The sequence below is a fragment of the Astatotilapia calliptera genome, chromosome 15 (genome assembly GCF_900246225.1).
Source record: "Astatotilapia calliptera chromosome 15, fAstCal1.2, whole genome shotgun sequence".
NCBI classification, from domain to species: Eukaryota; Metazoa; Chordata; class Actinopteri; order Cichliformes; family Cichlidae; genus Astatotilapia; species Astatotilapia calliptera.
The window spans coordinates 7,757,594-7,871,037 of NC_039316.1; the positions used below are offsets into that span (position 1 = coordinate 7,757,594).

A 113,444-nucleotide genomic window follows, 5' to 3' on the forward strand; every position below is an offset into this window, starting at 1 on the left:
CAGAACATTGCTGAGGGAAAGTAGGTCTTTTGAGAAACACCTGTTGATTTCAAAGGGACTGTGATGCAATGGTCTTGGCTTTGCTCTAGACCATGAGGCCCGCTTCGCCTCTCGCACACGCACAGCAGTTATCCTATTCTGCTTTTTCGGTAATCCAGACTCAGTCGGACCACATGCCACTTGAATTTCCTTCAAGTGCTGACACATGTCCCTCCAGCACAGGTTTTCCAATTACAGTTCGTAGCTTTTTATTCTATAGAGGAGAAAGTCAAATATGGGTTTAACACATGTAGAGGAAATAATGTGAGCCTAAGCAGTCTTTATGTGTTATTTTAACAAATATTTCACATATAAATTTAAACTCATTTTAAGCCAAGTAATGACTTATTACCTATACCTGCTGGCAATATGAGATGCTGGCATAGTCTTTAGACTTAATTGGGTTTAGGGCTCAGCCTCACACACGGTTTAGTAAAGTTAAACCTGAGCTGTCCTGTATGTGATCTCATTCTCGTGGGCCACCCGCGAGCATAATTAACTAGCCAAGACGGCCAGTGGGGTCACTGCCATCTCAATAGGCAAGTGGGTGGCACCAGCATGAGGGCTACAGAAGAGCCAACTCCTCCCATGCAGAGAAACTCTAAACCAGAAAAGAGTCCTTCTATCCCAGCTAATGGGGAGGTCCTGCTGTCTAGCTTTTCCTGCTCATTTCTGATAACTTTTCCAACTCCTTCTTCTATAGGCATCCCCATCTGCCTGTGCAGATGTCCCTCTCATTTGAACCTGACTGGAAAGGAAATGGGAACATCTGGGATGGGAGACATGAACCATAGAGAGGGGAAAAAAACAAAGCGAATAAGAGTGGAGTCAGGAGTGGGAGGAGAGTGGCCTTCCTGGAACACAGGTTCAGACATAAAACAGGTTGGCGAGCACAAAAGAAATAAAGCACATCATTCACAAGGGCACTGCTTTCTGTTCGCCTTTTAGTTTTACAAAAATTCAGAGAAGAGTTTTATACAATTAAACATTAATCTGCCAAAGGGGAATTTGTTTTTTCTATGTTTGCGATGATTATGTGACACTAACCAGTTACCAGCACAAACACTAAAAAAGAGGATTTAGTTTGTAAAAGAGAGGACGGCTTGAATGGAGTTAAACGTGGAATATAAAAATATATATATTATAATAAAAATAATATCATAAAATTGAGAGAGTCTTTTGCCAGCTAGAAATTTTATCAATCTAAAACTGTCAATGAAACGGAATTACATAATTGCTGTTTTGAGTCTTGTGCCGCTGGGTTTAGGCGTACACTCTTCGTTTGATGCGTAATTACGCACTATGGACACGTTGGTGGCTGGCACAAGTTGGAGAAAGACAGCTTGGCTGTCTGAAAAAGTGCGATACTTACTGTTCTCCGGCGGTCCGTTGTCCATGTTGAATTTGTATATCTCTTTGGCATAGTACTCTGTCTCTGTGTTGTCTTGACCGCAACTCTGCTGCCGATCCCTCCCCAACTCCTCCAGTAGCTCCTTGGTGCTGTTATACAACGCTTGGATTTGATAGGGGATTTTACTCGGTCCAAGGGATTGTGGAGGACTAGTCAGCCGAAGTTTGCTCAAAATTTGACCCCGTATCGCCTCGACCCTCTTCCTTTTCACATGGTCAATATCCACAGTGGCACAAGTTGACAGGGATGAGCTCAAAGTTGCGCAGTTGAGGAGGATGACAAACAGTAAAGCCTTGCCCAAATGCATCTTTCTCTCTGCATTTGTTCGCTCGATGGTTGAAATGTGTGGAGGACTACCAGGGTCCGTGTCAACTATCCGTCAAAATCACAGTCCTGTGACCTATGGTTCTTCTTGTGCTTCTCTAAACTTCCCTTGGAAACTAATGCTTAAAAACTCCTCGCTTGATTCGTTTTCTTGTCCCCTTCGCCTGCGGAAATCCAATTTTGTGTTCGCCCATTAGACACAACTCAATTCAAAGTCCCGAAAAAGACGCTCTCCCACATATATGAAACTGATCCGTAGAAACAAGCAATCTGGTCTTTTGCATACTTGTACTCACTCCAGCAGATTTATCCGGTAGCCTGGCACACTTCTCCTCTAAGTCTGTATCACTTAAATGTGGAGCCGCCTTATTGTCTCAGAGGAGGCAGACCGCAGGTTGTCCCGTTAACGAGGTATATGCGACTCTGAGCGGTCGGTATGGCCTCACATGAGCTTTATAGCGGTCGTTTCTGACGTTTTGATGGAGGAGGGTCCCCGGGAGCGCCCAAAACGTAAGCGGGCAGTGAATGCAACGCTCCAGTCATCAACTCTGACATAATAAGCAAGTTTCACGGGCAGGCCCATCAAACAGCAGGGACAATTTAAGCTCCAGCCCACATTTGTTTGTTTACGAAGGTATTTGAAGTGGTGTTCAGGTCTGGTCTTGTGGTCCCCGTTTGTGTGAGTGTGAGTTCGCGTGTGTCTTTATAGTCGTACGTCGCTGTAAATTATAACCGTGTTGAAATCTCAGTTGGTGCGTCTTCTGATTGTCTGCTGTCGTATGCCCCCTAGTGGCAAGTTGTACCACTTGCAGTTGCCAATTTTGTTTCCCCAACAAATTGCTCAAAGAGCCTTACACTTGAAAAGGATGTAATACTGTGTGGTGTTTATTGTCCAGATACAAACGTTTGGTGTTGTCTTTCCCTCTAAACAGCCCCGGAGGAAAGTTGTGGTAGCAGCTTTAACAATGGCAATAAATAGAGGTCACAAAGTTTACACATAAAAAAATCCATAAAGATAACAAGTGATAATTCACTGTTGGGTATTTTTGTATGTGTTTGTTTTGCTCTGTTGTCTGATGTTGGAGTCTTTCCACAAAGACCAGCACAAAACAGGGCAGCGGTTGTTGTCCAAGGTTGCACTCAGATTACATAGATCCTTTTGAAACGTCACTTTCAGGCAACGTGATTACATTACTGTTGAAAAGAACCAAAGTTTCCTCGCTGTCAGCGCAGATTTTCCCATGCCCTCTGCAAACCGCCATCCACACAGAATTTTTTTTTTGTTTTTGTGCTGATGTCTGAAGGCCTTGGAAGCCTGTAAGTTATTATATATTTACAGCCCCCCACCTCCACCCCTCACCCAGCTTGTTTTATCTCTTTTCATAGAGCATATTCACATTTCTCAGACCTATTTTAAGTCGAAGCTCAGTCAGACACTGGAGGCCCCGTACCCAAACATGGCATTTCGCCGTGTTTATTTTGTCCACCAGTTTGCATAGCAAGAATAATTTCATACAATTGCCAAACTTGGTAAATATTTGGCATTAAGAGTAAGCTCAGGTGTATCATATACACATTTATTGGTTGACTTTGCAGGGAAGCATTATTGGGTAAATATGCAGATTATAGTGAAAACATAATTATGATGTGAATCCACTTACTGTCTGTTTTATTTTTTACAGCCAGATGTCTTCTCAGAAAAACATGGCTCATACTCTTTATGTAATAACTCTGACTTCCATTTACTCTTTGACTTGTTAGGAATGCCAAGTATCCCTGAATCGCAGTTATTGTTTAACTCTTTTAACTGTGGTGAAGATTTTTTTGTTTGTCCATTAATAACCAAGATTCTCTGTCTTTGCTGCTTTTGATACTTTAGTCACAGAAATATATGTATTTTTGTGTCTACTTGAATCCATCTCCAAACTAAAGTCTCTCCAAACTCCAGCTGAAACGCCTTCATCTATAACTTGATGTCGGGAGCGATATGTAAGCAATCCAAACCCAAAATTAACTTAAATTAGGGAGTTTGGGTTTTTTTGTATGATCCCAAAAAGAGCAGAGTTTTTCTATAGCTATTGTCAGAGTATTTTCAGGCAGACACCCAGGTCTCTGGTTTCTCTCAGCCGCTTACCCACAGTGCTCTATGCATACTTTAATGCACAAGACTCAAGTTTATCAGAAGAACTTTTGAAAACGACTTTGGGGGAGAATGTGAGATATTTGTGACAAAACAAAAAGGCATTTTTTGACTTTGTTTTTGCTCTTTGCTGTTGTCCATAATGCTCTGGTGAATCTCAGCATTTTCCCTGTTTTGATGGCTTTGAAGGAGCTCTCTGCTGTGCAACTCTCCCACTGCTGTCTTATTCATCCTTTGGCAATTCTCCATTAAGCCAGCAGGTGATGCTGCATAACAAACAATATCTGCTGTTAGTGTCTGAATCCACACACAAGAGCGGAGGAAAGAAAGCATCTTACACAGCCCCAGAGCTAAATCTAAATTATAGTGGACTCATTTTTAAGTGAAGATGTAACAACAGGCAGACCTGTGCTCTAAACTGTGCTCTCACATAAGGATTTATTTAGATGTTCTGTAAATGTATCACAAAAACCTGATGGAACCTCAAACAAGAGCAAAACCAATAACAATGGGTTGAGATGATAGGTGCAGTAGGTTCAACCTGCCTGAGGCTTCTGTGTGTGCACTTTGCATGCTCTCTCAGTGCCTGGATGGATTTGCCAGATGCTGCTTTCTCCCGTAATCCAAAGACATGCATGATATGTTCTTTCAGGTGATTCTTAATTGCCTGTTGGTGTGGTTTTCAGTCTCTCTGGCCCCCTTGAAGTGACACAGGTGCACCCCACCTACTGAAATAGGTTCCAGCGCTCCTTAAGTCTTTGTGGAGAGGATATGGGGGTCTATATCAGAGGGTCATGAACATGGAGAACAACAAAGTGAAGAGAGGACTCCCTAAGGAGGCAAAAAGCATTACCTTAAAGCCCTAAAACACACACATGTGGATACATACATGCACGTTGTAGTATTTTAACTGTCTGGACGGGGTAGGACTCTTAGACACAATCCCAGACACCATCATCAAAGTTCACTTTTACTCGAAGCGTCCTCCAGTGATTACCTCACCGCTGGGTCAGGTTTAAGTGAGTCACTCTCAGGCAATCTCTCCGTCTCGCACAACACACGGAAAAGGAATGCAGCTACAGATCCGAGGATGAAAATAAAAACACATGCTCTTAGCCACACAGAGAAGTATGCCCTGTTTTTTGTGGGGTTTTTTGCTGTCACGTAGGTGGGATTCCTGCTGAGTATAGCTGTCAGAGTGGTGAACGTAACTTTGTAACCTCTTCTGTGAGTGAAGTGGCGATTCATTATGCTTCTGTAGACAGACTGATCTGACCACGCGCACACAGACTGGCTAGACAGTCAGGCAAACCCCAAATACTAAGCAGCATCCTGCCAGATTTCCCTACTACAGCATGCAGACAAGCCAGCCAGCACAGTAAAGTCTGCTTCGTCTGGAGGTTACAAGTCTATGAGTCATACGTAGAGAGTCAGTTGTGTAGGAATGCTACAGGAGACCCCTAAAACTCACACCAGTAGAGACAATGATGTGTATATGTCACAGCCATACGACTCAAATGAATCATTTAATCTGTCCACCATCTGTGTTAGTCATCAGCCCTCTTACTACACGTCCATAGAAAGGGAAAAACATGGCAGCTAGACGATGACTTAAAGTGAGATCACGTGGAAGCAGCAGACGTTTGTCTGTCATTTTGTCACTGATGTGTCTGAGGTTTATTTTTTTATGGCGTACAGTACTTAAAACACACAAGTTAAATGCTTATGTCTGTGTTATGTTTGAGGTTTCAGGCGGCTTTAATTACTGTACTGACATCTCCAAGTGGTGGGAAATTATCGAATTAAAAATAAGTAACACGCTTATTTTATTTAGAAACGCTAAACGCACCACCATGCATTTCAAGGCACTGAGGAGTTTTGCTGCTTCAATACGAGCACGGCTGCTTAAATCCTAGCTAATGTAAACTAACGTCTGCCTGATCTTTATAAACACACACATCTGGATGTGAACATGCAGCAATCTGTGGGAAGCAGTCGTGTTAGAGCACACTTTGGCTGCACGCAGGTAAACAGTCCACTCGGGGAGAAAAATACAGGAACAAGCTGACCAACAGGAAACCATTCAGGAAAAATGATTTCTCTTTTCACTCCCCTTTTTCAGTTCACTGCTTTCTGTCTTGGTGAGGATTTCTAGTGGCTGCACAGGAAGTCCTAAAACTCTGGTGGCTTCCCCTGGAGGTTTCCAGAATTAATTTTGCTAGGGTTAGGTCTATAAAGAACATTACAAAGCCACTTTGTCGACTTTATAATGATTTTATGACATAGTCTCACCTTATAGGCTTTCAATGTTTTGGTGACATCTTTCTTTTATTCCTTTAGGGACCAAATGCAGTTATCAAAAACACTTCTGAACAAGAAGCTATTTAGTTAAATTCATTTTTTACTAAATAATTTCTCATTCTGTTTTTATAGTAACCATCCACGTTTTAATTATTTTTTTCTCCACTAAGGGGCAGAGGATGTCAAATCTGCTGACTGCCATGGCTTTGTTGATGTGACCAAAGTGTTAGCCAAAAGGTTTTGATCTGCTGAAGGACACAGATCTGATTCAGCCTCCCACATCCTTGTGAATGTAAGTCCTTTTATTGCTTTTGTTTATTCATTTTTGTTTTGCCCGCTACTGAAGCGTGGCACCTCCACCTGATAAACCTTTTCCAGTTTGAACTGTGTTGTACAAACAGTGCTTTCTCTAATCTTATTTGGTAAAAACCTGAAGAATAAGCAAGAACCAAAAAAAGTTGGCATCTATAAAACAAAAAACAATCAAAAAAATGCTTGTTTTTTAAGAAACTGCTCTAATAACACTCATCACGTCAAGTTATTCCGTTTAACTGTCTCTCTGTTGCTTATACAAATCACCTTTATCATTATTTATCCCTTCTTGTAGTCACTTTTTTGTTTTTTGTTTTTGGCAGGGTTTTGTGACGGCTTGCTCCCATAAGATGGCATATTGTGGTGGTCTGATGTCACAGAGGTGAAGACTGTTCACTTTACATCTGGGTCTAAAGGGGGAAACGATCTGCTGAGTTAAGGCCTTTTTGCAAAACAAAGGACAAGGTGTCATTGGGCCACTGCATGAATATGAAATAGCAGCGCCCGGCATGTTGATTCACACTCCAGACAAATACTGTCACGGTTAAGGCTGAACACACTTAGCATTTCTGGATTAGCACTCTGTGAGAGTAAGATGGCACAAAGTTGCTGTGCTCAGTGATGTTTGTTGTGATTACTAATGGCAGGGGTTGTGCGAATGATTGATGGCAGAAGCTCTTAGCGATTCCAGTTATGATTCAGCTCAGTTTAATTGTGTTACAAAAAACCACAAGGGATTCTTTTTCAGTGACTTAACTTTCTTATGTTTCAGCCTAGTTTTTGTGCAGTTAGGACAAAAGTTACCACATTTACCATTCTTAAGATGATCACCTGTATTAGGAAGGCCAAAGAATAAGGAAAGAAAGGGAATTCTCCAGTCCTTTACCAGCTTATCCTTGCTATTTTCATGGAATTTCAGAGAAAACCGCATATGGCTTTTTTTCCCCCCCTACTGCCCTCCAACTTTAGCCCTCCACTCCCCCACCTCTGTATTCCCGTAAATGCTGCAAGCTGGATAATGAGGAAATTGGCTCTTGGAATTGTAGCAGTTTTGGCATACATGGTAAAGAAAGTGTCAAAATAATAGCGAAAACAAAAAGGAGCTTTACTGGAAACAGGCCAATTAAAAACAGACATTGGACAGTAGATATGGCAGGCCAAAGGTTAACGACTGTTCCCTGTTTGGACAAAAGCAATGATAGTGTGCAAATACTCTCTCTAAGACACAGAGCTAATGTAGGTTTGTGCTCACACTTGCACACAAGCACAATGGTAACACACGCACATAGACACACACAGCATGGGCCAGGTTAGTGCTGGCCTCCTCATGCAGAGTCTAGACAGGAAGCTGGTCCATGCCAGATTAGGGATTTTCTCCCTCACACCCTTACACCACCATAACACACACCCACACACACACTTCTTTCAATACATCTGTGTGTATTTTGTGGTTCCGTGTGTGTCAGACAGGGAGAAAGGAAGTAGGAAAGAAAGGGAGGTAAAAGGGATGGCAATTTGGTGACAGAGCCCTGTGTGTACACAGATTTTGTGTGTTTATATGCTTGTCTGTCACTGAATCAGTCGCACACAAAATACAAAACAACTCAGCCAACGGAGAAACACAGATTCCATGTCAGAAGCTTTTTTCGGCTCGATTACTCGTTTTTCCTCGAAATGATGAGTCTGAGGCTCAGTGTGAAAAGTTCAACTCGTCCTTCTCAGGTACAGGGGCGCACTGCATCCTGTAGTGCTTAGCTAAATTAAACCGAGCCCCTGCTGTTCTCATCTGCTCACCTGTAGCCCCTGCCAGGCCTGGCCATGACCTTTGAACCCACACAGATGGGTCTGCATAATAAGACACGGGCACACACGGCTAAGTGCCATCTCGGACATGTTTGATGGGTAGCTATATCGGACTAGAAATTTTTAAATACTGTATGCACTGAATTGCTAATGTGTTGACCTTCCTGAGCAGGTGAAGTCTTGTGTGAATGTGCACATTTCTATAGTTCACTCCGTGAGTTTGACTGATCTCTTAAGCGTAAATACAGACACCAGTAGAAGTCCGCCTACTGTAATAATCTTTGTCTCTCTGTGTGTTATTGGCCTGAGGCCAGTGACCTCTGTGCCCCCTCTATGGCAGGATGTGCTGTACTTTTCACTCTGGCAGTATGAATATGCATAGCCTCCTGGCTCATTAGAAATGGCAGTGTAGACATGGCTTGGAAAAGAGCTTTTTAAATAATATTGCATATAGCTGCACCTTTAAATAGTTTTATATTTACCTGGATTTCAAAATGTGTTTATATTGTCATGCTATTTGCCATTGTCAAAGATTTCCTTTCTTTGTTTGGGGTTTTTTGCCTTAGGGGGAATTTTACTGTTTTTATTTAATACCTTTTTATGACACTTGTTCAGTTTAACCTGAGCTGCTGTTTTTAACCCTGTGTCACATATGAAACATGAGTATTTGTGATTTTTTTAGGTAAGTAACAAGGAAAACAGTACTATAATATTAATATCAAATCTGCTAAAAACTGAATTTTAGACAGACCGGAAGTTCCTTATCCTGAAAACAAATAGAATATAAATGCTGATAAAAATATAATTTGCAATTATTTTAGCCAAGCAATTACTTTTCCGACATTAGAAACTGGGACTGTTGTGGAGGACCACACCAATAAGCTGACGTAAAAATATTGGTAATTGCTAAAATTATTTTTTATGTTTCTGTAATAGTGAATCTACCAATATTCTCAAGCTCTTTAACTAGAATTTTATTTTTAATGCTCAAATACAATTACTGCTGATATCCATGAGTTTTCAACTTTACGCTTTTACAAAAAAAAGAATCCAAATTACGGTCATATACTTGCATTCCTGACTAGAAAATAGTAAATAAATAGATAACAAATTAGTCTAATAAATAACACCATAATTCTTAGTTTTAAACAGATTGTTGACAGGTTTCTAAAATAAAGTTTTCTTGTTTTTATGTTTCTATTACAGGCGGTCTAATACATTTTTTTAACAGTCTACTTATTTTAAATTTGATGCCAGCAACACGTTTCAGTAACATTAGGATGGAGGTAGATTACTACAAGTGGCAGCTCCTGTGATAACCACTTGAGGCCATTTCAAAAATTGTCCCAATCGCCATAACTCCCCTAAAATTTTAAACTTTACATCACTGGGAACTCACAAGACCAGTTGCTGTAGTTTTAAAAGCCAAACGTTTAGTCACCTGTCTGATGTGTACTAATACAAACCCATTCCATCACTGACTCTGGCTTTTGGACTATGTGCTGATAAAAAGCTGTATAACCCCCCCTCTAAAGCCTTTTATGTTGGAAACCGCTGTGTTTATTTCCAAAGAGACTTTCAAATTTTGACTTGTCCAACCACAGGACAATTATCCTGTTCACCCCAGTGCATTTTAAATGAGTACAGGCCCAAAAAAGACATTTTCCCTTTGTTTGTATATGTTTTTGTCTTTTTGGTGCTTTTTTGACATGTATTTGTGGGCACTATGACAATCTGTTTCCACCAACAATTGTTTGAAAAAAAATGTCTCAGCCCATGCAGTTATTTCCACTTCAAAATCATGTTTGTGTTCCTCTTTGGCCTAAAGTTCTTGACAGTTCTGCATTAGTTTCTTTGTGTACAGACTCATTTAACATACACTGTACATGGCTAAACCTTCAACTCCTATGCAATATATTGTTGAGAAACAGTTAAAACTTTTTAGATGTTTGAATTTTGCCCACCTCTCAAAAGTCAACATTTCTGGGCTTTTTGCAGAATTGAACAAAATCAAATCAGCGCCAAATCAAAACAACGGTTACCTCAAGGTGCTTTATAGTGTAAGGTAAAGACCATAAAAAGTTGTGTTACTTTTTTGACTGCTTGTTTTGGCTTACAGAACATTTATCACTACTTTTATTGTTCCTGTCCAAACCTTTTTGAAACTAATTGCTCACCATCCTTCCCTCCCATGGGCAGCATGGTAGCGTGGAGGTAAGCATATCTGGAATATCTGTGACCGATATCTAGATATTGGGAATTCAGTGCCATCTCAGTAGGCTGTAAGCACAATAAACTGAAAAAAAAGGCTATTACCCAAAGGTGGATGGTTGGATGGATGAATAATAGGCCATTTCACTGCATTCTTGTTGTTTATACCAAATTCTGGACCTATGATCCAACTATCACAGCATAAATTGAGACTCATCAGACCACAAAAACATATTTCTAATCTTCTTTCAATTTTCATCCACTCTCGGTTTCCAGTTTTTTGCTTATTCAATGCTGCTGTAGCCTATATGCGTCACAGTTGTCAATTTAGAAATACTCTACTGCATATCAGTTACTCTTGCCTTCCTATTAGCTCAAAACAATCTGACCATTCACCTCTGGCATTAACAAGTAATTTTCATCCAGATAACTGCCTCTCACTGAATATCAGACCGTTCTCTATGAACGCTTGAGATGGTTGTGGGGGAAAACCCAGTAGATCAGCAATTTCTGAAATATTCAAATCAGTCCATCTGGCAGGAACAACCATACATGTTCAAAACCACATAAATCACCGTTCTTCCTCAATGTGATGCTCAGATTGAACTTTAGCAGGTTGTCTTGACCACGTCCACATGTGATTGTTTGTTTTTTGTTTAATTTGTTAATGAGCAGTTGAACAGATGCAGTTAACAAAGTGGCTGGTGATGAGTATATATTAATATACATCTCTCTAAAGCTTTAAGTGATACTGTACTTATTGCCAACAAGTTTTTCCTGTTGAAAATTTAATATATGAGTATATTTGCACCTTGTCTTAGAGAATATATGACAAATGTGCACTGCTGACTGCTGCATTAACAGTATATGTCATCCCCTTCTTGGTTCTGTCTACGAAATGGTCCTCTTCATTTCCCACATGAGTGGTTTTCTTATCATCCAGGTCTCCTATCACCTGCCCCGGGGGCTGAAATAAAGCCGATAAAACACCCAAATATTCTGTTAAACATGGACGGCCTCTGCCATGTGGCCGATCCCTGCAATGCCTCCTGGGTAATTATGGTAATAACTCAGCTGTCAGAGGCGAGGCCAGAGGCCCTGGGATGACGAGGTCAGACTAAAAAGGCTGAGACGAGAAGAGTGGCGGTGGTGGAAACAGGGTGGCGGGGTCAAGGTGAAGCGGGAAGGGCTCGTGCGTTGCTATCCCATAAACCCTTGCTGTCATATCAGAGGCCGTTGGATGAATGTGGACATTCCCTCTGATCTGTACTCCTCAACAATCAAGATGCTGATGAGGGATGATGACAAGTGTTTGAGCAGCACTGTTTGTGCAGCCTTGACTAGCGGACGCCTGCTGGGTTGGTGGGTAGGAAGGTCAAAATGTGCCACAGTTTGGGCTGCTGAACTACAGACTTTTAATAGTTGTGAGATATTTCATGTCAAATTTTGAAAAGCTGATTGGACAGTCGACCATATTATTTTCTTCTTTACTGAATTTGTGAAAGGCAAAGGACAAATATGATCCATTATGGGTGCACGTGGTCTCAGAGATGGAGGTTTACACCATTACTTTCAGAAATTAAAATCGACTCCTTTGTATTCTCTGTATTGTCTGACTGCCTGCACAATCTGACGGCGATCTCTTGTATGATGAATAATGGAGACAAAACCAGATGAAACTCTGTGTTTGGATTTTTTTTGCAGAAGATCTACGTGTATCAGTTGGTTCAGTGTTCAGGTTAGACTTTTTCTTCATCTACCCCATTCCATTTAGAGTCATCTATTCTCTGTAAAGAGTGTAAGTGTATGTAAGTTTATTAATCATTAACCCACATTGGTGTGGATTCAAAGAGGAGTAAATCAGAGGGTTGCTGATTGTAAATTAGTCTATGAGAAAACATCCTGGGCTCCTCCGATGTGTGACCTCAGTAAATAGTTTATGTTCTAAATCACAAGTTTAAAATCTTCCCTAATTCCTAATGCTTTTTATTTTTGTAAATTATGGTCTTATTTAGAGTAAAATAGATGACAAGTCAAGATATTTTGGTCAAACATTAATTAAGCTTCAGAAAAACCTACTCCACTAGGGGTGGACATTTACAGTCTTAAAGTTATATCACCATATTTTAAGAAAATTAGTAATAATGATATTTATGATGACTAGCAAAAAACTGTTTTTAGTAGGCCTTTAATGCTTCTTCACTTTGCTCATGCATCAAAACACAGATATGTAAATTGATTTATCATATTATTTTTTTCATCTTCCTTATATTACAGTATATAGTGAGACTGCTGGCATAAACCGCTGTTCACAAACCCAAAACAAATCAATAATAAATGCATGTTTTTATTCCCATATGGAAAATAAATAGAAAAAACGTATAAAAGACTTGCATAAGATTTGGCTTGCTTCATATAGTGAATCATGTAAGGCTTATATGATTTACTCATGAAAGTGGCCACATTTTCATTACTTTCATATATTGTTTGAGTAAGTATCCAAAACATACGAGTTTCATTTATATAATTTTTCAAGGGATCTTATATCTGTTTTCACTCTTGTATGCTTTTCATACAAGTTTCACACAAGACAGATACAAACTTTATAAGATTTATATATATCTTTTCCATATGGGTTGTTCTTGTTCTTTGCAAGCTACGTATTCATTGAAGACTAAATTAATTCTTTTTAGTGCTGCTGCACTAAAAACAGTTTAACAAAATGCATTTACAAACAATAACGTATACGTAAAGTAACGTAGATATAAGGCTGCTATTCGTTTTGAGACGTTGTAGTTTACTACTGCAAACAAAAACAAAGGCAGTTTCCATTCTTCTTGTCCAATGAGCTACTGTCATTGATGACACAAAATGTTGGTGGTAGAAGGTATAGCACAATAGTACTGACACAGCATAAAATATATTTAAGCACAGAAGTAGCAGTAGCATGTTGGAGTGTTTGGGTCTAACTTTTTCAACCAGTTAGTTAAAGTCCTTCTTTTCCTCCAATTGGATTGGCAGTATATCCTTGGCCAAAACACATGTAACTGCATCAGTATTTTCCATCCGCTTTTTGCTCATCCAATTATGTGGAGTGCAACTACTCAGTTTAGGCATTTGTTTTTACTTTTGGAGTGAACATCACCAGATGATTGTATCTTCACTTGACTGGCCTTCATTAACTGGCTGTACTCAATAGTGTGTTTTTGCTTCCAGCAGAATTTGTTGACAGTGGTGTTCAAGGTTTAGCACGAATGGTTTGCATTTTTCGCAAAGCACTGTGGTTTTTTGGAAGTCTGGTCTCTTATTGCAAAACCACCTCCATACTATTGAAATTGCTTCTTTTTTAGGTACTAAGTCGTGCTGATACGCTACTTAAAAAAACCTAAAACTAAAAGCAAAGTGGGAAAATACATTTAGTTAACTAAAATAAAAATTTAAAGTGGACTTTTGAAAAAAAAAGAAAACTAACTGGAATACCTAACAGCCCTATAGGGTTTAAAATATTTCCTTCACAGGGGTGGATCTAGAGAAATTTTGCTAGGGTGGCATGGAATATGTACTATATGTGGTTAAAATACATAAAATGCAGAAAGTATACACGTTTCATTTAAACATTGTCTGTAACATTCTTAATAGCTTTAGCCCAAGTAATTAAACATTTCAGTTACATAAAAAAATTTGAATTTGAATTTTTTGTATAACAAATAAGCATGTAGCCGAATAAGTACTAAATCTAGAAAGCTACACAACATAAGGTGGTTCAGTTAGAAATACAAGTCTAACATAAGTTTTAATTGCTACTGATAACAAGAAATAAGGAAGCTATGGGTGAACCATTTTTTAATTGTGGGGCCATTATGCGGTATATTCACTTTAAGAATTTGCATTCAATATTAATTACTAATAGGCTTAACATGTTAATGCTAGCTTATTTTAATGAACAACATTGTCATATGCAATGGTGGCACTAGGGGTGGCAAGAGATTATTTTATTATTTTGCCACCACAGTAGATCCACCACTGTTATTTCAAATAGAAAGTGCTTTTCCTGTGTCTTTTGTTTGTACATAGAAACTATGTGACTGAGGCTAGTTTGTGAACACACGCCATTTTTACAAATATAAATTGAACGTAATGTTTGCACGTTCATGCGCACATTACACTTACGTTTTAACGGTCATTATTGAGTTCAAGTTTTACGAATTTGCAGTTTTAATTTCCTATCTGGCATGCTTTACAATTCTAGACCACCGGTCCCAAACCTTTTTTGCGCCACGGACGGTTTATGTCCGACAATATTTTCATGAACCAGCCTTTAAGGTGTTGCGGATAAGTAAAACCAGTGTGGGTACCTAAAACAAGAAGATTTATTCATAACACACGGAAAAAGACCCAGGGAAACAGAGTTAATGATAAAAATAATTAAAAAAAAATAACGATAAAAATGGATAAAAACCCTGAAAACCATAAATGTCACACCCGAGCCTCATCTTGCCCAGCCCGGGGGTTGGGGACCGCTGTTCTAGACCATTAACTTAGGTTGAAAGATGGTTACAGCAGATGGCAGAGAGAGGGAAACTTTCTAGACATTTGCATGTTACATACAAAGAACCATGATCACCTTAAAAGTCTGCAAGGATTTGCCATGAACTGTGTGGCTGGTCATTCCTTTGAGGTATTGACTTCCCTTTTCAGTCACTTCAGTCTCAATTTCTGTGTTCACAATTAAAATTAAATAATGGATTAATATGAATTAATCATTAATTAAAATATAATTTCTGACCTGTTGCAAAATATTGAAAGCTGTACCCTTTCCTCATTTACTGACAGTATAAATGTGTAGTTTTAAATGCTGCTCCAAGTCATCTTTAATAATAATTTAGCAGTAAATCAGCTATTTGTGGTAGATCAACGTTTTGAAGTAACAGAAAAGATATGTAGAACAATCATTGTAACTAGTTCATGATAAGAGCCATACCACATACAGGATGGGCCCGCCACCATTCTATCTTTGTGTTTAAGTTACTTGTTTCTACTGCTTCCTATTGTTTCCAAATTTTTAGTTATTCAAAATCTATATTCTTAAATTGTCAACTGTAACTGTACCAAGTTTATTGCGGTACTTAAAAAGTCTCAAACTAACACTGAAACATTTTAAAAATACAAGACTATAATAACTTTGGCTCTTGCTCTCAGAGAACCAGAGTTATGTATTTGTGCTAGAAAATGTTAAACACACCGTGTAGCTATATTGTGGATATCATGAGATGACATTTTTTTAATCACATGAAAATCACATGTAGTATTGTGCAGTGTTGGGAAGGTTACTTTTAAAATGTATTCCGTTACAGAATACAGAATACATGCCCCAAAATGTATTCTGTAACGTATTCCGTTACGTTACTCAATGACAGTAACGTATTCTGAATACTTTGGATTACTTAATATATTATCGTGCTTTTTACAACAACGTGAATGTACTATTGCTGTGTGATTTATTACTATTACTGAAGGTCCGCGACTCCGAACTGTAGTAAAGGGACCTTTGACTAATACGGCGGGGTCCCTGTCAGCTCATAGCCGAAAAATAGCTTTACTTTGTTGTGTGGGTCAATTTTTCTTGCGAGAGACAGAGAGAGGCGTTGAAAGACTGCTCCAACGGTGTTATATTCTGGTCTCATTCACGACAGACTCCAGAATATCTATTTCCTACCCAACGGGGTAGTAAGTTTTATTAACAAGTCATGCGACTCAGATTGGTCCTCTGCCATGTACAACAGCAACATACAGCCTAGCAATCCTTACTTGTGTGACACTCTAAAACGTCCGTGCAGCAACACAATCTATTGTGGAACAAAACATCTTGCAAACAATAATTCACATTATTACATCCCTTCTCTTTTTTTTTTTTCTTTTTTTTTTGGAAAAAACAGAAGTCCTTTTGTTTTGATTTGTCCTTCTTCTCACTGAGGGTGAAAACAATATGAAACACTCAAAGAATACAAAAGCATTCCACTTATTCAAACATGTACATTTCTGTAAGCTGTAGTGAACATCAATATCCACAGAATACACAACTCTTCCCCTCAAACAATAAACAATAAATCCTCATTATGCAACATAGTCTTTGTACCTAAGTGGTGGAACCACTTTGCGGCCTGACCTTGTCCTGACACCCCCTGTTACCTCGTCAGTCTTGATCTGCCGCTCACGAGTGTCTGAGGGAGCTGTCACTGACCTGGTCGGTGCCCCGGTGTCCGTTATGGCATTTTCCTGATCCACCACGCCTGCATGTCTCAGGTGCCTCCGATTCCTCCTCAGGACACTTCCAGAGTCCAACTGAACCTCATAGGATGTATTCCGTTACTCCCCAACACTGGTATTGTGGATGGCCTGATATGGCACAGCCCTAGTGTTGGTGACATCACAGTGGCTACATCCTTTATATACAGTTCTTTGATTGTATTGATTGATATTGCCGATAAGAACTTTCTTCATATAGTAATATGATGTCCATGTTAAAAATGAAGACAATTACTAACTTAATAATGATGTAACTCTACTAATTATAACATTCAAAAAGATATGTATAAGCATCATTTAACAGTAAAAGCTCACAATAATTACTTACTCTGTTGTTTGTGCGTGTGTTGCTGTGCATGTGTGTAGCATGAGGCTTTCTTACATAACCTATATTTAGACTGAAAGTTATGCTAGACGAACAATGACAGAAACACAATATTCCCCCCGTTTTCAGTCCAAATTCTGGTTGGAGGGGAGACCACAAGAAAATGTTACCATTCAATCACCATTTTGGCTTCTTCAGCATTTCCACATTTCCTTGAGCCTTAAATTTTCCTCTCCTGTGCTACTCCTTCATCAGCCAGGCCAAGGCTTTGTCTAGGTCATTCCACTCTCTTTGCATAGAAATATCCTCTCTAAATTATAAATTTGAAAGGAAGTGGATTGAAATGACAAGTGTAATAATTTCCAATGACACACATCTCCATTGAGACCGAGGCTTAATGTAAAAGTGATCAGAGCCAGAGCTATCATCAGGCATTCACATGTCAAGGAAAAAGAGAAAGCTGCATTTAGGGAAAGTGTGAGCAAAAATCTAACATTGCAATGAATAACCTCATAAGGCACTGGGAAACTCTCCACTTAGGTTATTGTGAAGTTAACCAGAATTAGAATTGATAGATATGGACTCAACCTTAATTTTGCGCCATAGATCACAATTTTTATGTACGTATTTTTTTCCATTTTAAAGTAAGAGGAATCGCCAAGCCTTAAATATCTCACTTCAGAACCCATTAGTTATTGATGCCATATTCGTGCTTACACAGTTTCATACACTCCATCCATGCTGTGGTTCATTGAGACACCTGACCTGCAAACAACTATAAATATGTATTTGCGTCAGCTTGTCTAAAAATAACTGTATTACAATTGAGTATCCTGGAAAAGGTCCAGGCGAGTTGTGGAGCGAGCAGCAGTCAGCATTCAAAGTCCAGAGAGAGACATGGCAGTGTCAAGAAAGTGCAGGCATATCGATAGCTTTGTGGTCAGCAGGAGAAAAAAAAGAACCCACTTCACATAGGGATCCTTTGGGTCAGAGGATGTATTTCTGGAACATTAAGACTGAGGCCAAGAGCTTATTTAAAGTAATTCTCCCATCAGAGCGTTGAAGCTTTAATGATAGAATCCAAGATGTAAAGCGTTTTTTACCATGTTAGATAAAACAACGATTCAAGATATATCTCAATGTCAACAGTAATTACTTAATAGTCATCTATAGATGCATACTTAAGTTTGGGTGCAGATGCCATCTGACTAATAAACAAAAGGAATAAATAAAGAAATAGAAGTGCTGGCATGTGATAACAGTGAATTAAACCAAATAGCTATCTACAGTCCTCTGTCAACTGCCAGCATTGTGGTCTTTGACACTTTAATATGTATTTTATATGATGAATTATAATATTCAGATGAGGACTATTAGGCCCTCCTATGAACATTTCATTCTTTTGAGGTATTTCCCAAGTCCTGTTAAACAGAGCACGGAATTTTTAAAACAGCTTTTCCAAACATCCTAATTTTACTTTGGGTGCTTAAATTATTTTACTTTGCGCACAGAAACAAAATTATTTTAAGAAATTAATTTAAAAAATGCAAGGTTAAAAATTTGTCAGTTGGGTCTCTAGCAATCCCAGCTTATTCTTCTCTCTCAAGCTCCTCCAGATTTGATGGTCTTCTAGTATGGACCTTGGTCTTCAGTTCATGCAAGAGGATTTGCGAGGTTTAACAGAGTTAGAAGTTAACTTGCTAGTTTCAATTTAAAGGTGATACCTGAATGAGGGATTTCTGAAAACCTTGGAGTCTTTCAACATAAACGAAGGATCATAAAGGATTAAACAGCAGTAACGCGTTACTGCCCATCTCAGCTGGGTAATCGGATTACGCGTTACTGTAATCCGATTACTTTTTCAAGTAACGAGTAAAGTAAGGGATTACTATTGCAAGATTAGATTAGATTAGATTAGCTTGCTGTTACTTTCCCGTAGGAACGCTGCGTTACTGCGTTACTAAAACCGTGACTTTTTTTTGCAAGAATGTCTCATGACAGTGACGTAAGCGAGTGCCACGTTTGTGACAACAGCTGTGTGCAGATCAACAGTGGATAATATATCCAGTGCGGGAGAGAGTATGAGCATTCAGCGTTTAAAGTAGAAGTACTGACCTTATTTTGAGTTTGATTCCATAAAAAGTGACAAAAACCCTAAACTTCCAAGCAAGCACCGAGTGCGCTACCACGTAATGGGAAATTCACAGAGAAACTCGCGGATTCTTCAACTGACCGCTGCAGCACACCTGCACCAGGGCAAACATCTGCCTACCCCACTCCTGCTTTACAGGTGAAAATAGAGCAACAGGACCGCTAGTGTTTGATTTTATTTATTTTCTGCTGTGTTTTACTTGCATCTATTTGAAAGAGTGAGTGTAAACACAAAAACATATTTTATTTTATGTGCTGGAATGTGCAGAAAATAGGTTTAAATGTTAAACTAATTTCTTCAAGTCAGAGAATGTTGCATATAATTAAATTTTTGCTTGATGCATAAAGTTAAAAGATTAAAACCAGTGTTGGGGAGTAACGGAATACATGTACCGCCGTTACGTATTTAGAATACAAAATATGAGTAACTGTATTCCGTTACAGTTACCGTTTAAAAAGGTGGTATTCAGAATACAGTTACTTTGTTGAAATAAATGGATTACACTGCGGTACTTTCCTGTTTCATTTTGTCGCGGGTCAGGACTGTTTGGGTTTTGTTTGACAGCTACGTTCTTTCGTTCCAGGCGGCAGCGTTACGGTTGCCATGGTTACAGGGCGACGCTCTCTCTCTCTTTCTGCGACTGTGTGTTTCCTGGGTGAGAGAGCGCCTTTTCGTTGTTGTTGTTGTGCTAAGCTAACAGGCAGAATGCTACAAGCATAGCTCTAAAGAATGTAGCATCATGGGCAGTATAGTCCGTGTTGCAGGGAGAATGGACTGCCATACACGTTATGTGTCTGTGAGCGCGAGGAGGGAGAAAAAGGCGAGTGGAAAGGTACGAGTTGTCGTCGAGGAAAAACGGGAGCTGGAAACATGTAAATATAATAATAACCACTGCAGCCAAGAAGAGTGCCTGACGAGCCCAGTTGTAAGTAAGCTATTAAGACTCGACTGTACACCGTGTTCGTGTTTTCCTCCGAAAACAATAAGTTCCGTTGGAGCAGTCTTTCAACGCCTCTCTCTGTCTCTCGCAAGAAAAATTGACCCACACAACAAAGTAAAGCTATTTTTCGGCTATGAGCCGACAGAGACCCCGCCGTATTAGTCAGAGGTCCCTTTACTACAGTTCGGAGTCGCGGACCTTCAGTAATAGTAATAAATCACACAGCAATAGTACATTCACGTTGTTGTAAAAAGCACGATAATATATTAAGTAATCCAAAGTATTCAGAATACGTTACTGTCATTGAGTAACGTAACGGAATACGTTACAGAATACATTTTGGGGCATGTATTCTGTATTCTGTAACGGAATACATTTTAAAAGTAACCTTCCCAACACTGATTAAAACTAATAAAAACAAGTTTAAGTTTTAAAAAGAGACTTTTCCATTTGATTACATTTTGTATGATGGATTATGCAGAAAAAGTAGAATTGGGCTGAAAGATCTATCGCTTTATCACCTATTCAGGTTGTAAATCGTGTTTTTAAAAAGTAATCAATTAACTAAGTAACTAATTACTTTTCAAAATAAGTAATCAGTGAAGTAACGGGATTACTTTTTGGGGGAAGTAATCAGTAATTAGTTACTGATTATTTTTTTCAAGTAACTTGACCAACACTGTTAAACAGTAGAAATGTTTGTAGGGTTATTAAAATTATGCTAGCTGGCATATAATGGTGTGCTACCTGGTGGCTACCTACTGAGCTATGGTTAGAATAATAATATAACAACATTAGCAGAGCAAATCCAATAGCTCTATTTGATCCGGAAGCATGTCATCACTTAACAAGCGGATTTAAATTGAGCAAACAGGCTAACATTTGATTTTAGCCTCTAGCTCGATTTCCGCCCAGCAGCAACACTACTCCCTCACCTACACACTCATCCAGCAGTGGAATACCACTTGGAATACTAGTCTTGGTAAGAGACAAATAAAACTCATTTTAAGCTTCTTTTTTTTCGCTGTAAAGTAATACTCTAATTTTACTTATATCACGTAATTGAAGCTGTGGGGTTTGTGTGGTATTGTGGGTATAAACAGACACTTCAAAGCTGGTGCACACTGTAGCGATCAGTAATAGCAAGTTCATTTAGCTGATTAACACAGGTACTAACAGAGTCACAGAGACATATTTTGGGGGCAACGCAACTCTAAACACTTTCTGACCTGCCCATGTGTCATATTCCTTGCATGTTTGAGCGTGTTGGATCAACTAAATGATAATGTGACGCTCAGTGTTGCTTAAATAATTGGTTGGATTGTTACAAAGCAGCAATCCCACTACGTGTTATTGTCATCTACAATTTTTCCTCTTCTTCTCCGAATATTTATTTATGCCGTAACTCTGTAGAGAGACTGCTCGCACCTCAAAATGACTGCCTCAATCATATGCTGTGTTCTTCTATTTAAACTTTCAAAAATTTTTACTGTTTCTGAACTATTCTACTTTTTCTGATGATAAAGTTCCATTCATTTTGAATTGAGGGCAAGTTCTCTCTCACCTTTCCCCTTTTGGCTTTGTAGGGCTGCTCAATTAATCGAATTTTAATCACGATTACGATCTGGGCTTTCAACGATCATTAAAAATGACGGAGCCGATTATTAGCCCCTCCTTCATTTATCCGCGACACCTTAAAGGCCGGTCCGTGAAAATATTGTCGGGCATAAACCGTCCGTGGCGCAAAAAAGGTTGGAGACCGCTGATTAAGAGGACCCGAGGGAAGCTCGGAAAGCTAAGCAGAAGTTATTTGGAGAGGAGAGTGACTGCTGTTGGTTGAAAAGAGAGGTTAAAAAAACTTCACTGGTGTTGCACACTATTTTATATTATTTTTTTAAAGTCATTGTTAACCCTTTAAAGCCGGTCAGAGCAGCACGCTCCGTTTTGTGTAACTATTTTTAAATCCCTGTAAAACCGGAACCGTGTAAGCTAGCGCAATAATTTGTTTTGCACCGGAGGAGTTGTACTTACATCTGATGCCATCAGCTTGTCCTCGGTCACGGTTTCCTTCCACATAAAGCTTTGCAAAAATTGCATAAAAAGCGCTTGCAGGAACAAAAACATAATATTCCAGAAACACGCTTTGCCGATCTGATCAGCTGTTCGTAACACTTCCCACAGTTAAACAGATGTCAGCGCGAACTGTCACATGTCCGCCATTTCCTGCCCGAAACCGGAAGTGACGTCATTTTCGCGGAAATTGTAGTTTTTTTACTTGTAGGCCTTAAAAACCTATACTGGTCATGTTTGACTTTTCTGAATAGTTGCTGGGATGCTTAGAACTCGAATTGCACTGCTGGAAATATTTTTATTTTGATGCACCTGCTGTTTTCTTTGCAAATTTGCATCATAGGATTGTTTTTTCGTTTTTCCTGCAGTATATAAAAATTGGTGTATCTCCAAAATAAAACTATGAAGACACTCAAAATAAATTTCCTGTTGTTGTAAACTATTTTTTGCAACTTTTTTGTATTTAAAGTTTTGAAGGATAAGCCTCTTAAATTTCTCCAAGTAGAAATATATGTAAAAAAAACAAAAATGATTTTCAATTTTTTTTGTAGTTTATTGCACTTTTTTGCAATTAATGTAGTTACTATGTACTTAATGCATACATATTATTAAAATATGGGCTATTACAGTTGCATAGCAACTTGAAATGCTCCCACAAATGGCACTACAACATGTAAAAATATAATATAAGCTCTGGCGGACTTGGTTCTATAGTAGGTCTTAAAGGGTTAAATAAATATCGTCAAATAATCGAGATCTCAATTTCAGTGAAAATAATCGTGATTATCATTTTTGCCATAATCGAGCAGCCCTATGGCTTTGTATACTGAAGATTATCAGTTCAATTACAACATAGGATTTCTTCTTCTGTCTATGTTGTGTATTACACATTTTGCACAGCACGCTTTACAGAAATCATTTCAAACTGTATAATAATCAAACTATAAACATTTTCCCATGTAAAAAATGATTGCATACTGCAAAGGGTCACCTTTACTACAATAACAATACAGCAGACACATTCATAAGCCCACATCTTCGAAGACTGTGCATGTGCTACAACTTCTACCTGAAAATGTATTTTGTGAAAAAGAAAATACAGAAGATGAAAAGTGTTTCAAACACCATATACATAATATATCAACTACCAATACTAAAACCAGATGCTCACTTGGATGATGAGCGATTAGAGCGATTAGAATCATTCTTGTAAAAACCTCATTCTAATCTGTCTCCCTTTAAGTAATACTATTGCTTACTACATTGACATTTAAAATGAGAGACAATTAAATTCTGTTTAATTACACTCATAGTCGGGGGGCCGTATTATAAAGTGTTAGACACTTCAATAACAGATACTACAGATGTCCCACAGGAACAAATGGAGGAAGACAATAAAAAGGCCAAAAAAGGCTCCCAGGACAAAAATTGCCCAACGTTTCATTCAAAAGGTTGTCACAAATTTATTTTTGTTACTGACTTTGTTACTGAAAAAGTTGCAGTCAAACAGAACTGATATATTTTAGAGAAATTCACTCTTTCATTTGAGGATCAATGTGAGAGTGGTGATCACTCTTACAGCATGTAAAAAGAAATTTGAGCAGTCACTAAAAAACTGCAGATCAAAGAAAAACTTTACAAAGCAGTTTGCAAAAAAACAACAATTCCTCAGGGCTGAGTTTCACAGACAGAGCAAAGTTAAAAACAGTGAATCAGTGGAGAAACCTGTTGATGATGTTGATTCTCTGCTTCAGCCTGCGAGCTCTGTGAGCTCGAAACACTTAAATCAGCTTCAGTGGGCAAATGTTTGGCGTTCACAAAGGCACCTGAAATTCTCCCTGATGTTCTCAGAAGGAAAACACCTTTAACAACAGAATATGATTCACCACACAACACCACTCTGTTTATATTATATTATATTTATATTTAGGTAAAAGTAAAGGTTTTGTTGGCGCTCATGAGATTGTGGTTAGGTACCCAGACTGAGAGCCATAGTCAGCGTAACATGGGCAATTCTTGGCACTCAGACGATAAAAGATCCAGAATTAATAAAAATGCATCCCAGTTGCAGGTTCCCATGCAGTACGTGACTTTTAATGTAAAGCTTAAATTAAAATATTCCTTCATTTTGCCATAAAGCTAAGCAATTAAACATGGCTTGCATTTGTGGATGCTCAGAGAACATTCACAGTTGGCTTCTAGAAGAAGTGTGAGGCGAACTCCAGGATAAAGAACTTATTCTAGTGCAAGAAAACCTTCAAAATTTTAAAAAGTACATTCTCAAAGACCTCCGACTGGGTTAAGATTTTAAATAAATCACAACCCAGAATAGCATAATTTAAATTACGCTGTTTACTAGACCAGCGGTCCCCAACCCCTGGGCCACGGACCAGTCGTTTGGTACCAGGCTGCGAAAGTTGAGGCTTGGGTGTGAAATTCATGGTTTTCAGGGTTTTTATCGTTAACTCGGTTTCCCTGGGTCTTTTCCCGTGTTGTAGTTGTGTGAAATATTTACACGTTACCATAGCGACCAGAGAGCATTAAGGGGCAGAGAGGAGGATGTTACTCTCAATGTTGTTGGCGCATTTCAGGAGGACGCTGCTAATAAAGTTACACAATTACACAGTGAATTTGCGTTTATTATTATATTTACAAAATACCACAGTTTTTGTCTTGGTCGTATCATTTTATTTTGTTGTATTTATCCGCGACACCTTAAAGGCCGATCCATGAAAATATTGTCAGACATTAAAACGGTTCGTGGCGCAAAAAAGGTTGGGGACCGCTGTACTACACTATGCAATTACTGGAGAAATTGTAGGTGGGTTATTGTGTGTAGAAAGTAGGGATGGGCTTGCTAATCAACTAGATTACGACACGACTAATCGCTGCTATTTTAACTAGTCAATACCAAATATACTGATTATTTAATTGTTAACATTTTAATTGACGCCCAATGCCAGTAATTTGCTTTGTCATTAGATGCCTGCATAGAAATGCCATAAATTTGTTACTCTCGGCTTGATTGTTCTTTTAAAAGCGAAAGAATGAGATCACAGATACAAGCAGTAGAAATGAGCTTTCTCTGAGGAGTGAATGGGCTTTCCGTTAGCAAAGGGTGAGACGTTCAGTCATTCAAGAGAGGCTCAGAGTAGAGCTGTTACCGCCAGCCCGCCTACTGGGTAAGGTGTTCCAACCAGGTATTTCCTACAGGGAGAAGGCCCCAAGGTCGATCCAGGACACGCTGCAGACATTATAGCTATTGGCTGGCCTGTGAACGTCTCTATTTTTAACCGGATAAACTAGAGTAGGTGGCTGGTGAGAAGGAGGTCTTGGCTTCCTTGCTTAGACTACTGCCTCCGCGACCAGCAACTGCAGATAAGTAGAAGAAAATGACTGGATAATTTACTGTTCCGTTATTTTAGATTTGAACTTATACTGGCTATCAAATGCTTCAAGGAAATATAGTTTCTACATACCTCGTTCAACAAGTTTCACACAGAGGAAACAGAGCAGAGGAGGTTTAATCACTGATTGACCCTACTGCCACAGTGTTACAATAAGCGAATCTGTACAACCAAATCTTAGACCTCAGGTTAACAGAGAATACAACTCACAGAAGTAAAAAAATATCATTAATTCAGTGGCATTTATATTTAAGGTTGATTTTAAAAAGTGCTCAAAGTGAAATAAATGCTGCCTTTATTTCTCTTAGTATATAGTTAAACTGGACTTTTTACCTTAGAGCAACCAACTTCTAAAAGTTTAGTTAAACTGTCTAAAAATGGGATTTTTCCTTTGCTTTCTTTTGCTCATGTGTGTCTGTAGGGGTGTGTGTGGTCTGGTCCAGACACTTGGGTTTTCCTTCAATCCAAATGGGCCTTTTGGGGCTACTGCAAACGCAAGCATGACCAGTCCACTTTCTGGAAAGGTGATGAATAACGTGTGCACTTTCCTGTAATTGCAGAGCATTTGATCAATATGATAAACTTGTTGCAACTGAGTCATTAAAACAACAATTATTTAAACTTCAATTTGTTTAAAAAATATTTGTCACAATGCTGGTGAGTCTGGTTTTACCTCTTACTAAATAAAACCACCTTGAGGGGCACAGAAAATCTGTGGGACAAACCATGGCTGTTACTCATAATGGGGATCTAAATCTGCTTACACTGTGTGTGTGTGTGTGTGTGTGTGTGTGTGTGTGTGTGTGTGTGTGTGTGTGTGTGTGTGTGTGTGTGTGTGTGTGTGTGTGTGTGTGTGTGTGTGGTTTTGAGTGTTTTGGTAGGTGTTTATGTCTCTCTGTGGACAGACTTTGTCACCACAATAGCGTCATGAATGTAAAGTTGTAATGAAACTTGTTGTTGCATGTTATATTTAAATTATTCCAATCCAATTTCTTTATTTAGCACCAAATCACAATAACAGTTGCCATAAGGCACTTTATTACTTACTTTATTGTAAGGTAAAGACCCTACAATAGTACAAAGAAAACAGAGGAAACCCTAACAATCATATGACTTCCCCCTAAGAGCAAGCGCCTTAGCAACAGTGGGAAGGAAAAACTCCCTTTTAACAGGAAGAAACCTTCAGCAGAACCAGACTCAGGGAGGGTCTGTAGCGACCGGTTGAGGGTGAGTGTATATATCAAGAAGATATGTAACGACACCTGTAATTTTTGTTACCCCCCCCCCACACACACACACACACACACACACACACACGTGTGGTGTGAGACTTGTCCCGTTTTTGACTGGTAACATATGAGTTGCTGTGCTACGTAAAGCTCAGCCTGAAGCCTAATCTGCCCGGAGACAAACAGATTCAAACTCTGCTCCGTGGCGGATAATTTTATTGTCCTCGCATTGTCTTCATTCTTTGTGCCAACGCTGTATGCCAGTCGATATCAAACTGTCTGCCAGTCTGGCTCAGTATGAGACGCGAGTCTCACTCCGCAACTTGTGCCTCTCCTCCCCAATCCCTCCTTCACCCCGGAATGCAATAAATGTCCGGCCATCATTTATTTTAATTCACTCCCCTCTTGCACAGATGAAATGGATTCGTAACCTTGTAGGACAAGGACGTGCATGCCGTCTGCCGTCAGTTGCTGAGTTATTCTCTATTCTTCTAGCATAGAAAAAGAGAGAGAGAGAGGGAGAATGAGAGAGCTCGAGAAAGAGGCCCAATGATGAAGAGAAATAGTCTGGCATGCAAATTGCCGGCTGCCATGTCCAATGAGGAGGCCTGGCGGAGACTGTCACCGTAGAAACTCTGGACAGGGTTAACGAGGGAGAGACAGACAGGAAGACAGGAAGAGTCTGAAAAAACTCAGAGTGTGATTTATTTGCCAAATCAAGGCACGATGAGTGGATTATGGGTAGACTAATGAGAAAGAGTGTTTAGGGGATAGCTAATTGAACGTGACCAAGAAGGGGAATGCTAAGAGCAGGCAGAGATGGAGACTAGGGTGCCGTATGTCATTCATGCTGGCAGTAGCTTAGCTCGCAGCATGGAAGTGTAAGAGTGAAGCAAAAGGTGGGGAAAAAAGAAGACCATAGAGCTGTAATACTATAATATTATTCACCTGTCTGCTCATTTTTTTTTCTAATTTATATATAACACATTTAGTGTATCGAATATTAAAATAAGTAAATAATAATTAAATAAATAAACCTGCATTCACAATTTGTAAAGGCCACAGTAAATATTAAACGTACTACTGAAAATGACTGTTTCCATGTTTAGCTCTCGTCCTGCACGATCTCTTTAGTTCTGTATGAACAGATGAACTTTAACGTTATGCCTCACTTGTTAAAAAAGCTGCTTCTCATGTTTAATATTTGACTTTGAGCATTTTAAAATACCGAGGACCGTTAGCTTACGTCTGATATTCTCATGTTCGGATTACTCACGCCTTTATGAAGATCACGTTTCAGTGTTTTGCTCTGAATGTGAGATTAGAACAACAACATCATTTGGTAATGAAATGGAGACTTTGCTTTCCTTGAACTGGATCATAACTAGACACCCAGCAATGCTGTAACGCCCACTAGAGGGTAGTATTTAACTACAGGCAGTATTTAATATCTATTTCTGAATTCTAAACTATCTGCACTGTCTACTGCATGCGTGTCTGTTTTTGGAGTTTGGTAAAATTCTTTACCTTTTTCTCCCACAATCATTGACCCACTTAAAAGCTTATTATTCTCACAAAACACTGAACATTTCTTCTTTTGTTAAAAATTCTTAATCATGTATTTAAGAAACCTCTGTCTGCTGACGGTTATGCGTGTTTTTGTCCAGTGATCCCAAATAGTTCTTGTTTTGGTTTTATTTTTTGTAAACATCTTGTATCACTAAACATTGATATTTTTAATATCCATCCTACGTGAACTTAAATGGAAACAAATAAGACCTGGTTGCTGATTTAAAGCAGATCACTGCTGTTTCAAAATCACTTGGAAGCCATGTGAAACTACTTAATCAGGAGCAAGAATCCCAATATTTTTAAAAGGCGTGATATGACTCCCAACTGTCACCACCTGCTGCTGTAAATATTTAATTTTTTAATTTTAAGATTTCTGCTCATGCTGTGTTTACACGCTTTGTACTATTCCGGTTTCTTCCTCTATTACGATCTTGTAGAACATAAAAGAGACTTTTTAAGTTAATAAACATAATTTTTGTCTTCTTTTGTTGAAATCTTACTAGAGGCTTTTAAATTTGACCCCACATTTAGCTTCCACGTATACAAATTATTAGCCTAGCCTCTCAGCAATTTAAAACATCAGTTTCCTTCCCTTTCGCTGAATGCAGAGCCTCATAGTGATGACATATCCTTTGTGTGTCCACTGAAGTCCTTGGAAATGTTTGTGTTGCATCCATCTGATCGTGGCTGCATCCCTCTCATTTCATGAGTGCAGCCGAACACACATTCGAAATGGGTTTGGACACAAATTGGATTAATGTTTGCAAGACATCTCCTAAAGTGTTTCCACCTGTAATGTTGTTTGCAGATGCACTAAATGAGATGTCTCAGCGGGAGCGAGCGTCTCTGTATGCAGAGCTAACAGAGGGAGGCCTGCACCGGGCTGCACTGTGACCCTCCTGATGCAGCGTCTGCATCCTGGCTCCAGTTTCAACAGGATGTAGCGTTCAAGGTAAGGGACAACATGGGAAATGTGATTACATAGTTGCCTAATGTAAGGGAATCACATTTGGTTTGTGTGCGACGTTTGATTGTGCCTTTCTCTGCTGGCAAACTTTAAAAAAAAAAAAAAAAAAAAAAACACAATGCAGATGTGAACAAGGGGGAGCAGTCGCTGTTACTGCCCAATCTAAGGAAGTGTGTTCCCTTGAAAGCACCAAGCGTATCTCACTGCAAGAGACGCAGAGGAAGAACTATTCGAAATAAATCTTCTGTACATTTAAATTTAGCCATAATACTAAAAATAAAATGAAAACTGGCCTTAGAGAGTGTAGACTGTGGGCGCGTTGCAGGATTATGATGTAAGACGTCTATTGAAGGAAAAGACTTTCCTAAACAAGATGAATGAGCAGTATCGAGCTCTAGCTTGACAAACGAGGGCTGAAGTGTCGCAAGTGTTTTATGACGCTCCCTCGGGGTCCTTATCTCTCATAACCTCTGACCTCTCGACCTTTTAAACCACAAGGGTGATTACAAGTGGCCAGCCAGTGGAGTAAGTGCTATACTGTTACCATTCTCTTGCACTCAAACCTCACCCTGCTGTCCAACTGCTACTGCTTTATGCAGTGGTTATGCATTTATTTCAGACTGGAAAATTTAAAACATGAAGACAAACTCTGGTCTTTGATGTGCAGTAACAGTAACTGGCCCTAAAGATACAGTTCATCACCTCAAATTTTCCAAAATAACAAGACTAGGTTGCTGGTGTCAGTGGATTTGAGGTGTTTATGTGTTTGCAGGCGAGGTAGCACACGTAGCAAACTCCCAGCTGCCGTCTTAACCGGTCAGCAGAGTGACGAGCGGAGGTCTCACTCACCACTCATCCACCACGCCTGTCATGTGGCAGAGTGTGATACCCGTTCCCCATGAGACGCGTAACAGTGTAGCACCGGCATCCCTCACTGGCTCTGACAGCAACAGCAGCACTGGCCGCTAAAACCATGGCACACGAAGCATTTTATTAAATGCCATCAAGGTGAAAGAGCAGTCGGCTAAAGCAGGGCTAAGCTTCAGAATAAATACCAGCTGTAACAACGCAGCTATACGGGAACTCGTTGACACAATATTTGATTTTATTTGCGCTTGTTTTCTAACGGGATGAATTTTCGGGGAGCACGGGTTATTGATGTCCGGGTGTTTTTCAGTGGATGCAAGGGTAACCGGCTGCTGGAGACGTACTGTATATCATTTTGTGTAACATTGCAGCCCGAGATTAGTGAGGGGTCCCTGGGGTCTCACTCGTCACTCCATTTCCTAAATTGACAGCTGGAGAAACTCTATTCCACCGGACGTGATAAACGACACTGGGCGTCGGAGGAGAGCGTCGCAGAAGAGAGAAAGGATTGATAAATGAGGGAGGTTGGAAAGAATCAGGGCAGATGAAAGTTGTTGGGCAGTGAGAAATGACTGACAGCTCATTATGAAAATCCAAGGAGGGAACCTAACTTGTTCAGCCACTCCTTTTTACTGTGTTTTCTTGTCTTTTTCCCCGTTTGAAATGCACAAAACGCAGACACAAATGTGCACTAATATGAGTGCTTTTAGTTATCTGGAAATGTTCTTTTTTTGGCGTCTGAGAAGGAGGAAAAACAGAAATTCTAGTCAAATTTAAGCAAAACCTGAAAGTCTTGTTTAATAAAACACAAATAGTTTAGCGTTGTTTTTTTACACTCATCGGTGGCAAGCAACCAGATTTCAGGACTGGTTGCTGTTTTTGGTTAATTGGTCCACTTTTATCAACCTCACCTCACCCAGCTTTTGAAGGTTTCCACCTTCTGTATGTTCAATACTTTCCATGTCTGTTTTTAATCACACGAGCAGGTGTTTGAGCTGGACAGAGGTTATTGTTTTGGCAGGAACATTCTTTTTTTTTTTTTTTTTTTTGCATTGTTCACTGCTGTATAACCCCCTTGTCATTTACATTTAAATCATATAAAAAGCTATAAGTCACCCATGAGGACACTAGAAAGCTCAAAGAAACCCCCGAGAGTGCCAGTTGGCAGTGCTTTATTGGGTATTTTCCCTCAGTACTCTTACTAGCTTCTTGCAACCTCACTCAATTTAGTTGTTTTAGCCCCCTATGGCCGTGTTGCTGATTTTGAATAAGTGCTCAGGGCAAGAGGGGTCAGCTGCAATTTCAGCTGTAGCTAAACTGGTCTTTTCTAATGTGAGATCTGAGGTGACTTTGACTTTTGATTAATGACAGTTCTCCAAAGGACATCTCACCAGCAAAAACTTTCCACAGCATGAAAATCACTTCCAGTAAAAAAGAAGAAGAAGAAGAAGAAAACATCTATATCTTTATGCATACACAATCCAGCAGCGACTGACTGCATTCAATGTGAAATAGTACCCAGGTGCCGTTACAGGAGGCAAACAGTGAAAGTGTTTGTTATTAAAATATTTGTACTTTTTGGGCCCCAAAGGCCCACTATGCTTTTTCTCACTTATGCATATTTCCATTATAGCGACATCAAGCAAACAGAGAAACGCTGCTGCCGCCTCACTCCTGTTCTCTCTCGAGTGCTTCTCTCACAGGCTGTGAAAACAGCAGCCCCAGGGAATATTCGTATCCCATGAGCCCTTGGGGCAGAAGGCCCGAGGACACGCTGTGGGGATGTATTGAGGGGTGTTGTGGGAAAAAAAGGAGAGCTGAATATCTCAATATGATGACTATAGATAAATGTAAAGCAGATAGTTGTTGAATAAAATTGGCCCATTTGGGATTTTAGCAAAGAGATTAAGAGATAATGGGAAAAAAGGTACTGCAGTATAAATAGTTAGACCACAAGCAGATGTGCAAGAAGACCTATAATATTGGAGCTTTTGAAAAGGCAATTTATAGTCAGTTGGCTTTTTTAGAAAATGGCATTTTAACACACGATCCACAGACTGAGAAAAATAAATGGTGCTTCTAAGCCTTCTGATCTCAGCAGCTGGCAAAGTTATAGTATGCCTATTATTGTCCCTGAATGTGTGAATGAATGGTGTTTCTGAGAAAGAAACCAGGCTGCTTGTGAGAAAACATTACTGGTAACTTTATTAGGTACACCTGCTCATGCACTTGTTAACACAAATATCTAATCGGCCAACTACATGCCAGCATCAGACAGGACAACCTGCTGATGTTCAGACAAAGCATCAAAATTGGTAGGAAGGGTGATTTAAGTGACTTTGAATGTGGGAGGTTTGTTGTTGCCAGAGGTGCTGGTGATAGTATTTCATGATGACATTTTCACACACTACCATCTCTAGGGTTTTTACACAGAATGGTCCAGTAAAGAAATATTCAGTGAGTTGCAGTTCTTTGGGTGAAAGTGCCTCAGAGGTCAGAGGTGAATGACAACAACCAAAGTATGCAGAAGAGCATCTCTGAATGCACAACATATTGAAGCACGTGGGCTACAGCAGCTGAAGACCACACTAGGTTCTAACCCCATCAACTAAGAACAGGAAACTGAGGCTACAGTTCACACAGGCTCAACAAATTTAGACAATAGAATATTGAAAATAAGTTGGTCTGCTGCAGCATTCATCTCTTAGGGTTCAAATATGGTGTAACATCTTGAAAGCATGGATTCATCCTGCCTTGTATCAACAGTTAAGGCTGCTGGTGGTGTTGGGATGTTTGTGTTGCAGATATTTTTTTTTTTTGCATACTTTGGGCCTGTTATTAACAGTAGAAGATTCTTTAAATGCGACAGGCATAGACAGTATAAAGCATGGTCATAGTTTCTGGGCTGCAAAAATGAAACTAATGTTGAAGCGCTGTAAACCTGCATTTGATCTGAAAGCCACCAGATGGCGATAGTCATGGTTGAAAGAAGACTTAAGGTCTATGGGGAAAGGGCTTTCTGTCCTGCTGCCTTGACCTTTTGTAAATACTTTCCTGCTGAGTATATGGGCTCAGTCACTAATTTCGGATCATACCAAAGTCTATTTTTAAATCGTTAAATTTAATATGCTTGAAATTTTAAAAGATGAAAGTTTATCTGTGGAATGCTCATTGGTTAATAACTTGTAATTGATTGGTTGGTAGCCATTGAGGATGTAGTTTCACAGTTAGACCTGCCCCTCCTTGTCACATCTGGTTTTCTTTAAACCAAGATGGTGACAGTGGAAATACTCACCCCCCCAACCGGTCGCAGCAGATGGTCGTTCCTCCCTGAGCCTGGCTCTGCTGCAGGTTTCTTCCTGTTGAAAGGGAGTTTTTCCTTCCCACTGTCACCAAACAGTCAACAAAGCGCTTGGTCATAGGGGGTCATAGTATTGTTGGGGTTTTCTCTGAGAAATGTTTGCAGCGCCTTTTTAATTAAAAGGGGGTCCAACCTGGTACCAGGATGGTGTACCTAACAAAGTATCCAGTGCATGTATGCTGTGTGTTAAGCAAGGATTCCTCATCAATTACTTTTAGAGTGATTTGTTGAGTCAATGTTATGATCCCATAAATATGCACAAGGTCAAATGATGTGGAAAGGTCATGAAAAATGAAGCAATGGGTGGACTGGAGTCCATTAACATTAAATATTTGTGAAACAGGTTCACCCATCACCACAAATACTTCTGCTCAGGGTTTGTGAACCAGACCAAGAGCTTTACCAGAAGCAGGACTCTCGGACTGTGGGACAAATTCTCTGTGTCTGTACTCTCGTGTATGATCTTATTATCTGTCAGCCAATTTAACAGAGAGGCCTCTGGGGAGTGACAACGGGGATGTAGGGGGAAGAGGAGGGGACGCCCTCATACACACACATCCACGGACAAACACACACACACACCTCTGCTCTAATTCACACTGACCTCTGTGGCCTCTCCACTATGCCTGTTTTTGTATTTGATAGAAAAATCGATAGGCTTACTGGCAGAGAACAACCTCCATGAAGAATTAAAGCAAGAAAAGTGTTGGTAGTGGTCAGTCGTTTCTCTGCAATATTTTTCTGAAATATATGGTTGATTCCAGAAGAGCACTGTGTATTTTCTTAGATTAAGACAGAATGGCTTCATAATGGCTGCGATCTTAATTCAAAGCTATGAATTGTCATCAAACCATGTTAACTCAATGCAAATATATTCATCCCTGTTTTCTGCACTTTTCTCAGAGTGATGCTGAAAAACAAGCTTCTAGGCTGGACTATTACAATTCACTATTATAAAATTGTGCTCCCTGAAAAAAATCTTCATTTGATCCAAAACACTGCAGTGAGAGTATTGACAGGGACTAGACAGAGAGATCATATTTCAACTAGTTTGGCTTCTCTTCACTGGCTTCCTGTTAAATCTATAAGTGAATTTAAAATTCTTGCCCTCACATACAAAGCATTTAATAATCAGGATGAGCATCATATCTTAGAGACCTTGAGTTTCCGAAAGTAGAATGGGAGGCAGAGCCTTTGGCTGTCAGGGCTCCCAACCTCCCAGTTTTGATTCAAGAGACAGACACCCTTTCTACTTTAAAGGTTAGGCTTAAAAATGTCGGTTTTGATAAAGCTTATACTGAGGGCTGGATCAGGTGACCCTCAGCCATCGCTTAGTTATGCTGCTTTAGGCTCAGGCTGCACAGGGACTTCCCAGGACACACTGAACACTTCTTCTCCACTTCCATCTTTACACTCCACATGTGTTTAGATTCCACTACTGCATGTGATTGCATTAGGTCTTCGCTTTTGTCCTGTATACTCGCCTTTTTTTCCTCTTCTGTTTTCCCTTCACCCCCAGCTGGTCACAGTAGAGGCTGCCTCTCTCTGAGCCTGGCTCTGTTGGAGGTTTTCTTCCTGTTAAAAGGGAATTTTCCCCTCCCAGTTTTGCCAAGTGTTTAAACGGGGTCCTGTGTTTGCTAGGGTTTTTCTCTCTAATATTTCAGGGTCTTTACTTTAAATCAAAGCCACCTGTTGTTGTAAATGCTCATATATAAATAAAATATATTTTTATTGAACTAATTTCAATTTTTGTTTTTATATTTTCATGTCAGCTTTCCTCATCTCATGATAAACAAAAAATTGGACAGCTCTTCTTGGATGGGAAAGTCAATTCCTTTTTAGCCTCAGATTCATATTTGATCAAGAAGTGGACTTTGTTGTGCTGTAGTTGAGTCACAAATGCGTCAACTAGGAAGGCTACCAGATATTGAAATGTGCATCGATCTTATTTTTTGAACTAATGCCAGATTTTACTTGGTTGCCAGTTGCAGTGCTAAAAAAAATACAAAAAAAAGACTCGCCTTTCATAGAAGACATCCAACTGGGTATTGGTAAAAAATTTTGAGGTCAGTCAGTGGTCTGAATCTTACATGCACTAAACTATTTGAAAAATTAACCACTTTTATGGCTGCATGGACCAGTAATGAGTTTCGGAGCTATAAATCCCAGAACAGTTACAACCTATTAGGAAACATTTGCTTGTTTACTCATTAAGCCATCATAGAGAAATATGTTAATTCAAATTGTTTTCTATTTATTTTATATTTTTTGGTCTCTACCAAATTATAGGTGAGTCTAGTTTGCTTCCAGATGTTCACTGATTTTATGGTGCAGACCTTCACATTTAACTGAACACAGCTAACTTCTGTTTCCAGAAATGGCAACATGAAAGCGATGAAAGCGATTGTGGCTCAGGAGTTGGGCCTTGTAATCGGAAGGTTGCTGGTTTGAGCCCCGGCTCGGACAGTCCCGGTCGTTGTGTCCTTGGGCAAGACACTTCACTCATTGCCTACTGGTGGTGGTCAGAGGGCCCGGTGGCGCCAGTGTCTGGCAGCCTCACCTCTGTCAGTGCGCCCCAGGGTGGCTGTGGCTACAATGTAGCTTGCCATCACCAGTGTGTGAATGGGTGGATGACTGGATGTGTAAAGCGCTTTGGGGTCCTTAGGAATGGTAAAGCGCTATACAAATAAAGGCCATTTACCAAAATGCCCCAGAAATTAAATATGTGGATGGAACAGGTAAACAATGGGCTGAAATCTGTTACAAAGGGAGCGGCTGAGTTGGGTGTACATTTGCACAGTTTTTTTTCCAGTTCTTTGTTATAAAACTGATCAATGTTGCTTTAAAGAGCAGTATTTTTGTGACTGCTGACCCCTGCTGATGCTCTTTATAGGTTTCAGCTTAGTATTAAAGTTTTATGTAAGCATTAGTTGTTGTTTTTTTGTTTAGTTTTCATTTTCATTGTTTTTTGTGTTCTTGTTCTTTTTGTGCAGTTTACTTATTTTGATGTTTTGTATTTTCCCATAGTTGGAGCTGCACTTGATTTTTTACATTTATAGTAACATGCTACATGATTTGTAGTTTGATTGACGTTGGACTTTTTAGACCAGATTTGTGTAACCAGGGGGAAACAGTTTCATTCACATTCATTAGATCACATCTGTGTCCAAGCCATGTTCAAGCATGCACTGCAACACTGCAACTTTTCTAGGACTCTTAGCCAGTAGAGGTGCATGTGAAAATGTATATATCAGGTCATTTAAATCGGGCATTATAGCCATATGTTATCCTGGTTTACAGAAATGCAGTGCATTTGCTGCTGCTGAGTGGGTTTATGTGCTGCCTTCTCTACACATCTGCAAAAAGGACAACTGTGAAAAATGTCTCTGACCTGCTTCATGGGTGAAAACAGTTTAAGATGAGTCAGATATTTTACAGTGTTAAGTCTTTTTGCAGATGCTTGGTGTGTAAACTGTGTCATCAATATATCTCACAACTTTTTGTCACATATTAGGGAACAGATAATACACCAGTACCAACTAAAGTCAAGTATTTTTTTAAATAGCACACTGGGCAAACAGAGGTGCAAAAAAAATCTAGACTAATAAATTATGTTTTAAAAGCAAGCATTAAAAAATATAATAGAAATAACTAAGCTAATGTCGTTCAAGATATTTTGTCCAATTTGGCTTCACTCTGCTATTAATTAGGTTGTCAGTGTTGTTTTACACATAGTGGCTCCATAGTGTAGTGGTTTGTATGTTTGCCGAACGAATGCAAGATGCCAGCAGGAGATGCAAATCCCTTTCATGTTGTATCAGGACGTGCATTTGACACAAAAATCTGCCAATTCAAACATTTGGAGCTGCATTCTGTGGTGACCTCTGTGTGAAGGAGTGAGCAGCTGAAAGTAGCTTTAATATAAACTGCACATCAGTCACATGAAATCAGCAACCTTAAGTTTGGACTTTTATCAACTTTTTTTATAAGGACTGTGTGTGTGTGTGTAAATGTGTGTGTGTCTGTATCTGCCTTTTGGTTTCTTTTGTTAGTTTTTCCAGCCTGAGTTGGTGGGATTATTGCCAAGGACCCATGAAACCGTCCTGTCCTGGACGCATTGGGTAGTTCACACACACACACACACACACACACACACACACACACACACACACACACACACACACACACACACACACACCTATATATATATATATTTGTCATATATTTGCCAAAATTTGTTCTCTTATGGGGTTTTAACAACCTACTGACTAACCAGTTTTAATTTCATTTTTACTGTGTTTTTTTGTTTTGTTTTGTTTTTCTTACTGATTGTTAGTGGGGGTTTTTTTTAATGAAAACAAGACAATAAGAGGACCAAAACTTTGCTAAAATGTATTGAACTTCTAGTCAGTGAATAAAAAGGAGATGAAAATGTTTTGGAGAGACGAGATCCAACCAGAACGAATGAAGTTGTGGAGAAAGGCGGGATGAGTTTGGAAGTGATCCAATCAAAAGTAATCTCCTTGTGTCATAAGATTATCTGCAGCTGACAGAGTGTGAGGGATATTTATTCGACTAAAACTAAAACAAAATAGATGTCCACATTAACACTGTGAGTAACAAACACAAACCCTAACTGGGATTGTGCATAAACTTGTGTAGCTGCAACAATGTGAACATGTTTTTTAGCCTTGCTATGATCTATTTTTATCATCGCGATGGTGATGTTGCTGCTTTTGTTGATTACAGCGAAGCACATGGATGGCATACTGCGTGAAGTCGCTTTAAATGTTAGCCTGTGCATTTAATTAGTATAGAGAGCGTATCTGGGTTACAGTCTGACGACACGTTTACATTTAAGAAGGTGCACTACACCACATGTATGCATCATCCACGCTGTAGTCTGTCTGCTGTAACAGTCATTTTTTTCCCAAAACCGCGGCCGCCGAGCCAAGGTCAAGCAGCGTAGACAGGCCTCTCTCATGCCAGTCTTGAGGCCATTCTGAACAGATGTTGGCACAGCCAGCTGGACATGGCGACCTTGAGGAAATCTCAAAGGGGTCTTCGTTGGCAGCATGGGCACCAACTCTCCCCCCCTGGCAGAGGAAACCCAGTGCAGTAGCATATAAGCAAGCGATATGTACATATGTGTGTGTGTGTGTGTGTGTGTGTGTGTGTGTGTGTGTGAGCCTCTACACAAACCAGCATTGTGTGTCATTCAAGCTTCAGTGAAAAGGTACCAGTGAATCAATCACATGCCCTGTGTAACACCGCACTAAATGAAATTCAATGGACTGATTGAGTGAGTGATGGATGATTCACATACATACAGCCAGAATTAAGTGATGGAGAAACACTCAGACGCAGAGTGGAGGAGGTGAGGGTTGGTTAGACCTCTGAGGACTACATGCTGGGTGTGTGTGTTGCTCTGTAAATGTGTGTGTGTGTGTGTGCGAAGGGAAAAAATGTAGATGTAGCGTATAGACTCTGAAGGCTGAGCACCCTGAGGAGCGGCTATGTTCGTACCCCACATCTGCCCTCCCAGGATGCAGCAGAGTGTGTGTTTACTCGTCTGTGTGTGCGTGTGCTCATGTGAGTGTGCGTGGTTGCCATCTGGGCAGAACATCAGGGGTACGCCTGGACTGCACGGTGAGCCAGTCCACTTTTAATCTGCCCAGCACCCTCTCCCCACCAACGAAGGTCACCGCCTCGGCAAGGACAGTACTGTCACCCCTGTAACACTAACAGCAGGGGTCGGCGCTGGCTATCCATAATAGATGGCAGCTGGCTTTAGTGTACGTCTTCACTTTGCCTGGGGCAGCGGTGTTCGCCCATCTTTCATTCCCACAACTCCGCTGAGCTAATGTGCTGTGTTAATGCTTGTGTGAATCAGGAGGAGTGCTCAGTCGTGTGTCTCCCCCGTAGCTACCGAGCGCTCGTGTCATTGCCAAAATAGGACAGAAGGTGCTTCAACAAAGGAAACATTCATCTGGAGGTATCGCAGCGTGGCAACAAAATCAACCTAAATACATTAAGAGTTCACAACTCCAACTAGAAAGAGAAGTGGGATGGGATGAACTTTTACGGGACATCATGCCTTTGGTGCACAGTTTTTTGTTTTTTCTGTGTGTGTTATTTTGGTGCAGTCATCTGAAAGTTTTCAAACTTAGATGTACCATTTGGAAAAAAGCACAAGTCCTAGTTTGACAGCACTTTATGTTAAGTGCCTGCACAGTCAGACTCACCCATCAAATATGATTTGCACGCGCAAGTTTTTTTTTTTTTCAACTTGCCAGAGAGACCAAAACCATTTTAAATGCAAATGACCTAAATAAGATTAGCGAGGTAGGCAGTCCGCTCCCTGTTAATTATCACACGCAGTAGTCAATTAACAACGCTAACGATGGGACACTTAGTGTGCGTTAACCCAATTTACCACGGCTGAGAGCCGGGTGGACACAGTTGCAAGGGGTAAGTTGAGGTGGGGTATGGAGGAGGAGGAGGAGGAAGAGGAGGGGGTTGGAGGTCGCATCTTTATTGAGCTCTACCCCAATTACAGCAGCTCAGAGGTTAGGGAGCTCAGGAGGCGAGTTTAGCTCTTTGCTTTGCTTTGCGAAAGAAAAGAAAAAAAAAAGAGACTCTTCAGTGATGCTAAGTGGTTTCTTTTGGTCTATTCTCGCCACCAGGATGTGGAGTTGGGCACCATGTGGGTAGAAGGAGGAGCTGGACTCATTCGGGGGTAATTAGGGTGTGCTAGACAAGATGCTCCTCTACGCTTAACAGCATTATCCATGGCAGGGATTAAGGCATGCTCTGATTTAACAGTTGTCACTAGACCTTGGCTGCGAGTGGCATGGGTGACTGACAGGTCGAAACCAGGATCTCATTTGCGTGTCTGGGAGTGTGCACATGTGGTACCTGTTCACCTCAACGTTCGTGTTTGTCGTGGTGGTGTGATGAAAGGATGGGTAATCACATTTTGAATTTTGCCTCTGCAGCCTCAAAAACTTTTTTTTTTAAAGAGACACTATTTTACATTTAATCGTCTGACAAAAATTTACCAGTGCGGCTACTACCACAATACACCGTTACCATGTTTTTATTAAATAATTTTTTTTTTAATTGAGTGTGCAGCTTTTCCAGCGTCACATACCAAGTCATAAATATAAATATGATCATACAATGAGGTTAAACTATTATAAACAGCCGTTTGGTTTTGGACTTCAGACGGCATTTATCGATCATCTAAAGACAGCACTGATAAAACTGATCTTATTTTTTGCACTTGCACTATTTTATACAAATATAAAAAAATTATGTCATTATTGGTACGCATTGAGGCTCAGCTTTGTTTTTAAAATGTGCCTCTTGTTTGATTTTAAACCTGATGTTTTCAGGATAACTAGCATAAAAGCACAAAAATAATTTAAAAATAATAAAAAATAATAATTCAGAAGTCTTTGGAGTGTTTTTCCCTTCTTAGTTCTTGGCTAACGATAAAAAAAATATTCCAAACCTGCTAAACAGTGTTTTTCACATCCCTGTGAGTTTCTACCACTTTGTGGACTTTTGAAGTATCTCCAGCATGCCAGCAACAGTCCATTGGTATGAAACACTCGCTCACTCTCCCAAAGTCCATGCGGTGACATTCAGGCATCTCTATCAGACGCTCTCTCCACAAAATAACACATCTGCCCCGCTAACATAAATCATCATCACACTCTTGACCTGCCCACCCATTTTCATCTGTGTAACCAGAGCCCTGAGCGTCAGCAGGAAGTGTATTGGTGTGAGCGGCCTATTGATAATTGATCTGGCGCCATTGATCCCAACCTAGCCTAGCCTCTGTCCTTCTACAATTCCACTCTTTCTTTTTGTAATCTGTTTGGATTCAGGGGGACATCTTTTGACTCTAATATCCCTCCCTGGAATATGCACGTAAGCTCTGATAATGGGAGAAAATAGCAGTGCTCTTTTGTTTAATGTCTTTATTATCAGGTAACACATCAGGTACCTGATAACAAGTTGACTTCATTTTGTAAAATTTATTTATACACATTTTAAGTCTTTGTAACAATATATATATATATATATGTGTGTGTGTGTGTGTGTGTGTGTGTGTGTGTGTGTAATAATATATTCTTTTCATGAAAAAACTTTACTACCTCCTCTTTAAAGGCTTTTCACAATAATCATACTCGTGCATTTCTGTAAGTAATCAAATAATAACGTGCTGTTGATAGTAATTCTAATCTCTAGACATATAGAATATTTTAATGCCACATAAATTCCTACTTTACCAAGAAGAAAATGGTTAAATATTTATGTTACAGAGTTCGATCTTGATCTCTCTATCAGTGGCACAAATGGGTGACAGTAAAAATCACAAGTGCATCATGAGCAAATCAATATACACGTAATTTACAAACTACAAGGCAGCTAATCAATGGGTATAAAAGTATATGAAATATACATTACAGGAATTGGGCTGCGGCGCTAACCACAGACTTTAATAAATAGTTAAGCCATTTATTTTTGTCAGTATTGATTATTCAATCCCGAGAGTTCAGCAGAGTCATCTATCTTCTCCTCCCCTTTTCACTCAATCTTCCTCTGAGAGCTGATTTATGATCTTTTGGGTCAGATGAGCAGCTGCTGGTTAAGACACCTTGGACATGCATAAAAGAGATATGAAGTAACGAGGCCCGAATGGGATTTTTAAAAAGTGGCTTCCCTTGTTTGAAATTGTTAATTAAGAATTTAATACATTCCTTTTGTATGTGGTTTAAATAGATGAATGTAACATTGGACTCGTTTAATTTCCAATTTTTAGTTACTAGTTAAGTAAAAAAGCTGCTGAAATTTATGTGGCAATAACAACACCTGGCTAATGTCACAAGGTTCTGCATTTTTATTAAGCCCTTTAGTCTTTTTTAAAATTTTCATCTTCTTGCCAACTTCAGATTTCCCATCTTTGAGCAGCCATTGCTTGTCATTAGAATAACAAATGCACCGGGGCTTCTGATTTAGTGTGGCACTCTGCCCTGTGATGTATATTAATACCACAGCTCTGCACACTTTACCCAGGGTTCATCTTTCATCGGCGTAAAAAAGGTGGAATTGAAAAGCAGTCCTTGTTTTTGCGGGAATCTGTATCATAGTCATTTATTGTGTCATGAGACAGGGCAACCACTCCGCATGTCCTTCATTTCCACGTGCAATGCCAACCTCTGTTAGGCACTACACTGTGTTTGGGTTTAAGCAATCAGGTGTCAACATGGATGGCAGACTTGACCATTTGTGAAAACGTAGGATACGTTTCCGAAGCAGCTCATCAGGTTAAATATTTCTTCTTGTTTTTTTTTAAATGTTTTCTAGATTTGTCTAAATGTGACTTACGCTCAGATTTCTGAGGCCAGCACTAAAGTAAAAGGATTTGCATTTCATTTCATGTGGGTTTTTAATCATATCTCTCTCTGGCACTGCCCAGCATTCCCATTTTAGTCTGGTGAGATTTTCATTGAGCGAGTGGTGCAGCTCTGGGTTGAGTTAAGTGATGACTGCTGATGACAGATTGTCCTCCACCACATTGCTAGCACTTCTCCCAGACAGAACGTCCATCCCTTTTTCATCTCTTCCTGAGTGGACATGAGGGCTCACCCAGCAATACAAGACAAATAACACTTCTGCCAGGCCATCACTCTTTCCAACAACAAGGCAGCTTACCTTTCGCTTGACTATAGTCCATGTAGTATCAGACTCAGCATCACCTCAGCTTCTTGTTCACTGACTTGTCCTCGGTGCTCTGCCTGAATGCGCAGGGCTGAATCAAGACATCTATGTTTTTTGTCTGTTGATTTTCACTACAATGACTGTAATAACATTTAATCAGCAACATAAAACAAGATAAATAGAAGTCTTTTAAAGCAAGAACTATGATAAAATGCTTTTTAGTTTATGGTAATCAATAAGCTCAATGATATAAATGTTCATAGTATGATATATTACTCAAACAGTGTATTTTCTGCAGGTCACAAGGTTTGTAAAACCAATACTGATATTTCAAAAGCTGATATTCAGATGTTTGAATGGTGTTTCTTTCATCTCTTTCTTTTTTTGTTTCTTTTGTTTTGTTTTTTTATGTACTAGCCATTAGAAATGCCAATGCTGACGTACCAACTAATAGGTAATACTGGGGCAGCACAGGGGCACTGAGGTTAGCACTGTTCCCTCACGCTGGATCCGAATTCACCATCTAATCAGGGCCAGCATGGGTTCTCTCCAGCTTTCACTCACAGTTCTAAAAGCCATGCAGTGAGGGGTTAGCTACAGGTGTGAATGTGAGTGCAAATAGTTGTGTGTCTTCCCGTGTTAGCCTGAAACAGACTGTAGACCTGTACCCTGCCTCCTGTTCTATGGTAGCTGGGTTTAAGCCCCACCAGCTCGAGTAGGATAAGAGGATGAATGGGTAGGTGATAATATTGGCTTGATAAATCGGCTGAGTTCTCCCCACAGAAACTTGTCAGAAGGCAATCAAGTAGCCTGACCAAAAATATTTTCTTTGATGATTCATTCTTTGGTAGCAGGGGATCGGTCCGCCAGGACCTCCGCTGCTGGCCACCGTCTGACTCACAATGCACTCGACCTCTATGGCGCCTCCTGCAGGTGTTGGGCCTGCATGTCCCTTTTTCGGGCTGTGCCCTGCCGGGCCCCATGGACTAAGGCCACCAGACGCTTGCCCTCGGGCACCCTCCCCAGGCCTGGCTCCAGGGCGGGGCCCCAGTAACCCTATCCCGGGCAGGGTGAACCGTTCCCTCGATGGTCTTCTCACAGATATCTCTTCTCGTGTCTCTTACAGATAAGGTGAGACGTTTGGCCATCTGGGAGGAGCTCAGAGTAGAGCCGCTGCTCCTTCACATGGAGCCAGTTGAGGTGGTTCTAGTGATGTGTTGGTCGCGAACGAAATGGCTCTTAGAGCCGGCTCTTTGAAGTGAACGACGCAAGCCGTTTTGTTTTTCTTTCTCCCACCTTCTCTCTCGCACTTTTTTTCCGCTTCACTCCATACTAGGGCTTCCACAAACGATTATTTTGATAGTCGACTAGTCACCGATTATTTTTGCGATTAGTCGACTAATCAGATCATCATCCATTGGACGTACAGCTTATTGCACCAGCAGCATCTGGTCTTATATAACTATCATTAGCTTACAGCTTGAAGTGGAGTATATTCTCCAGCGTCTCACACTTCTGATAATCAGCTGTCTGCTTGACAGTTTTAGCTGTGCAAAAACTATAACTTTAATCTCAGCCAAACCGATTTACTCAGGAACAAATAAAATACTAAAGAAAGCCAAACAATAACATTTTTAAGTTATCTAAGTGACTTATATATATGTTTAACCTGACTAGCGAAAGACGGCGGTGGGTTTGAAAACGATTTGCCAGGAGTCCGGTGTTCTCATGGCTCTAGTTAGCCTTGCCCCCGCCTAGCTAACGAGCTAGTGGGTAACAGACGTCTCCGAAAACGTCGGAGCGCTTTTGAAAATATGTGGTGTCTTGATAAACTGAGAAAATATTTGAGGTTTACACAGCTACATTCTCGCCTGAAAATATGTTAAACGTTTATTTTGTGACCAAGAAAGAATAATAAGAGTAAAGTTAAAACTAACTAGCTGCCGCCATTGTTGACAACTGCGCTGGGCCGCGCTATGAATTCTGGGACACAGCTTCTTCTTCTTCGGGGTTTAACGGCAGCTGGCATCCTTGTACATGCAGTGCTGCCATCTTCTGTTTCAGTCCGTTATTACACTCTTAAATCCTACTACTCATTCCTGCGTCCTTTGTGATCTTACAAAGCTTCAAACGATGCGTCGACTATTAAATTAGTCGTCGACGATTTTAATAGTCGACATAATCGTGACTAGTCGACTAATCGTGGCAGCCCTACTCCATACGCGAGCCTTGTGCTTGCGCTGGGCAGAGGGGGGTAGCACAGGAACAGAGCGGGAGGGAAAGAGAGAAAAAGAGAGCCAGAGACAACAACGTCACAAATTCAAATCAAATTCAAATTTTATTTGTCACGTACACAGTCATACACAGTACGATATGCAGTGAAATGCTTAGACAACTGCTCGTGACCTAAAGAAAAAAGAAAAGGCTATGAATAAGATAGGAAATAAATATGAAAATTAAAAAGGGTAAATTTAACTAGGAAGGAATAAAATAAAATATATAAATTAAAGTTGAAAATAAAATAACTGTACAACAAAATACACAATACACAGTATAGAAATATATAAGAATGTATGAAGAATTATAAATATATATATACACAATAACAGCAGCTGTACAAGTATTAACTGGAAATGAAGAATATAATGACCAGTGTTGTGCAATCCACATTATTTAATGTCTTGTGCAGTGCAAATATGCTTAAAGTGATTTAAGTGATGAAGGGAAAACAATGTCCAGAATGTCCAGTGTGTGTGTAAGAACTATATGTGTGGGTCAGTACTGTGTGGTGGTGTGATTGAGAGACCGTATCGCCTGCGGGAAGAAGCTCCTCCTCAGTCTCTCTGTGTTGATCTTCAGGGAGCGGAATCGCTTTCCTGACCTCAACAGAGAGAACAGTCTGTTGTTGGGATGGCTGAGGTCCTTCACGATCTTCCTGGCCTTGGTCCAGCACCGCCTGCTGTAGATTGAGTGCAGGTCAGGGAGCTCGGAGCGGATGGTGCGCTCAGCTGACCGCACAACCCTCTGTAGAGCTCGTCTGTCCTGCATGGTGCTGTTCCCGAACCAGGTTAAGATGTTTCCCGTCAGGATGCTCTCTATGGTGCACGAGTAAAAGTTCCTGAGCACCTTGGAGGGCACATTAGAAAGGTATATTATTGGTCCACAACAATTTTTAGTTAGGGATGATAAAAGATTCAGAAAGTTTATTCACGCAGGCCCATATGACTGTGAATGTGCATCTTCTTTGTGTTTTGCATATTTTAATTTATATTTAATTGTGTTGTGGTTTGCAGTGTTGTTTCACTTTAAATTTGTTTGAATGGAAAAAGCTGAAAATTTAAACAGTTAAAAGTTGAAATGTGAATAGTTGTTTTTTGTATTATATGATTTATTTATTACATTGTATGTGGAGTGAATAAATAAAAGTATATTTACGGTGGCCCCTAGAGACAAAACACGTACAAACTCCAAAACATGTAAAAACTCCAAAACAGGTACAAAAACACAACAGAAGTGCTCCAGGATGCTAGGGGGCAGTGTTGAGCTTTTGTTACCTAGTGGCTACACAAGCCAAGAAGTACCAACGACCGGATTTGGTGTGTGGTAGTAACAGGTAAATGAACTTTTTTTTTTTTTTATTATTTGAATATATATGAGTGCTTGTGTATAAATACACAAACAATACGCATATCCTTTCAATTGTGTAATTTAAGTGATCTAGGTAGCTCTGTTTTGGAAGGTCAGTTAATGCTAGCGATGTGTTTTGGAGTTTGTACGTGTTTTGGAGTTTGTACATGCTTTGACTCTAGGGGCCACCGTATATATATTTATAGGTAAACATATAAATAAATCCACGTTGTTTTTTTACATTAGTAATTTCTTTTGTGCATAATTTTATATTGTTGTTGATAATCAATTAATTAAAGCAACAAAACAACCTGAAGAGCCGGTTGGGAGCCGAAAGACCCGGCTCTTTTTAGTGATCCGAGCCGAAAGAGCCCGTTCTCCAAAAAGAGACAGAATTCCCATCACTAGGTGGTTTGGACATCTGACAAGGATGCTCCTGGGCACCTCTTGGGTGAGGTGTTCCAGGCATGTCCCAATGGGAGGAGGCTCCCGGGCAGATACAGGACACGCTGGAAAGATTATATCTCTCGGTTCGCCTGGGAACGCCTTGGTGTTCACCCCGACAAGCTGGAGGAGATGGCTGGGGAGAGGGGGGTCTGGGCTTCTCTGTTTAGGCTGCTGCCCCTGCTACCCGACCCCAGATAAGCGGAAGAAGATGAAGATTGATGGATGGATTAATTCTTTTAATAAAAAACAAATACAACAACTTTGATTTTATATATTTCAGTTGCATTTTATTTAGAATTATTGCTTTACGTTTGCAAGGACGAAGAGCGGGAAGATAGGACCTTCTTTCTCACCTAAGGCCACTTTTCTGTGGCCTTCCTTAAACTTCTACAACTTAAAAATGTGCAATTTCTTCCTTTTGTTCAGGAGCAGTCTCACATTTGATTCTCCACACTGGATAAAAACTCACTAAAACTGACAGTTGGGTTGCATGTGACTAAAATTATAATAAAATCATTAAAACTAGTGTATATATTTCTTGTGTCATAACTCTGGCGGTCTCATTGTGCTGAATATAACATAAGAAAAACAAACTTTGGCTCAAGACTGGCCCTACTACACATTTTACCTTGTACGGAAGCATTAAAATGAATGTGTGCAGAGGCGTATACAATAAACCATGGGAATCGCACAGAAAATGCCTCGCTGACAGCAGTGCTGAGGGATGAAATGGAAGACCATTACTCAGAGCTGTATCCAGAGCAATTCACATCTGATGTAAACTGAAATGAATGCAGCATGTTTCTAAAGCTGAACAAAAGACTGGTTATAAAATTTTGCAAGTAAATTTGTCATGTTATTACTTATAAAATAAAGCAACCCTAAAAAATGAGCCTCATTTAAAAAAGAAATATTGCATTTAACAGAAAAAAAATGCAATAATTTAATGCATGTCTCATTTTACATGTATTTATTGTGCTGGTCTGCTCAAATATAAACTGGGCTCAAAATTTTAGACAACTTAAAATTATGTTTAAAAAAAGCTTTTTATATATTTTTTTTTTTTACAAAAAAAGAATCACTTCAAGGTTTTTACCTGAACTGCAAAAGGCACTAAATGTGTTGCCTGAATAACAGTATACGGCTGCTCTACCAGCCTATTACTCCGGAGGACGCTGGTGTGAATGTGCTTGTATGAAAGAGGAGCTTCGGCTGAATCTCGACTTATGATTCGTTAACTTCACAGGCGCTCTCGGGGAATCCTGAGGCCACACTCCCCCTGTCACCGCCCTGGGCAATTATGCTCTTTTGAAATGCAAATGATGGCATGTGCGAGTGTGTGTGTGTGTGCCTGTGTCGCTGCACGGGTGGGTGTGTGGGTGGGTATACGTACAGGTTTTTGTGTGTCTTCATTCACATCTGTGGGTATGGGTGCGTTTTTCCCGTAACTTATCTTAAAAGCACCTAAATCCACTGGCACCCTGGTGCAGCAGCAGTCAAATACAATAACATCTAAAAGCGCTGCTACCTTGTGCTCGCTCGGTCCATAGAAGAGACCCTCCAAAACGCAGCGCCGACAAAGAACATACCTTCAATTAGCTAAACGATTAACATTTTAGAGGAAGTCTGTGTTTGGGTCCCATGGGCTCCCTGTGCGCCCCACCAGTCTCTTTTCATATTCAAATTCACAACATAAAAGTTAGCCATATCTAATCCTAAAAATGGGTCTTTTACTGTTTTGTAAGGAGATAATGCCTGAAGTTTTTGCAAGCAGCATAATTGCCAGGTTATGGAGAAAGGTGTACCATTATGTTAGACAACCATCGTGGGCCATGGGTGCTAAGAGCAGAACAAAGCTCTGATATGCAGCACAGAGCTGTATGATATTGTCTTTTCTAATTTACTCGGCGATTAGTCAATCATACTAACCTAGATTCATTTAAACAAGTGCCTCTCTGAGGGTAGCCTCAACGCTTCAGTGGCTTTGTGGTCATTATCATGTTGTGCCATGGTTTGGTCTTCTCCATGAGAGACGCCACTATTGATTTGTTTCATTTTTGTGTCTGGCTGCTGTCACTTAACCATGGCATCTTGGTGCGGTGTAAGCAGGGGTTGCCCATCTGCCCGCCCTCCATAATACAGTGTGACAGTGTAATAAAATGGTACAGCGTGGAAGCCGTAAACTTTGCGTGAACTTACACCACGCTCCTGCGCCATTAGGACTGGATGAAACTCCTCCCGGACGCTTAACCCCGGGTCGGGTAAAGTGAATTTCTCTCGGCTGGGCCACTTAGAGGATGCACAGAGGTGTCTGTTTAACCTTTTTTTGTGACTTTAGACTAAAAATTCACGGCAGTGTGCTGTCAGTTCTTAGTAATGCTAGACCTCACATTTAGCAGATTCAAATTCAAACTCTATTTGCATCCAGCAGCTTTAAGGTGACTTTATATAACCCACAACAGGAAGTAGAGGTAAATCATTATTTATTATCAACTATTTTCATTGTACAATAAGAAACACAAAAAGAGCTTAACTCACAAAACAACTAAGTCAGAGTGGTGAATTGAGACATTGATTCAGTTGAAGGAAACACCCTCTGAAATGCTGAAATTATGTATTGATTTTCCTCCTGTCTTTCGCTTCAATGACTCTGGATAATTGCCTCTTTGCTGCTGCTACAGCTGAACTGAACCATCAGGGTGTCTCAGTGTCTCTGGCCTGTTATGTAGACTCGTGGAAGACAACCCTGACGACTTCACATTGCTTATGTGTCTCCACCACCTGGACAACTGCAGATCTCTCTTTAACTTAAACATTAGGAAACATTTCAGGTTCTATTAATGGAATAAAAATGTTAATGTTATTTATAAAACAATACATTTAAAAGATGAAACCTTAAAATTGTTTGTTGGTATAATATCAGTCCATTAGGAGCCAGTTTATATGTTTTTATTTGAATAGTTTTAGTTATTAATTATTATTTTATTTCTAACCATGCTGCATGAAACTTTTACTAAATATTGCTTCGCTAAATAATGAAGGGGGTTGAATCTGTCATATAGATGACAAAGTAGATCAAACCACGTTCTAACATTGAGTTATTTTCTTTTTATAGTGTTGATTTTATTTCCATATTTATCCAACACACTTAAGTTTCCTGCACAGTTTGACTGACTGGAAGTAGATCTTACAGTCCCAGGACTCCGGCAAGCTTCTTCAATCATCTCTTAGATTTTTTTCCTTACTTTCAAATCAGAAACATCTTTAGATTTCTTCGTTATTTTGGTCCTATTTTTTAACAAAGTGTTTTCTGAATATGGCCTCTATTTTCAGTCCAATTCTGATAGAAATTTTAGCATGTATATTTTGTATATTTTTTGTAAATATACAATTCTTGCACTTTTTTTTATCCACTATCAGCAAATATTAAGAGGTGAAATAAAATATTTTTTCTATATTTTGATTTATTGGTCAAGATATTTCTTTCATCAGTGCAACTTTTATTCATTTCTATAAAATGAATAACTTGTGGATGGAAACCTGCTTTGCCACCTCTTTTGAGTGCAATCAGCCCAGTAAATAACTGTTGCTTTTGCTCCCATAATCATGCATCAGTGAGGCCAGAATAATTGAGATTTCTAGACTAATATCTTTTTCAAAACCTTTAAATTTGGAAAGCATAATGCATACTTTTGTTACATCTAGACTGGACTACCGTAATGCACTGTACACTGGACTTAATCAATCATCTCTTACTTATTTGAAATTAGTCCAAAGTCCTTTGGCCAGATTACTGACTGGATCAAAAGAAGAGAGATCATATTGCTCCAGTGTTGGCAGCCTTGCACTGAGTCCCTGTGCATCACAGAATCTAGTATAAAGTGGCACTGTTAGTGTTTAGAGGCTTAAATGTTCTTGCACCTACACGTTACATACCTACATGCTGGGTCCATAGACTCTCTTAAGAACAACAAGGTCCCCAATATCTCTTAAAGATCCTGTAATGGTGAAGAGCGATTGGGAAGCTTATTTCAAAAGGGGTTTGCACGATGCACTCCGCAACGATCTCCCAAGTGACCTCAGACAAAGGTCAACTGTGACTGTCTTTAAGCAGCTAATCTCCGGGACTGTGGTTGGAGGATAGGTTGTTGTTCTGTTATTTCATGTAAATAGTGTATAAATAGTATATATGTATTTTTTTTTATTGTTGCAGCCTCTTCCATTCAAGCCACAAGTACAATCACCTATGTGCTACCAACCAAAACACTCACAATTAGGTTTTTGCAGTGACCAATTTCACCCACAGACAGACACCAACCACTCATCAGCTGGTCAGTTGCCAGTGTCTAGGCCTGTATGCATGAGGCCTGAGCCAGGAGGTGTCTATCATTAATTCTGTCATTGACAATCACATAAGGAGGGCACAAGTGCGCATAACATGTCCAGTGTTGACCACCGTACTATCATTGAAAGCATTTGTTGAAGTATCCTACTGGTTCACTAGAGTACCTTGTGTTGTGTTTTGAGCTTGTATTGGTGTGAAAAAGAGGTTTTGTCCAACAACTTGAACCCAAAGTACGATCTTTCCCTAAAAGTTTTCTTTTTTTTTTCTTTTTGCAAAAACTAAACAGTTTCTGATAACTGTGAAAACCTGGACAAGAAACTATGAGTAAAAAACTCCATCCGGTGGCATATACCACCACCAACACCACCATCTAAGGTGTCATTTTTTGCTACTTCAGCAAACATATGTATGTGATCTGTGCTGCCATCTCCATTCAGTAAGCTTAGCCCAGTAAACAGTAGAAGAGAAACCGTGTTAGCTATAACAGTGAGAGTAATAACAACTGATAACATCCTTTTAAAGAAAAACCTCAAAATCATATGTATGTTTTTCCTCTGTTTTTTTTTTTGTGTGCCTTTGAGCCATCTAGTTTGGAGATCGACAGCTGCACAGATGCCTACAGTTTTATGTAGAAACAATTTTTTTTTATAACAAGCTACTTGTCTTATCACTTTGCAGAAGTAAGGGTCTCTCAACCCATAAAGAGAGGCTCATGACAGTATGACAACGTCACTTTGTGGCACCACCAATCAGCTTGGCTGAGCTGTTACATTAATGACCTGCACATTTCTTATGGCTAGTAAAAAGAAAATGTCCCCGGTGTTCTGGGAATACATCCTACCCCACAAACCATCCTACCCCTTGTTTCTGCATATGTGTGCGCATGCGCAGAACACAAAAATGCAAGTTGCTAGCATCTGGCTGTGATTTAACACTACTCCGTTTTCATATTTTGAACTATTAGCACTTTATTGACATGGACACTGTATTTTTTAAGCCACTGTGATTGTTAATTGTACAGTGAAAAACTATCTGCTTATTGCAGAAAACTATTGAAATCAAATTTCCAGCTTTGGTCAAGTCTAGTTTCAAGTTATTGCTTCTGCACATGTGCACAACACAAAAGCGCAAGTTGATAGCATCCGCCTGTGATTTAACGCCTTTTTCATATTTAGAAAATAGCTAAGTATTAGCACTTTATTGACGCGGGTACTTGATTTTAATATGCCATTGTGAATGTTTGTTAATTTTCAAGTGGAAATGCCATCTGCTTTTTGCACAAAACTATCAAATTTGCAGCTTTGGTTGAGTAGGATGGTTTGTCAGAACAACGGCATTAAATCACTCACCACAAAGTGATGTTGTTGAGGTTGTGATGGTTGGAAAGAATTGCTGCCGATAGTTCAAAACCTATTTATTTATTTATCATTTATTTAGTACTAGGTTAATGGTTACTTGGTGTCAGGATATTAAAGAGAAGGCCAATATTTTTATAGCAGTTGTTTCCACAAGTCAGGCAACACGGTGAAATAATTAAGATCAGCGGTCCCCAACCCCCGGGCCTCGGACTGGTACCGGTCCGTGAGTCGTTTGGTACCGGGCCACGAGAGTTGAGGCTCAGGTCTGAAATGTATGGTTTTCAGGGTTTTTATCGGTTTTCAGCGTTATTTTGTTATCGTTTTTATCGTTAACTCGGTTTTCCTGGGTCTTTTCACGTGTGTTATGAATAAATCTTCTTTTTTTCGGTACCGGTACTAGTTTTATTTTCTTGTATTTATCCGCGACACCTTAAAGGCCGGTCCGTGAAAATATTGTCGCGTATAAACCGGTCCGTGGCGCAAAAAAGATTGGGGACCGCTGATTTAGATGAATAAATAGCACCGCGGGCAACTTTAGAGAAATTTGTACATTTCATTTCCTGGTCAGCTGTTCCTGAGCTTTATTTTTTGGTATGAATACTTTACCACTTTTCAGATGCAGAACATAAGTTTAAAAAAAATTAATATAAACATGTCATTGCTGCTGAGGATAAAATGTGATTTCCACCTCAAACTCTTGAGATAATAAAAAATCTTAGGCAAAAAAAATGCAAATAAATGTGGAGATAAAATCTAAATTTTTATTTGTGTTTTGAGATCAGTGCTTCACAGTAGCTTACATGTCATGTAACTGTCATGTTTTTCAGTGGTTTTAACAAGCATGAGTAAAAGTCTGGAGGTGAAGCCCGATAATTGCGATGTGTCTGAAGCACACTGCCTCACTGCTCCTGTTTGACAGGTGCCAGCTTTTGGTGCTACAGACAGATTTAATGAGCAGGACCTTTTCCCTGAGAGGTGACACGCTCAGGTCACAAATAGTTTTGCCTTTTATGTCTCGGATATTGGTGAACAATTTTGACACTGTGTTTTGAACAGAGCAGAATAAACCGCTATTTTCATACTTGAGGACTCGTCAGTACACTTTAATTCTGTCAGGATGCTTGGCTGCCTTTTGAAAATGGAAGACGATGAGCCCTCTGCATGAAATGTCTTTTTTAGGACAATGAGCCTTGTGGGCTTTAGAGAAATATGAAGACAAACTGTTGATGACAGCCCCTAATTCCCAAGATCTAGAATAAATGTTTTTCCCTTTTTTTTGGTCCAGAAAAAAAATAGACCTCTATCCATCATCGAGTTTTCAGAGCACGCCTACAGAAAACATGCTCTTATTTCCAGGGCTAGATGTTGCTCATTTGGCTGAAAGGTAAGTGGATTTTTCTGAGGTTAAACTGTCGTTTAATGCCCATTAAAGGTTTGACGCTGTTTTGCAAACTGACATACGTCCTAGCAAAATCACAGGGCAAACATGGGACACGAAAATGGATAAAAAACTGATTCAAATTCCTTTGATGTGGCGTTGTCTCAGTCACTTGAAAAATCAGATGAAGACAGAGCTGTGGTAAATTGCTCTGTGAATGTGGCTGCTGAAACCAATACTGTTTTCTTTGCTTTGCTAATTATTAATTACCCATCTCCATGCATATGTGTTTATTCCTAATTGTATTTGATGGATGAGTGGCAGCTTTGACACCTCATTAGACCAGATTAATTGAACGACACAATATTTATGTCTCGGCAATGACCAGTTATCCTGCCATCTATCACCGAGATGATCTCACTGATTGAAAACCACTGGTCCGTGTAATCCTAATTATTTTGAATTAGAAAAGAATTTATTGCTTCTTGTGGCGTTTTTCTGTGATGATGGCAAATTGGAAACATTAAATGCATAACGAGGGAGAAAATGAGAGGAAGACACAATCACAGAATTAATGCGGGTGAATGTCGGAGAAGGGGGAAGGGCGCACAAAACAAACCAGGTGCGCGCCTTATCGAGCCACGGCTTTTCTCCTGCACTGCACAGTCTTAGACGCAGGCTGTCATGTTTTCTCAGGATTCTGCAATAATATTTGTCTCTTTCTCATAAGTCTATAAGGCAATGCCCACAGGATGCCTATTTAGAAGAAGGGTTACTTCTTTCTTTCTTTTTTTTACTCAACCAAACCTCTATATTTTCCAACTCCCTATCCACTCTCTTCCAAACAAGCTTGTGCAGAACATCTTGATCCATATTCTTGTCTTTTATTAAAAAGTTGGCTGAGTACTCGAAAAACATTTCCACTGAACTTCACATAACCCTCCTCCAACTTCTGCAAAGCTTTGCCCCTCATGGGAGGAGCACAAGCTAAAATCCAGCATTTGAGCTCACAGAGAAGCAACAAGGCCCTGAAGAGTGGAGCTTTTACTATCATACAGCATAGGAAAGCCTCAAGGAACAGACTTCTTTCCCAGGTAGTCAGAACTTCCTCATGCTTATTTTTCCAACTTTTCAAGTTTCTAACACCATTAGCCGGCTCCCCTGTGGTCTTGAAAGCAGTAGCGTTGATTGAATTAAGCTATTTCCTTCTTTGAGACACTTTGACTAGCTTTCTTATACCGCAGCCAGTCACTGCTGTAACTACACAAACGCCCAAAGCTATAGGCACATACAGCACACACACACATGCTCACCACTGTTTGTATATGTATATGCACAGACAGCGCACATTAAAGATTGCACACGACTACAAATGCAAACTGAATCTGACAAACCATCTGTAGAAATCTGCTGACCAGAGTCGCTCAATGTGATATAGACCAAAGACATTCTTAGAAGCTGCTCTATAATGCCATTTACACCATAGTATTTTAATCAATTTAACTGGCCTTTTTAGATATAGTTGGCTCAAAATGCTCTTTATAGTTTTAAAAATAGGACAAATGGTCTTTTGGAATCAGCTGGGGAGAAGTTTAATCTCATTGAATGGAGCCAAAGCCAGACGTTTAACTCCACACAGTGTAGAATACAAGATTATACCGGCCTGATATAGCCCTTCCACCACCCGTTTATTTTTATCCTCTATTAAGGCAGCGATATCCTTAAAGGCTGCCAAAATTATCCTGTAAAAATGCTGACTGGGAAATATGAAAGGTTCCAGGCGGGTCTAGTAAGCAATCTGTGTGCATGGCGGAGCAATGTGACTGCTGTGCTTGCTATACCAACAGGGGTGACCCCAGTTGGAGGGAGAGGTGAGACTAAATGAAAGTCATCCCTGGATCTTGGGGGAGCCGAGCCTGGAATACCAAGCCTCTCTCTCCGAAATGAGATTTGCTGCCAATGAGGCTGCTTTGCATAAATGTTTGCTTTTATTTATTTATTTATTTATTTTAACTTGATGATTTCTCGGCAGCTAAACTAATATTTAGAGAGCTTCTTTTACGGGCTACGCCACCAAATCTCCGCTTAACCGTTTTGATAATTCTTTCACCCATGGAGGTAATTCATTCACACAAAGAGCTTCTTTCCTTGTGGGTTTGGGACGAACGAAGAGGATAATTTCCCTATCAAACGCGCTCATTTAAAACAGAAAGTTTCGCACTTAAGTTAACCGTTCCTCAGAGGGAAGCTCGTAATTGAAGAGTCACTAGTGCCCTGTGGGTGTTCTGAGACGTTGAAGTCGGTATGAGCCCAAATGGCAGCTCTGTGACATGAATTTGAGAACGTGCTATATTTTTCTTCTTTCAGACACTTTCGGTGAGGCTGGCTAATGTGCACATTTGCTATCATGAAGATCTAGATGCTCGTATGCATTCCTGTGTGTTTTATTTTTGTCCAATCAGTTGTGTTACCCACTTCTCTTTGGGCTAGCCGTTTTTATCGGCAGGGTCTAGACACGGACATGCGCGCAAGCATCGTAAGGCTTTAAAAAGCTGACGGCACCAGGCTCCCCTTTTTGCCAGCTTCCATATTGGAATGAACTTGAGATGAATGTATTGATCCGACAATGACACAACCTGGCTTTGCTTCAAAGGTGACTCCATCCCAGACCCTCTTGTGTTATGCAGTTGACGTGGGCGAGTCGCAGAGGATTCGAGCGGTGTCAAGGAGTCGTTTAAAATTAGAGCGTGGGGGGTAAAATTGATTTTGTTTATATGTGATGTGATTAAACACAGCGGAGACCGTTTGCTGTCGCTGGAATCACAATCGCGGCTTTCAAAGATGCAGCGCAGGTTGGAGAAATGTCCTTAAGTTAATATATGCCATTTGGTGATTGCCTTTAACCAAAGTGACTTCTGATGAGTGAAAACATTTAACAAAGAGCACAATACGTAACAGCACCAACAAGGCAGTGATTTAAGAGTTCATAACAGCGGATTTCTCTAATTATGATGCAGACTCTGTACTGAATACTTAGTCAAAGGTCTGATGGAGGCTGCTTAGCTAATTTGGGTGTCATCCCTCTCAGCCTTACATATTTATAATACATTTGCTCACAATATAAACTCCCGCAGGACCTTAAAAGATGTTTTTGGAGAAGCTGTATGCTCACATTTGGTCACACTCAGCCTGTTGCTTACTATCAGTGATGTCACATCAATATCCCACAATAGTAAATGATCAATCTTGAATTGACTGCATGGACATTTTTAACAGCACGAACCAGCAGAAGAAAAGTGAATCCAGTCACATTGTGGGAGTCCGGCTCTCGCAGTCAACGATATCGGAGCCCTGCAACAAGTCTCTCATTTACACAAGCGCTCACGTAGTTTTATTTTAACTGCCCTCAGTAAAATGAGAAATTAAGAGGCAAGAGATAGAGGCTAATAGCATTTATTAACCCAGCGTGAGCGGGCAGCGGGGCGACAGCGGTCCTCCACCAGCCCTGTCTCGTCCTGGTGGTTCAGTCGGCGCAGCCCAGAGAGGGGAGTGGAACATAATAAAGCCCAACAAATGCACCCAGCTGATTAATGCAGCCCTGTGGCTATAGTAATTATCCCTCTCCACACTCCTCCGGCAGACGAGCCAAACAAGTACGCGGCAGCGAAAGGAAAATGTGCAAATGATGGATTTGTGGGACTCAGTGTCTGTTTCGTGAGCTTTGTGTAAGAAGTCGAATGTTGACACGGGGTTTGTTGTTTCGGTTTTGCTGTGGCGGCGGAGTTGAAGGTTTTGCACTTGCAGAAGTTTAATGTCAGCAGTTTAATGTCTGTCTGGAGTGAGTTACAAATTCCTCGTGGGTTTAAATAGATGAAAATAAATGTATCGATTTATTGCATGTAGACGAAAGAGATAACAGTATGTGTGTTTTCAGACAGCAACATACAACAAACTTTTAACTAGTATAAAGTGAATCAAATAATGATATGCACTTAAATGCAACACTGAATTTTTATTTTATCAGATTTATATGAAATGCTAGTACACTGATAAAGCAGCTTTGCAACGTGATCAAAAAGTCATATGTATATATATTGCACTATTCCTGTTAAGAATCACAAAGTGCTTGATGACAACAATCAAACGCATTAAAATGCACAAATCTCAAATGTAATGGCAAAAATAAATATAATAACAATTCTATATTTTAAAAGAAAACCACAAGTTTTTTGGTTCTACCTTCATGCACCTTGATTATTTTCCGTGTCACTGATTGCTCATTATGTCAGTAATTTGATTAAAGCAACTGATGATTTCAGGCAACGCGCTGAGTTCATCAAAGTGGCCGCTGATCGAGTGGTGTGTGGCCGAAGTGAAACTAAAAACACCGGCTCCAAGAACTGAAGGTATTGTCTCGTGTTCCCTGCATAAATGAACCAACAAGAAACGGTTTCATCTGTACCAGCTTCTGGAGACTGAATTGAATGCCCAGAACATTTAGGAAGGCGTACAGAGTGAACTTCCTCCTGCTGATACACTTTCTTCATGGCGAGGTCAGAAGGTCAGCCATAACAGGCAGTTTGCTCGTGAATCAAGAATTTAATTACATACAAGCAGCGTGACAGGAAGACCGTGTCCCTCAGCCCACTACAATATGTCATTACTACTTATTGACACGTAACAATTTTGTCCTTTTTTGCACTTTTGAGAAATCTGCAAATTTCTGGTCCTCTACAGAAATTTTTTTCTCACAATCCTTCTCATCTTTGTTTTCATTCATTAACACTCACTGTTTACACTAGTCCAGATTTCACTCCAAAAATAAACCCCGATTCCCTTTCCTACTCAGCTGTTCTTCTCTAAATTACAGCCGTGCTGGGAGTTTACAGTGCTGAGAATGTAAAACGGCAAATGAGAGCAAAACTATAATGAGAGCCTAAACTGCTGCCTGAAAATGCAGGGTGGTGCGAGGCTGGTCTGCACTGATCTCCTTAAAGAGACACAGTCACGGTCATAGAGCCGAAAATCTGTTTTTGCTTAAATACAGATTTAATGATTGGATTACGGTTTCTTCTTCTGAAGATAACGTGATGGTGGGATTACACAGACTGTGCGCTCAATAGATTTCCTGTCAGATGCCACAAAACCCTGTGTCTCTACTCTGTGTGAGCAGGCCGCGCAGAGGAAGGGAGACAAATTAGGTCTGGACGCAAGTATGTACCCACCTCAGAAAGCTGGCAACACAAGAGTGGAGCGGGAAAATGCAAGAAATGTGGAATTTAGCCTTGAATTAAGCATTGCCAAATAAAAATGTGTTTTATTTTAAGGTAGTCTGACATACACTTTATATTTTGCATAAAGTTATTCAGTCTTAAAAATACCAAAAGACCACTTTTTTTTTGGTTTGACTGGCACTGGCTCTATTTTCTGCATGTGAAATCATACATGTCATCTGAACATCAGTTCTCATCTTCTCGGTCTCATTAAAAACATAAACATATCCCCCCTATTGATTATGTCTGGATGTCTTAATCGGATCAGCGGGAATAGCCGGATTTTCCTTCGCAGGAAAGTACATTAAATGCTAAAATATTGATCAAAAATGAAATGGAGAATGCACAGCTGCTTTAATAAAGCAATCAGCCTTTTGCTCCTGTGACTCTGATATGGACTGACATGAAAAGAAAACGTTCAAATGTATAATTCCTTTTCATTTAAAAGATGGTTGGGAAACGGGAGTCTGTCCTGAGGCTTGTGGCGACACGGCAACGCTGTGATCAATAGGAGCGTGTGATGGGTTTTGCATCGATCGGGAAAATGTGGGTTGATGAAGTGGGCTGGAGGGGTGGGTGGCGGGGCTTTGGGTTTCCTCCGATGGGCTGCCACATTTCACGTACGTGGTAAAGATCCACTCAAACTTCTCTGTCGTCGTCATCATTATTATCATTCCTGCCGAGGTCATTATCACTCTCAGTTTTCCTACATCCTGCCTCGCTAAGGACGGGTAGATCCCCTCTCTTCACAGCGTGACTGGTGGAATGCTGTGGGAAGCAGCTGTCATTACTTTAAAGGAGGGCAGGCTGTGGAAAGCCAGATCCATGGTGGAGAGGATAAAAGACTAAAGGGAACCGTTTAGCTCCATAATCTGGCACTGAGCCCTTTAAAGCACCGTAAACAGACCTGTTCAAATCACCCTCAGCGAACGTGCCTCTACTTCTGTTTCTTGTCAGTTACTGCTGTCCACTTTTGTTTACCTCATTACTTTGAATATCTATCTATCTATCTATCTATCTATCTATCTATCTATCTATCTATCATTTCTTTCTTTCTTTCTCTGTTTTGCAGCGCTCCCTTGTGAATGGAGGCCGACTAGTGGCCCATTAGCCCGTCTCATCTCAGTAATCTTTCATCACCATTGGCTGCTGGCAGGACAACCTTCCTGAATCCAGCCAATAGTGGTCGCTCCATATGCACCTAAACCACTCCCTCCTGTTCTTAAAGAGCCCCCTTGTCTTCAATGGAGACTCAATCCCCCCTCGCCGACTTACTCAGCCTGAGTGCGCTCTCACTGCTGCTGCTCTCCATCCATCCCTCTTATCTTTTATTCTCTTTCTCTGTCCACCAATCCCATCATCTGTGTTCTACCTCCTCTCATTGCTCACCGTTTCCTCTCTTCATCTCTTCCTGAGGTTCTTTTTTTGTTTTTTCCTCTCTCCTCTTTCTCGGACCACCACTTTTCTTCTCACCGGCCGTACTCCTGAGCCCGAGCGTGCGGCACCTGTGCAGACTGGAGTTTGTTGGGCCGAGGCAGAAGGTTTTTCTTTTTTTTTCTTCTTCTCTTTTTTATTTTTATTTTAAGTGTGCAGGTTGAACACAGGAGGGAGGGGAAGCAGCACCCGGGACCACCTGACCAATATTTATTGAGAATATGAGGAGATTTAGGAACTGATCTCCTGCTTCAGCTTTTCCCCAGCTGTTTATCTGTTGTTGTTTTTGAATTTTTTTTAAAATTGCAACATCTGGAATGCTTAACAAGGACTGATGGATGTTTCCGAACTGTGTATCCCTGACCCTCTCTGCTACCACAACCAGTAGGTGCTTCTTTATACAAATCCCTTTTTTCCCTTCTTGGTTAGCTCATCTAAACTTTTCTGTCTCTCTCTAAGTTGATAAAAATTGTTTAAAAATGTTATAATTTGTTTCTTAAAAAAAGCAAACGAAACTATTTCCAAAGACAGGGAGTTGCTCTTGTTCATGTACAGGACATCAGAGCTGAGCGGTGGCTGCTGTGGCGTAGCCTGCAGGGAGACCGGGGAGCTGGTCTCTGTACAGCTCTCTAGCTTCTGCATCAGGATCCAGGGTTTAAACTCAGCTCGTAGGAGAGAGTCACAGGCAGATTAATGCAGCCGGTATCCCGTGCACTGTCCTCCAGCACCAGCCGGTGTCCCGGGGAAAGTTAGTTGTGACTGTACTGTGTAAGCGTGACACAGAAAAGTGTGTAACTGAAGAAGTAGATACATGTCTGTCTGTGTTACTGATACAGCTCATCTCATTTTATTGTCATTTATAGTTTTTATATAAAATTGGTGGTTATGATTAAATAACACTGAGAGTTTAGTAAGTTTGGTCACCTCCAAATGTGGCACAGTATGTGAGTAAAATGCAGTTAATACGAACAACAAAATGTGCACTTTAAAACTTTTTTTTTCTTGCGCATGCATATGGTTATTGTGCATTTTCTTAGCTCAAAGGCAGGGATCAAGCAGCTTTTTTCCCTAACAAATGAGAAGTTAAAGAAACTCTCAAATCTCATTTGGAGCTCCAGTCTTTATCATTGTTACAGTTCTTGGATACCTGGAAAGATTCACTGGGATCCTCTTAATGTTAATCTGTAGATGGGATTGGAAAGGTTTAATCTGCTAAGCACTTTTTACAGGACTGCGATTAAGGATATTTCCAACTCTGCAAGGCTCCACAAAAGAAAAAAAAAGGGGGAGCATCTCCTGAAGTGTTAAACAAGTGTTTATTCTAACTGCATCAGAGCTGCCACTGCACATAATCAAAACAAATGAGATCCTATCGGTTTGTATTGGTTGAGCAAGTGAAACGACAAAGCAGCTTTGGTTAGAAGCTGTTCGCTCAGTAGAAGTATGTGTCGTTTTAATGCACTTTGCACATGCATCAAAAAAAGCTCATTTTGGTGTTAAGTGTATGTAGTTCTATTGATCACGAAATAAAATGTATACACTGCTGCTGCTGCTCATGATGACGATGATTCAAAGCGCTTCAACACTTCAGTCAAAGGTGTCGTGCACACCTTGAAGGATGTACATAAATTTGATTTATTCACTGTAATCAAATGAATCACATAAAATTCCTTTTGAAAAAGGATGTAAATCATTTCCAGGCTGGAAACTTCAACCACAGTTTTGTCAGTTGTTTTGATATTTTACATAAAAGTAACAGATCTCAATTAAATACATCTGTTTCAAGCATCGTCTCTGAAGGCTCTAACTTTTAATATCACAGTTAATTTGTGGTGGTTTTAAAACACACAATCGCAAGGCTTTCATTTTTACACTCAAAAAACCTTCAAATGAAAACTCTGAAGTTTTAATTACATCTTTAAAGAAAAAAAAAACTATGCCAAATAGAAATGATTAAAAATGACAAATCCTACGATATGATGCTATTAACCCATCGTGACCCCAGACTGTGTCTGTGTCCATCTATGTGTGTGTGTGTGTGTCTGCATTTATGTATGCAGATAAAAAAATATGCATGCGTGTGCTGACAAGTGAGTAGCTGGTTATGCATGCTATACCTGCATCCTTAAATACTTGTTAGGTCATATTTGATAGGCCAGCACTACACTAACACCACAACTCTACATATTTTTACTGGTTCTGCTTGAGATGAACGATTCTACACTTAGAATTTTTTTATTTAAAAATGTATTTGTAAGCGTTAAAGTTGCATTAACCATGTTGTCCTACATTTTCCCACATCGAGAAGTCGCACGCTGAAAATCTGTGTGCTCAGTGTCACATATATCTGTGATTAGTTAGGTTTGCCTCTGCTTTCAAACCCTTGGAGACTTTTGCCTTACAACTATCATACTGGCCCGAGGTGAAAGGTCAAAGGATTTTAGTGCCCAGCTGTCAAACCACATTTCTGATGCTAAAGCAAATACCTGCTTTGTCAAGAGACCAAAATATTAGTTACATCTAGTGATTTATTCTTTATGAAAATGTGCACGTCGGGATCGTGTTTGCGTGTTGTGGACCAAAATCACAATAAAATGCAGCTGTACATAATTGCATATGACCTACTATTTGCATCAGCCTCCACAGGTGCTCTCCACTATTTCTTGTCAGTCAGAACCATCTGCTTTAAAATTAATGGAGGCAGTTTTGAATTAAGAGTCGCATTAGACACGTTTTTTTACACATATTGCTTTATTCTTCTTTTACAATAACTGCATTTTTTTTTAATTATAGAAATTCTAATACTTATTAATTAACTTATTATTAACTGACAAAGGCGTCACATGAAGATTAAATATACTGCTTGCTCAAATTTTTTTTCAACTTGTTTTACCTGCTATTCCCACAGGTGTCCTCCCCAAGTAAACAAACAGGAATGCATAAGCGACCAAATGTATGCAGACACAGATAGACAGACATATGCACACACATGTAGACCAAAGAATCACACACTGACCTGGGATCTAATTTTAGCCGTCCGATACATAGAAACACCTGACTGTGTCTGTTAAAGAGGAGCACATCATCTTATCATACATTGCATCTGTAATTTGTTACGCTTAACACACGGGTCTTGCTGTGATTAAGATGCACCCGCAATTTATTCTTTTTTTTTTCTTTTTTTTTAACACTTGGTGTCACGTTCGGATGCTTGAGGTAAAATTAATTTGATTGCAACGGAGTATTTAAAACCCTGAACATAAGGAAAATAGTACCTGGAGTTGCCAGTTGTTTAGGGGAATTCAAGCATTACAAATTTGCAGTGAGTGCAGTTCACTATCTGCAATCAGTGTTTTTTGCAACATAGAACATGTAGTGGCGGATTTATTTCCATCCATTCGTGATCGATCTTGCACTCATTGCTTCTTTCGTGTGCTGTCCAAGGTTCGAGTTTGAATATTTCACTTTATGTGTACTCACAGCTCCCGGCCACCTTTTCGCACTTCACCAGTCACCGTTTGGTTTGTGTCAGACTGCTTGAAAAGGATCCAAACCTTACACAAGGGCTGTGATCTCTACCAACTTTGTTTGATAGTTGGCTGATCTGACCAGCAGAACTGACTGGAAAGCCAAAAGAATCCACTGACGGATGGAGGGAGCAGGTGGTGGGAAAGTGCTGCGTTGTGTTGAAACTGTGGTGAGGGGGGGAAAACAATCTGCTTCCTTCCAACTTCACCACCAGCTTTGAGTTTTCATAAAGCTGACAAAAACTGGCCGAGATAAAAACAGCTCTGAACGTGTGAAGTCGCTGCTGTGTTTTCTCATGACTGTCGCGTTCACTGTTAGCAGTGGCTACTCCTTATGAGCCGAGCTTTGTTGGTTCTGTGTGATGGCATGAGGGGAGAAATAGCTTCATCACATGTCATGACCGCCCCTCTTGTTATAGATATATCCTTTAGGTGGCCTGTTAAGACTCTGAGTTCATCAGGCTGGAGATGGACACCTTTTTTTTCTTCACCTGCTGTTCAATCAAACATGAATGTGCCTTTCAAGTGCTCAGGCTGAGTGTAAGCAGCAGTGAGAGGACTTCTTAGAAGGAGTTTGTTTTATTGATCAAATGAAATTAACACACACACACGCACACACACAAGGAAAGAAGCAGTGTGCGTCTAATCATGGAGTGCGGGTCAGCCGGCATGTTTAATTTAATGGGCCTCATCGTAGCTTCACGAGGTCTCACATTGTGAACTTAATTCCTCTTCACCACGTTAATTTGCATTGTGTCAATTGACCGGAGCGCTTACTGTATCAGCTTGAGTCTCACTTGAAATTCAGTCCATGCTCTAATACCATTAGGCAAATGCAAAGTTGTGTCATTTACACATTTGGGGGAGAAAAAAAGGGGATGTGGGGGGTGGAAGGGGTAGGAGGGGTGAGAGAAAAGCCAATTTGTGCCAAACAAGACTCGCTTGTGATTATCAGTGGATGTTATTACTGTGGAGAAGCAGACGTTTGAAGGTTATGTTTCTGGGCAGTAATTGAAATGCAAAATAACATTAGGATCGATGGCCATCTCTGTTTATTTATGAAATCAATATCGTAACTGTCCCTCATGAGTCCTTCTCTGATTCCCAATGACGGCTTAAGTCTCTGCTCGTTTATTCTTTCTCCCCCCGTAACCTCCTTCTTCTGTCTCTTTTTAAAAGGCAGTTAGGGGTGTGTTTGACTTTGCAGAGAGAGCAATTTCCTAGAGGTGCTGGATGTGTATGTAGATGGGGGTTGATACTCCAGGTAAGGAGACATCATCCATGTGGGAAATCTATGCAGTCTCTCCTCGTGGCAGTGACATTGAAGAGGCCATATGCTGGAAATTCTCTGTATGGTATGTGCATGTGTGTGAGTGTATGCGTGTGTGTTAGAGAGATAGAGAAGAAGAAACAAAGTATATCTATGTGATGCAAAACTAGTGCTGGGACTTACTACCTGAGATAAAACAACATTAAAACAAATATTTTTAAAAATGAAGGTGTCAGAGCAAAATAACTTACAGAATGACTTTCCAGCTTTGCAGCACAAGTAAAGGATATGCTTGGTTCCACAAACTTATCATCAAGCTTTAAACTGTGGTTTTAAAGCAGTTGCAAAGGAATACAATCTGATCCATTTTAAACCAGAATCACTCAGTATTATGTACAAGTCTGTGTGTGGAATGCACATAGTCGAACATTAGCATAAACACATATTAAATACACATGCAAGTACACTAAACATAAGCTCAAATGTATCCGAAAAAGAGGGAATAGATAAATCAGTCACACAACAATGCAAGAAAATCCGAACGACTTCAGGAATAAGATGCTCCGAAAAGAAGAAACCTTCACCCTTTAAAGGCAAATACAATAAATACTTCTGTTCAGTTGGTAGATTTTTTTGTTGTTGTCACATTTAACTGTAGGTTTGCGTTTCCTTGACTGAATCTGCAACGTTGTAGCAGATGATTATTAGATTATTAGAAATCCTCTTTCATGTGTTTGCTTCTATCAAATCAGCACATTACAGGGATAGCTCTTTTAAATGTGTATTCATTATAAATATATGAGGGGGAAAAAGCGATATTCGCAGCAGCGAAATTTAAGAACACACACATTTTTGATGACCTTCATTTGTGTCACCCGCATGTTGTTGTTACCACTTAACACTTGGAGACACACGCTACCCCCATTTTCCCACTCGCATGACCATTCATTTCCCAGACACCGCGGCCACTGACTAACAGTGTAATCTATGTGTCAGGCGGGAAGGGGCACTCCGTTTAAAGCTGATAGAGTTTGCCCCAAACAAGGACAGCCTATCATAGAAAGATTAATGAACTAATTTCATGCATGGCTCCTTGCCTCTGTCCTTCTGTGCTTCCATGTTCGACTGTGTGTTCAGCACCGTGATTTACGCTGTGTTCCCTGCTACAAGCTTAACCCCAAGCTCAACAATAATATTTCCTTTATGCGGAAAAGTACACGGTAAAAATTTGGAGAGCCGTATATATTCACTCCTTCACCCAAGACAAGGACAGCATGAGGTCATTTATGGAGAACTGTTTTAAATATGCATTTTCTTTTTCGTGTTTGAGTGGCAGTGTAAATTTATCATGCTGAAATTCAGGAGGCTAGACAACATATTTCATGGAGAAGAGGTGGATGGATTCGGGATTTATGTTGGGAAGCTGGGGATCTGCGGCTCTGCCAGCATGAGGAGGCATGCCAAAATACACACATGCACATGCAAACATCTGAGATTTCAGCTGCTCTGTCGGGACATTTTCCGCACCTATCTCATGTTAGCTTCAAAAAAGAAAAAATGGTCAATGATCTGAGCGTGCATCACAGTCCTGTCGCGTTAAACATTCTGGACGACTGTATTTTGTCGTACAGAGTAGTCTCTTGACGTGTGGTGGACAGACTGGAACGCGTGCATCTGCTGCTCCGTGGTGTCCATTGTGGGACTGTGTGGGCCTCTCAGAACAGAGAAGGCAGGTGACCTTCACGTCTGTCTGATGAGTCCTGCTTGTCTGCTCCGTTTGTACAATTTTTCTGCGCAGCGGAGCAAACACTACCCCATTAGGTATTAGGTGCAGTGCATGTGTGTGTGTGTTTTTTTGTCAAGGGAGTGGGACAGGTTGAGGAGAGTCAGGCTGTGGTTTGAAAACTCTATGTCTCTTTATATTGGGGCTGGTGGGGGGGGGGGGGGGGGGGGGGGGGGGGGGGGGGGGGCGACCAAATTATGAAACTATGAAGCTATTTCTGTCTGCACGAATTGGTGGTTCGTGCCATTATTTCATTTCGACAGATTTGAAAGGGCCCATTAGAAATTTCCATTAAACCTAACAAAAAACATCTCCCCAGCGTTGCCGTGTGCTAAGTGTGGAATGAACTACTTTTTACGTATGCCACAATGTGCTATTCCATAGGGAATCCCCCCCTATCTGGCTGCAATGATGTATTAACTATTACCAGGCTGGTCTCTCTCCACTTCAGCTTGGAGAAAATATATCGTCCAATTGACTCTAGGTGAATGCTGATTGCTAACAAGATTTAACATGAGTCATCTGAGTCTTTTATAAGCCACAATATCCTTAGAATGAAGGCTAACACAATGCTGTATCTCTCAATCTCGCACTATGTTAACAGTCTCGACTGATTAAAAATGCATAAGGAATGTCTGGGGCCCGTAAGAGGAGGGTTTATTTTTTCATGCCTCATCTGGAACAGGAAGGAAGCCGAGGATCAATAGATCTGATCTGGGCCCAGGGGTAGAGGCTATCTCCTCCTCTTTTTCTCTTCTTCTCACTACTCGTTTGCAGTTAAAAAAGAAAAAAAAAAAGAGGTTTCTTGGCTTTAAATAAACACTTGTGCAAAGGAGGCAAAAGAAGGAAAATGCATTCGGAAACACAACACCATATTTTAAAAAAAAAAAAATGGAGACAGCTCCTGGCAGTAAAAAAAGCCAAAAAGTTCAGACTGTAAAGCAGCATTAGCTTGCTATTAGTTTCAGACATTCCCATCACGCCTTTCCGCCACTCTCACCCCATATTTATGACTCATAAGAATTTAAGGGCTGAAGTTCTGTAAGATCAACACCAACTGTGACAGACAGAGCCAGCAGTTCTAAGACCAACCCGGGCCTCATTTCATGCTTCGTTTGAGAGAATATTATTGAATTACAGCAAGGAGCGCAACATACACTGGCTTTGCAGCCTCAAAGAGAAATGACTACCCACCAGTAGCAGTAATCGTTAAGTAAACAAGCATACTTATGGAGTTATAACATCACCGTTAAGCAAAGTGTATAATTTCTTATAAAGCTTAACAAGGCAAATAAAGAATACTCTCTTTAGCTTCTACCCTGCATTATGAGGATTTTTTTTTTCTTTAATCCTACCTTTGTAATCTTTATGATGAAATTCTTGGAATAAGGCACTTCCTCTGCCAGCTGTAACCCAGCACCTCCACTGGCAAAATAACTGGGACTATTGATTGGGTCATCTATTACCCACAATCCTCCATATGCTGAGTGTAACACCTCTCTTTGTCCATTAACAGCCTTCTGAAGTTTCATTCATTCATTTACTTCTGGCAGCCGACCAATTGTGGGCATTGTTTGCAAGATGTATGGGGCATCTGTTGACATGGTCGTTAGTTACCATTTTGCCTGAGAGGAATGAGCTACTGCACTATATCACTTGGCATTCCGGCGCATTAATGGTTGTGTGTGTAAGGCAATCTATCAAACTCAGGTGAACGGGCTGATGAATTTCTCGCAGAATGAGTGGCGGATGATGGTAGCAGGCAAGACTCGGTACAGTCACGGCGAAGCTTTTGTGCTCTGTTGTGCTCTGTTGTTTGGTCCTCTTTTTTTTGAGAGCCATTGCGTTCTTTTTATTTAAAGAAAAAGTTTTAAAAATGTGTGAAGAAAATGCGGTAAAACGGTTAATATTTTTAAAAAGTTTGTTAATTATTAATACTGAGATATGTTACTTTTATGTTATTAGTTTGTGTAATAAAATATTATTTTTATGCCAAAGCTCAGTGTCCCCTGATGTGGTTTCTATGCCAATATGACAGTTTTTGTGTTTTGTTTTGTTTTTTTCCAAATCCAAATCACAATTTTTTTCCTAAATCCAACCAAACAACTCGTGGAAACAAAAGTTGAAAACAACACAAACCATGGTGTCCTTCTGCCTACTTATATATGTGCTTTAAAACAAGTGGTTTGAACTCCACCATATCACCCAATGCTCTCCTTTTCTTTTCTCTTTTTCCTCACACACAGTCAGTCAAAGCAGATGGCTGCCCTTCTAACCTTGTTTCTCCTCGAGGTTTCTCCCACTTAAAAGGGAGTTTTTCCTTCCCACTGTCGCAAATTGCCTTCTCATAGGGGGGTTGTCTGATTGTTGGGTTTTTAGCTCTTATACTGTGGGGTCTTTACTGGACAGGATAAAGCATTTTGCGGTGACATTATAAAAATTCAGTTGAACTGAATTAAACATTCATTTCTTTTCAAAAATTTGGAAAACCATTGCATTCCCTGTAAATTCAGTTTCAAAACTGACTGACATTCCGACTCTGTTTGTGTTTCTCCAGGTTATTAACCAGAATGCCCTCCGAGGACCGGCACCTATCCTCGAGCTGTGGTTCTTATGTCAAAACTGAGCCTTCCAGTCCTTCCTCCTCGCTCATAGACACTGGCAGTCACCACAGCCCCAGTGGCAACTCTGACGCCAGCGGCGGCTACGTTAACGTTGGCAGTGGACGGTCACACACCCTGGACTCCCCCCCAATGTTCAACCCAGGCATGCTGGGAGGCGGCAGCGCCTGCTTACGCCGCTACGAGGAGTGCTCCGGCGGCATGGCCGATGACTCGCCAATCAAGTGCGAGTACATGCTCAATGGAATTCCCAAGAGGCTGTGCCTGGTGTGTGGCGACACTGCCTCGGGGTACCACTACGGAGTGGCCTCCTGTGAGGCCTGCAAAGCCTTTTTCAAAAGAACGATACAAGGTATTTTCCCCCTTTCCCACTTTTCCTTTCACATTTCACTGACTCACCTGAGCTGTCAGTAAAACTGTCTTTTAGGTAATGGGTTCTTTGTATTTTTGTTACAATTGGAGACAAGTAAAAGCACAACCGCAGCAATAGAAAATATGAGTAAAAATGTCTGCTTTTTGGATTAACTATAACTTGTGAATACTTAGAAAAATGCTCTGTGGTGCTCCCATTTACTGCTTAGACCATGCACTGCATTTTTGCATTTTTTGTTTGTAGCTGTTTAAGTACTGGTTTATTTTAACTACATTAGACACAATAATATTCATTCACAACACCACAGCTAACCAGATAAATCAGAGGATGTGGAGAACTGATCGATAGAAGAGAAATGAAGAACCCACACACATTAAAAATTTTACAGTTTTCATTTTATTTTTTATTGGTTTTTTTCTGTGGATTATCAGATCAATCGATATTGACGGCCTCTGTTTTTTGGATTTTCAAAATAAGTAGCAAAAAAGAAAACCACTTGTCGATAGGTGTTACCAACTCACAGACATCAAAACAGCGACAGGTGAACAGCGCCAGATAAAAATGTTACATTGTTATCTTTTTTTCCCTTAAAGTGGCCATAAAAAAACAATGATTTGTATTTCTTAATATTTTATTCTAAAAAGTAAATTATTGCTAAGGTTGTTACATGAAAGCATTGAAGTAAAGAGATGAATAATTTTAGTGAAACTGAATTTTAATCAAACATAAATTTATACTTAAAACAATAAATTCCTGACTTTCCACCAGTACTTTTAAGCAAGGTGTATTTTCACTCTTGTCACAATAGAGAAGTGCTACTTTTTTAATGATTTTAAATACTTTACGTTCACTTGAATACGTGGTCGTGCGTGTCACAGGTTCCTCAGTGCTTTCATGGGGCTAATACGATGTGGTGTCTACCGCAGGCATTAGGCCCAGACCGCAAATCTGCTCTAGTTTGTGATTTTTGATGTCTTTGCATGCGAATCATACATCTGGCACCGAATCTGCCATGTGTGGGATCCGTTCCAGAGTAATCTTTTGGACAGAGATAATGCGCCACTTTTTTTTTTTTTGATTTGATTTGCAGCATTTGTGTCTGGATACATGGAGTCAGAGTGAGGGCACATTAAGTCAGGCAAATTTGAAAAGTATTCTGCCTAAATCCCTCTCAATTACTGAAGCACGAAGAAACAGAAGAAGCATCTTTCGGCACTGTTTTTTCCTTTTATTTTATTGGCTTTTGTTAAAATCCAAAACAGCGCATTACTGTCAGAATAAAGATGGAAAACGTGGGACTGATGTGAGAGCTGGTTACCTCACTTGGTCTTAAGAGTGAAACTCTTTGGCACTCTCTCTAATTACATCACATGTTTACAAAATTCTGACTTTTTCTAATAACTCTTAATGTGATGATGACAAATATACCAAGCCTCACCCTGATATATATAATTTTTCTTTTTCTTTGGCAGCGAGGTTTTTTTTCTAAAATTTTCTAAAATATCCTATTTCTCATTATTAATTATCAGACATTTCTAAAAGAAAAACACACACAAAAAATAGAGACAGCAAAGACATATTTTCCAAAACTTATTATTTATTTACATTTTTTTGGCTGCCCATTTTTAGGAAGGCCTTTCCTGGCTTAATTAGCCTATATGAAAATGGCTGGATTGTTTTATCTTAGGAGAATTTTCACTTTTCATGTACAAGAGGCTAAAGCATCTTTGGATCGGGAGCATCAGAAAATGTAGGAAACCCCTACTTTCTTTCAAGTCATCAGCACAATATCTGTTGTTCAGTCCGCATGCTACACTTTGTTGGGTTTTACTGAATGTTTTTGGCCTTCTGTCCAAATCCTGCATGCCTGTTTATGATCAATCATTGGTAGTTAAAAGGCTGCTCGTGCCCCAGTAATGCTGATGTGTGACTTTGCATTGTCTTGCCGAGACCTCTCTCTCTCCTTCTCATCTTCTTCCTCGTCACTGTAGTCTTCTTCTTCTTCTTCTTTTCACTCTCCTTCTTGGAGGACAGGCCTGTAATGAGCTTAATCTGTCCGTCATTCGTCCTGAGCCACGGGAGTTTCAGTCAATAACAATCAGTGTTGGGTGACTGTAATTAAGAACCAGGCATTTCATTGGGAGAAAGTCAAGAAAGGAGGGTGGGAGGTGTGGATCCGTTCCTTTTGCCCCCAGGCCCCTCAAGCCCTCACCCAAGGGGAAGGAGATGGGGTCCAATTAGAAGCAGAGGCACGTGTTGTGGTGGCAATAACAGAGGAAGGGAACAGCGAGACAGAGACGCTGAAGAGTCCTCTAAATAAAGGCGGTGGGACGAGGGATGGGGTAGGTGGTCATTCACAGAGAGGAGAAGCTGCTTTAATGGAATGGTAATCAGGAAGGGGGTCCCGGCCTCGGTAAAGGAGGAGGACAGGAAGAGGTCCAACTTGAGTGGAGATGCACGTGGATAATAGCATAGCATAATAATATATCAAAATTTAGAGGGAAAATAAGAGAGGTTAAGGAAGGTTATTAGAGTGGTTGAAATGTCCTTTGAGAAATAAAGGTGGACACAAGACCTGATTAACTAAGAGGGTTGCCGACAGTGAGCTTTTAGAGGTAGGCAATTTAAGTCTATTGTGGACCCTCGTCTCACCCACCCACACCCAACAAAAAACACACACATGCAGGTCATATTTGACCTATCCTGTTATTTTTGGATTACTGTTTGATTTTGAAGGAAGAAAATTTGATATCCAAGCAAGTTCATCAACCTCAGAAGGTCATGAAATATTGCATGTATGTAGTACAGAGAATAAGTTCAACATTTCAGGCATGCAGCAAACTGTAATGTTGTCTGCTTGTTAAGGCAAAGCTCAGAATCACTGCCTTCAGTTAGTGAAAAATAACATATTGCTCGGTGCTCTACAACAATAGAACAAACAGCAGACGTCAAGGAGGCAGCTGAAGAAAGATGAAAAAAATGAAAACTATTGTGTTTCATTTTGTAAAACCGGAATTTTATACTCACAGATTTATTAATGCCTTTCAACATATCACATCATTTTCATCATTTTGTGCTTGTGCAAAATGTGGTTATGTGATTTAACGTGAATTAGATTTTCTTTATGTATACAACATGCATCATATATAACATGTGTGTATATATATATATATATATTTCTTTTAGTTATTCATTTATTCTTAATTGTCTCTAGTGTGAATTGTGGGACATTACTGTGCATTAAAAAGTATTAAGTGTACTCATTAGATTATGTAATTTTTACCATAAGAATTTACCCTCTAGTATTCGCACTGAGAATAAAACTAAAGTACTATATATTAATACTGCAAATATTATAACGCTCTTGCTGCATGCAGTTAGTTTGCAGTGTAGTATGCAGTAAGGTACATGGCGTGCATCTCTACATACGAGCGCTGCAGTGTACTTTATTTCCCCTCTGCTAATGCCTCTCAGTTTAACAGACTTTACCTACCCCGAATCCAGCAGCAGCCTCTGCCAACATGCTGGCGTGGTGCCCTCGGCCCCTAACTGTGCGTGTGACCCTGCTGGCACTTTCGATGCCAGGGATCCTGACAAATGTTGGCACCTTCTCCTTGACCAACAGGGGGTTGTGTGTGTGTGTGTGTGTGTGTGTGTGTGTGTGTGTGTGTGTGTGTGTGTGTGTGTGTGTGTGTGTGCTCCTCTGGCAGACCTGCAACAGACAACACCTGGTTTGCTGTTTTTAGGTACCATTAATACATCTCTGGACTTACGGGACATTGTTCAAACAGTCAATCATGGGGTTACGGATACTTGGGAAAGAGGATTTGTCACTGGATTCTTGGTGTCGTGTCAACTTTTGAAGTGTGTGCGTAATGATTTGGGGAAAAAATAAATAAAAAAAACTCTTAACCGGAATCAGGTGAGAAAGACGGGCAGCGGTTAAATTCCAGCAGATTCAATATGTCTGCATTTTCTGGCTGTTTTTGGATCTGAGTGATTAAATTGCATAGGAAATATTTCCATAGTGAGCCAACAACCGTCAAGACGACTTGAATAATACATCGAGCTTTGCTACATGATATCGCAGTCTTAGATTGTCCAGTCTAGCAGCAGCTCCTGGTCTTTGCTGGAGAACATTATGCAGAGTGCTCAGCTGTGCGTCCGTCTCTTAGCCCCGTGCTGTTGAGGGAGGGCAGTTTTCCCATCATCCTTTAGGTGAAGAAGGATGGGCTGGAAAGGGTCGTGGTGAGCGTTGCAGAGAGGACGCTCTGCATTAATGAAGCTAATTTATCTGTGAATCAAAATTTGAGTGTGACTGCGGGGCGGGTAGGTGCTTTTTACATGCCCCATCAAAATGCCACTAAACCCTCCTCTCCTTCAGGAGTGTCACACGGGGTCACCTTGGGACAGGTGTGTGTGCGTTCACAGGCACACATGTGCACACACGTGTTGTGTATTTTGCAGTGTTCTCACTCCGCGCCTGGTGTGATTTGATCTTCCTGCCAGCGCAATAATTCCAAAACAAATTATTCCTAATTGCTGATGTATATCTTTTAAGCACACAGAATAATGGAGTCCTTTTTTTCCAATCCTTTTCCAGGGAATATCGAGTACAGCTGTCCGGCTACCAATGAGTGTGAGATCACCAAAAGGAGACGAAAGTCTTGCCAGGCCTGCCGCTTTATGAAATGTCTTAAAGTTGGCATGCTAAAAGAGGGTGAGTACTGGTTTTTCACACAAGCTCACACAACATATATATATGTGAGTGTGTGTTTGCTTTATCCCTTTATTTTTACTCTGCCCCTTGTCAAAGCTGCATTATTTGGGGTCTCTGTTCAGTGCTGCTCCTCAGCACTACGAAAAAATCTAAGTACTGTTGTATCCATGGTTGTATATCACATAGGAAGCAGCGTGAAGCAGTTGAGTTCACAGTTCGCAGAGTGACGAGGGCTGCGGTGGATGAATGCTTTAAAGACTTTTGTCTGGAGTCTGTGTCCCTTATAAAACCACACACATGTAATTTTTAGACTTAATTTCAGTCACACTGTGGCTAAGCTTGGGTAACAAAACTAGCTCTTTATGTGCAGGAAAAGGTTATAGTTGAGGTGTTAGAACGCCTTTCTGGCAGTGAGTGCTTGGGTTCAAGTAACACTTTTGGCTACGGACACCCCGGTGCTTGTCTCTGTGATGCCGTATATGCCATGCTATATACTCCCTGGTGTAAATAGCCACATTAACTTTTCCACCCACTGGTGCAAATAGCATTGTTGGCTATTGACACCTTGGTGCTAATAGCATCTGTCTAGATTAATTAACTGTCACATCAAAATCCTAAAGATCATATGCTTCTTAGGCAGCTTTCTCTGTTTATTAGTATATAAACTTTAGACTCTCCTCTATGGCACCAAATTGTCTTGTGATTCTATATTTTAAAATATATGAGATGGTGTAAAGATTTTATGATCAAGCTGAAATCAGGAGGTTTGCCTATATGTTAGAGTAAGCTGTCTGTTTTTCAATGGTTGTGGATCTGTGATGGTCACTCCGGTCTAGAGGATGGTCAGTGATATTAAAGCCAGCTGTGGCCTCAGGGAGACACCGGTGACATCACCCACAAGCCTTACTTACTTCTCCTCACACTGCCGAGCCTCTGAGTGTTTAACTCAGCCGGGTGGAAAAAGCTGCTGAGCTGGATATTCTTACCAAGACCGACTGAGATGTGTAACAGTACTCTTAAAAAGCACAGGCTGTTCCCCCAAGACTTCCCTCTCCCCTGGGCTCTGGGTGTCTCTCTCTCCATCTCCCACTCTGTCTGTCTGTCTGTCTGTCTCCCTTCCCCTCTCTTGCCTGCCGTATTGATCCACTAAATGCTTTCCGAATATCCCACCTCACTTCCTGCACGTGTTGTTTTTCCTCCAGTGTGAGTCCTCTGGGAGTACAGAGGGAAAATCTAGCCGATAGATTTTCTTTTTTTCTTTTTTCTTTCCACGGGAAGAGCATTTTTTTTATCTTTTCAGTTTGCAGAGCGAGAAGAACTATCCTACACCAATGCAAAGTCTATGAAAAGTCTAAATCATGCTATTTATACGCAGAGGGCTTGTGCTGAGCTTGGACTTCAGTGAACATTTCTGGACAGATGTCCATGAGAAAAAACAAAATCTCAAATTGCTGAAATACAGCCTATTTTAATTACATTTCTTTGTCTTATACTGAAACAAAGAATAATTTTTGAGCAACTGTGGTACGAACGCTGTATAGGACAATAAATGCACACTGACAGTAACAGTAAATTAATTGAATAATGTGCTGAAATAATCAGAATCAGAATACTTTATTGATCCCTGGGGGAAATTATTTTTTGTTACAGTGCTCCATTTTAAACCAACATTAAAACAAGACAGACAATACACTAACTAAGAATAGTACAATATATACATATATATATATACATACATACATACATACATAAGTCACTTATAAATAAATAGTTGGAAAAGGCAGAAGTGTAGGCTTTCCATAGGTGTTGATGGCATAAAAGATATAAGAAAATAAAGATTTAGAGAAAAAGAAGCAAAGGAATTTTTAAAATATTTCATTCACACATTAGGATTTCTTTATTTCTACCAACATTAAGATTAAGTGTAATTGATTAGAGGAATGACTGCATCGTACATTTTATTAGGACGTAATATGTGCTCTGATAGCATTAATGTGTGTGTATGTGTTTCATAGTCCACACTGAATCCTAAATTAAAGAAACATACGATTTATAAATTTATTTATAAGCTCCACATAGAGAAAAACAACTGTTTCCTAAAAATAAAACTATGGCCATATAGTTTTGTACACATCTGGTAATAGCAGCCTGCACAAGTTGACTGAAATTTGTCCCAGTAACACAAGACTGCGTGTCTCTCTTTTAGTTCACTTTCACTGACCCAGCTTCACTGTGACGTAGCTGCGTTTGTTCCTCTCAGACAGAGGGGCCGTCCGTTCTGTTTGGCATAACGCTACTATTTATACATGCAGCCATTTTTTATGTCTTAATCCTGGCCAAAATATCTCACACTGAGCCTTTGACTCTTGGCCAGAAGAAAAAAAAAATAGCAACACATTTGCTTCAGAAATAAAGCTGAAACTATTAGTGCATGCTTAAAGGAAAAACTGTGGGGTATTGTCAGCGGAGAGCCAGGCTAAGCCGGCCAGTGTGTGTGCGAGGCGCAGCGTCACAGCCACCGCAATATGTGGCACAGTAGGCGATTTTCTAAAAGTGATGGTGTTCAATTAAGAGTAAAAAGGACACTTAATCATGGCATACTGCAGTGGCGTGGACTCTTACAGATTTAAGGGGGACTTTGATCAGTGAACCAGTAGGGGGGAGGGGACAGCGGCTAGCCTCACTTTATGCTATGAGATCACCCTGCAACAAGTGACCAAGGGCTGGTCACCGACAAGGAACAATTACATTGTGTAATTTCTTAAAATGTTAACTTAAATGGTGTTTAACACTCTATTATCCTGCAAGGTTAGTTATATCATCAACAGATTCAAACACGGAGGACTAATAACAGAAGGCACAAATGCAGACTCTGAACTGCAAGCAGCAGAGTGACATTGTGGGTAAAATCTAGGAAACACTAGCAAGGATTATTTCATAGATTCAATTCAGTTCTATTCTATTTTATTTACATAGCACCAAATCACAACAACTGTCACCTCAAGACGCTTTACCGTAAAATAAAGATCCTACAATAATACAGATAAAATCCCAACAATCAGACGTCTCCCTATGAGCAAGCAGTCGGTGACAGGGAGGAAAAACTCCCTTTCAATGGTTAGAAACCTGCGGACTCCGCTGCAACTGGTTTGAGTTAAGGGGAGGGAGACAGGACAAAAGATACACTGTGGAAGAAAGCCAGAGATTAATAATAACTAATGCAGCGTGGAATGAATCCAGAGGACTTAAAGACAACAGCACATTCCACAAACAGGAGATGGATACACTGAAAAGAATAAGGAAGCGTAGTGTTAAAGTATTCGCTTAATAAAGAAGGTTTCTATTATCCTCACAATTATCCAGACTCAGATTTGAAACGCAAATCTTTTAAACCAACAAAGACGAATGTTTGAGCGTCTACTGAAGGGATATTTTGAAGACACCCACAATTGTAGTGATGCCTCCACAGTCCAGACCTAAATACAATAATTACAGAGAAACCAGAAACCAGTTAACTTGTGTTTTATATCCATATCCAAGCCAGACCTAATCAGTTTGGCCCAAATATGTTTTGTGAGATCGCAGTAAACCTTGATCTTTGACATAAAAAAAATAGCTGACTGACTCTATGATGTGGATGAACTGAAAGCTTTTCCAGCTTAAAAACAGATTTTTTAGGTGTAAACTCATGATTGTGGTGTCCAAACAGAAAAATGGTTTTATGTTGAAGGTTTACACATTTGAGCAAATTTCATTTTTCGTAGCAATCCTTGTCAATATTAAGCAGGCTTGTGTTTTTTTTACTTCTTTCCTTTGAAATGAAACCATTTTAACTTTTTAATTAATAAAATGTTTCCAGATACGTTTCTATTTTAACTATTATAATCTTCAGCTATTAACAGGTAAACATTGATAAATACATAAACTGGATATTGTAAGTTTCATAAGTTATTCATTTGTTCCCATTGCAAATTTCCCTCACGTTGGCAGTGGCTTCCTAAAAAACGCCTCCCTCGGGGTGCTGTGAGAGTTATATATTGTGATGAGTTACTCTAGAAGTTTCCAATATTTCTCTTCCTCGTGCCAGTCGTGCCATCCTGACTTTTAAAGGGTAGCTGCCAGGGATTTTGAGCCCCATTAGTGGGTGGGGAAAACCCTTCTGCTGTGCGCCACCTGCCACTAATCAGCTGACTTTACTTCTTCGAACTTGGTTTGGTGGCTTCAGGTGTGATAGGGGTCTAAATAAATCAGGTATTCTAGCTGTGGCCAGTGCCAACATAATGCAAAGGGAATTTATGGATTATGCTTAAGGGTATGTTGAGCTAAGCTGTCTGTTTAAGATGTAACAGATTATTATTTTTCCAAGAAAATCGAATAAATAATATAGATGACAGGCCTCTCTCCTGGTTCGGCTTTACTGCTTTGTCAAAGCAGAGCACCTGGATGAGCCGGGTGGACGGCAGCGAAGGGCAGCTGTTCGAGGAAGCCTCATTCACTGACCCCTCAAATGTACAGCTGAGACTGATGAAAGGTCACAGGTCAGTGGAAAAACTTTCACGTAATTACAACTCACGGAAGGTATGGTGTCAGTCACAACTGCCAGGAGTCAGTGCCCCCAGCTAATAGCGGCGCTAATATCCCATAGCATTACTGTACGGTGTTAAATGATGCAAGAATCTACCGCGTGTGCATTTTTCAATTTCCGCTTTGAGTCACATCCTGCTGAAGAAGAGAGATGGATTCTTTTTTTCTTTTTGTGCCAGTAAGCATGGGTATCTATGTTGGTCCTTGAACAGGTGTCCGATCATCATGTTAACAAATTATCGTGTTCAAAAACCAAGTCCCACTGGAACAGAAGCATATCGCCTTATACCCACTGAGTGTCTGTCCTGGAAGAAGCAGGTCTGAGCATAAAAGGCGATTACAGTTTGCTCTTTTAGTCACTACTGGTGGGTTCTAGTTCAGTGATGTTAGCTCGGTGTTTCTGTGGTTTATTCTTTGCATGCTGGGATTTTCTGACATCGCTGTAATGTGGTGGATGAACACAAGCTGCCAGACTATTTTGGCAACCTACACCGCTGTCTCGCCCTCTCCTAACCACAGATAGGGATCAGCAGTCTTTCCTGAGCGAACGTGGCTACCAGGGTAATGTTACAGCCTTATTTTCCTCCGGCCACATACACAAAAGATTAGTAAAGCCATATCCAATATCACAGACTGTCAGGTCCCTTCCAAATCAATAGGCTTAAATCAGAAACCAATCTATATGCTAAGATTACATCACCATAATAAAGATATACCCAAAGTCTATACTCTGTGGGCGTCTTCAGAACCAGAATTTTTAGCATGTGTTGGTCTGCACCATTCGAAGTACTTGAACTATAAGTGAGAAGGACCCCTCCCTTCTTGCCACTTGTTTTTTCTTGTACCGTAAACTTGTCTATCTAACAGCACATGTGTGGGGGCTTGTTTGCTTTTTAGGGTGTCAGAGTAGCTGGCAGAATGCAGCTGAAAGTCAGCGCCCACCCAGAGGCTCTGCACTGGCCTGTCCTCACTGTCTGGCAGGTGATAGATCAGACACGGAGGCTAACACGTGTTCCTCCGAAGAAAAGGATTTAGCGAAGCGCTGACCTCATAACAACCCTTCTATACATGTACTCGCTTCCCGACACACATGTTAAAATGTATATCACCCCTGACAAGGGGCTCAGAATCGCTCCTTGAGGTCCCATGCTTGTCACTGACACCGTTCTAGCTTTTTAAAAACATTTTATTTTGTCCACTACACCAGCTTCAACTTCATGAATGATCTCGGCCCTTCTCGAGCTCTGCAGATGTTTTTTATTAGAGCTGCATCTGTGGTTAGGGCGGCACTGCGAGACAAAATAATAGCCCTTTGTGGACACGCTGGCTCAGATTTATGTAAGTGTAAAACATGATAAAGAGTGATACAAGTGCCATGGCAGTTACGGTTAAGCAGCGCCAGCATTGCCAGGCCACCGGGAGGGGGTTGCAGCAGATGGTGCGCCATGTTAATACCCAACCCAATCCAGTTCCCTTCAACTTTTTGTGTCGTCTTTTCTTCGCCTTTCCCTTCTTATTTTCAGCCCACCCAGACTTAAGAAAAAAACCCGATGACAGCCTTTACTGTAGCTCTTTCTGACTTTCCAGATCAGATGTTGAGAGGCAGCCCTGGAAGGGCAGAGCGGCTGCGCTTTGCAAAGGGTGAGCAGGCTGCGTCGGAGGGGGCTGCACGCCACATCCCTCTGATTTTTCCCAGCTAAAATAGGGAGCTCCTAATCTCCCTTTGGCAGCGTTAGCCAGCCAGTCAATTCTGACACATTCTCTCGAAAGAAGCGCCTCTGACAGGTGAAAGGCTGAAAATAGTTGAGAGTGAGAAGCTTAAACACGCATGTACACACGAGCACATGTTCACATAGTAACACACAGTCTCGATATGAGACACATGCACCTTTCAGTGATGACAGCTGCTCTGTAGAGCATCTTTTTGTACCAGAAGAATGAATCTCATTTATATCATGAATGGTTTTTTTGGACACTTTTTTTTGTTTTTGCTCAACCTTCTGTCTTCCTTTGTGTATTTTTGTTTTTCTGGCTTCAGTTTTACATTGAAGACACTGCTGATGTGGGTGTTTTTCAGCATATAGACCGATGTTTCTGACCACATTGCGAAGAATGTGGATTTAGACAATTTGGGGGGGGGCTTTAGGCCGAAAATTTAATCACATACTTAACTCAGATTTCATTTTGATGTTTGTGTTTTAAGGTGGACTTTAAAAATGTTATTATGTATTCTTAAGGGCCGTTTTTTTGTCATTTTTTTCATTGTGGGCATAAAATGAATATTTTGGCAGCTGCTATGGTGAAATAGATATCTGTCGATTTAATGTGCAAATAATAAACGCATAGCAAAATAATCCGCAGGACACACCCGGCGCACCCGCGGCCAGCGCATGAAGCGAAACACTGTCACTTTAATAAGAAATTTGCCTTAACGTTTTAACAAGTCAATAAATGTTGTGTATGTGAAAGCAAAACAGATCAGGTGGCTGTAAAGATTGCTCCAATGTAAATATGCCTCATCGTCTTGCCACACACATGTGCACGCACACAAACACACTCACATAGCAAGAATAGACTTTCAGCCAAGTATCTCAGCCCGTCTTTCTCGCAGTCAGCACAAAGTTATGAGCGTGCTGTAGTATGTGAATTCATATTATCCAGCACACACATTTCTTTTACCCCATAACCTCACCCATGCATCCATACTTTGCCTGTCACGCTTTATGAAAGGCCAGCAACCATAAAAAAGGATCTGGATGCCTTTAAGATGATCTGTGGACCCGCCTGGCCCCCGCCGCCCCCAACCCATGTCAGAGGCTCTCGTCTGGACCCGCATTGTCTTGAAGCGCGGAGGCCGATGTGGTTTTGGGCCTGAGGTTAGGAATGCGGTGCTGACGATGACACACACTGCCCCCCTCGCACCCTCTCCGGCCCTCTTCCAGGGGCCTCATTCAGCTGTCTTGTTGTGGTCATATTCTCAGTACTGTTCCATATCACATGGGGAGGAGATAATCCCGCACTGGTGAGATCAGGTGGTCATTGGGACAGGCAGGGCCGACAGAGAGAGGATGTACAAATTGAGAAAGAAGAAACCATCAGAAAACAGATATATTCATCCAAGCACAGCAGATTGTTCTGTTTGATTTTCCAACCCTCCCACTCTTCAGCCTTATCTAACCCTTGTTTTTTTCCCTTGTCGTTGTCCCTGCCCTCCTGCCTCGGGTCTCTGCTGTTTGGAGCGCCGCTAAGCTGTAAACTGAAACTGGTTAGCGCTGAGCTCTTAATTCTTGTCAGCGTCTATTAATTATGGGCCAGTTGGATGTTCGAGTTCAAACAGCCCCCGCGGATCTTGGAATTCTAACTCTGGCTGTTTGGTCACTTGTCGCTTGTTGTAGCTACATGACCTAGCAGCCCACGGCAGGGAAACTGGTGTGTGTGTGTGTGTGTGTGTCAGTGTGTGTGTGTCTTGATAATGTTAGGGGCAAAAGCAGCAACAATTCACTGTCAGTTAGCCTTACAAGAACATGCTGCATGAATTCGGTTTTGGTACCTTCTTAATATATTTATGCATTAAACAAGCTTATTATTGTGAAAGGCTTAACTAACTGCATAACCCTTTATTAGGCCTCTGTGTACCATTAAATAGAGAGAGAGAGGCTCCTGAACTGATTTAATATCTGGAGTACATGCACACTGTTTCCTGAAGCCCAATTTATCATTTTAAATTTAACTTAACCAAGAGTAATGCTAAAAACAACCACTAAAGCTCCATCTATCGCAAACCCAGCTCCTGCCTGCCTAACTGACTAATTAAAACCGCATCCACATGTGTTCAAAGAACAAGAAGTCTATTTGCAAGCCTTATTGATTACTTTAAGGCGTACAAATGGAAAGCTGTGTTAGGAGAGGGGCTCTCGATTTAGCTTCAATCTGCCAGGCATAAAATGATCTCACTGTGTTTGCTGGGAAGAATGAGCTCCCTCTGGGCACGGTGGGTAATTAGGTTAGTGGATAGTCGGTGTCAGGAAATTGAAAGACCATCCTAATCGGATTCTTTTGTTTCCAGGGGAATCAAAGGAATTTATATGAGTCACTGGGAAATCTCACACGACTTAATTCCACTTGACCATGTAAAATCTGTTTGCTCTCCCTCAGTGCTCAAACAACTTTTAATGCAAACGTATCAATTCAGGAGACAAGGTGCATCCAGCCCGCATCCTCTGTGATGGCTTTGAAGATAATCCTGCATGTAAATGCTTAAACTTCCACTCAGAAGTCCTGCTTGATGGTTGAAAGGTTAAAAATAAAGGAATGTAACTGTTTATGTAGATAAATGACAGAAAAATGCTGTTATCCTAATTTTTGTACTGTATATTATATGAAGAATGGTTATATAGTATTTGTCATATACAGGGTAGAAAATTAAAAACCCTGAAATGCTCGTGAGAGTCTGATGACACAGCAAAATAGGTCAAGTTTCCCCCCCAATAAATAGGCTACAGTTTTATAATAAGCTGTAGCAAATACGATGCCATAAAATAGGTCGTTATAACTGAATGTAACTTTCAAAAATTAAGCATATAAAAAGAAAGTGAGAAAGTCAGCAGCAACGCCTACTTCCAAACATAACAAGTGAAAAGTTCCCTTTTATTTTATTTTGCTACGTAATCATTACGTTTTGTGGATTCGTCAGAGTGGCTTTGGTTTATCTTATGCATACGTGATATTTTTAATTATTTTTCTTTGCAGGTGTGCGTCTGGATCGAGTGAGAGGGGGGCGTCAGAAGTACAAGCGGCGGTTGGATGCCGAAAACGGCGCCTACCTCGGCCTCACCCTCCCCCCTCCAGCCAAAAAACCACGTGAGTTGCTTTTTTGTTGCTTTTTTCTTTTTTTCATTTAAAATCTCACTCAGTAACAATGTGTGTATTACCTGAGCATTACAAAAAGCATTAACTTTATTAGTTAATATGATGGGACATAAAGCTGTGAAATGAATCCCCTTGAGGAATATGATGAGATGAAGATGAAGATGAGATTGATGTGGCACAATATGATCATATTTTAGGCAAACACTGTTGCCTAAAACTGTCGCACACCACAGTACATTTATATTCCTTCACGCCCTCCGTCCTTCTCTCTCTCTCGCTCTCTCTGTCTCTTCCCCCTCTTAGTGACAAAGATCGTCTCTCATTTGCTGGTGGTGGAGCCAGAGAAGATCTATGCCATGCCTGACCCCACCATGCCGGACGGAGACATCAAGGCTCTGACAACGCTTTGTGACTTGGCTGACCGCGAGCTGGTGGTCATCATTGGCTGGGCCAAACATATCCCAGGTAGAAACATGTGACTGCTCTTGACTGAACCTGTCATCAGGGCTCTGGCTTTCCAAACACTTGTCTTAATGTGAAATTTCAGACATAGGTGCTTTTTATACAGGCCATCTATTAAGTTGCTAAAAAAAAAAAAAAAAAGGTTCACGTGTGGTCTTGTGCAGTTAGTAAAGCGGAGGAGAAACTGCTCCCATTTGCTCTTTGATTTGCTCAAATGTTACAGTGTGAGATTACTGGAGTACTTCACCGACTGCTGTACATAACCCGCCACCCCCTCCCGTTCATACGCATGCACACACACAGGATAATTAACATCTGCTACTCATCTGCACCTAAGGGAGAAGCTAGTCCCATATTCTAAAATCTAATCAATAAAGAGCAGCTGAAACCTTTGATTTGACTGGGGTGGGGTGGAGTGGGGTGGGAGAGTCTGTGGGGGGGACCCGCCCCTATGTCAATGTATTCCATTTCAATCCCAGACTTAAAGAAAGCAATCCTCTTACTTACTTAAGGAGACTACACAGGGCCTGTGGTGAAATTGATTTATTTAGGGAAATACTGATGGATTTCCCTTCTCCTTGTTGATGAATTCTTAAATAAGACTTGCTATGCAAATGTTCTTAGATCTTCCGTTCTTCTCATCTTTATCGGCTGAAGGAGACACTTTGGACCTCCGCGTGTTCATAAGGAGCACTGGCTGGTTTCAAAGTATATGCAAGCCATTGATCTGGTTAAATAAAGCATGTAAAAGACACACGTGTTGTCAATTCAATTATTATTCAATTAAAGCTAGTAATATTCTTCACTGATGCATTTCTTAAAGGGGTTCCTAATTGATTAAAATAAATGGCAGCAGTCAGGACACAAATTTTATCTTCAGTTGTCTTTTGTTGTGCATTTATTTCAAGGTGATAACAAAAAAAAGCAAATCCTTACGTCAGAGTAAGGAACGAAAAAAGGTCTCATGCTTGCTTAAACACAATTAATTAGTCGTAAAAACAAAAATGAATTTATTCAGAGTAAATAAAAAATGATTTTTTGCCAAAACAATGGAGTTTTTTTCTCTCTGTCTCCTTTTGGGCTGGCACAGTGCTGTCCTATTTGTCCCATTTACTGACTCATCGTCCACACTTAAAGCAAGACTATGAATCGTTTGCTGAGCAGTGGCCCAGAGTAGTTATAGGACGATGGCAAATACGGTTATGGGAAAAATAAAGTACATCCTCTTTTAATTTTGTGGCTTTACATATCAGGACATAATAAAAATTATCTGTTTAAAATTAAGTAAATAAAGCCTCAAAGGAAATGCACATGACATGTAACCTGTGTCATTATTTATTTGACAAAAACTAAAAGATGTAGAAGTGTGTAAACAAAGTACATCCTTACTGCTTCTGTAGGAAATAGAAAGATAAGTGGCAGCAAGCTGCTACTAATCAAGTTAATTAATTGATCATCAGCGAGGGTGAGCACCTCTGTGAAAACTGAGGTTTTGGCAGTTTGCTGGTCTGCGGTATTCAGATGTGTGTTAATGTAATGCCAAGCAGCAAAGATATCAGGAATGTATGGGCTCAAATTGTGGTCATAAATATTTTGTACTTGTAAATCAAATGCGTAGTTGTGAACTGAGTTTTGTAACCTTGTAAACCAAAATATCTGAAACTTTTATATGGAAAGCGCCACTCCAACAGCCAAACCCATCTGTTCTCTGATTGGATTGTTAAATTTGTGATTGAGATGACATTGACCAATCAGCTGAAAGGAAGAAAAAACGGGTCAAAATTCGTACTTGTATGTTGAAACTCACACACAGCCAGGAAACTTGAACGCAGAGCTTTACACATAGTTTTTTGTTTTGTATCTGTAAGCAGACCTTAACAAAAAAAAACTGTAACTTGTGTAAATATTTTTACAAACACAAATCTTTTTTACACACACACAAACAAATTCTCATCTACGAATGCACAAACATAAAATTTTCAGATATTTTGGTTTACAAGGTTACAAAACTCAGTAGTACAAAATATTTATGACCACAATTTGAGCCCAATGTTCTTGCACATCAGTCTGGTAAGAGTTAAAGTTTGTTTTTGTTTTTTAATTGAACTCCAGTGAGAAAGCTTATTCACGGGTGGAAAAAGGATCAAGGTGTTGTAATGGCCCAGTCAAAGTCCAGACCTCAATCTCATTGAAATACAGGGGACCTTAAGAGAGCTTGACATAAACAAACCTCAATGGGCTAAATCAGTGGCGTAAAGAAGGTTACAATGATTTGATGTCATACAGAAAACAGTTACTTCAAGTTATTGTCACTAAAGCCGGTTCTACTAACAACTGAATCATGGGGCGTATTTATTTAGCATTTTGGCTTTGTTTAATAAATAATGACACTTATATGTCATTTTGTTGTTTGCCTTCAAAGTAAAAGTTGACGCTTTTGAAATGCATTGGCTGATGCAGGAAAATTTACTCTAATGGTAAATTTTTTTTATTTCCGGTTTGCGTTGTACTTTTTTAAGTTTAACTAAAGCTCAGAGAGATGTCTGCAAGTATTTGCAGTACTTCCATGCAAACTACTGACAACCCTGGCAACTAACTAGGGACCTTACCTGACAACCTTATGACCTTTGTTTGCCAGATGGTCGTTGACAGGCTCGTGTGATTGAGGCCTTAGCAGTAAGAAAAGTTCAGGAATGGAGAATGACATTAGGAGACAACTCCTCCACATTATGTGTCAATTTGCTGTAGACCAGTGATTCTCAAATGTATGCTGTGTTCCACTAGTGGGGCACCTAGCCACTTCATCCACAGTCAGCCAAGTGGGCAACCATCTGAAAACAGCATCGATTGCATAGTGGAGTAACATGAAGGAAGTTACCTGTTGGGGAAAGCTTACATCATCTGTTTGGACTGTGGGCCAAAATGAGCTGAGCCCAAACCAGCCCTTTGAACTTTACATGAATGTTTAGGAAAAGAGAAGCCTTATTAAACGATTAGCCAATGGAGGGTTGCTGGGGTTTGAGACATGCTGTCTCACCACTCTCGAGTTTACATCGAGAAACAAGCGTTAACAGGAACAAAAGGACCTTCCCTGACCCAAATGCACAGTTTTTGGGTTTTGTTTTGTTTTTGTTTTTTTACTCCTGACCTCTTTTCCATCCAACATCTTGTGAACAAGGGAAAAAATCTAATTCAGGTGTATTTTTCATAAAAGAGCCAAATAGGGTAACTACAGTCAAATTCCTCAATTTAATGGAGCCCCATGGGGCCTGTAATGAATTTTACTGTAATGTTTTTCCACTGCCTTATTCTCATTACATTTTTTTTATATATATACATATATATATAAATATAAATAAAAAAGTATTGATCTTGTATGGTGTGAGGATCTAAATCCAGATCTGTCAGAGTTATTAAAGGCAGCACGTGACACTCTGGAGACATTTTACCCGCGGCCACTGGGTCAAAGTGTCACCAAGTAACGATTAAGACAAAAGGGGTCCCTACAGTTTAACAGTCCACTCCCTCCATTACACTCATAGCCCACTGCGCAAATGGCCTTAACGATGAGGTAATAGGAGTCATTAGCGCAGATCGCTCCATTAATGTGAAAGTCCTTCAGCATCCACATGTGGAGAGCTGGGAAGAAACATGTAATACTCCTTAGGTATTGTGGTACACGTGTTCATTGTGAAGGCTTAAATATTTGTGTTTTACAGCTGGAAAGAAGTAATTTGATGAATTTTTAATCCTCACAGTTTAGTTTGGTTTAGGTTTTTTTGTGTGCAAAGGAGCCAATTAAAAATATTGAAGTTTTTAAAAAATAAAACAAAAACACACATTTTGGCTTCAAGAACATGATAGGAGACATGTTATTGTGGCCCTTGATTTGTAACCACACACACACACAGACCACCTCACAAAGCGTAGACTACATTCAAGTCAAAAGCGTACAGCGCCCTCTATTCACTTTATCTAATGCTCGTTCTTTTTCCTTTCTTTTTCTCTGTTTCTGTCCCGCGCACCCTCTGCCATAATATCTTTCACACACACTCTCTGGCTTCCTTGTTCTCCTGTTCCCCTGGCTCTCCCTCTCCTACTCCTCCTGCTCATATAGGGCCCTCAAGTCTCATTATTACCTCTGTCTTTTTATTAGGCCCATTAGGGCTCTTAGGAGGCCTGTAATGATACTAAATGAATAGAGAGTGAACTGCTGTCTGTTTTAGACCTCGCTCTCAATGACAGCTTCAAGCTTCACTGCCAACCACTCAGTCTCCTCACTGTACTGAGCAGGGCCTCAGTTATCTTACACGCACCTGTATTTTTTTGTTGCATTACCAGAACCCTGCCAAACAGTTCTTTTTTTGGGGACCTGGGGACCTTTAAAGAAATAGACATATTGCTGACTAACATGCTACATTGGCTAAATATGGGTTTTTACAGTGTTACAGTATTGTAATGTGTTTGGTGAAACGGCAACACCCCTCTCCACACACACACACACACACACACACACACACACACACACACACACACACACACACACACACACACACACACACACACACACACACACACACACACACAACAACAACAACAGCCTCCCCCTGCAGGTCAATGCATTACTACAAAAGCTGCCCCACAGTTTGCAGAGCACAACATGGTTTTAAAACAGTGAACAGTGTGATAGATGTAAAAGCAACAAAAATACTTCTGATTTTGATTTTAAAGTTAGCAAAAAACAGTCCCTATTTATTTTAATGCTCAAATAAATAGGGACATTTTGTTATATAACTTACTGTCTCTTTCTTTATGGCTAAAAAATTTCATTTTGATTACATTTTGTCAGCGTAGTAAATCTTTTTGTAACTATTAGCATTAAAATGTATTTGATCACTAAAAAAAACAGCAGTTTACATAGTTGGATCAAAATTTTGCAGTGTTACAAACCTTACTATTCCCTGTAGCCATGCACTTGGCAATGGGAAGAAAAAGACTCCCTTTTAACAGGAAGAAACCTCAGACAGAACTAGGGGGACGGGGAGGGGCAGCCATCTGCCTCAGTCAGCTGTGGGGAGTGGCGAGAGAAGAGATGAGCGCAGAGCAATAACACACTATAAACACTGAGCAGGTTAGTTGGGCTCGTAACTACAGATCATAAATGTGTAGCTTGTGCAGAGAGGTGCAAAGAGAGAGTACAAAGCACAAGCTGGAGGAGAGAGAATTCAAATTTAATGGCATGCAGTAGTGGCAGATAAATGCTTTTTTCAGGGTCACTGAGATAGTTTAATTATCAAAAAGAAAATTGTCAAGCTTAGTTATAAAAGTAGAGAATGTGTCTCTTTCCAGTCCCTGTTGGTATACTTGCTGTGGCATTTTTGTAACAAGGAGTTCAGCCTGGAATTGAAAAATGTTTGGACTAGTTCTTCTAGTATCTGAGACAGGGTGTTCCTAATTTTGGCAATAATGCACAGAGTGAAGAGGTAAAAGACATACTTTGGTGAAAAATGGCCTCGTTAGCAAAACTTAGCTTAAAAGAGTTAGCAGTAACTTCTGAGTTTTAGGCATTTATGGGTATTTGAGTAGCCCTCTATTTACATGTATTCAGTCTTTTTTTTACAGTTTTTTTACAGCGACCCTCTATACTATAGATTAGATTAGATTCTATAGATTAGTGTCATAATTTTCCTTTTTGATAAAGCATTTGTTAGAGGTGGATCAGGTGACCCTATATCCTCCCATAGTTATGCTGTAGGCTGCTGTTTCTTCTTCACTCACATTTTTTCACTTACTATGTGTTTATACACCACTCTGCATCTAATTATTACTTATGCTTTGGAAAACAGCCAGAGATTAATAATATCTTTTGTCGTGTCTCCCTCCCCTCGCCCCCAAACAGTCATGACAGACGGCTGCCTCTCCCTGACCCTGGTTCTGTCGGAGGTTTCTTCTTGTTAAAAGGTTGTTTTTTTTCTTTCCCACTGTCGCCAAGAGCTTGCTCATAGCACTTTGTCTGATTGTTGGGTTTTTGATGAATTATTGTAGGGTCTTCCTACATAAAGCGCCTTGAGATGATGGTTTTTTTCCACTATATAAATAAAATTGAGTTGAAGTAAAGTGAACTGTAACCTCCAAAAATTAGGCTTCATTGAGCCCTATAAGTAGTAATTTGCACTCTTGCACTGACATTTTTTTATTCAAAGTGTCTTTTAGGCATTTTCCAATAGTCTAGATTTCTTTAAATTATTTTAAAGAAATCACTTTAAGTTTAAAATAATTTTACCTAAACCTAGTTTCGGGTGCTTCTTTGTTCACAAGGGTCACCACAGCTGATAGCTCCCCATGTTTTTTTTTCTGACGCAACCCTAAAGGGGATTTCTGTCTCAACTGGAATGGAACCAGCAACCTTTTGTTTGTGAAGCAAATGTCTAAGTCACTACACTATGAAGACGCATAGCGATAAAGCCTATAGGATGTAAAATTAAGGATTTTGATTTATTCAGCTAACAAGTAAAACATAAATACTCTAAAACCCTGTAGTTTAGCAGAACAGCGTCGCTGTTCATGTTCTTCATCTCCATGCAGAGAGACTGCAAACACAGAGATGCTGACGTTGCCTGGTTTGCTCAGTATTGTGTCATGTTTGGTCAAACGGCATCAAATCACTAGGGTGAAATATTGATATTTCATCAGGGGGATTCACCCTCCACAGTGACACTTAACTCAGCCACCTCCAGGCGACGCACATCCAGCTCCAGGCTAACCCAAGGGAAACCAGGAAGTCACTAAATTGCTTCAGTAAATTGAGTGTTTAAAAAAAAAAGAGAAAAGAAAAAGGTGGCCAGGAGTGCTGGGGGAAAATAAGGGAAATATATGCATGTCTTCACCAATGAGTCACAAAATGAAAAGCACAGTGCAATGTTCTGCTGGGAAAACCTTTAGTCCTGGCCTCCATGCAGATGTTACTTTGACATGTCACAAGTTCCAAAATTGCACAGGAGCAACTGGAGGAATTTTACAAAGAACTCGAAACTTTATTTACAAAGTCCAGTTGAGCATCTGTCCCACATGCAAAAACAGCCCAGGTTCACGAAGGCCACACCCAGCAGCTCTCAAGACTCAAAGCATTTGTTACCAATGTCCTGATGCCTGACACTACAGGTTACCCATGATAAGCAAGCTTTTGGCATCACAAAGGGAGGGCATTCTGCACAATTGGTGGTTTTATGTTGAGGCAGTATATTAAAGGTATGCTACATTAAATGGAGCTAATAAGCATGATTTTTAGCCTTAAGTGTTCTTGCTTTATAGTTATTTAAACGGGTTGTTTCTGTATGTAACTATGCTACTTTTTTCTAACTGTCAGACTTATTTTGTCCTGCCTAGGGATGGGTATCGTTTAGGTTTTATCCGATACTGGTGCCAAATCGGTACTTTTGAAACGGTGCCGGTGCTCAAACGGTGCTTAAAGAATGGAGAACACAAAATTGGTCCAAAAACCTCTCATGTTCAGCTGTTGTAAAAAATATAACAATGTTAGCCTTTTCTGCAGCTATGGGGCATATATGGTATCACTCTTGGCTGGAAGCAGTGCTTAAACAATGGAAAAAACACAAACTTTGTCCTAAACCTCTCATGTTTAACTGTTTTCCACTTTTTCTTTGGTCATTTTAGCCTTTTTAGCCAGGGTGAAGGGAGTATCTGCCATCAAACAAGAAGACAGCCGCATGTAGCTATGATGATGTTTGCTAGTTCACCTTACATGCATTAATGTAATAACGTGGTTAGCCTACTCAACGTAAATTAGCTACTCACGCAGAGAAGAACGGCTGCTGCCACCATCATCTGTCATCATTTCTGCTACACTGGCAGGGCTAGGGGCCAGGACTCTCCTCTTCGTGTTTTTGGGGGATGTTGCATAACAGGCAACCCACCCGCAGTAGATGTGCTCGGTGTGAGGTCTCGCAGCAAGCTATCAAATACGGCGCATTTCTGGGCTTTTAAAAAAAAAAACGCTACGCGTCGCCAGGTGTTTCATCGGATTTGAGGTGTTACCTCCTTTGACAGTATCACAGTATCAGCTTAAAGCACTTGTTGCAGGCTGCTGAGTTTGCATATTTTGCTGTGAAGTACAGCCAGACTTTTGACCGCTTCGCCTTGGACATTTTTAATCTGTAGCTCTGCTCTAACAGAACGTACGTACCTGGCCCCGCCTACTATCCTCGGAAACGTAAAATGATTGGCTAGAATCTAAAGTGTATCACAGCTCAGGAAAAAAAAGCACCGAAATAAAGCACCGAAATGTGCGCTGCTTTTCGGTCTGGTTACTACCGTTTATGTCAGAACCGGTGCCATCATGGCACCGGACACCGGTACCCATCCCTAGTCCTGCCTCACTATTCTAAATAAGCCTCACCAAATTTAGGCCATTCATTTCTCTTGCAGAAGTGTCTTTGGGGAATCTGGAGTAAACTCATGAATTCCTGACACAGCATTGATATCTACATTCAGTGATCCTGTGGTCCTCTCTTCCCCCCACTAAACATGTACCGGATGTCCTCCATCAAATGTCTGTTTGTCAGATCTGAGGCTTGGATCGATACCCTTTCGCATTTGGTGGACTGATTACAATCTACTAATCAATGACACCCCCAGCACTCTTTTCTCTCTGTTTCATTCTCTCGCTTCCCGCCGTTCCTCTATTTGCTTGATAAGAAACATCGGGAGGACCCCTTTTAAGTCAACCTGTCCGATTCCGATCCATACAAGTTTCAAGATTTAAGTAAGCAGCGTGGTGAGTTCAAGGCCCTGGTCAATATCCCCCAATCACCTTCCTATTCACCATAGAGTAGTGAAAGGTATTGTGGCCATTGAGGTCCTTTCAGGTGTTTGATGTGGTGTGTGTGAATGTTAGAGGTGAAAGTTGATGGGTCGACCTCGAGATTTGGATGAATTGCCACACCAAGTTCAAAAGGTTGAACAACACAGGAAGAAGCCTGCATGTGTGCTTTGTTTTTGGATCTTAACATTGCTGCGTTTAAAGCATTCCCCTTCATGATTCCATCCCAATCCCAGTGAATATGTTATTCAGTATATGTACGGACCTGATTTCTCCTGTTGCAAAACTCTAAACAAATTCTCACACACTGAAAATCAGCACATTAATACACTTGTGATACATGATGGTAAATGTTGTTGGGAGAACTACACCACAGCTACAGAACAGATCCAGTTTCTTAATCATGGTGGCTCAAAATTCCTGTGAATGAACTAACCAATAAATACCAGTTCAGAGTCCACAGCCAGAAGAGGTGAGTTGAAAGTTGATGCCAATAAAGAATATGAACAATGTGATAGGCAGGAACAGGATTAGAGTGAGACACCATGTTCATATACAGGGAATGATTGTGCATGAACAGGAAAAAAGACATTTTACTATGATACGCAAATCTGTGTATGTCTGTCCATATGTTTTTGCTACCAAACTTGGTACGCAGGCTCATCTGATACACCTGAAGGTTGTTGTCTATATCAGATATTCTGATGCCCAGCAACCAGCTAATAACAGGTTAAAATGACATGATATTAGCATTTCTGAAGCTGCAGCAACTTATAAAAGGATTTTATAGTTTTAGTTTCACAACAATAACACATCCACAAAATTTAAGTTATGGATGATATGTTATGATACCTTCAGGTTCCATGAGAACCATATTACAAATGACTAAAATTACCTTTTTAACCTTGAATGTACAACAATCCACAATACCTCATGAAATCATCATCACCTATTGTTTTCAATTCACAACATTAACATCTCATTTATATCCACAAAAGTGGAATTACACATGATATATTATCATCATGTTGCATAGCAACCACCTGGCAGTGGGCTGAAATGACCCAATTTGTGCATTTATGGGGCTACAATTTATAAAGCATTGATCATTTTAATTTAATGGCCATCAGCAAAAACGGGTCAGAAAGTACCGTGACATGGGCATGTACTATTAGAGTTTCTTGTTGTAGTAAATGTTTTATGTATATAAGTATTATAAACCTGTAGGCTATATCTTTTATAGATAAAAGGTACTTTCACTTGCTTCCTTTAAAAGAAAAAAAAATCATCAGATGGTCTTTCTGATGCAAACAGAGGTTGTTTTTTTTGATTCAGAAGTGTTTTGATTACTGTTTGAAAGGTTTTTCTTTACCCTTTTATGAAAAGGGTGGAGGAATCCCACAAAAGTCTCTTAGAAAATGCGAAAACTATAAAATGGTGAAGTCTAATTATAAATCCACACGATCTTCTTTTTTTCTCCTTCCTATTTTCTCAGTTGGAATTTCAGTACATTAATTTAGTCTGTTTTAAATGACAGAATTAACTTTGAAGTTGTTGTAAAGAAGAAGTGAATGTCTATTCACCCGTCCTTACTCTGACAATGATACGATATAATCAGTGTTAAGTCTGGATTTGTCCTCACTAAGCAGGGTCTCATGTGCTTATGCAGTGGGTTGCAGAAGGACTGAGTTGATGGCTGAGGCAGCCCTGGCTCATGTTTCAAAGGCCTCTGCTCCTGACTGATTTATATTGCTCCCTGAAAGCCACTGCATACAGCAGTCGGTCTCTGTTTCAAGTCGGACTTCTTTGAGGATTGCGCAGCAATTGTACATAGCCCATAAAGCACACAGAGGACTGAAAGAGGCAACAATTGAGCAGGGGGGTTAATAGGCTGCCCTCTTACTATGTCACATGGTTGTTCTGTGTGAGGGCTCAGCAGTACCTAGAAAATGTTCAAATGTGACATATATTTTCTTTATACTCCTGCAGGCTTTTCCACACTCTCGCTGGCAGACCAGATGAGTCTATTGCAGAGTGCCTGGATGGAGATCCTGGTGCTGAGCATTGTGTTTCGCTCACTGCCCTGTGAGGATGAGATAATGTATGCGGAGGACTACGTGGTAGATGAGGAGCAGGCGAGGATCTCAGGCCTGCTGGACCTTCATGTTGCCATCTTGCCATTGGTCCGACGCTACAAGAAGCTGCGTATGGAGAAGGAGGAGTTTGTTACGCTCAAAGCCATTGCACTCTCTAACTCAGGTAATCTTCCATTCACCTGTTAGACTTAAATTCACAATCCTAATCTATGAGTTTGTGAACAGCACAAATATTGTAGGCTCAAATTCATAGAAACGTTGGATGAGTAGTGGGTTTGGATCTTCATAAACATCATAGTGCATCAATAAGTAGGCAGAGCAGGATTGTGTTGCTGAATGCAAGTCAAAATGATGGGATTACATCCTAAACCAAGTTCTGTTTATTGTATTTGGCTTCCAGAGAGTTTAAGTTTTCCAAAAATCATCTATTTAAAACTCCCAGAGATAGTAGTGGCTCAGTGGCATACTTGCGTTGACTACTACCCCCACCCTGTCACGGCAGATGGCTGCCCCTCCCTGAGCCTGGCTCTGCCAGAGGTTTCTTCCTGTTAAAAGTGAGTTTTTCTTTCCCACTGTCGCCAACTGCTGTACAGGGATCATCTGATTGTTGGGGTTTTCTCTGGAGGCTCTTTTCCCTCCAACTTAAAGCACCTTGAGGCGACTGTGATTTATCGCTAAAGAAATAAAATTAAAGTAAATTAAAATACTGTAATCAAGTAATCGAAAACCGATTAGTCACTTTTGCCAAATAGCCTTTATTTTCTCCGCAGTAATGACATAGACAGGAAGGTACATCTTTATATAAAATCTCAAGTAAAGCCTGGCAGTTGGCGTTTAATTAAACAGACAAAGAAATAAAACACAGGGATAAAAAATGTCGAGTGGTTATCGGTATCTTGTGGCACCATCACCCCCACAATGAAAGATCCCCGATAAGAGAGGACATAAAGGTCAAGATCAAGATTTTTTTTTAATTTAACTTTGTGTCTGTGTCTGTGTGTGTAGCTATATTTTAATTTGTGTGCAGATACATGTGCACGTGTGTTTGTGTGTGACTGTCACATTGCACTCTCATTCTCTCCATCTCCATAACAGTAGCTGCCAGCGCGCCACAGCCGAGGGAGATATATTTAGCATTTCATTAGAAAAACAGGGGCTGTCAATAAAATGTGTTAAGTGGAGTGGAATGAGCGTCGGGGAGCGACGGGCCTCGTTTGTTCCAGTGTGAAGATGCTGCGCCCGTATTGACAGTTTGCTTTTCATGAGGCTGGGCCTGTCCCCCGCTAATCAATGCCTGTTAGGAGTCTTTTCTCCTGCCTGACTGAAAAAAATGAAAAATGCTGAGCCCAGAGCTTTAGTCTCCTGATGACAAACACTCCATGGGAAAGTTGGGGATAAATAGGAGGGGAGGTGATGGAAAGACAGGGAGGTAAAGGTATAAGGAAGACGTGTGAGAGAGAGAGGAAGGCTAGGGTTCAGAGGGGTTGCTCTGGGAGGGCGAGGGGGCAACTTCGGCTCGTTTGAACACAGTCTCGGCGAGCTTCGGCTCCAGTGGTCCTCTGGGTGTGACAGCTGTGGAAATTCATGGCCATTGATTTTGTAATTAGCAAAGTATCGACGGGATTGACGCCAGGCTGCTGACGGATTACATAGAAATTGTTTCTTCAAAGTTAGTTTTGCATTCCTCCCCCAGCCCCAGCCTCCTTAAACACACACAAACACACACACACACACACTCATGCTTTACGCGTGCACCCATTTAAAAACATATTGCTTATTTTCCACTCTCTTTCTCACATCTGAGCGCGCGCACACACATGATCGTGCAGCCTAATGAGGATCAGATCAGCATTAACATGAAGGTTTCAAATGAAGAGTGCTGGAACACATGTGCGGTCCACATAGCCTAGTTAATTTCCCAAGATAGAAATGCAATTTACACAGAAGGCGACTGGTAAAAGAGACTTAATCAGTCAGTTAGGAACATAATTAGCCTTGTACTTTCCCTTTTTTCTGCCTCATTTACATGTTCATACACGGTCTTACTTCACGCCACAACTTTCATGACACATAGCAGAGCTGATCTCATTCACTTACACTTCAATCAGCAGCCGTGTTTGCCTTCTCTTTAGCGCTACTCCGTATTACTACCAGGGTAGGACGAGTTTATCTCAGTCTGTGAGATTTGATTATAATACTGTATTGAATTCGCATTTGCGTCGTGCACTGCTTTATCTGTGAGTTAATGAATTGTGGATATGATGCATACACAGATTAGACCTGACACAGTATGTCAGTGCAGTGAAATTGGCTGAAAGCAAACCAGTGCTTGTCCATTAAAATGCTCGCTGTCAGCTCGTCCTTCGGAGGACAAGCCTGGTTTTTTTTTCTCTCTTTTTTCCCCTCCAACATGTAGAGTTATACGTAGAGAGCAGTTTTTAATAAGTCTCAACTGGTTTTATTTTAGAGCCTATACATAAGGGGGCCAACTGCTCTTTCTTATGGAAATGAAGCCCATCTGCCACCATCATTCAGCTGAATGATATCCTAGTAATGCAGCCATCTGAATTCATTAGCAGGGGGGATGTATGTGGTCCATGATACCAAAAGAAATGAATCTTTTTTTTCCTCTCCTGCTGTATATTTATATATACCTACTGTACTTCCCTCTCTTCCTATGTCTCCCGAGACTCCCAGCCATGCATAGTCATTTATTTAAGGAGCGTCATTAAGCACTAAGAAGCAAAATTGCACGTTTGCATATACAAGCTACTGAGTTTAAAACCAGATGATGCAGCTGCAAAACATGCAGTTGTTGTCAATGTAGATATGAAACATCTGATTTGTCTTAGGCATTTTTGTCATTCCGACTTTCTTCTTCTCGCTCCAGACTCCATGCACATAGAGAATATCGAGGCTGTCCAAAGGCTCCAGGATTCTCTTCATGAGGCCCTGCAGGATTTTGAGGGTTCCCAGCACCCAGAGGACCCCCGGCGGGCAGGCAAGCTGCTCATGACCCTGCCTCTGCTCCGTCAGACTGCCACCAAGGCCGTTCAGCACTTCTACAGCATCAAAATGCAGGGCAAAGTCCCCATGCACAAACTATTCCTCGAGATGCTGGAAGCCAAGGCTTGACACCCGGGCCGGGTGTTTGACGTGCAGCTGCATCACCCAATCCGAGGCGAGGGACAGCCCATTAAAAAATAAATCAATAAATAAAGGTGGTGCCAACTGACAATGGAAGGATGAAGCTTGGAGTCATTTTAACACTTTTAAACAAAACTAAACTTAAAGGTAACTAAAGGGACTTGAAATAGTTTTAAAAGGTGGGCAATTATCAGACTGATTGACAGGGGATCACGATTATGTATATAAAGATGTTGTGTACAGAAATCAGGCAGCCGAGGTCTTGTTATAACCAGAGACCCGTTGCTCTATATCACCTGAAGGTTCTGTGAATTTGTTTCTTATCTTATTTTCATCTCAAAATGGAAATGTGATAATATAAATGTCCTCAAGAACTGTACAGCCACGTAGCCACATGTTTTTATTTCCTTCTCTCACGTTTTCTCATCGCAAGCTGTTAAAGCAATAGTCTCTAACTGGTCTACATATAATATGTGTACTGTATATTGTGTGAAATTGCACTGGACATGTGGGGTTGGGGGAGGGAGAACTGTTAGACATATTCTTGTATTGACCATCGAAGACAGTGGTACTCGTTACAGTAAGATTCTCCATTTCTTCATTATATATTTACCTCGTAGAAGCTTCATCAGCTCAGTGGTTCGGTCAACTTGGTGCTTGCAGAAGGACGGTGGTTGGCTGGTGATCAGAGTTCACTGAGAGTTTGCACTGAGCAGCTATGAATAATGTGGCAATAATGAGTATTGTATCAGCTCACTCTGTCGGTCCTTTTTGCTTTTAGAGGCTAAACTTGTCCCTCGCTTCTCTTTGTCCTCATGCACATCTATTGGCAACTAAACGTACTGTGAAACCTGCACGTGATAACGATAAGCTATATTTAAGAATGAAGTTAAACACAATGAATGCAATGTAATACGCCCTTTAATGCAAACTGACACCCCTAATATGAAGACCTCAGCAACTATACAATATCATTCAGTTTGTTTCGAAAGCTTTTTGTTGACGATGGTGCGCTAGATTGTGATATTTTGTACAGGCTTTGCCTTTTCTTGTGAAACTCTGCCCACCTTTGTTTTAGTTTGTTCTCAACACAACAAGTGTCACTATATTGATAGCCCATAGCTGAATATGTCTGTAAAGTATGAACAGTATTATTTGCTATTTAATTTAACATCATCTGTGTCGATATAAAGGCTACAGTCAATTAATATTATTAATTTGTGCGTTCAAATGCTTGTCATAATGTCCCAGTTGGTTTGTTGGGAAGTCTTTTTTTCCAACTGAAGTGTCATCACGTGCTTTGATGTAGGAATGTAGGAGCTTTAAACTAAAAAAAATGATGCTTTACATGACTTTTTATCAGGATAACTGATAAAGTTTAAAAAAAAGACTCTTTGTAGACACCAATTTGTGGTTGTAGCATAAGATCATATTGCAAATGAGATGAAGGAAGAAAAAAGTTTATATGCAACATGCTAAATTATACCCAAATTTTATTTTTTTTTTTGTCAGGAATCATTATGATCCTTACTTTCCTCACTTTTCTTTCGTCTTAATTTCTCTTTTCATCCAAATCACAATAATGACACTTGTTTGTCTGAGAACAACCTGAAAGGCTCTCCGAGTTCATTCTTAGTGGCAACAATAGTGGAAAATTATATATCTCACTGACCACCAGATGCAGCTTTCGGATGTTTTGTAGTTTTATTGGTCTTTAGCTCATTTTTAATGAAGGTGCTAATATTCAGACAGGCACTGTGTACAAACATACTCCCATTAAGGAGTACAGACTAAGTTAATAAATCTGTATATTCCAAAAGTAATGGTAGTCTTTTGGAGCATAATATCTATCAGTGATAAACCAGTTGCCAAATTACTCAATTAGGATAAAAGTGATAGAGTTATGAACATATTATTTCCTGTCCTGATGACCTGAGCAGGTTAGATGGAACATGTTACCATATGATCAAAACAGTATACTAATAATAAATGAAACAGCTGCTCTTAGGGTTTTAGTAAGACACATATTGTCCCTCGTGAACACTTAAAGTAGTCTTTAAAGTGTCAAGTGCCATTAGCTTCTGCCCAAACAATTATAAAGCATAAAGCCAAGCTGCCAGTAACTATTGACGATTCCCACAGGAACACTCCTGATTCACTGTAATGTAATGCATAGATAATTATAACCATATACATTAGAGAATACAATTCCCACGATGCACTTCCTCACTTGTTAACCAGCTTTTCTGTCCCCGGCTGAAATGAGGGATTCATCACCTCTGTACAGTAGCAAGCCAAAGCATTATTGTCTTTTTAATACACGTTATGAAAGCTGCTGTATTAGGCAGACATGACTGCTGTTTCCACATAAATACAGATTTTAATGGTGAGCATACCCTTTCTGCTCTGTATCCACTAAACCTAACAACAAAACATGCTGGAAATCTTTTATCTTCTTTTGTTCGCTCAATAGAGGCATTGATCGATCATTAGTTCTGTGAAGTCTCACTCTGAGATAAAAACAAGTCTAAAAAGTGAAAGGATTTTTTTTTTCTTTTTCTATTTTTTTGTACTAATTTGAGGAGAGTGTTTCTGTAAATGGCTGCAATCCAGCTCGACCAAAACAGGAAAACTGACCCTCCCTCCTGATCAGAGTTCATTTACACACCTCCATGCTCTTTGAAGACTTGATAGCAGATTAATTGTTTCCCAACTTCCCCCCCCCCCCCCCCCCTTCTCCCAAATTAATATAAGAAAATAAAAGAAAATGCTTAATTTATTTCCAGACTTCTAAAACGGTTCGACTACATCCAATTAACTCTAATTGTCTCCTAAGCTGAAATTCTCAGTAGAAATGGAGCAATTAAATTTCTGCTTTGGCTCTACCTTGGGGACGAGAGACGTTTTACTTTGGTTGATGGTGGGAAGGGTTTGTCTAAACCTTTACAAAGACGATTTCATGAGTCTCTGTAATAGTTTCATAACAGAGCGATCACTGGGCTATGCAAGGCAAATATGGCCACCCTATGTTCCTTGTGTTGTGGAGCATCAGACTGACATTTATTTGTTCTTTGTTTACATTGTGGACATGCTGTACAAATGTATTATGTGCATATTTCACTATACTACGACTGCTGTTCGTTACTATAACTATGATCCTTTGATTTGCCAATTTAGGGAGTTTTTCATGTTGGATTAGCAACAAAATTTAGAGCCCACTGAAAACCTGTATAATACAAGTCACTGTATTGAGTCAATGGGTAATTATTTAAGTAAGTCTTTGGTGAGATATTGTCTTATTTTCTGTTTTTTTTTTTTTCTTCTGTATCTTTGTGTATCTCAATGCTGAAACACACACACACACACACTGCGTTACCATCGATTTTGCTTATCGGCACAGCAGGACATATAGTGAGTAAAGTCGTCTAGACCCTATACCTCAATTCATATTTTTTGAAAATTACACTGGGTTTGGAAGCGGGCCATGGGTTCCTCTTGGGAATCTGTGGCACAGAAATAAAGTGACATCACTGGCTGGGTATTAAAAAAATGTAGATGAACTTACGGCGGTTGGGGAACACATTCCTCGGAGGAGAAAGCTGCTTATTCGCTGTTCCATTTGCGGACTTTACCTTAACTCCGCGCACGCTGAGATGACGAGATTTACATAAAACATGGAGGAACCTCCCTGGCCGTTCTGGTCCACGGTGTATAAAGGACCCTGCTAGGTGTATGTACCACAGACATGTGATTACCCAAGAGGATTAACCCTCCCCTTCTCAAAAGCAATATGTTAGCATTTGTAATATATGAATCAAGATAAAAGGGAGCTTTGGTTCATTTTGATTATACACTTATGCTTGGGAAAGGACAGGCTAACTATGCACGCACAGTCCTGGGAAGACAAAGGGAAAATATTGGAAGTTAGAAGCAACTACAGCTGGGTTTCACTGGACAGTATTGTGTGGCATTTTCTTGTGTTTCGTTTGTTGTGTTCATGCCTACTGTATCCATGTGTAAATATATGCTTTTTTTTTCTTTTTCTTCTTTTTTTTTGGAGTGAGTCAAATCTAACAGTGCACTGAATGTACAGTGACAATAAAATCACATGGTTTATGTAACAGCTGCACAGGATTTTTATTGGATAGCTATGCTTAGTTTTGGTCTTCAGTGTTTTTTACTGATAATGTAAGCTTATCGTGGTTTAGGTTTATAACTTTCTTTGTTTCTTTTTTTGCAAATTGTCACCCGGCACTTTTCAGATGTCTTCTGTAACAAAGTTGCCTCTCTGGGTGCAACAGTAACATCCTTTGTTGAAGCGAGGATGCAACCACATCTACAAAATGAGCAACAATGAGGTTTGCACAACCTACTAACAATATAATTGCAGCCTATGCTTAACCTGCACTAGATATAAGATGAAATTCGCATCAAACTTACACACAGATGCACACAAAATAAATAGTCCTTAGGCAAGTTGTAAAGCAATAAAACTGGTAGTTTATGTGCAGTGCCTGGAAGACCAGTTGAGTGTCTACACGTGTGTATGTGTTTATGCGCGCTTGGATATTATCAAGACGGTGCCTCGGGGTGTAACGGCATCCTCCTGCCCCCCGACTGTCAGTTGGTTAACTGTCTACACGCCGTCCCTTTTGACCTTGCGTTGGCTACAACGCCGGCTGAATGCACATCTGACGCACTCTCTTCCTTTGTGGTGCAATCCTGTGGAAGTCATTTCATTTACTGGGCTTTCAACTTCAGCCAATATGGGAGTCGGGGTGGGGGGGGGGTGGAGTGGAGTGGGGGTAAGTCTGTGTTTAATCAGCCTGCCACAAAGCATTCCTCTAAACAAAATCAGCTATGATGTCCAGCGAAAAGATGTCTCAACAGAAGACTGAATTAAACAGATAAATGGGCTTGTCACTTTTTCATTTTTTTATTTATTATGCTGGCATAAGCTGCACTCGCCACTCCATATTATTGCTGCAAATCATAACTGTGTATTAACTTGGTCTATACTGTATATCAGCAGACCTTTTTATGTGTAGAAGTTTTATGTGAAGGTGTTCCTCGCCGACGTTTGACTGATAAAAAAAAAAAAACTGCAAGCAAAGTAAAAGAAGCTACAGAAAATGTGTCTTATGAACTTGCAGATCTTCTTTTTTTCACCTATCATATAGAAGGGAATTAGGCCATGGCCCACTGTCCTTATAGTGACTTTCCATCCTGCAAACCCTGTTGTATTCACCTTAAGTCACCACAAGTTGTTAGGGCGGTCTGTACTTACCAAGGGGCACTGACAATATCGCACTGTAGTCTGTTTATCAACCAGTCTTGTTGCTTAGGTCTTTTATTAAATCTTTAATCACACTCTTAGTGCAACCGTGTACCACTGACAAATGCTTCAGCTCCACAGCTGGGCAACCGGACTCCTTCCTTTGCCTCATGAAGATTATTCATCGACTGAGGTGAGAGTCCACTGAGAATAGGCTGTAAAGTGTCAGTCACAGTTACGTACTCAGAGCGGTGTTGTCTTAGACAATGTAACTGGGTGAAAGTGAGTGAAGGAGATAGGAAACCATCAATATGCTCCCTGTGTAAATTGAAGAAGGTCATGATTTATGGCTCCTGGCTACATTGTACATACATGCTGAATCTACTCTTTTTTATCCACCCCCCGCTCACTCGCCTGGCTCAAGGACAGGTAAGGGTGCCTTTCTCTGCAGCTCATCCCCAACACCATGCAGTCTGTGGCACTTTGTGATGGACAGCCCTGAGGAAGGCCGGTGCTTTTCAAAATGAGTTGAGCGCCATCTATGGGTAGCCACAGTAACTGATTGACATGAAGGAAAGACGAGAGTGTAGACAGAAAGAATTAGATGCACATTATACAAGTGCACTGTACTACCTGTGTTACTCCACCTGTTCTTTGGATTTTTCATCGCCTCATCAGTCACATCTGTCTCGCAGTCTCCTTTTACTTAAGGACTCAGACAGAGAGGGGGACAGCTGTGGGTTTTCTAAGGCCTCGCAACAGCTGCAAGCCCCGCATGGCACTGCATCTGTTCAATTCTCACGGCCTCTATCTCTGCTAAAGCAAGTTACAATTCATAATGTGGTTCTCGCTGGTCTTACCCTATTAACCAGTGAGCAGATGGAAATTATATGGTAGGGTGTTAGGCCTGAAAATGGACCTGTAAGCGTCATGCTGTCTCAAGTACATGCAGCTTAAAATGGGACAATTTAAATAAGGCCACATGAGAGAAATCAGGACTTGGCTGTGAATTCATTCCATGAGCCACAATGAATATCGTGATGTCTTCTCTGAATCTTCTCTGAAGTTTATTATTTATTTGGATGATTTATTATGTCTGGGTGCCTTTGACGTTGTTGCTTTGCCTTTGGGGAGAGCCAGATGTAACAAATGGAGCTCTCATTAGCATTTGACCTCCACATTATGCTTTGTTTACCTGCTGCTCCTCACCTCTATATCTCCTCAGACAAAATCAGGGCTTTCACAGAAGCCTCTAACTGTAACACAGTTTTGTTACTGGGCGGTAAAGGTAAGCACCACATTTGCATTGCAAGATTTCTCAAGCAGCTTGAGCGCGCAGAAACAAGGGGGGTGAAAAAAATTCTCCACTCCCTGGGGACGTAGCCACTCCCAGGTACCGTCATCTAGGATCTGGAGCTCTGACAGCCGTTTAAATCCCAAGAGATGGTGGAAAGAAATAAAGTTACTGTAAAGAGTCACCAGCACAGTCTGTTTTCTGAGTAGAAGAGAGGGCTGTTGTGCTCAGAGTGGAAGTTGTTCACTAATTGCTCATGGGTCGTACGTTTCTGATGTAAGATGGAATTTAGCAGTTTATGCTTGTGCACATGTTGATCTTGGCCAGCCAATAAATATTACAACATCTGTGATTTAAAAAAAAGTTTGGTTCAGGTTCTCTAATTTTTAGGGGACAAGTGAAAGGAAAGAGCACCCACACATAACTCCAACACCGATTAAGCAGATCCTCAATCAGTGTTTAATCACTGTTGATATATTTTAGATGCATGAAATGATGCGTCACACAAGATAACCTGGTTGGTATTAATAAGCACATATAGAAAATGCAAAGATATTTATAACAGAATCTGAGTGATTTAGGAGAGCTCCCCACACTCAACATGAGCTGGTACAACAACCATCTCCATGCAAACTGCAGCCACTGCCCTGCTTCTTAAAGGAGGCTTATTAGTAATTATTTCATAAACTGTAAAATCTCATTTGTCATCCAAAGATTAGAATGTTTCAGCTGCAAAGGTGTTTTTGTTTCTTTGTTTTGTTTTTGTACTGAAAGAACAAAGTGCAGGGCAGATTAATATGAATATGCCATTCACACAAGCAATGTTAAGTACATTATGGCTACACTACCATGGCCTCCATAAATGTAACACATCTACATTACAAGCATCGACAACATCCTACTTTCCATATGAAAAGTTGAAGGGCAAACGGAAAGATCTTTTTCAAACTTTAACATTGTATTTCCTTTTCTACATCGTAGTCCCTTGCAGGTTCTTATCTATAGCAGATGCTATGATTTTACCATGTTGGCCAGCAACCGCCTAACAAACTGGCTAAAATGACCTGTTTTTAGCATTATTTCCCTGCAGCACCTAATAATAGCATCCTAGCATTTTCTGTCACCGCTGTAACATCTCATTTATATCCACAAAACTTCAGTTAGCCATGATATATTCTGATACAATCATTTTAGCTGGCAACCACTTAGCAACATGACTTGTTTTTTAGCATTTATGCACCCAGAACACCTTATAAGAATTTTGAATTTTGTGGGGGGGGGGGCATATTTTTACTTTTCTCAAGGTTTACGTGTTTCAAAATGGACACAAAATGCCTGCTTAGTTGGTGATAATGGTCTCCATGTGTTGAGAGCATAATTACAGCATGATATTTTTTATATTTATAAAATTCTCAGCAAATTATTCTGTGGAGGTGTCATGTTTAACATTTATATAGCATAAATATACCAGAAAAGGGAATGCACTTGATAAAAGCTAATATCAAATCAAATGACAAAAAAAAAAAACATAAATTATCATCCATCTGAGAAACGTCTCTGAGAAAAACATTATAATTGCAATTATATGCTCTGTGAATTATTAACGTCTCCTCGTTTCATAAGGAAGCAGGTCATGCATATTGCCTGTATTAAAAAGAATCTTAGCAACAAGTAATGGTAAATATCCACGCATTACACACAGTCTCACATACACATTCTATTACCAGACCGGGGGGTGTGGCAGGTAGCTGTCTGCACTGTGGTTAATTGTGCAGCGGGAACCGGTTCTCTAATTTATTTCTCGCCTGTCCATACAAGAGTGATCATGAAACCCCATTCATTTCACAGAACACAATTTTCATATTTAATGAGCATGACTCCAATACAATTACAGTAATTAGTCAAATCTCACTCACGGCCAATGGAGCTCGCCACCATTATTAGTGGATCTTATTAATGATGTTGCACATGCGGTGCTCATAGGGTAATTGAGGGCATGTGTGGGTATGGGAACAGGGGTACGGAAGATTGGAAAGCAACGCCGCTCTCATCGTGCTTTTTGTCTTTACCGGGCCTAAAGTTAAATGGAGGTCTGCTTGATATTAACTGTGAGCTGCTTAAACATGGCAGCCAGCAGCAGAAAGCTGACTTGTTGTCAGTTAATGTTAAAGTAACGTATGTTGAATTCTACATGCATTTAGTGTGCTTCTATAAAACTGCTCCAAGAGAAGAAATCCAGATCAGCTTGTTGCTCCTCTTGTCTTATATTCTACATCAGGACAGTTCAGAGCATTACTGCTATGCACAAGATCCCAGAGGATCACAACAAAAAAGAAACAAAGGTGGAAATTGGAGGAAGAAGCCCATTTGCTGTGAGTGATGATACCGCAGTGTCTGACATTTTGGAGGTTTGCAGAGCTTCTCTTTCTAGACTGATCCTTATTAAACCTGTGAGCAGTGGTTGGATCTGCAACAATCACATGCTCTGCAGCAAGTGACACCCCATGCGCAGCGTGGGGCCATTTTACTTTGCAGGTATGTGCAATTCCAGTGAAAGCATTTTCTAATGAGGAGTTATATTCAGAGATTTGACAGATGTCAAACTTTTCAAAGTCTTTTACGAGGGAAGCTGCTGTTTCATGCTCTCTGGGTTGATGTTTCAAAGCAGGCGATCATTTTAATCAAAGAGAAGTGAGTTAAATGGCCTCTTATCCAATTAAGGGCAGTGTCACCGCTAAGTTAATGAGTGTGACGCTGTAACAGAAAAGCCTACATTAACACAGCATAATTAGCGGAACATGGTGGAATTAGACGGCAGCAATGACAGTGCTTTGGTGTTTTTATAATTAAACACCGGAAAAGACAACAATTAAGCCAAATCTTAAACCCTCCCAATCCCATTCAAGCCAGAAAGGACATGTTTTGTTTGGGGAAAGCTCTAGAGATGAGGCCGGCTGCCACCGCCGCGTGAAGTCTGAATTATGGTTCAAAGGCAGGAGCTGAAAGTGGGGGAGGTCATGGCAACAATGCGTGGGATTATAGTTTGTTATATACAATTTGTTAAAGAGGACAGACCAGTGTCTGTTGTAAATTTCACAATTTTGTTTCTGCACGTTGTTTCTGCATGAAACTTTGGATGCTGATTTTTGATTTTGATTTATTTATTTTGTCTTTTTCACTGGAATAAAGTTTCAGTGCAGATTAATGTTCCATATGGCGAGATACTGTTGTGGCACAACAACAAACAACCAGAGGACCTACATCTATTTTAGTTAAACCCAAGATAAAACTCCATGAGACATTAATACTCATTAGAAGTCAGACAGGCCATTGCGTAACCAAAAACTCAGTCGCTGCTGTTCATATTGTAAATATCAGCACCAGTACATTGTTGGCTGTGGCTTAGGAGGTCCACTACGACATCTATTAATCATATGGTTGGGGTTTCGATCCCTGGGTACTCCAGTCTGCATGCCAAAGTGTACTTGGGCAAGATGATGAACCTTGAGTTGCTTCTGAATTTTAGATAGATAAGACCTGGAAATAGGAAAAAGTCCTGGTGTGAATGAGGCATGTTGTATAGCGTGCTTTGAAAGCTCGAGTAGAAGGTAACAGTTTGAAATATGGCCAAAGACTAAGGGTGTAATCCCCCTGTAATTAAATGAAATATTGGCACATTTTATTTGATTTTACAACATAATTGTATTTATATAAAAATACATTAGGTAGGTACACTTGTTACGTGGGTAACAAGCCAGGCAATAAAGAAATAATTATACTATGAATTAAGTTTAAGTAATATGTAAGTAAGAGCTACATTTTTCCCTGGCAATTTACTGGAAAAACAAACAATATTTTAAAATCTTACATCACAAATACACCATATTATGGTGTGCCATAGCCTTACCTCCAGTTATTTTACAGGAAAGGAGACACCAGTTATATTGAGTGTAATTTTAGGTACAGCGTAACAAATTTCCTAGTAATTTAGTTGAAAAACAAACAATATTTCCCCATCTTACATTGTAAGTACACTGTACTTTTTGGACAACGGGTTATATTATGGAGTGGGTTAAGCTTGCCTTTTTACAATTTTCATAATATTTCATCATATGGCCCTCGCCCCAGAAAGTAAAGCATGCTTACAGTATAAGATGAGGAAATATTATCTGTCTTTCCACTTATTTACCAGGAAATTATGCAGTACTTAAAATTACAGATGCAGTTCTTAACATTAGTATTACTACTATTTATTTGTTTCGTGTAACAACCCGACTTGTTACCCCCATATTCTAGTGTGCCTAGCTTTAAGTATTTGTCTGTAAATATAATTACATTGTAATTTCAAATAAAATACATTAGTACTCCATGTTTTTACAGGGGAATCACAGCCTTAGTCATGGGTTGTATTATAAAGTGTTAACAAGTACCAAAGCGCTATATAAGAACCAGTCCATCAAGTGTGCTGAAAGTGAATGGTTTGTGGAATTCTTTTTCAAGACTCAGCATCAGCTTCAACACGGTTGTTAGGCCCACTGTGAACAAACCAATTATTGCCTCTGCAGCATACTGAGGGTCAGGCCTTATTAGTGATGTGCTAATGTGACATTAATTGCTTTTACCTTTTCACTCCATTAAGATGCTGCTATCTCTTTCAGGAGCCTGGCCAGATGGTTTATCGGCCCTGCTCTGGCAGCAATGCTGCTAATGGACTGGAGTGTGGAGTAAAACAGCAACAGACCTCACCAATAAAATCTTGTAACTAAATAACACATTTGTAGATGCAAAACCCCTGCCTTATTGTGAAAAATAAGAATGGCTGAATTTCATCACCTTCGCTCAAATATTGACCTGGGAAGAAAAGACATCCCCACACCTCCAGCCTCAGATGAAAAACATTTTTTCAGTTTGGAGTACTTTTAAGGTTTTGTTGCAAGCAGTGGCAAGTCTTCATTTAAAGTATTGGCATGCATTGACTATATGCTGAACATGAGGCTGCTGCATTGAGTTGTAAAGCCAAGACCAGGGTCAAATGCTAAATAAGAGGAAATTGGCACAAGAAACACCCTGGGGAAGCGTCTTCCTCTGTGTCCTTATTCTCTTCTTCCCTTCTCTGTCCTTACTCTCCCACGTACACCCTTCCTCCATCCAACCTCTCCACCTCCTCGCTACCCTGATGCCAAACCCATGACCTAGGCCAAGATCGATAGCACAGTTTAAAGAGGATGGACTGTGTAAACAGAGACAATAGATCCTGCCAACGAGGGTGCCTTGACCACTGATGGCCTCTGACTAGTGCAGTAGCATTTGATCAAGTCTAGCATTGATGGCTGTCGTCTGTACTTTCAGGACAGATTTTAGATCTTCTCAGTGGGACATCAGGATCATGAAATATGCAGATATTTGAGTGGTCGATTGGTAGATTACTTCCTGCTACCGCTGAGGATGAACAAGGGATCAAATAAAAATGCTGATGTCTCCTCAGGTTCAGATTCTCAGCCATGTAGATTTGTTGTCTTTCTGTTAGATTGAACAACATTAGACTTAATAACAGATCTGAGCCCTTTAGAGGAACTATTCATCTTTTTGTACAATTTTAACCCAGAGTGTAATTAAATATCTAGGAAATAATGTGTGTGTGTGTGGGTGGGTGCGTTATGTGAGCCGATAAACCTCCAGTGGGGGTCTGCTAAGCCACACAAACTTTATTATTTCAATTATGAATTCACACAGCCTCCTTTACTATCTGAGGATATAAGCTAAAGCTAAGTGCCCCGATATGTTGATTGAATGGCTGAAAACTTGGTGCAATCCATTCTGGCTGCATAAGTGTGAGCAAGATTTATATGTTTTTTAAATGTAAAAAGCAACCATTCCTGCACTTTTATACAGACCACATTAGCAGATAGCATCTTGTCATTTAAGCACATATTTCTTTAGTGAAAACAAAGACATTACTCACCCACATTTATACAGAATGCATATCAAGCATAGCACTTTGTAAATGCACAATGTGCTAGTCATAATTCTGCTTATCTCACATGTGTGGCAGGTCACATTTTAGTATATAAACCAGCCCATTACTGCCTCTGTAAGTTATATGCAACAACGCATTCTTGCAGGACCTGGAAGCAGCCAGCTGCTTGTATTAATCAAACAGCCCACTTCCCTTTTTGACACAAAGAAAATAGTCATAAATGCTCTTATCAGCCTTTCTAATAGTGTGAGCGTTACAATCAGATTCATGGTGGCATAAACTATTGCATTTCACCTTTATCATATCCAACAATCACTTCTTTTTCACCGGTATCGTTTATAACAGGCGGACAGCTTGTTGCTTAATGAAATTCAAAGCACTCTATCGGCTTGAGGGATCTCACACTCCATTTACTTATATTTACATATATTTTGTTTTTCCAGCACAGGCAAACAGGTATGATGAATGTCTGGCTGCGGTACTGCTGGGACATGTGGCTCCCTGCAAATGATCTGTGATCAGGCAACTGTAATGCTTTACAGTAAAGTGTGGGGAGGTTCCCCTTGTATTGCAATGCAAAAATAAAGACTTCTGTCTTTAAACCAGTGGGCTGATGATGGAAAATATACGCTTAATATGGATGCAAAATCAGGTTTTAATCACTTTGAATTATTTAAGCAAATAGATTAAAAGTAAATTACATTAACAAATGTAAGCAGCAGCTAGAAACTCAGACGTCAGTGAACAGTTTATCAAACAGGTCTATGTTCCAGTGAAACTAACTACCGGACATTCTTCTAAATGTAACGTGGTGGTGATGGTGGTGGTGGGGGCTTCGTCAGACCTCTGCTTTGTATACTCCCCGCATAATTTGGAGGACTTTGATTAATCAATTAATATTCTCTTCTCAAGGTCTTCTTATAAAGCTCATCATTAATAAAAAACCAGACATTCAATTAGCAGCCAAATCTTGATTGCCAATTTTGTCATAACAGTCTCCCTTTGTATGCCTTTTTCCCCCCTTTCTTCATAGTTGGGAGTGTGGCGTGGGTAGGAAGAATTAACTAATTTCATTAATCTAATTGTCATCGCTTTCAACCATCCCACTAATAAGTACAAATTAATATGATTAATCAATTTGACGACGTAAACTCATTCAATTACACTTTTTCAAAGGCAAGTGGGTGTGTTGGGGTGATAGGGAGGAGCAAGGTGCTGAAGGGAGGAGGGCGTCTGAGCAGCTTGCTCTGTGAGGAGCCCAGCCCATAAAATTGGA

General features: G+C 40.3%; 2 protein-coding genes across 8 annotated transcripts in view; one reads left to right on the plus strand and one right to left on the minus strand.

The window, feature by feature from the left end:
* LOC113006793 (transforming growth factor beta-3-like) overlaps positions 1-2,435 on the minus strand; it is a 12,377-nt gene extending 9,942 nt beyond the window's left edge. Inside the window, exon 1 of the mRNA XM_026142975.1 lies at positions 1,412-2,435. Coding sequence (XP_025998760.1) covers positions 1,412-1,757 — 346 coding nt within the window. The 5' untranslated portion in view covers positions 1,758-2,435. The remainder of the gene's footprint in view (positions 1-1,411) is intronic.
* Positions 2,436-20,143: 17,708 nt separating this feature from the next.
* LOC113037632 (steroid hormone receptor ERR2-like) lies at positions 20,144-102,350 on the plus strand. Of its 7 annotated transcripts, none has more exons than XM_026194909.1 (8): positions 20,144-20,156; positions 29,351-29,494; positions 70,469-70,884; positions 75,509-75,625; positions 84,959-85,069; positions 85,382-85,543; positions 96,369-96,638; positions 99,366-102,350. In XM_026194909.1, the coding sequence occupies exons 3-8, from the start codon at positions 70,482-70,484 to the stop codon at positions 99,608-99,610; spliced, it is 1,308 nt and encodes a 435-aa protein (XP_026050694.1). In that variant the 5' UTR covers positions 20,144-20,156; positions 29,351-29,494; positions 70,469-70,481; the 3' UTR covers positions 99,611-102,350. The 7 variants fall into 7 exon arrangements, with proteins under 7 accessions (XP_026050694.1, XP_026050692.1, XP_026050693.1 ...); XM_026194907.1 differs by lacking the exon at positions 20,144-20,156 and adding an exon at positions 20,220-20,249; XM_026194908.1 differs by lacking the exon at positions 20,144-20,156 and adding an exon at positions 20,234-20,253.
* The last annotated feature ends 11,094 nt before the right edge of the window (positions 102,351-113,444 follow it).

Excerpts from the sequence above, each read along its gene's own strand:
- LOC113037632 (XM_026194904.1), top strand. The coding sequence starts at position 61,666 with ATGGATGTTTCCGAACTGTGTATCCCTGACCCTCTCTGCTACCACAAC. Across the intron at positions 75,626-84,958 it reads AGTTGGCATGCTAAAAGAGG|GTGTGCGTCTGGATCGAGTG; the intron begins GTGAGTACTGGT and ends TTTTCTTTGCAG. Across the intron at positions 85,070-85,381 it reads CCCTCCAGCCAAAAAACCAC|TGACAAAGATCGTCTCTCAT; the intron begins GTGAGTTGCTTT and ends TCCCCCTCTTAG.